The sequence below is a fragment of the Carassius gibelio genome, chromosome A5 (assembly GCF_023724105.1).
Source record: "Carassius gibelio isolate Cgi1373 ecotype wild population from Czech Republic chromosome A5, carGib1.2-hapl.c, whole genome shotgun sequence".
Taxonomy (NCBI): Eukaryota; Metazoa; Chordata; class Actinopteri; order Cypriniformes; family Cyprinidae; genus Carassius; species Carassius gibelio.
In genome coordinates this window covers 15,500,169-15,644,347 of record NC_068375.1, presented here as the reverse complement: position 1 = coordinate 15,644,347, position 144,179 = coordinate 15,500,169, and the positions used below count along the sequence as shown (strand labels likewise).

General features: G+C 36.1%; 6 protein-coding genes across 18 annotated transcripts; 3 read left to right on the top strand and 3 right to left on the bottom strand.

Moving 5' to 3' along the window:
• Positions 1–32,040: 32,040 nt before the first annotated feature.
• On the top strand, positions 32,041–81,590 carry LOC127996973 (retinoic acid receptor RXR-alpha-B). Of its 3 annotated transcripts, XM_052591990.1 has the most exons (12): positions 32,042–32,277; positions 32,478–32,521; positions 47,725–47,856; positions 63,140–63,384; positions 69,330–69,480; positions 70,060–70,239; positions 73,858–74,021; positions 75,822–75,951; positions 76,601–76,733; positions 78,498–78,589; positions 79,224–79,329; positions 80,027–81,590. In XM_052591990.1, the coding sequence occupies exons 4-12, from the start codon at positions 63,181–63,183 to the stop codon at positions 80,172–80,174; spliced, it is 1,308 nt and encodes a 435-aa protein (XP_052447950.1). In that variant the 5' UTR covers positions 32,042–32,277; positions 32,478–32,521; positions 47,725–47,856; positions 63,140–63,180; the 3' UTR covers positions 80,175–81,590. The 3 variants fall into 3 exon arrangements, with proteins under 3 accessions (XP_052447948.1, XP_052447949.1, XP_052447950.1); XM_052591988.1 differs by lacking the exon at positions 32,478–32,521 and having other exon boundaries at positions 32,041–32,277; XM_052591989.1 differs by lacking the exons at positions 32,478–32,521; positions 47,725–47,856 and having other exon boundaries at positions 32,041–32,277.
• An 11,250-nt stretch (positions 81,591–92,840) lies between these two features.
• Positions 92,841–115,429, top strand: LOC127996866 (bromodomain-containing protein 3). Of its 10 annotated transcripts, none has more exons than XM_052591982.1 (14): positions 92,898–93,007; positions 93,095–93,171; positions 94,199–94,533; positions 96,583–96,720; positions 96,834–96,978; positions 97,082–97,260; positions 100,851–101,228; positions 102,114–102,242; positions 102,323–102,511; positions 102,951–103,019; positions 104,168–104,400; positions 108,344–108,633; positions 110,109–110,234; positions 113,060–115,429. In XM_052591982.1, the coding sequence occupies exons 3-14, from the start codon at positions 94,333–94,335 to the stop codon at positions 113,179–113,181; spliced, it is 2,199 nt and encodes a 732-aa protein (XP_052447942.1). In that variant the 5' UTR covers positions 92,898–93,007; positions 93,095–93,171; positions 94,199–94,332; the 3' UTR covers positions 113,182–115,429. The 10 variants fall into 10 exon arrangements, with proteins under 10 accessions (XP_052447939.1, XP_052447942.1, XP_052447941.1 ...); XM_052591981.1 differs by having other exon boundaries at positions 100,848–101,228; positions 113,063–115,429; XM_052591978.1 differs by having other exon boundaries at positions 100,848–101,228.
• On the bottom strand, positions 115,169–117,024 carry LOC127997035 (putative uncharacterized protein BRD3OS). Its single transcript, XM_052591994.1, has one exon. It carries the CDS (start codon positions 116,512–116,514, stop codon positions 116,260–116,262), a length of 255 nt encoding a protein of 84 aa, XP_052447954.1. The 5' UTR covers positions 116,515–117,024; the 3' UTR covers positions 115,169–116,259.
• Positions 117,025–117,113: 89 nt separating this feature from the next.
• LOC127997009 (endothelial differentiation-related factor 1 homolog) lies at positions 117,114–129,734 on the bottom strand. Of its 2 annotated transcripts, XM_052591991.1 has the most exons (6): positions 129,551–129,717; positions 118,941–119,269; positions 118,480–118,531; positions 118,239–118,399; positions 118,056–118,149; positions 117,114–117,437 (listed from the first exon to the last, which is right to left on the bottom strand). In XM_052591991.1, exons 2-6 carry the CDS (start codon positions 119,049–119,051, stop codon positions 117,376–117,378), a joined length of 480 nt encoding a protein of 159 aa, XP_052447951.1. In that variant the 5' UTR covers positions 119,052–119,269; positions 129,551–129,717; the 3' UTR covers positions 117,114–117,375. The 2 variants fall into 2 exon arrangements, with proteins under 2 accessions (XP_052447951.1, XP_052447953.1); XM_052591993.1 differs by lacking the exon at positions 118,941–119,269 and having other exon boundaries at positions 129,551–129,734.
• A 5,745-nt stretch (positions 129,735–135,479) lies between these two features.
• Positions 135,480–138,825, bottom strand: LOC127996850 (inactive phospholipid phosphatase 7). Its single transcript, XM_052591976.1, has 2 exons — positions 138,226–138,825; positions 135,480–137,501 (listed from the first exon to the last, which is right to left on the bottom strand). Exons 1-2 carry the CDS (start codon positions 138,695–138,697, stop codon positions 137,113–137,115), a joined length of 861 nt encoding a protein of 286 aa, XP_052447936.1. The 5' UTR covers positions 138,698–138,825; the 3' UTR covers positions 135,480–137,112.
• A 197-nt stretch (positions 138,826–139,022) lies between these two features.
• LOC127987798 (protein FAM78A-like) lies at positions 139,023–141,551 on the top strand. The gene is made up of 2 exons (XM_052590177.1): positions 139,023–140,245; positions 140,906–141,551. Exons 1-2 carry the CDS (start codon positions 140,040–140,042, stop codon positions 141,462–141,464), a joined length of 765 nt encoding a protein of 254 aa, XP_052446137.1. The 5' UTR covers positions 139,023–140,039; the 3' UTR covers positions 141,465–141,551.
• Positions 141,552–144,179: the final 2,628 nt, after the last annotated feature.

Here is a 144,179-nt window from a genome sequence, read left to right as displayed (position 1 = left end):
ATTCCAGACAGGAAATAGTATTTTCTTACTAAATTATAGTAAATTAAGTTTTAGTTTTTGATTTGAAATACAATTTAGTCTTAGTTTTGCTTTTAATTAATTGTAATCGTGGAAATTAGTTTTGTTTTTATAAAATAAAAAAGCATTATAACAATAAATGCATACATATTATTAATGTTTTTATTTTAAGTCACTTTTTCTGGATCATTAATCAATTGATAAAATTTGTGTCAATGCTAACTCATCCTGTGCCTTTTGTGCTACATGAATGATAGCTCGGATTGTGTGGCTTGTTAACTTTTAAAAGTAACTGGATTAATGGTTTGTGACTAGCAGAGAGTAAAACTTGACTTATAGGCAGGAAAATAGGCCAAATAATAATAATAACAACAAATTCCCACTCGTGCCTTATAGAGATCAGATTATAGAGATTTGACTCTTTGACAGTTTGACATCCACCCAGAACACCCTATCAACCACCTTGCAATGCCCTAGAAACCACCAAGAAAACACTAGCGACCAAATAGGGATGCACCGATACTGGGCTCCTGTAGTCCTGTACCTATAAAAATGCTCTATCAAAAGCCGATACCACACAACGTGTGAATAGAGTTTGTGTCCAGAAAAAGAAACACAGACAAAAGAACAACAGAGAGTAGAATGGAGTTTAATGATTAGAGATTAAGGATGTCTATGAAGTACATGTAAGTAATTCATATAACTTTAAACATTCAGTATTCACGCCTGTATAGTGGATAAGCAGAGCACGGCGAGTAGATTGAGAGTCCGGCCTCACAGATGCGTGGTGCTTGTCTAGTGAATATCTCACAGACATCACTGGAAAGTTTGGAGTTCGGTTGGATATGTCAAAAGCAAGTAAGTAAAACAATGCAAAACTTACTTAAGTTATTTGACAGCAAGGAGAGAGAGAGTGCGAACTTCTGTTGCATGATCTTGCATGATCTGCCGGAACGGCTTCCATGTATGACAGATAACGGAATTGAGAAAAAAGTGTTTATTACATTTGAAATAAGGATTTTTTTTTTTTTTTACAAAAACGCATGGATTCGAGAAAGGGAACTAACTGTGAATCAATCAAGGTTTTTGTAGCATCTTTACAGTCTGTTAAAATTACCATTAGCATTACAATTATAATCATGTTTTTTTATAGAACTGTGATGAATTTTGCATGGGCAAACAATCACATTTTCTTTAGAACATGAAAAAAAATCTAGCTTTACTATGTTATTGTGGGTTAGAAAAGAGTGAATGATTAAAATGTGCACCCATACATCTGCTTTAACTGCAATGTGTTAATTCATATGAATACTGACGACATCCTTACCACTTCCCCAATTAGACCCGCTACACATCACACATGGCAGACACCTCTACTCTCTTGATCCTGACAGCCAGTGTTACGAACAGAAACTCTATTAAGAGAAAGAGAGAAAGAGTGGCAGAGGAAGAGGGAGCTACATCTAACATTAATGAGTGTATATGAAAGCGTTTTGGGTCACCATCCAATCACTTCTGAAACTGATTGGACCCTTCAAAGCACAGCAATCGCTTTTGATTCATGTCTGTGTTTGTTCTAAAAAAAAACACCCACTCCTTCATTAGACATCACTTCCCGAGTGAGGATTTGCTTCTTAAATTTTCATTAAATGCAATATGGCCTGAAGACTCACTCAGACACTCTAATACCACACACATAAGAGCATCGAGACTGACTCCTCTGTCACAGTGAGAAACTGGGCGTGAAAGTGTTTATCTGGGGCTTTGGGATTATTAATGAGCAAATTACCTCTGATCCAGCAGAGGGTCTCAGACAGACTGTGTGCGTCTGCCAGGGACTGGAGACTCCCTGTAAGGCTTAGGAAGAATGGGAGAAACCAGGGACAAATGATTGGACTTTATTTTGATGTAGCATGTAGTCTGTTCTTAACGGCTCATTACTGATACTTCTTTTTGATATGAGGCCCCTCCCCTTTTCCTTTGGAGTATCAGTTTGACTGTGTTTTGTTTGAGAGTGGTGGCTCATGCTAAAAGAGGCAGAGAGCTACTCCCAGGAGGATTCAGTGCTCCTTCAGCCCTTCATTGCTCTGCCTGGGTGACTTTTCCAACAGCTGCACCCATGACTCTCCAGAAATACCTGCTCAATGGATTTGGACTTTATTATTTCTTGGCATTGTTGACACTTCTTTTGACACAAGGTAGGTTTCTGTGTGTGTGTGTGTGTGTGCGTGCTCTTGTTTTTGTGACATATCAGGACACAACTCTGTATAATGACATGGGTATGACACAGGTATTACGAGAGGGTGACTTATGAGGACATAAAAAAAATCCCCACTTTTCCAAACGATTATAAATCATACAGATTTCAAAGTTTCCTATGAGGGTTAGGGTTAGGTGTAGGGCTATAGAATATACAGTTTGTACAGTATATAAACCATTACGCCTATGGGATGTCCCCACTTTTCACAAAAACAAACGTGTGTGTGTGTTTGTGTTTGTGTTTGTGTTGAATGGTGTCAGTTACACTGAAGGAGACAAAACAAAATACAGATGTAACTTTATAGAGCACAATTTTGTAATTCAAGACATATTCTTTGAAAGCAAGTCATAATATTGTGTGCAATTTTGCATCTCATGTTATTCCCATTATTGGGATATTTATAAAATTTTACTAGGAAATAAGGCAAACATTGTATTTTCTCTATGTATTTCTCTTTTATTTTCTCTAATTTATACTAAAAATGTATGTCTATGAAGGTTTTGTTATATAGCAAAGGTATAGAGGCACTTGTTTTTGTCAACTATCCACCTGACACTGAACTTGCTCTGTGACCTCCATGCAGCAGTCATCACGGTATTACTCTTTACAAACCTCTAACAAACAGATTTTATGTATTTGACACATTCTAGGTATAATTCTTCATGCTAAATGTATATGAGCTATACGACAGTAATGAATTGAAATATCTTTGTTTGCTTGCAGTGTTGCCTCCTAAAGCTAATTAGCCTAATTTAGATCTAATCTTAAATGCAAATACAACATTTATGTCTGAATAGATTCCAGTGAGGGGGTTATATAAAGTGAACCACGCCCCCAGATAAACTTTGCCTTTTAAAAAGGACATAGAGATCACATTACCAGAAATGATAAATTGCCATACATGAGAAAAAGCCAATAGCCTGTCAGAAACTGTACACATATCATGCAGAATTCTACTGGATAGTTTCAAAGCAAATGCCAGATACAGATTGCTTGTCGCTGCAAATCATTCAGAAGATTAGTGAGACATCAATAATGCATGCAAGCGAATGCTTTTCCTTGTTGATGTAAATGATTTATGCTTTTTGAGGTGTTTCATTAATAATATGGTATGTACTGGTCTTCACGAACAACATTACCAAAGAGGAGCAGTACATTAGCCTAACAACTACCTGTCAAAGTGTAGCTAGAGGCACCGTGCAGCTAAACCCATGTGTATCAACAGCAGGGTTCTGAGCACATGGCTGAGTGACTTAAAACCTTGCGGCTAATTTCAGTCTCAGTCGTTACAGCCTCAACCCTGCTTGATTTGCAGCCACAGTGAGTGAAATAGTGGAGAAACTGATGGTGAAAGAAGATATCGTTGGCCGCTTTTTGTTCCTGCTTTTCGGTATTCTCCATAACCCAGATGCAAACAAAGATCTGCTTTCTGCTTTATAGCTGAGGGGCTGCAGTGTTATGCCTGTAACATTGTGCATAACCAGAGGTACGTGGACGTAGGCTGTTCCAGCCCCGAAGTCATCACCTGCTCTCACTCCCACAAGGGCTTCAAGCATCGCTTCTGCATCAGAACAGAAAGTGGTAAGAATGCCCTCAACTACAACCACCCACCAGCACCCACTAATATATCAACAGTCAGAGATGGCTTCCTTTGGCTTCCTGCGGTGGATACAGTCATAACATGAACATTAATCACTGTAGAGAATAATGCATAATGATTGGTTCATCAGATTTATTTCTGAGGTTTCTAAAATCCTTTGAGCAAAAGAACTCCTGGGTTAACACCTTAATCCTCTTCATGAGACTCCTTGCGTGTAATTGTCATCACACTTTGGCAGCGTAAGGAGCATTAGAGGTGGATGATCACTCTGGAGAAAGGACAGACTGAAGTTAGTGATCACAGCGTTCCCTGCCCCCTGCCTAATTAACCTGCTTTAACCCGTACTTCCAACACCAATCTCCTAATCAGCCATAAAGACCAACACCTACTGCATAAGCTTGCCTGAAAGTCTTATGAATCACAGATTGCTATAAATCCTACTTGGAATTTATGTAAGACAGAATGTTTAATAATGCTCAGAGGTGGCATTGTACTGTATTTACACAGCAATTCCATCTGCACACTATGATACTAGGGTAGGTGGCTCTGAGCAGGCATAATTTAGTCTGGACTTTATGCTGCATTTTGAGCATGCACAGAGCAGCCTTATTTCCACTGAGTAAACACAGTGGTTCCCAAATATGTTCATGGAAGTTCTGAATCAACAAATTGCTTATGTAATTGATTACAAATAATGGGTAACAAATATAATTTGATACAAATAATTATAATAAAAGGTTCTATAAAATGTGTTTTTATAAATTTCTAGTCCTTGTTTTGGGTGTTGTAACACACACAAAAAAAGGTCCAAAAGCTGTCACTGTGGCCACACCCTTTCAAAAGGTACATCATATCATTTAGGTACTAAAATATATAATTTAAGTATTAATATGTACTCTTTTCAATAAATATGATACCTTTTGGTACCAACCCAGTGACAGCTTTTAAACATTTTAAGTAGAATTTCTCTTTTTTTGTATTATACATGCTTCTATAGCCTAATAAAATTCATTAAAGTTGAAGTCTAATGCTATTTCATGCATTCTGACATATTGATACTGTTATAGAGTTTAACTCTATAATGCTAAACATGGCCAAAGTAAAAAAAAAAATTAGTTGGACATATGACAGAGTATTTCTGTGCCAAATACACTCCTTCAGGGTTCATATAAGTTTAGTATAAGCTTGCAGATGATTGCTACGCAACAACTGCGCATGCTCTTGACTCTGTAGCTCCGCCCATGGCACGCCTCCAGGAGCTCAACTGTTTTTGGTGAGAAGAGTAAAGCTTTATCTGTAAAGCTTTATCTGTCAATCTTTATCTGTCTTTTATAAATCTGATAAAAGACTTCGGAGATATGAAGGATGCAGTACTACTCTTTAGGTTCTCAAGATTAACATGGGGTGGGCAGAAACTGTGTTATGTTCCCTTTAAATTAATAAAAAATGAATCATTATTAAGTGACCCAGCATTTGTTCATGGGTTCACCAGATTAACTTCATGTCGTGGCAAACTCTTGGAATTTCAAAATCTTTCAAAACCAAGGTTCGAAAATCATGGGTTTGAACCAAGCTATTATGCTTAAGGTTTTCAACACACCTTTTCCTGATATCACCACATACTGTAAGTGTAATTCTTTGTAACCTGAAAACCCGACCACATTTATGACCTAAATGACAAAACACAGCCACTCTCAAACAGACAGTCCTCCAGATAGGTGACAGGCAGACAGAGTTGAACTGATAAGGCTGATAAGAGCATTTAGACAGCGATCATCTGGATTTCTCTTTCTCTCTCTGTTGGATCATCAGCCAGCCGTAATCCTCCGGTTATCCACTTTCACAAGTCGAGCCAGTTCTGCCTGACTCCATGGCTCAGCATGCATCACGGACCTGTCACATGACTCAACCTCGAGCAAGTGTTCATGCCGCTAGTTTTAGTGTTTGGCTAGATCTTCTTGTTTTAGTTTAAGGTGTATTATGGGCTCAAAATAAGTTATTGCTAGTACTATTATAATATTTGTGACATGTTGCTGATTTCTCCCTCTGTGGTAAAAACAAACAAATCTGTGTTTACCATAGTGCACTTTGAATGGATGTCTATGGAGTGTGCTTGTATTTTTGTTGTAGCACTTAACTGATTGCTCTATACAAAAAAATTGTTATTCAGGATATGAAGTTGTCTTAATGATCCTTTTACCAGAGGGGCTGTACTGGACCAACTTATGGTTATGTGTTACTGCTTTAATTCCTGTGGGTATATTTAAAATACTTACTTGATTCAGATGAACACAAACATACATTTTTAGAATAAAAAATCCATCCCTGTAAACCACTGATCTGGTCAACTGTCATGCACCGGTTCATGTGGTGTAAATGTCAGCATGTAATGAAGTTGCGCTGTGAACCTCTTGTGAGAAGTGACATGGAAGTACAGAGGATGTCACTTCTTGTATGAGATGAATCATAACATGCTGATGTTTCTCACAAAAAGTGAGGAAGATACTGTATACAATATGAAGGCCAGGTTTCCATTTTTGTGGGTCCAGTGCACGCAGGAGTGTGATGAATCATAGTGAAGATGAGGTGATAAAGAAGGTGAGAAAGAAGAAACGTAGAGAAATGCAAATATAAATCTGTAAATCAGTGGTCTTTCCAATTCTTATATATAGAGAGATTTTAGTGATTATTTATTTCTAAAAACATTCATTTGTGTTCATCTAAAAACTGGTACAGTCTCCAACTGTCCAGTTTCTGCATTATTTCTCTCCAGAAGTTATAACTCATAAAAAAAGTATAAGTATTTGTTTAAACTAGAGTTGCCAGTTTCTCTTCATAATTTCCCTTGCATAAGCATTCTTTGCGTATGTTGAGTGCCTGTGTTCAAATGCAATCAAATGAAGAATACTTTGAAAGGCTATGGACCACGGCTGTCCAAATCTGTTCCTGGAGGTCCATTGTCCCAGAGTTTAGGTTCAACTCTAATTAAACACACCTCAACCATCTAATCAATGACTTAATAGGCTTTTTAAAATCACCCACATACCCATAACCGCTACATTAGTCCACTAATACAGTCTAGTTGAATGTGTGAATGAAAACAAGTGGAATTGGGCACTTCTGCATACTTTGTGCTTGCTGTTTAATAATTATTTGAAGCTTAGCAAACTGACATGTCATGGAAACTAGCATATATAAACCAAAATTAAAGTAAATCAAATAAAAAATTAATTTATACCTGAATGATATTACTCTATACCCTCACTGGACAAGCAGACTGGAGAATAAGTGGATGGATGATTCAGCTGCACGCATCTTCTGGTATTCAGCACAACCATCACAGTGCATTATGGGTGTTCTGTAGCTGCCGAGTGAATATACATTATTTTGGGCCCACTACAAATGGCTGTCCCCTCAAATAGTGCCCTATTTGAGGGTACAATTTCCAACACAGTGCTAGAAACTTCAAGGTAAGTGAAAGTGAAAGTGAAAGAGAAAGTGAAAGTGAAAGTGACAAGGCAAGTGAGTTGGAGCTGTCTGGGGCTAAACTTTACAGGTTGGCCCTACAGTTGGACAAACGGAGAGGAGGTTCGGCTGAAGTGCATGTTCATTTTAGTCTGAGATGCAGTGTTGTCATCCGACACATAGAAGTAGAAAAATCATATATAGCACATTTAAAGCTTGTCAAATTCTTTTCATAGCATGCACGAACACAGGTGCTCAACACACATCCCCTCCTTTTATCTCTGTCCGGTGTCTGTGCTTTTTTTCTCCAGAAGTTATGACTGAAAAAAAAAAGACAATAATTATTGCAAAAAAAAAGAAAAAAGAACACAGAGTAGACAAAGTTAGAAAAAAATAGGCCTGTGCTTGCACTTTGGGCTTTAGATATTATTTTTTAAATTTGTTTTAACCAATAATTATTATATTTTACCAAACCAGAAGTACTCACTCATTTTTATTGAGTAAAATAATGTTGGTGGTTAATTTTATTTGCATGTTTTGTTCTATACCATAAATTACACATTGCCATGTGTCAAACATGAATTTTGAAGTTACGCATTTAAAAAAATAAATAAATAAATAAAAAACGTAATTGCCATATAAGATTAAGCATGCACTCACTTTTGGTAGTTGCAGGTCTTATAGACATAGTAAATTAGTATTTTTCATTGATTGATTTATTTTTACAGTTGTTTCATAATTCTGATTTTGGGTAATTTATGTTGTAGAAGAAAACATAAGCATCTTCATGCAAAGTTAACCACAGACATTAAATTCTCCTCATTAATCCAAAACCCTCATTCTAGAAACCCACAGGAAATTCTTAACCCATGAACCGTTGGCTCAGAAATGCCTTTTCTCCTCCAGGTTTTAGAACTAGATCTACTGCGACATGCATTAGAATCGTTCCTCCAGATGAAATCCCCCTGAAGTTGATTCTATGTAACCCAGCATGTGGTTTCTCAAAAACACTGTTTTATTTGTGTTGCTGCAGTTGCACTGGGAGTCACGCTGACTAGCGGCTGCGCGACAGCCCGACACTGCCACACGGAGGAGCTTCCGGGAGTCAACATCCACTGCTGCGCCTCTGATCTGTGCAACAGCGCCACCCGCTGGCGGACAACCACACTGCTGCCTATCTGCTCATTGACGCTTCATCTGTTGTTTCACAGGTTGCTACTGTGGACAAAATAACTTTGAACTTCACCACAAAATCACGGCAGCTACGCTTCCGATGCAAGACATACACACAGGAGGGAACTTGAAAAAATAACTATAAAATATGTTAACCCTGGAGTATTATGTGTGGATAAACCAAACCTTCAAGTATCACATCTGATCTCCAGTTTCATTTTTCAAATAATTAAATCATCATGCAAAAATAAATAAAATAAATTTACTGTAATCCTCACATGGACTTTTTTATGGCCATGCTGTTGCATTAAGAAACAAATTCTGAAGAAAAAAACTTTTCTCAGAATCTATTTATTATTTATTTATTATGTTATATTTTGATAGATTTTTTTTTTATTATTATTTCTTTTAACCAAATGGCCTCAAACTGATGTACCTACTACTGTATTAAGTCTATTCCACTAAAGTACAGTGTCCTATCAGCACATTCACTTTTGACAACCAAGAAAGTGTTGAAATACTTATTGTCTTCATTTTGAATATTCATATAAGACATATTGTACTATATTGCAAAAGATTTTTGTAAAAAAATTTAAGCAAAATTCCATTATTGAATGAGAAGCTTACAGTAAAACATTGTCTTATCTCGATTAGAATTAGCCTACCTTGATTTTTCTTCTTCTTCCTCCTCCTCTTCTTCTTCTTCTTACTTATATTTTTTTACCTGCTGGGTTGGATTTCATGGTTAGTTCTAGATTTATGTAATGCCCGTAGAAAAGAAGGTATTTTTATTGAATGAGTGGGTGCTTGGTTAGTGTAACGCAGCTCTTCAGCTAGCATTAACAATTGTGGTTCTACAATCTTCCTCGTTAACCACAAAGGAATTACCAACTGACAAAACAAAGACACTTCAAACTCCATAAAATCTGACAGGAACGCAACAGAGCCTGTGTCAGGCAGGATCTGAAACACTGCGGGAGATATGAAACCTGTTTTCTTTATTTCCAAACTTCTAGAAGTTCTACCATCAGAAGAGTATGGAGATAGAATTGTTGCATAATTCCAAATAAATAGCTCAAGATCCACTAATACATCTTAGAGATTCACAAACATGAATTAATAAAATGAGATTTGTAAATTAAAAACATATTCACAAATATATATTTTTTATTGCACAAACACAATTTTGCCTGGCATACATTTGTGGATTTTGAAATATTTGTAGCTTCGAGACAAAGTGTGCTGCAGGAGTCCTGAAAAGTGAAGCCAAAGTGTCTCAGTCAGACCCAGATGACTGGGTCATAAACCCCGCCCCTCTCCATGTAGTGTAATAGGACCTGAGACGAACTGGACAATCCAATTACATTCCATATACATTTCAAGAATGTTTTAGCCATCTTGTCCTACCTTCATTCATCTTCACTGAATAAAATTGGAAATATAAGGGCCATAAAAATTGATACAGTAAAAGATGTTTAAAAATGGATTTCGTTAGACAATTAGACTGTATCAAGCCAAGACACAGTTTTATTTTTTATGTGCCTTTGAAAATGCTAAAGAAAATGCTTTAAACGCACTGCTAGGTGGTTGTGATGCAACAACATACAGAACAACCAAATTCTGCAACATATAATAATTACTAATAATACTGTTCACCGTCTGTTTGATTACGTCTTTAATTGATTATTCCATGCATTTCTGCCATATGTACATTAACTGAGTCACCACTGATAAGCTACTAAATTTATTGTAGAAACTTTATTATCTTATTTGTATTGTGAAAAGAGCTAAACAAATAAACTTGAATTTTAATTTAATTGTTTGTGAAAGATTTATTTGTGGATTCCAATTCTATTTACTTGTGAATATGTTTAATTTTTGTTAATCTCTTTACATTTAACTGTTGCTTGAGCACCTGCCCCTTTGCCCTTTGGTGCCCAAAGTGCCCTTTTGTCAAAGCAAAATTTCCTCTAATTTTTTTTTTTTTTTTTGTCATAACGTTTCCTTTTGTGAATGCCTGTTCATGCCCAATCTAAAATTAGTAAAATTTTGAATAATAATTTAGCCGTCAATAAGATGACCAACATGATGACCTTTGACCTGACGACGACGACCTCCTCATCCGACTGGGACGATTCCGTCACGCCGCACGCGCATTTTTTAATTGTCAGAGGATATTTTCATTACCGCGGAAGCTGGTAAGTGGTGTTTCATTCTCAGCGAAGTGATTTTGATATGTATTTACTTATTATTATTTTACAAGAACAACGTGATGTGAGAACATGCAGATATGTTGTTTATATTGCGGTGTGTAGCCTGTAGTGTAGAGTAATGTTAGCGTGCTGTTTGAGGGAGAAACGTTTCACTGGCATCGAGGGGCAGAGGCGTCATGCCCATTCATAGATTTCTGAGCCAAGTTGATTTTAAATGCAGCTTCCAAACGAGCAAAAAAAAAAACAGCAGAATATTATTTTTTTATATATTTGATATAATCACACTGTTGTGATTAGATCTTTCAGCATCAGCTGCTAAATTCAAATCTGTGTTCGCTGGCTGGCGCTGAGCCAGAGACGTTCGTACAACGCTTCATAATAACCAATCAACGGTTCTGTTGCGCGAATGCAATGGCCAATCGGAGACGTGCAGAAGAGTCATGAAACGCGGTGTTTTTGTTCATTTGCTCGCTGACTGAATTATTTAGCGAATTCTTTCTTCAGAGAGAGAGAGAGAGAAAAAAACTAAAAAAAAAAAAAAAAATCCTGATGTGCATAATGTAATGTAAAGTGCTTCAGTGATTGTAATGGTAGTTTTTGAGAGTGCCTGAACTCTGGCTAGACTGAATGAAAATGTTATTTGATAATGTAAATGTTCTTTACTCTCTGAAAAATGAAAGTGTTAAAATAAGTAACTTACAATATTGCTATTAAAATTTACATTAAATGCAAATTCAGTCGTATTAAAATATTTTATGGCATGATATGGCACTTAAGTAAAAAGTCGGGGTTTTATGTGTAGTTAATAGATTACACTTTATTGATCAAATAACAATCAAAAGGTGCAAAACGCGTTTACTTATACGTTTGAGAATCAAGATATTTCCTGATATATTAAGCATGTTTGGAATAATTTTGAATAAAAAGGAAAAATAAATAAAACATAAGCCTATATAAGTAATACAGTGCTTTCATAGCATGACTCAGTTGTTTATTGTTTTGTATCAATATTTAAGGTGGACTTATTGATTAGGTGCAAGAATAGTAGTGATGTTTAAAATAATAGATTGATAATGAAATAGTAGATTGTGCCTTGTTCCTAGATGGACAGAGACTGGAAAGTAATAGATCAGATGAGATGGAGATAGAGGAAGAAAAAGAGGCAAATGTAGACGCACAAGTGACAGAAAGAGCAGGTAAGCAAGCCAGGAGACAGAGGCTGGTGAGAAAAAGGAAAATGTAGAGTGTTTTCTGTAGTTTTTACTATAACAGCTCTTCTTAATTATTCTGTAGAACAGAGAAGAAAAAGCCTTCAGGTTGGGACAATTTAAGACATTTCAGTTTCTAATCCCAGAGCTATAATTAGGTGGAAATAATTTTTATTTTTTTACTTTTAAACTTAAAATTGTCTCTTCTAATCTTTTTATTTTTAAAAACTGCATCACAGCATTTGCTGCCATATCAATACATAATCATCCATATCCAAAGGTCTCTGCACGGCCCTGAAGAAAAATATGCTATTCCTCAATTATATGCAATTTTATGTTTCATCCAGAGATGGCGATGGAGAGGTGTGGTAACAAGGGGAGCAGCTTTAACAACATACAACATTGTTATTGAACAACATACAATATATAAAATATGTTTATAAATATCATTCATCCATTTAAACAAGAATCGAAGATTTGTGATGAATACTTTCAGATAAGATGCTAAGATTTAATAGCATTTAGTTTTCAGTTCGATCAAGCAGTCAATACTGAATCATTTTGGTATTCTCCTATTTCAACTTTTTCATAATCATAAACAAAAGGTTTCTTTCAGCTATTTGTTTCAGCTAGAGTTCAGAGTTTTGTAGCAAGTCCAGTGAAAGTAGCCTACTGTATAATTGTGTTTTCTCATGAATTCTTGGCTGAGAAGTAAAAATCTATCAATATATGATACAGGAGATGGCAGTGTTTCACAATCTCTTGACCCAGGCATGAATGTGCCAGACTTCTACAATAATTGGGATTAATTATTAGCTAGAAATCATTATTAGCTAGAACTCATGTTTATAATATGTGTACAGCAATTCTTTTTGTGGGTCCTTTGAAGAGGTGACAGACGGAGAACATTTTAAGAGCAATGGTCTTTCTTATGGTGAAAGCTCTTATGAAAATAAACGGGAAGAGGTCCGTAGAGACTCATGGCTTGTTTTGATTGGTTTAATCCAGCCTTTGAGAAAACACAGGCAGTGAGAGCCATCTCTCACAGAGTGGAGGAAGAAGTGTTTCATCTTTCAACTTTCCTCATGATTCATCCAGAAATTAGGAGAGAGATTGCGAAGACAGGTTTGAGGGCTGGCGTATGAAATAAGGCAGTCATGTATGCTCCTGCCAGGCTCTCAAAACTGTACGCTGCCTCTGAGCTAATGAGCACTGAAGCACAAGCTGTACTCACCATGCAGTATCCTGAACTCGCCCCTCTCTCTGCTGTCACAAGCCTCTGACACTGAAAGGACTGCTTTCACAGACATTTCGCAGACATGAAATGTTGATTGGACTGTTGATTGCACTGAATTTGGAATGTCTGAAGAATCTAGAATCCATTTAGTGCTTTTGAGTGGATTTGTTTCTGTTTGTTCATTATTTGTCAAAGACACAGCTGAAGCAAGGCATAAATCACGTTATGAAATTCAGTCACTTGTCATTTGTCAGTGTTTGTCCCATTTAAACAGCCAAATGCTTTGCCAATCTGCACACACATTTCACTCTGTAGACTCACTATCTTTTGTTTTGAACTGACCTAAAGCTGTGGTCATACTAGACTCTGAGCATGCTAAATTCTTTAATCACTGCAACAAACATAGTATGACACTCTGTCATTATTCAACATATATACAAATAATGATAAATTAAAATTACAAGGATTAGGTCACTTAAATAAAAAAAAGATTGTGTTTTTAATACACAATTAAATTTTTAATACAAACTCTAGTGTCATTCTAAACCATAACACTTTCATTCATCTTCGAAATGCAAACAAAGATATTTTTTAAAGAGGTCATATGATGCTTTTTTAAAGATCATATTTTTGTATATTTGGTGTAATATAATATTTTGACATGCTTAAATGTAAAAACACACACACACACACACACAGACGATGCGCAAAACTCTGCATTTGAACATTCAATACCAAAACTTAAGCTAATAACAAAACATACTTACAGTAGCTGATTCAGAAGCGCCAGATTGTCGTAGCAAAGTCAGAATGAGCTCCTCTCCTATAGGAACACGAAACTGTTGTCCATAAAATGCATTGCTGTTTTGTTGTAAGTCATCTTAAAGATTCCTAAATCTATTTTCGGAAGGCCAAATAAAGTGCTTTTTCTTTCTCCTAAATACACACAGCATCTCCCAGACATGGCTGCTTCAACACTAATCTGCGGTTACTGAAACCACGCCTTCTTTCTTTGCGTGTACATTTGTGTTTGAATGTGCCATTTTAGAGGAGCCTGGCAGATATCTCATTGGATTTGAGACTTTAGTCTTTGCAACTTTACAGGTCTTCATTAAGCACCAAGAGAAAGGAAAAAAGTGAAATTGCATCATATGACCTCTTTAATGAAAATGAGACATTTCTATTCTTCAGAAGAAAGACTATTCTACCAAAAGGGTTTCAAATGTTTTGTTGAAATGGACTGTCAATGGAGGCACAGAAATCATTCAGGTTTTATAAAAAAATATCTTCAGTCTGTGGTCTGTGACCACCTCTTTCACAAGACCCCATCCAGTCCTAGAGTCCAGTCTACATGCTGTTGCTTTGTATGAGTTTTAAGAATCTCAATCTCAGTTAATGAACAAGTATTTATGCTTTAAAGAATTATGCTGTCAGTCAATGAGCTTTACCTCAGTTATTGCGTATGAATCCATCACATACAGCAGCAGAAGGAGCTGGCAGAAAGTTGAAATGAAACTGAAGTAGCTAAAGATCTGTTGTTCTGCATTGTGACAAACTAGGCTGCAGTAGCAAACCAAATCAACAAGCAGCAATCACACACACATACATATAGACTTCCTAACACCTGACACAGATTATTCAGTTTTTCCTGTCATCACCAAAACAGATACATACAATAACTATATTGGTAGCACTTTATTTTACAGTCCTGTTCCTCATGTACATACTATGTACTTATTATAGTAATTGCACTAACTATGTAATAACTAGGTACTAACCCTGAACCTACCCCTAAACCTAACCCTACCCCATGTAGTTACCTTGTGTTACCAGAACTTTCTTAGATAAATACACTGTAAGTTCACTATAAGTACATGTTAGTACACGTACTGTAAAATAAAGTGCAACCACTATGTTTATATTACTTTAATGTGAATTGTATTGCTTAGATACTGTAATCTGGTCTAGGAAAGATGTGAAAATTTGAGTTCATTTTGAAACTTTTTATTGCAGATTTTAGTGTCTTGGCAAATGAGTGTATGACATTACTGGGATCTTATTTGACACTCTAGAGGAGACATATGTGAGATGAACAGTGTTACATTAAAAGAAAGAAAATAGGAGGGGTATGGAAAACTCTTACCCCCGGTTTCACAGACAAGGCTTAAGCCTAGTCCTAGGCTAAAATGTAAATCTGAGCTGTTTCAACTAAAAGAAACTTCCACTGACTGATCTTAAAACATGTCAGTGCCTTTGTTTTCTCTTAAGATGTTCACTAGTAATGCTTTTTTTCTAAAGCGTGTTTATAAAAATTACTTAAATGTCCTAATTGAACTATGGCCTTTATTCTGGTTTAGGCAAAGCCCTCTATTAAACCAGGTCTTAAAGGGATAGTTCACTCAAAAATACACAAAATACATACACAAACAAAACCAGATTAAATCCTGCGGTTCGTGACGATACATTGATGTATAAAGACACAAATGATCGGTTTGTGCAAGAAACTGAACAGTATTTATATCATGTTTTACCTCTGGTTCACACAATGACTGAAGTCTGAATAAGTCTGCGATCCACCATAAAACAAGAAGAAGGAGACTCCTGTTTGAGAACGCACTCAGGAGGACACGCTTAGGAAAGTTCTAACAGTTCGGACATTGCGTTAATTAAAGGTAAAAATATATATAAATTCTGTTCAGTTTCTTGCGCAGACTGATTGTTTTGTGTCTTTACACATCAATGTATCGTCACGAGCCGCAGGGTTTAATCTGGTTTTGTTTGGGTATGTTTTTTTTACTCTCCAAGCCGTGGTTCCCATCCACTTACATTATTAGAGTGATAGACTGCAACGGTTAGAGCTAAAAATCTCTCTCTCTCTTCTTCTTCTTCTTCTTCTTCTCCTTTCCACCCCCCCCCCCCCCCCCCCTAAATGATTCTAATAATCACAAAGCACTTTTTTGATGGTCCAGTTAAAGCACCTTAAAAACACTGCATTCTTCAGAAAAAAAAAACTGCCAGAATAAATGGCAATGTTTATACCTTATATCACAAAATAATTAGTTGTTATTGTGGTTATTGAATGTTCTACACTAGAAAGTATTAGTTATCTCTCAACTGATGCAGAGGCATTTGCTTTTCTTGAATTTTTTCTATCAATAAACAAACACAAGAAAGTTACACTGCTGTTAACAATTACGTTGTCTTTGAAACATATGCACAACAATTGTTTCATTGTACATCATGACTTGGCTCAGATAAACAGATTCAGAGCAGCATTTCAACCATAATGGGTAATTTTCTCCACTCTTCCCCTCTTGTCCGCCACAGATCTGGCAGTGCTTTAGTGTGCTCAACCGCTAATTGCTACATATGGTTTTCTACAATGTGGAACGACAGAGCATTCAGCTTTACATGAGAGCACAACACCACATTCTGCTGATTGCCTCCAATTTTTCAGTTCGCAAAGACCCAAACAGCAGGCTGAGTTTACACTGCGACTGTTTATCGTTGTCATTACTACGTGAGTGCTCTGTTGGATGGTTAAGAGGCCATAGAAAACAAGGTTGTTTGATGTTATTGAATCAGAGAAGTGTGGGAATAGTTGTGTTTTGGAGTGTGACTAAAAAGACTGTATTAGGTGAGGTCTGATATCCAGCCTTGCTCAGGGGGTGTCAGTCAAAACACAGGGTCCGATCAGTTCCATCCAAAGAGTTTAATTTCTCTTAGAATAAGAGTAATTTGCAACCAAGATGCACACAACACAGCTGTACATGGGCATTACAGGTGATCAATTGGGTATTTGTTATGAGAGTGGGTGTGTATGTGGTCTACAATAGAAAAGAAATAAGAATTGTAATAAGTTACATGTTTCAAAATATTATTACAAAGACATTCACATTAAATACTTAGTTTCTTATTATATCCTCAGGTTAAATTATCAAAGAACACTAAATGAACAATAAACATTGTAACACCACTACCACCTTGTGGTTAGAAATGGAAACTGCTTTCATACTCAAACCGCTTATGAGGTAATTTGCATAACTGCACATAAGCATGAACATCGCGTCCATAAAGATCAAATAAACAGCGATTAAGTTACTAATATTGCAGTTACACACAGTGGGATACTAAATCTGACATTCGTTCACATCATTACACCATAGTTTGAGAGAACTCGAATCATTATCATCATGACAGAAAGGCATATTCAAATGTGCTCGAACGTGTGCGATTAGCGATTAACACAGATAAATGCTTAAACAACGTGCTAACATGCAAACACAATAAACACATTTTATAAGGAACTGTTCAACTAACAGTTATTACTAACTTAATAATCAGAAAACTTACTTTTGTTCAGTGACGCACACATTAACCCACGCACAGTCTTTGCACTTCTCCTACTGAGTCACTCTCGCACTTTCTGCGCATGCGGACTTGTCAAAGGTGGCGCACGCGCACAGACCCGACCTTTCTAACAAGTTGAAGAAGTGTTTCTGAATGTCTGACACATTCTATGGGCATCGTCTCCAGGGCATGATGCTGGATAATACCACACGACTCTAAGTACATTAGTGTAGAGTTTCTGTTGCATTAAAGAGACTGTAAACATGACAGATCATGGCAAAGTCAGGCATATGTGCTCTGAGGTAATTTCTGTAGGGTTCATAATAGGTTCACTGAGCATTATGCAATTCTGTAGGCCTCAGCACAGCTGAGAACGGCCGGCACACCACATGCCTATTACAGCTCCAAAACCGACTGCGTGTTGGAAAGTATACACAAAAGCATGATACATACATGCATGGTATGGCATGAAGTGTATAGCCTTTTATTAATATTTCATGATGTCATTTATAGATTATTATAACCTCTGCTGTCTCATTTGATTTGAATGACATTATTTATTATTTATTTATCTTTCTATCTATCTTTTTTCTTACTTAGATGTTGCTCCACCACAAGTCTTTAATTTAATTTTATTTTATATACACTACTGTTTGAAAGTTTGGTGAATTTTATTAATCTTTATTTATGTTAGTTTATGAAAATACAGTCAATTCATTGTTAGTTCATGCTAATTCACAGTGCTTTAACTAATGTTAACATGCTCAACTTTTGATTTTAGTGCATGAGTAAATGCTGAAATTAATAAATGCTGCAGAATTATTGTTCATGCTTAGTTCATGTTAACTAAAGTAGTTAACTTTTTTGTGTAGTGTTACCGATATTATATATTTCAAGGTGACTTGATTATCAATTTTAGCTGAGCCTGAGGCTGTTTACACAGGAAACAATTAACAGAGGAGCTCAATAGGATCATTGGTAATGTCTGGTCTCTGTAATGTACACACCTCTGAGAGAAAACTACTCTGTAATGTTCAGAATGAAATATGGCCGATGGCTTTTGAAAGAGCTGTGTATGCCTTCTGCTCAGATGAGAATAGTTACTAATACTCCCTTTTAGACTCCTCCAAGACAGCTTTAGTAGGACTTAATGACCAATTCTCAGCAGAGACTGTATGCTTTAAGTAAACAACTTTTTTGTGATATTTGCAGCTTACCAGCTTTACAGTTTGTTTGTTTTAAATTTCATGTTAAAGATGAAAAGATTTAGGATTTAAAATACACCTTTAACACAACCAGTTTTCCAGTTCTTCTCTTTCAATTGTCCTCTAGGACAGTCAAGACTGTCCAAACATACCTTTGAGTAAGTAACATGAGCTGTGAAAAAAAAGAAAAAGAAAGAAATGGGAGAAGAGATTGCAAGGTTGTATGTGCTGGCTAATGGCTTGTGTCACTGTAATTTAGTGGATTGAGTGGCAGGGTGGAATTAAGATCACATGACAATGTCTGGTCAGCACTTCACCAGGGACACTTTGAAAACATGTTTTTTATAAGTATGAATAAATATGAATAATTCTCACTCACCTCATTTTCATAAAAGTGAAAAGGTAACAGTAATACACTTACAATTTTGTTTAACATTTTATAAAACATTTTATATTTTATTTTCAGTGTTTGTGATGTCATATTGTCATGGCATAAGTTAGTTAGCTCCTTTGTTCCACACTAAAATCACATAAACACATATAATGGTTACTTTATGTGGTGATTATATTAAAACAAAGATTATTTTAACATTTACAAATTTTTTAACTAATTAAAATTAATTATATTGTATGACATGCAAATATTATAGAATTTAATAGAATTTTATATTTAGATAATATAATATCAACAAGATTATGCCACAAATACTGTCAAATGAGTGAAACCAGAATATTTCTTTTAGCTCTATCTGATATACTCAAGAATTACTTATGCTCTGATAACTTGTCCAACACACCATTTGGTAAATAATGTTGGTATATTGACAGAGCAGTGTATGGGGTGTAAAAGGGAAGCAGAAGTGTCTTCCTAAGCAGCAGCAGTGCTGCAGTGACAGTCACACTCACTTTATGACATCTTTGTCTCTCACATAAGGATGATCACTCTGTTAAAAAGCACAATTTGTACAGACACACTTCCTCACATACTAAGGATGTGTGATAATCACAAGGAGCCAAATCTGACTCGATTTCTTACTGAACATTTTTGCACTTCCCAAATTTCAGAAATTGTGAAAAATGAACTATATTTGACTGTTGTGCTTGCTCGCGTGAAGTGGGTACAGCTGAAAGACTGTGATATCTGTGACTTCTGTGACTTTAAAATTGAGCATCCCATAGAGATATCTGGCAAAGTTATAATCATATCATCTGTGCCTCTGATCATTCATCACAGGGAACGTTATTTGGGCACACAGAAAGAGGAAGTGAGAGAGAGAGAAGAAGCTCTCATTGTACAGTTTATTATTTAAGATAAGATTTGCCATCCCTGACCAATAATATTGCATTTGTATATGTGGTTGTTAGATGAACAGCAGAATTTCCTCAAATAAAAAATATATATAATAATTGAAGTCCAACACCTAACTGTATCCAAATCTCCACATTGAACTATATGTAGAATCAAATGTGTGTAACATCCACGAGCCATGAAACCACATCACGTTTCCCCACTTGATTCCCTTTTATTTTGGGGCTTGAGGAATCTAAACAATCTTACTTTTCACTCACAACAGAAGTGATACTGCAGAAAAAAAAAACAAAAAAAAAAACAGTGTTAGCAAACTGGAAAAACAACGAGAGTTGAGAGAGGAGGCTATTATAATATAAAATGAATATATTCATTACATTACATGTCCTTTATTAGAGAAAGCTGAGAGGAAATGTCCAATGATTTTTTTGTTTCTTCTTTTCATCAATTGCTTCCAATGTCCCAGAAAGGTTTTGGACAATTTTATAAATGTCATTGTGTTTTACATAATACAATGTATAATACAATGCATTTAAATGAATAGTTCAGTTTAAATGAAACTGAAAATGTGCTGGAAATGTACTTACCCCGAGGACATCCAACATGTAGATTTGGATAAATTTAGCATTATATCACTTGTTCACCAATCTCAGCAGTGAATGGGTGCCATCAGAATGAGATCTTGACAGAATGACCAAATAAGTACAAGTAATCCATACAACTCCAGTCCATTAAATAAGGTCTGCTGTTTGGACTCTCATTACGATGCCACTCATTGGCACGGAATAAACAGATTCCCTTCTGTATATAACAAAAAGAGAAAATTAGTAAAAACTGGACCCATCACATATGAACTTTTCTTTAATTGTTTAAAATATAGATGTTCATCTCATTGTACTTGGTGTAACACCATCACTTAAGCAGCAGACTGCAGTAATAGCCCACTGTTAAGCTCCAAATGGCTTCAATTCAGTCTAATGAGGATGTTCATTGGAGGGGGCATGTGAGGGTGAGGGGTTACACCAGACTCTTGGCCTGATGATGGTATAGTGACCTGACTCTGACCCACTCTCTAGTGAAGTTCACCTGACTGTTGCCTCTCAACAGCATTACAAAATGGCAGAATCTTAGTGTGAGGGGGCATTTAGGGGAGACTGTGATGGCCAACTTATACTGTAAGCAGTTGTAAATCAAAAGCGCACTTGAGAAAGTTTAAATTATGAATGTGAGACGTTTTTACTTCAAATTCTCTTCCATAAATTAAAAATGAAGAAAAACAGCAAAATATATGAGTAAATATATGTCAGTAAATATATACAGCAGCACCAGAACATTCAGACACTCAATTGTGGACAAGGGGCACAAAACATAAAAATATCAAACCTATTTTTGCAAACAGTGTTATTTTAGTTCAATTTAGATACTATTATAATTTTTTATTATTACTTTAATTAGTTTCATGTATCCATTTAAATTTTAGCTGAAGTTTTGGTAATTTTATTTTTGTTCTTTTTATTCGTTTATTTATATGTCTATTTTTTTTTCAAGTAACAGAAAAAATGGCTAGTTTTAGTTAACTATAATAACTCTCTTTTCCAAACAAACAGGACCCATAATTTTTAGTGAACATATAAAGTTAATTCTCAAGGTTACACAGATGTCATTCATCACATTAACTATGAACGTGATCCACAAAAATTTGACAATAAGAAGTGTCACAATAAATTTTTTATCTTAATTGTTATCTATATCTATTGTTTGATCATTTCAAACCTAAAAATTTTTGTAATTTGTATTTTTGTAAAATAAATATCACTTGGTTTATATTTAGCTTAATAATACATAAAATTTCATTAGATTTTAATTGTGTCCAAATACTTATCAGAGCCCACTGTTTGTCATAATTGTACAACTTTTTACATTTATTATTATTGTAGGCTCTTTACATTTGGTTGCTAGAGGTTAAGGTGAGTCTCACCCACTGGTCGCATCTGTACCTTAAGTATTTAAGGACAGGTCGTTCACATTACAGGCTTGGCACTCATATCATACAGCCAGGTGGTTTTCTAAGCACCCTCTCCATATGGTGCCCTTTTGTTTGCCTCCGTCCCTCTTTCTGTCTTTTACGTCTTGAGAAAGTCCTAACTGTTGACAGCTCTTCGAGCAACAGCAGGCTGTTGTTGTGAATGTATATAGAGCGAGTAAGAGAGCGGGAGACAGAGAGGGAGCGTGTGTGTGCTGGATGCTAATGAAAAGCAGATGTTGGGTCAGTGTGTGTTTGGGTATGTGTGTGTGCGTAGGTCCACACTCATGCACGTTTGCATATGTGTGTGTGTGTGTGTATTTACATGTTTGCCCCCCTACTTTCTCCTAACCGCTGAGTGTTCTTGGTGTCCCAGCACCTGATAGGATGGCAGTTATTGATAAATAATATGCAGGCTGCATGGTGTAACTAGCCCAGGGAGTTCATAGTGAGTTGACCATCTGGATATATTGGTGGAGATGCAAACAGGGAAAGAGTGTGCCAAGTATCTAGGGCTGTGGAGAAGTCAGCCACACTTCACTTACTAATTATTCACAGCAGTAAATCTTTGGACTCATATTGAAGCTCATACAGCGGAACTGGGCCTCAGCGCTTTGGACAATGTATTTCAGTGCTGTGTATTTTCATTTCCTTTTGTGTTGTGCTCAGCTGGCAAATACTCATCCCTTGTAAATTCTTCTGGAAATGACTTTTGAATAAAACATGAATCTTATAGCATTTGTTGAAGCAAGTAAACAAGATCTGATAATGTGACTGAGAGAGGGATTCGGTCAAACTTAACGTTTAGCCCAAAGTTAAAGTAATACTTGACCCAAAAATATTGAAAATTACATGTAGAAATTTTTATTATTTGTACATGTAAATGCAGTGTTAATTTAAAAAAAGAAAAGAAATTAGTACTATTATTCAGCAAGGATGCATTTAATTGATTAAAACTGACCATAAAGACATTCGTAATGTAATGTAAAATCTTCTTATAAATACTCTTCATTTTAACCTTCTATTCATCAAAGAATCCTGAACAAAAATGTCATATATTGTTCAAAAACTTTTTTTCCAGTCTCTCCATTGAAATTGTGTGTACGGTATACTGTCCGTGTCCAGAAAGGTAATAAAAACATCATCAAAGTAGTCCATGTGACATCAGAGGGTCAGTTAGAATATTTTGAAGCATCGGAAATACATTTTAGTCCAAAAATAGCAAAAACTATGACTTTATTCAGCATTGTCTTCTCTTCCATGTACTCGTCCTCATTCTCGAGTCAAGAACCGTTTTTGTCGAACGCGTCCAATTCGAGAACCGAGGAGCTGATGATACTGCGCATGTGTGATTCAGCGTGAAGAAGACTGACACACGGAGCGTCTGAACTGAACTGATTCTTTTGGTGATTGATTCTGAACTGATTCTGTGCTAATGTTATGAGCGCAGGTAAACAGAAGGCTCGATTCAAGGGCAATCATTGGCAGGCACGTGCACAGGTAGGGCTCAACCTGTGCAGAACACATGCCCTTTTTGCCCTTACACTCCAAACGAAGTGCCCTTTTTTTGGTGGTGTTTACTTTTTATTTTTTATCAATGCTATTGGTCACCCTTTACGTCTGTCTGTCCTTTTTACAAATATTTAGCAAATGAAAGTTCTTAAAACGAGCTTGTGTAGATCTTATTCGATCCTCAAGCTGTCAGTAAGATGATAACTCCGCCACCTCTGTTGAATCAACTGAAGTTCCACAGCAGCCGCACAGTAGACAACAGCTGAGCTGAACAAAGTTTTGCGAAGGGTAAATAAATATCTTGTTGTTTGCGTAAGTACTACTAAACACTAGGTCTATAAAGGCTCATATTTTATTTATTTGATGTCTGACTGACTCACTGACTGAGACACGTGGGACGTCGCCTGAGAGACAGAGGGCTTGCATTTGCCATCCAATAGCCTACATAGCCAACACTTAAATAGCCCGTGCATACAGTAGCATTTCATCTTTTATAAAATGCGATTTTTCCCAAATGCATTTTACCACAGGAAAAACTGAGCGCTCCGTCTATATAGCTACAAATCTAGTGTGTAACCTGTAACGTTAGATGAAAATGTAATGTGATCCCGGCAGCGGCAGGCGCCGTCGCCGTTTTAATGACGGCCAAAAAAGAAAATCACATTTCCACACATTCGCTGGTCAAAAACGATATATTGATAAGTAATACAACAACATATAATGTTTTTACCATCGGAAAATCATAACAGGGGCGCCCCCCGGTGTTTCGTACTGGAACTTACACAAAGCGACGAGTGATCCTCGTCACCTAGATAACATATTTTTCTAAGAAATTTCTGTTTTGATTTATGATTGCTGATACACTTAATTTATTAACATTAAGGCTAATCATGTTATGGTATACTCTCCGCTTTTCCTCACATGTATAAAATGTAGTAAAACATGGTTTTACTACAGTAATGTAGTAGTAACTAATTTTTTTTTTTTTTACAGAAGATCACTGTGAAATCTTTATATTTTATCATGCAGAATGTAATTAATGATTCATTCCAAGGCTTCATTTATTTGATCCAAAATACAGCAAAAACAGTAATATTGTGTAATATTTTTACAATTTTAAATAACTGTTTTCTATTTGAATATATTTTAAAATGTAATTTATTTTTGTGATCACAGCTGAATTTTCAGCATCATTCCAGTTCAGTACTCTTCAGTGTCACGTGATCCTTCAGAAATGCTTTTCACTGCAATTGTACTTTTCACACTGTTTTTATTTATTTTTTAATTGCTGGCTTATTTTAGGGAAAGTGTAGTGAATAAGAGACCTTCAAGAGACCAACATCCCTGGTCCACCACAGTATCAAATTTTTGCCTGGTAGGCGTATACATGTTGGATATGTTATAGTAACGGTATGACTATAGTTTCTTATAATCTGGAATTGAGTTGGACATAATTACTTAAATTATATTTCAAAAAAGTTTGTCAAAAATACTTGACTCATTGCTCACCTTCCCCTCTTCTCAATGTCATAATCATGTTAACCAAATAATACAAATTAGCTTATAAAACCAAACAGAATAGCTAAAAATGAGAATATATATAATTTTTTTTCTTTGCAAAGTTCATAAAAAAGTGCATAAAGTTAAATAAAAAAAGATTTTGGTTTCTGTTTGGTTTTATAAGCTAATTATTTGGTTAACATGTTTATGTATGATTCAAGTATTTTTTTTCTCTATAAATGCAATTTAAAAAAAGAGGGAGTACACAAGAGCTGTTGTAATTAGGTTTAAAGAAGCCCTTAAAACCCTGTTTATTTATATTATCTAATTATCTAATATTATTATTTTGGTTATTAATCATGAATAAATCTAAAGCTTTTGAGACTATTATTTTGTGTTAATTGAATTTGTCATGAAGATGTGACCATGTCTTCCTTTTATGCAGGCTTATTAAATAATCTTGATATAAAAAAGGGAGGGGGGTGCCCTTTTTCAGTTTCAGCACATGCCCCTCAAAAGGTCTGTGCACGGCCCTGATCATTGGCAACGACGTCATTACTTCACGCGCAAAAGAACCGGTGAACCGTTTTCTACAACCGGTTTATTGTATCGAACTGTCTGGAAGAACCAGTTTGCGGAAAAGAACCGAACTTCCCATCACTACTGGTGATCCGAAAACCGATGCAACCGGTTCTTGACTCGTTCGTTATCTGGCTCGGCTCGGTGTTCATCTTCAGTTCTTTCTTCACAGCAGTTCAGTTAGTGTACTGTTTGAGGGTGCTTTCACATCTCTAGTTCGATTCATTTGGTCCGAAACAAGGGCAAACAATTATACATTGTAGCATTTTTCAGCTTTTTTGGTTCCTTTTCACACCACACTGATTGCTTTGGTCCGTACCAGTTGAATCGAACCAAAATGCAGTCACATGACAACATCTACATCACTCATTGGCCATGATGTATTTCCTAAACTGCTTTTCGATTGGTGAGAATTTGCCTGCGGGAAAATTCCAACATAAGAGGAAAAGCCAGAAAACAACACAGAGACAACACAACTACACGACAACACGACTGCGCGGGCTGGTTTTGTCCCTGGCCATAATCTATTACATTGTTTGTATACACCACAATATGCAAAAAATACATCTCTATAATGAAGCGCGGATGCGGCTTGAAAACAACGTTCTAATGCACTGCAAACGGCGAGCGGGAATCGAGAAGTAACTTCAAGCAGAGGCGTACATTAATTCTTCTCTGACATGCTCTTGGTCATTAGACCAAATTTCTCTGAGGTTCCGCACCTCCTCACTACTCCCAGTTTGTCCACGAGCTGCCATGCTAAAGTGCAAACTGTCAACATACACTTCCTCATCCCATAATGCACAACGCAGCTGACTACGGCAGTTGGTTTAATCCAAAAATGATCAGTACTTTTTGCAGTTGGGTCTGTTCAAGGTCGGATCACATTCTCACCACAAACGAACCGCTCCAGAGTTCGTTTGAAAGCGTACCGAGACCACCTCTTCAAGCAGGTCTCGGTACGCTTGTTTGGTCCGCTTTTGGTGTGCACCCGAGTGCGACTGCTGCTTTCGCACCTGCCCAATAGAACCGCGACAAAGGGGGAAACGAACTCTGGTACGATTCAACCGAACTAAATGAGGCAGGTGTGAAAGCACCCTGAGTAAATGAATTACTCCGGGATATTGGTTTTGTGTTAACTTAAGCCCTATTCTGTTGGGACTAGTTTTACAGGGGGTCGTTAGAGAAATCTGCGTTTCACAGACGTACTTGGTGATTTTAATCCTGTCCGAATCTGCCACGTCTGTGTTTTTCTCACACAACCTCTGTGATAATTCCAGAGCAAATTACCTACCGTTTTTCAGCAAACTCAGTGATCCTCTGAGAAAACTAATCCCGTCCGAATGCGAATGTCTGTGATTGCCGGTTATATTTTATTTCACAATGCGTTTCCTTGTGTGTTTTGGCCAACGTGAATTATCGTGGATGCTCTTACCACGCGGATGTTTGATATATTTGCTTAGCGGAAAATAAATAATAAAAAAATAATACAAATAATAAAATCAAGAGCAATATCACATAAACTGTTAATACCAGCCATTGTAATATCAGCATCAGGTAAGATTACTCACGTTCATTTATGTACTCAGTTACATAATGTTTTAATTACATTTAATAAAAAAAAAAATTTAAAAAGGAAACAAGTTAAACTAAAGGAACCAAACATTAATCAGGTGGTAAGAATCGAAACTCAAACGTAGTTTGGAAAACTAGTCCCCTCCGAATAGTGATTTAGAGGGAATCTCAGCCACATTAAAAAAGTTTACATCTTAAGTCATTTGAGGATTAAAGCATATTGCAGACGCGAACTGTTTCAAACGATTCAGTTCGATTTGGTGAACTGATTCACGAAGATCCGGTTACATCGCATGATTCGTTCGTGAACCGGATATCACAAACTGCTTTGTTTTGAACTCTCTCACAACAGACATGGAAGAGAAGACAATAATGAATAAAGCCGTAGTTTTTGCTATTTTTGTACAAAAATGTAGTTTCGATGCTTCAAAAACTTCTAACTGACCCTCTGATGTCACATGGACTACTTTGAAGATGTTTTTCTTATCTTTCTGGACATGGACAGTATACTGTACACACACTTTCACTGGAGGGACAGAAAGCTCTCTGACTAAATATAAAATATCTTAAACTGTGTTCCGAAGATGAACTCATGGGTTTGGAATGACATGAGGGTGAGTCATTAATGACATCATTTTTATTTTGGGGTCAACTATCCCTTTAACAGCATATGGGATTGAAATGACATGAGGGTAAATAAATAATTCCAGAATGTTTATTTTTCCATGAGCTGTTCCTTTAATTGTGGCCTTGCCTATATGTTCAGCACTCCAAACATTTTTATATTTAGACATTTTTTTCCCCCAGAACTCTCCTGATGAATGCATTGAAATGACTGATTACTTGCTGCTGTGTTGGACCTCAGCAGAATTGTGTGTGTGTGTGTGTGTGTGTGTGTGTGTGTGTGTGTGTGTGTGTGTGTGTGTGTGTGTGTGTGTGTGTGTGTGTGTGTGTGTGTGAGTCCAGGGGCAAACAGGTTTAATGGGCTGTGTACGAGGGGGTTGGGGGGTATTTCTCTTGAACTGTTGATGGTGGGAGGAAGTGTAGAGATTTATGATGAGGCTGATTGTTCCTCTCTTTCCTCCACAGTGGCTGACCGGCGGAGAGAGTGAGACGCACTAAATCACTCCTGCCACTGAGTCCTGCACTTGGCGTTGATCCTTAAGAGATCAGTCAGTGAGACACATCGCAATTTGTCTCCCTGAGAAAGTCACACTGCACAAGGATTTTGGTTTTCTGTCACTAACCCTTGATAATACCACTGTTTGATGGAGTTGCTCCTGTTTCGCCGGGTATTGTGTGCTCATTTCAGCAGAGCTGTTTGTTGGCCTGCACCATCACTATTAGTAAATCTCTATAGGAAAGCATAGTTCCTGAGAGTATAGACTTATTCTGACAGAGTAATTACAAAACCTATAGCACTCAAGTGATAAAGAGGCTAGGGATATATATATATCCCTAGTTTCTTTCTTCTGTCGAACACAAAAGAAGAAACATTTGATAGTAGCCTATAGCCATTGACTTGGTCGCGACTGACTTCCATAGTACTTGTTCCATACTATTGAAGTCAGTGGCTACCATTAACTATTTGGTTACCTACATTTGTCAAAATATATATTTTTGTGTTCAAAAGAAGAAAGAAAATCATACAAGTTTGGAAAAACTTAAATGGTTTGTTCAGCCAAAAATTTAAATTATGTCATTAATGACTCACCCTGATGTTGTTCCAAAATCATAAGACCTCCGTTTATCTTCGGGACACAGTTTAAGATATTTTAGTTTTAGTCCGAGAGCTCTCAGTCCCTCCATTGAAGCTGTGTGTACGGTATACCAGGCCCGGATTGGCTAATCGGGAGCACCGGGAAAATTTCCGGTGGACTGGTATGTTTTTTTTGGCTCTGAGGGCCGTTGTTGTCATGGCACTGAGTTGGAAAAAAAAAAAATTATATATATATATATATATATATATATATATATATATATATATATATATATATATATAATATATTATTATTATTATTATTTTACCGCAGCCCCACTCTTTTTATTCATTATTTTACCACCGTGCCACTATTTTTTATTTAATTTTTTCTTATTAAGATAATGATGACGTGAGTATCTGTTGACTGCCTGGCCCCGACCCCAACACGTCACCTTCAAGGTGACCTTGCAAGTTGCTCAAAATATAAAAAAAGTGAGATAAAAATGGATAACAGAAAGCGCAAATGCCGTGCTGAAAAGTCCAGAATAAATAAGAAGAAAGCTTTGCAAACTTACGCGGACAAATGTTCTAAGCTGAGCACATTCTTCCTCAAAAAAACTAAACAAACGGAGATGACGCGGCCGGTAAGTAAGCTAACATTAAGGTAGTTTGGAGCAGTTCAAGATGCTAGCGACAATGCAAAACAACTTTGTTTGCAAACCACCGCTCATGTATCAAACTTTTTCTTGTAACTCTTCAGCAGCAGCCGCATCTAGTCCCGTTTTATGCTAAGAGCAAGGCCCAGTAACGTTACCAAGCTCCAGTCATGAGCCCAACACAGCAGAATGGGCAGGTAGGATTGTAGAAGAACTGACAGTAATCAAGAGCACTGCTCAATGAAAAATCCCCCGAGATAATTAATAATACCTGATGATTCAGCAATACATTAATGAAACTGAGATTATACTGTCATTAGAAAGTGCAATACATTTTATTTTAATCTTTATTTTTTATTTTGTTTTATATATTTGTTTTTATTAGATTTTTTTGTTTTTGTTTCAATGTTTGGATATTTATGAATACTAAATCTTAAAGAAAAGAGATTCTTACACTATCCTGTCATTTACTGTTCTAATAAATCTTCACTTTAAAGCAAAACTTAGGCTATTGTTTTTGCACTGAATTGGAAATGATGATGTTTTAAAAAAATACAATGAATTACAAGGCTGTAGGGGAATTATATTCTGAGGTTTTAATTACATTATTTTAATATAGTCAGTTGTGAACTAAAGTGGGTAGGTCTAAGGCAACTCCAGGGCTGAAAAGGAGTCCCAATCCGGCCCTGCGGTATACTGTCCATGTCCAGAAAGGTAAGAAAAACATCATCAGAGTAGTCCATGTGATATCAGAGGGTTAGTTAGAATTTGTTGAAGCATCGAAAATACATTTTGGTCCAAAAATTACAAAAATTATGACTTTATTCAGCATTGTCTTTTCTTTCGGATCTGGTGTCTGGTGTCACATGGACTACTTTGATTATGTTTTTCTTACCTTTCTGGACATGGACAGTATACCGTACACACAGTTTCAATGGAGGGACTGAGAGCTCTCGGACTAAATCTATTTTAAACTGTGTTCCGAAGATGAACGGAGGTCTCACGGGTTTGGAACGACATCAGGGTGAGTCATTAATGACAACATTTTCATTTTTGGCTGAACTAACCCTTTAAAGTGATCAAATGATGATACAATTTTCTTTTCTGGGTGGACAATCCTTTTCATTACAATGATACATTAAAATAAAAAGGGATTGCATTCTGAACTGAACTGATCCTTATTGCATTTTCCTAGTGATACAGATATCATATTTTAAATGAACCACATTAAGATTTATTATACGCTCTCTCTATAATAGTGCTTGAACTGAATAATTGCAATCATGCTTGGAAAGTCATTTTGCTCTCCTCAGAGTAAGATGCTGTTTGAAAAGTGAGTATGTTCTCTCAATCTCACCAGCTGGTATTGTAACCTATGACTCTCTCCTCATCCGTTTTTACAACTTTAACTACAGTACAACTAGAGCTCAGAAGCTGAACTGTGCCATTTGCTTTGAAAAGCTATTTGACCTCTAAATGTACAATTTAATTAGATCTGAGACAGCATTTTCTTTGCTCAGACAAGCACTATTGGAGAGGTGTCAAGTTTGCATTGAAGTAGTGCAGTATAATGTGGACCAACAGGACTGAAATTCCAAGACATTTAAATAAACATCAAATCTGAACACACAGCTAATTACAGCTTCTAATCTGTCTATAGAACTCCAAACTATCAAAACCTTTTCTCAGTGTCAAGACAAACTCACTGACATCTTCAACAAAGGGAAGCTCATGACCTGTTTGAAGTGATTACATAAGTATTAGCAACATTTTAATCACAGTTAAAAAGATCCCAGTTGCTCTGTTCAGGTTAAAAATGGACTTACTGAACATAAAGTACATCGAAATATTTACATGTGGAGGCATTTATTTATATGGGTTCATTTTTATGGCAGAATCTTGAAAGATGTCTCTCACTTTGCAACCATTCTTTCTTTATATTTCTCTTTATAGCCAACTGTACATTTAATGTCTGTTCTGAATATACCATACCATGAAATGTATATTAAAATGATATAGCTATTAGTATCGCCACCTCACATTATGATTCATTCCCTTGGCATTGAGTAAAACCCTCAATCTATATTAATCTATGCATATTCATTAATATACTTGTTCCATAATGCTAATGAATGGGTTTGATCTTTAATGTGCCACATTTATTAATTAATGTTGAATTCCATTTAGGATACAACATTGAGATCACAACACATTTAGTATAGATAGACGACCTGAGGTTTAACTAAATATGGCGTCTAAAACGAATAAGGTCTATAGTCATTCCTGTATAAATATTAAGTACACATTTTGATATAATTATCTTACAGTCTGAAAAGGGTGTTTGGAACAGTACCACAATATAAAAAGTAGAACAGGCTTGTCGCTGTAAAAGCGCAGGCGGTCGGAGTTCCCCTCGGTAGGGTCCCTATGGTGAGGCAGTGGTGGGTCGCTGAAGGAGTACTGGGAGGGAGTGAGCGAGCGAGCGCTCTCGCGGAGTTACAAACTGGATGGAGCCGATTGAAGTACATACTTTAGTTATATTAAGTGGATTTTGACAGCGGATCTCTGGCTTCAGTCTGACGACGTTTCCTACTGGATCTTATAGCGTGCCCACTTGGGAAAATAAATCATTATTTGCAAGAAACGTAGCTGACATGCGCTAATATGGAAACCAAACCATTCTTGTCTCTAGGTGAGTTTGACTCTGGGGAAATATGGTTTCTTTTATGTTAAGGCTAATGTCATGCAGAGGTACAGACATCTACCAGTTTCTGCGCAAAAGTGTTGAACGAAACAAAACTATTCTGCATGTAAACGTTCAAATGTGTATGAGTGTCTTAAACCTGTTTTCCTTAAAATAGTAGGATAACATTTCATAATTTTTGTGGGCAGGTAAATGGAATGAATAGAAGTAATACGCAAGCGAGCTACTACAGGTAATACGATGAGTGAGATTGTCACTGTTATAATAAGTTTATATCTGTGATATTTTACGATAAGATAAAGGGGTGTTACTATAACAATTAAGGTGTGAGAGAAGTGCAGACTCGATGTCTTCAGACAAACAGTGAATGTTAATAGTTTATTCAAGCGCTCTCTTCTTCAGTTGTGCGCTGTCACATGTATCGCTCTAAACGCTTATGGCAAGCTGTTTTAACAATTATTTCTGTAAACTAACGAGAATTTACTTTTACATATCTAGTACTTTTTTATGAATTTAATTTGTTTATTTACTTGTCATTGTTATGCTAACAGTGACAATTAGTAGCCTAACTATTCCGTTGTTACTGGTAATAAACAGAATCGTTTCGTCATTGAATTCAATGGGGATCTGTGGTTCAAATTAAAAAAATGCTCACTTTAGACAAGTGTGTATTCCAGTTGTGACCGGTAGACCTAGCAATTGCAATTTGACTAGTACTTTATTCTTACTATAAATTGACTACAAAGTAACAATTTTGACCAGTCTTCACATATAGTAAGTAACTAGTGGGATAAATGCTTAGCAAATGGGATAAATACTAGTGTCTCATAAAGAAGTTCTATCATCCAAAAAATAAGTAATAGCAAAGCTAAAATAGATAGGTTCTATTTGAAAATGTATATATAATGGAATAAATTGGGCTACTGGTCAGAAGTGAATCCCATTAAAATTCAGTGGCAAAATGGCAGCAGAACACTTACTTGGCTCTACTGGAGTAGCGACTAACAAAGGACTAGCAATCAAAAAATTACTACTGACCTTAAACAGATACCATATTGAATTTAACATGGCTGAAAACTAGTCTGTGAGAGATACACTTTACAATGGCACTTGCTGTAAAAGTCGTAATTTTAACTATTCATAACTTCCAAACCTTTTATGGAGTTTTTGCCTACTTTTTGTTTTTTGGAAAGACATATCATTGGCTGAACATTCAGTATATTGTTGAACATTACAGTACACTAAAAGCTTTGTACTTCTGTCTTTCACAGCCTCATTAAATTATTTAGCAAACACGTTATTTACATGTATTTACTAGTAACAACAGTATTCTGCATCAATAAGCAACTGACCCTAAACCAAACCCTAACCATAATTTTATAGTAAGTACAGGTTGTTAATCAATATTACAATACCAAGTACTGATTAGTATATTTACACTATTATGAATATAAGTATTAAGTATTATAAAGAATTCCATTTAAAGGAATAAATGTTAAAATGAGTTGCCATGAAAGCTCAACAAATCGATGTCAGCACACTTCAGTAGTTATCTCAACCACTTCAAAGGGCGGTACACCAAGCTCTGAGTCCGGCTGAGATTTGAAAACTTTACTAGATCTCGGGTTTATCAAGGTCTTTCTTTTCTTTGGTTTGCTTGGTAATTATATGCTGTACAAAAGTAGTCTGTTCTTACCTGAGCTCCTCTTAAACCGCGTCAGCCTCTGTAATTGATCTGTTTCTCAAAAGCTTAGCTGGAAAATTTGGCTGTAGCCATTGAGATTTAGAAATGAATAACTCATGGCATAAGTGATGGTACACAGGATGTTGTATAAACTTGAAACTGAAATTGTTTTGCAGCAATATTCATTTCCCAAGCCACCTATTTACATTCCTATTGCATGTTGGAATCCTAGTGTGAACAGCAAGTTTTGAGGCTCAATGTGTGCAACTTTACTGGCATTTTAAATGTTTGCTCTCTATAGGTCTCTGGGGGACACAACCTTTCCCTGGACCGTCCCAAGTCCATGAGCATTATTAAGAAATAGAGGGTCCCATTGTAAGAAGCCCATCTGTGGTAGGGAGGGGGGTGTATACGGGATGCCGGACCACCTCAATAAAAAAGAACCAATTTGGTTTTATGGCGGAGCAGTTTTTTGTTTCTGAAGAGGTGCTTGGTCCTTTGTGAATGTCTGCAGCTGTCAGTTTTATAAGAGTGGCTTTAAAGGGAAAGTTAATTGCTTAAAGTGACAGCGTCTCTGAGACACCCTCCAGCTACTGTCTGTCCAAATCAAAGCAGTGTGGGCTGTTTCTAGACAGGACTACAGAGAGCCAAACTGCACTTGAGAAAGTCTGTCTGAAGTGTCAGGTGATGCACACACATTGCGAGAGGAGTGTGTGTTTGGATCTTCTCTTGTTTCACTGTTGTACAAACTGTTGAAATTTAAGCATCATCTCTTAAAGCCTTTTGAAAGTGATGAGTGTTGGCAGAGGGGGTATATTTGAACGGCTCAGAAAGCTGCCCTGTTAATCATTTGCTCTATGCAGTGAATGCATGACTCCTTGATAAAGGCAACTCTGCATGTTGTACTGTAGACCTTGTTTGGTTGCATACAAAATAAACAGAAAGTTTCAGATTTGGAAAACAAAGAAACGCTATGAATAAATATCGTTAATTTGTTTCTGACACAGAATAAAAACGCGACTTTTTATCTCACCATACTTTTTTTTTCTTGTAATTCTGAGCTTACATCTCACAATTCAGACTATTTTTTTTATTCCAGAATTGCAAGATATAACCTCAGAATTCTGACTTTCTTTCTTGCAATTTTATTTCCTCTACAGAATAAAAATAAATATATACATATTATATAATTCTGACTTTTAATTTAATTTTAATTTAATTTAATTGTTTAATTGTGAGTTTATATTTCACAATTAAGACTGTTCTTCTCAGAATTGCAATTATATATATATATATATATATATATATATATATATATATATATATATATATATATATATATATATATATATAAAAGAAGGACAAACCGATTACTTAAACAATATTTTATTTTTCTCAATTCAGCATTTCACTTAATTTTTTGTATGAGCTGATTCATAAAATAAAAGTGTTGTCACTGGTGGACTTTATATGTTTGTGCGTCTGTGTGTGTTGTGTATGTTTGATTTATGAAAAATTTATGAAGGTAGATTGCCATCAGCATCAAACAAAAAAATAGCAGGCACTAACAACTTCTTTAAGAGAGTGTTTTAGACCAGTCAAGTTTTTTCTCTGGTGCAGGGTGGGTGTTAATGGGATTACACTTGACCCCTTGCAAGGTAATCCAGTTAATGGATTTTGAGAATCTAAAGAATGTACAATAACTCTCCCATCCCCACTTTCCATCTTTATGCCAGCATAAGTACCATGCCATTTAGAGTGTGAAGGATGTGTGTGTATGTGTGTAGACGGACTGTAGACTCCTTTGACTTTAATGCTGCACATTGTCTAGAGGCAGGTCAGTACCAGTGTAATTATCTAATATGTTTAAGTCCGTGTCCGTCTTTGTTTTTGCGTGCTGCAACAGAGAGGTTAATGAGAGGTCCAGCTGTCTAAGTACCCCCTTACGAAAGGAAAATATATTTACCAATATATTTCTTAAAATATATTGTGATAAATTGTAATATATTATTTTCCCTTTTTATTTTCTTATATTTTATATATTTGAATACATTTAATAATATATTGATGATACATATATTATATAATATATTGCAAAATATACAAATGATTGCCGCTTTCAATATATTGCAATATATTGGAAAAAATAAATATATATAAGAATATATGCCTAATATATTACATGATATTTTCCAATATACTGCAATATATTTTTGTTTCATAAGGGCCAGGTGTAAACTTTTGAGGTTAACTTCACTGCACATGCATTTGCAAAGTCCATTGTCTGTGGCAGACCTGAGTATAAGGCCTGTTTCAGGCTATACACACAAACAGTATGTAATCAAAGCAGCAGTTACACAACAAGCTTTCGTGTTGTCTCAAAATCACATGATTTGTATTCAGTCTATTATTTTCTCTATTGTTACACACTATCAGTCAGAAGTTAGGTTAGAATTAAATATGTAAAATTAATACTTTTATTCAGCAAGGACATGGTTACAAAAGATTTCTACTTCAAATATATGTTGTTATTTCAAGCTCTCTGTTCATCGTAGAATTTTGAAAAAAAAATCAGATTCCACAGAATAACAGTTTTCAACATTAATAATAAGAAGAAATGTTTCATGAGCACCAAGTCAGCATTTTAGAATGATTGCTGAATGATCTTGTGACAATTTAAAATAATTTCATTTAAAATATATTAAAATAGAGTTATTTTAAACTGTAATAATATTTCATAATATTACAGTTTTATTGTATTTTTCCATTAAACAAATGCAGCCTTGGTGAGCATAGGAGGCTCTCAAAAACATTAAAATAATGTTCCTGACCCCAAACTTTTGAATGGCAGTATATGTATCACCAAATGTGAGTTAGAATAGTTTAAATAGTTTTTTTCTTTTTTATATATATATATATATATATATATATATATATATATATATATATATATATATATATATATATATATATATATATTAATGTGTTATGTGGTGTTTTATATATATATATATATATATATATATATATAGAGAGAGAGAGAGAGAGAGAGAGAGAGAGAGAGAGAGAGAGAGAGAGAGAGCTGCTTGAAAGTTTGTGAACCCTTTAGAATTTTCTATATTTCTGCATAAATATCACCCAAAACATCAAAAGTCCTGAAAGTTGACCCAAACTTTGGGTTTGAAAGAGAAACCATTCAAAAAATAAGACAAAAACATTTTATTTTTCATTTATTTATTCAGGAAGATGATTCAATGTTACATATCTGTGAGTGGCAAAAGTATGTGCAGGGATCTATCAAAGTCTGATCATGTTTGTGGAAGTTAATCATGGCACAAACAAAGCAGATCTCTGAGAAAAGGAGTTAATGTTGCTCATCAGGCTGGAAAATGTTACAAAACCATCTAAAGAGTCTGGACTCCACAAAGCCACAGTCAGACAGATTGTGTACAAATGGAGGAAATTCAAGACCATTGTTACATTCCCAAGGAGTGGTCGACCAACAGATATCACTCAAAAAGCAAGACATGTAATAGTCCACAAGGTTGCAAAGGCCTTCCTCACATTGGCTATTGTTAATGTTCATGAGTCCACCATCAGAAGAACACTGAACAACCATGGTGTGCATGGCAGAGTCGCAAGAAGAAAGCTAGAGCTTTCCAAAAAGAACATTGCTGCCCATCTGCAGTTTGTTAAAGATCATGTGGTGAGCCAGAGGACTACTGGAGAAAGGTTTAATGGACGGATGAAACTAAAATAGAACTTTTTGGTTTAAATGAGTAGCGTTATGCTTGGAGTAAATTAAAACACTGCAGTCCAGCATAAGGACCTTATTCCATCTGTGAAACATGGTGGCCTGTTTTGCTGCATCTAGGCCAGGACGGCTTGCCATCATTGATAGAACAATGAATTCGGAATTATACCAGCAAATTCTAAAAGAAAAAATGTCAGGACATCTGTCGGGGAACTGAATCTCTAGAGAAGGTGTGTCATGCAGCGAGACAATGACCCCAAGCACACGAGTCGTTCTACTAAAGAATGGCTAAAGAAGAACAAAGTTGATGTTTTGGAATGGCCAAGTCAAAGTCCAGACCTTAATCCAACTGAAATGTTGTGGAAGGACCTGAAACAAGCAGTTCAATGGAGGAAACCCGCCAACATCACAGAGTTGAAGTGGTTCTGCACTGAGGAATGGGATCAAATTCCAACAAGCCACTGTGCAGGACTGATCAGCAGCTACAAGAAACGTTTAGTCGCAGTTACTGCTGCAAAAGTGGTGACACCTGATAACTGAAAGCAAAGATTCACACACCTGTATATTCCACCATTATATTATCTTAATCTTACCATTGTGCATATGGTTTAATGCTTTCATCTGGTTTATGGGTTTTGTTCCAGACAGCACATTCTACAAAGTGCAAGTCAAAACATATTAAATTAAAACTCTACTGACTGTAAATACTGTCTATAAAAAGCTACTACATCTGCTTAACGTATCCTTTCCTCCCTTTTTGCCTTTCACTGTTATTTGCATCTCCTCGTCCTGTACACACTCCAGCTCTTTTGAAGGATATGTTACAGGCTGAATGCAGAACAGTCAGTAATTCAGATAAGATCTGATGGAGATATGGATCTTGCATTTCTTCTCCCATGAGAACAGCAAATTATACACACCAAAAATTTCCATTAAACAGCAACAGGGACCCCAAACTACTGTTCATGTGATACTCAGACAGGTGTTATTTGCTGCACTTACACCCTATGGGACATACGGATCCAATTTGCACCCTGGAGAAGACGTCGATTTGAAAGGAAGTTCCTTTCCTCTGAGTCACTGGCTTGTTTTAGAATCGCCTGCAGTGCGATTCTGTTTTATTTATTTGGGATAATTAGCTGAATCATTGCTACTTATTTTAGAAAAGAGACTTTATGACCTTTATGATGTAAAAAGGGCGCTTAAGGGTTCTTGAATACACGTTTGCTTTAATTTAAAGGGACAGTTCATCCAAAAATAAAAAATTATCTCATCACTTACTCACCCTCATGTTGTTTTCAAACCTCTATGACTTTCTTTCTTCTGTGGAATATAAGTTAAGATTCTGAAGTTTGTCTCAGTTGTTGATGACAGCTGTTAACAAAGTTTTCCATTTTGGGTGAACGGCCCCTTTAAATTACAGCAAAACTGCTTTTCCAATGGCTAAATTTAAAGAATGTAAAGTAGATTAGTTATGGCAACTCAGGTGTCACACAAATGGTTGTTCCTGCTGGGCATGTTGGGATTATTTTTATGCGTGTGGATTGTTATGTCCATGCAAGCATGAGCTTCTGTCCCCCTTCATGCTCTGTGCATGATGACAGGAGACACACTTGCGCTATGTGACTTTAGCTTTATTGGGGTCACAGTAATAAGCGTCTGCCACCACATGTTTGCTATAACACTTTTTCTGAAATTAAAGGATGTTGAAGGCTGTGTTCAAACACAAAAAGGTTCAGTATGTGGCACATTCCCTGGGTTGCATGGGGTTGCATCTATACTTTTTATTATAAACTTGATATATTTCATACCACAGGCTCGGTATATATATATATATTAGGGGTGTAACGATACGCGTATTCGTATTGAACCGTTCGGTACGACGCTTTCGGTTCGGTACGCGGTACGCATTATGTATACCGAACGGTTCGTTGGAGTAATTAATTATATTTGAAAAAAAAAAAAAAAAGAGAGAGAAAGAAATATAATGATATGCGTTCAACAAGGTAGCCCAATAACCCAAACAACGTAACAGGCAACGCCCCTGACACTCCCGAAGAAGAAAAAAACACCATCTTATATGTTTATGTTAGGCTACTCAGCAGGCGCTCGCTCACTCAGTACACGCTGAAGGCTCGTTGCAAAATAGCCAATGCGTTTAACAGACTAGAAATGAGAAGATCCTCCAATAACCAACAGGTCTGGTGTTTGGGTGCACTTTGGATTCCCTTTAAGCTATAATGGTGATGGCAAGAGAGTGGTGGATAAAAAAACAACGGTATGTCGCATCTGCAACATGACAGGGTACACCAGCGGGATTAAAAAAAAAAAAAAAAAAAAAAAACCAGCGGGAATATCTGGGATATATGCGTCAGTACTATCTGGGAAAAGACGAAAAAAAGGAGAAACATGCACGCAGCAAACTATCCCTGCAGCATTTAGACACTATAGCTTACAGGGAATCCAACCCAAACACCAGACCTGTTGGTTATTTTAGGATCTTATATTTCTGGTCTGTTAAAGGCATTCGACATTTTGCAACGAGCCTTCAGCGCGTGCTGAGTGAGCGAGCGCCTTAGGGGCCGTTCACATATCGTGCCTAAAATGCATGGAAAACGCTAAGCGCGTCTTTCTCCTCCTTTCCAAAGCGCTCGGGCAGAAGCGCTCATGAGGCGTCTGTCTTTGCTAAGCAACAATGACGTGCTCTCTCCATGAGACGCGGAAATTTCAGCGAAGGATAAATGGATTTGCAGCTCTAAAAATCGCTTGCAGTAGCTCTGCTACTGAATTTATTTCAAAATTGCAATCCATATACAACTATGATCAGCTGTTCCTTCATCTTGGCTGAGCTCTCAACGTTGTTACGGGAAAGGATGAAGCTGATTGGTTGGTTCTTGTCACATGACCCGCGGTGCGCTTGCGGCATTCTGAAAAGTTGAGATGTTTTTACATTTTGCTGTATCTAAAACGTATCGAACCGAACCGAACCGAACCGTGACATCAGTGTATCGTATCGAACCGAACCGTGAATTTTGTGAACCGTTACACCCCTAATATATATATATATATATAAAGGTCCTGCAGGGGATACAAGCAAATATTGTTTTTAAATAATACTGGTCTTAATGTAATCTGTAAATTAAATTATATTTTTTTAAACAAACAGTGGTTTAAAATATTTGTACATTTACATGTAGCTACATTAAGCTAAATGAAATAAATGTAATACCTTTTTGATGGTATTTTACCTAATACTCACTTATAAAGGACATATTTTCATTGTAAATGAAAAATGTCATATACATTTTACAACTTCAGCAAAGTGAGGACAAGATTTGCTTTACTTTATCATATTTATATTCCCAGGAGCAACATGCTTTTCTATGTTTTCATTCATCTTTACACTAGAGAACACAGAAGACAGAGTCATCACAACAGCGCTAAACAGCGGTGCTATTTCTTTCCACTTCTGTGCTTTAGCAGTAATTGCACTAAATGTTGTTTGTGTAAATGTACAAGCTCCATTTTGTACATACCGGTAATAACATAATTGAGTCATGACTCATGTTGCGATTGATTCAATGGCTGTTGAATAACCATTTGAAAAGAGGAAAACAAATGTTTTCCCTTCATATGATTAAGGATTAAAAAACAAATCTACTTAATAATAGTTTTTAATGAGAAATGGAACGACACTTCCAATGCATTCCAAACAATGGCAGCTGTATGTCACTTCACTTTAAATTGATGTACGGCTTTGACACATTCTTGTGTACGTGTAAAGTATGTTTATTTGTATGTACTATGTGTTCGCCCCAAGGCTGACACTCTTCCTCTGGAAGAGAACTAGAGGTGCATAACTGACCAGATTGCATTCCAGCTCTGGTTTACAGTACCTTGAGGCCTTGAGAACATCCCAAAATCACATTCAATCCAAACACTTTCTGGTTTGGCTAATTAATTAGCCTGGCCATGTAAACTCATTAAAGCATGTCCTAAAGGACACTGAGAACTGTCCATCTTTTCTCCAGTAGGTCATTAAAGACATTTTTACATTATGCATTCAGTACAATCTGCTTTTAGAGAGCGATTGGGAAGTGTGGCCTAATGGTTAGAGGGTTGGACTCCCAATTGAAGGGTTGTGGGTTCTAGTCTCGGGCCGGACGGAATTGTGGGTGGGGGGAGTGCATGTACAGTTCTCTCTCCACCCTCAATACCACGACTTAGGTGCCCTTGAGCAAGGCATCGAACCCCCAACTGCTCCCCGGGCGCCGCAGCATAAATGGCTGCCCACTGCTCCGGGTGTGTGCTCACAGTGTGTGTGTGTTCACTGCTCTGTGTGTGTGCATTTCGGATGGGTTAAATGCAGAGCACAAATTCTGAGTATGGGTCACCATACTTGGCTGAATGTCACTTCACTTTCTAACAGGGTTGATTGGAGTACGTTTTGTACATGACATTGTTGTAAATTGCATATAGGTTTTTCTTTTTCCTTGGGTGTGAAAGATAAGACTGACTTGTGCGATACATTTCTTTCGGCTCCTTTATGCTTGTACGTTTCCTTCCAGACTGATTTAGATGTCTCTAGGGTGAAGTTGCTCCAGAGTTGCACTTTAAAGAATGTTTAGGAACGAATTAACCTTTCACCCTTTGCCCTCATCCGGTCAGATGATTTTCCAAGCCATCAGACCCGTCTGATTTAATTGTTTTGTAACGTGATACAGTATCATGACATAATGCTGATGGAATGATAAGATATTCTGTCAGTATTTTCACTGTATTTTGTTTCCCTGTTAGCGCTTTCTGAGTGATTTGCAAGACACAACATGAAGAATTTGCTGTCTTCTTTTTACACTTTTTTTTCTGCTCACTGTTATTTTCTCTCAGAGTTGTTTACATTGGTGAGTGTGTGATTTGGTACAGCAGGAAGTCATAAGAGAACAATGAGGAGACGAGGAACAGGATGTCAGAGTGATGCGTCTGTGTGTGTGTGTGTGTGCGTGTGTGTGTGCGCCTGGAAGGGGTGCGATTTACCTGCTGGAGACACAGCTCTAATCAGCTACTGAGAAGAGAACACACATAACTAACTAATGCACAACATTTGCCTGCTTTCATTTCAAACAGCCATTTGCTATAGAATAAACAGTGCTTGTGACACTTAAATAGTGTCAGTTTTAGATGAATTTACTGGTCGAACAGCTTCACCGCCACACTAACTTTCCTTCTTTCTCCCTGTCAGATCTGCTCTGATGGCCTATATAAAATGCACCTCTATTTCATGTAAATAATGATTATAACATCTTCTGAGGAACTCATCCGATTATTTCCAATCCGTGGTTTCAAAAACCTTAAGTGTTTCTCTCTTTCAATCATCTGGACATTTACAGTATTCAAAATTGCCCTAAATAATTCTTCCCCACTACATAATTAATGTTATGATTGCAAGTGAGCCAAATATTTGCTAAAATGTATTCTTGGTATAGCTAACATACTTTCCAAATGAACTCAACTCGCAGGCCCCAATGTGTCATACACCAGGGATATATGGACCTCATATTTTACACATCACTAGCGAACCAGACAGACCTGAAAAAACCCAGGATGGCATCTGTAGCCAAGCCATCGTATATCTAGAAAACCTTGTGCATGTATTTACACATGTGCAATGCATGCTGGTTATTTTAAGTGCGAGCAATCAAATGTTCAAGACTGAATTTGTTGTTATGTATTGATGAAGTCAATTTGAAAAGCCTTTCCCTAGTATTTTTCCACATAATTTCATTCAACCATTGCTGTTGAAAAGCAGATTGGTGTATCTACAGAGAGATTAATGGACAGGATGCTTCGACGACCATAAACACTCAATGCTGTTCCTTCCATAGGAAATACAAAAAAAGAAAAAAAAAAATTGGCTGATGGAATATTGGAGTAGATTTCAATAAGCTGGATGTTTTTTGACATTGCTTACACTTTCTCTCCCACTTTTTCCATTTCCTCTCTCATAATTGGATTTGAGTGATCACATATTCAGGGAATTTCTTATGACCAATAACTCTAAATTGGAAATGTTTAAAAACCATATTTCCAGACTTCGCATAATACTTTCCATGAAATCACGTGTCACGTGCATATTGAAGTACTCTCCCCTCATGTTAATAGCCAGTAGCCTTTAGTTACATCACAGTCTTGAACTATGATTTACTACTTTACATTACCATCTCTTGCAGGTGATATTAGATTCCATTCTTGCAGATTCCATTTGTGTAGTGTAGATCGTCAGAGTCTTAAAAGCACCTGCGTAGCTTATAAAAGTATCAAATGTCCTATCTTATTGCACATCAAATCTGTCAATACAGCACAATCAGGAATAACTTAAAGTCAGGAATAACTTAAAGGGGGGGGGGGGGGGGTGAAATGCTCGTTTTCACTCAATATCCTGTTAATCTTGAGTACCTATAGAGTAGTACTGCATCCTTCATAACTCCAAAAAGTCTTTAGTTTTATTATATTTATAAGAGAAAGATAGTCTGTACCGATTTTTCCCGGAAAAACACGAGCACCTAGAGGCGTGACGTGTGGGCGGAGCTAAAGAATCATGAGCGCCAGTAGGCTTTTGCGTTTAGAGCATTTGGAAGCTGTGACACAGATCCAGAGGCTGAAATTTAACAAGAGCAGCATCAGCAAAGCCGTCTCTATGTGGTATGTACTGAAACTGTATATATTTGCTTAGCGGTTTTGGAAAATGACTAAGTTCCACTTTATGTCGTCTTTTTTTTCTTTTTCTTTTTTTTTTAAGCTGTACATGTGGAAAGTGCAGTTTGATGACAACATCGCATGTTGTTTACTTGATGTGCTTACGCGCTGATAGCTAAGTTAACAACACAGAGATATTTGAAGCAGTTTTACTCAACGCCTGCGGTTCCAACACACGATCGTGACCCTTTTTCTTTGGGACTGCATTATCCTTTAGAAATAAACGATGTGCAAATCCGTCGTCAAACTGGGCCTTGTTTGTAAAACAAGCATCTTCGAAATGCAGGGAACAAACAAGAACCCTTGCACAACTCCGTTGATGCTCTGTAAAAATAAACTCCATCCACTGGTCCCTTAATGCTGTTTTTTCTTTGGTAATCTGTGCAGGGTTGTCTTGCCCTGGCAACCAAAAACACACTTCTTTTGTGACTTTTCGCGACGCTCTCGCTCTGATCAGTGAATGCCTGTTGTGCTCTCAGTGCTCTGCTATACGGGAGCGCGTGCTCTTCCGGCAGAAGTGCACTTAGGACCCATATAAGGAAATTCCGCTCCTTCTAACGTCACACAGAGCCATACTCAAAAAAAACTTTCCGAAACTTGACAAACCGGAAGAGGTTTTTTTGGAACAAAAATACTCCTTCAAACGTATAACTTAATTTTTGAAACTTTGTCCATGTTTAGCATGGGAATCCAACTCTTTAACAGTGTAAAAAACTCAGTATGCATGAAATAGCATTTCACCCCCCCTTTAAAGAGGAGAGGTTGCTAACGTTTACTAAACTGTGGACTAGCTATGACTCTTGCTGCTGTTTTGAATTGCGATGCTTCCCATTTGAAGTGTCTGTTGATGGCCTTTTATTTTCAACCTTTCAACCAGTCGTGTTTTTATTTTTTTTATTTATTTTTTGCCTAATCCAATCACTTGAAATGCGAAAAATAAATAAGTAACTGATTAGTTGTGGCACTAAATTCAAGCCAGTCATAAATCGCATACCATTTTTTTTACTTTCTATCATCCATTACTGGAAATGAATTGGTTGCTGGTTAATATAAAATGCAGTAAAGTTGACATGTTTTTGTCCATGAACTCAGTCTTGTCTGGATCAGTCTAAATCACAGAGGGTGCTCTCACATATTTTTGTCCCGTCCGTCCATTGCCATGGTTATCACTGTTGCTATTTCAAGAGTGAATCCAGCATAAATATACGTTCCATGGACATTATTTTGTCATTGACCCATTTTCTCATGGGTCTGCTCATCTGATTTTCTGCAGCTATTTTAAAAGCCTTTCTTAGTCCAGACTGCTTCACTCTCCATTCATCTCAACATCTCTGTCTCTTCCTGGCAGCATCTCAGGAAAGGTTATGGATCAGACCTTTTGTTCCAGCACACTATCTTGACTCTTTCAACCACATTGCAAAAGAAGTTATTCTCATTCTGACAGGATATGATACAGCACAACCTAAAAGCCGCCTTAGGTTGTCATTACTACATTTTATCCCAGTGTTAGAGTCTTTTAAAAAATCTAATAGCACATATGTGGCAGGACTTCATTATTCAAATCCAGCCATTGATCTTTAGCACAAACATCTTAGTATCCAGAGCTCATTGCAAATGCTTTTCTCAAATCACACCACAAAGAAGATCAGGAGATGTTAAACTGAAACCCCTTAACCTGTATGTATCTCTAATGCAGCTTTCAAGTCTTCTAATAGGCCCTTGAAGGTTGTCTAATGATCACATATCTAAGGAAACAACTTCTGCCTATACTGTGGTCCATCCCTCAAGCCCTTTTCTGAAGAGCTAATCAAGAACCCTTGAAAGAGAGATTTTTATGACGTTCATGATGAATTGAATTGCAGGTTTGATCTTTGACCTTGAGCTTGATTGTCTTAAAGAGGAGATGGAAACCTTGAAAAAAGGAATTTGCTCTGTGTGGCACAGCCTCTCATCAAGGTCTCGTAAATGACGCTTTGAAAGGAGCAAATATCCCGGGTCTCGTAAAAAGAGCCTGAAGACTTTGTCTTTAGTCTTTGTGCGTGTGTGTGTGTGTGTCTAGGTGTCCTCTGTTGCTCAAGGTCATAGTGAGTTTAGAGTATTGGGTGGTCTCAAAGTTCATATTCAGAGATGGATGAAAATGAGGCACTTGCAGTTTTACTAGCGAACAAATAAAACATCTTCAGGTCAAGTTATTTCCATATTAATGAGAGATATGTACTGTAGCAAGGGCCACACACATTCGGTCACAAACACTCACGCATGGGTCTTTCTCATAAAGATGACTTCTGGTTTTACATGACACTTCACAATTGTCGAAATGTTGAAAACTGTCATTTGAAACTTGTAGAAAAGGACACATGTTAATTGCAGATGTTTCAAGTAAGTACAAGTATGGTTCTGCCTTAAAGGGATAGTTCACCCGAAAATGATAACCCTGTCATCATTTGCTTACCCTTATGTTGTTTAATTAATTTGTTTCAATCATCTTTGAAACACAACTTAAAAGATATTTAAAATGACGCTTGAGAGATATTTGTTCTTCCCATGAAAGTCCATTTTCTTTGAGGGGAAAATAGACTTTCCATACTCAAGACACTCCCTCAGGAAAGAAAAACCCCATATGAGATCTCTTCATTATGCCATTCTTTTTACCCTAGACAACAACAAGATTAAATGCAGAGCAAATGCAAATCAGACTCTCTTTTAATCTCACATGTGTCTAGTTTCATAAGAGATCTCAATAATAATCAATGTCATAAACTCTGTGCAGATTTGCCAGATTAATCAAGACTACAAATAACAGTAAGTGTGAACGAATACATTTCTCATTAGTTTCTTCCAAAAATGTTTCTTATTTTCTTAGGAGAAATATCTGAGTCTTTTGTTGATATTTAAACTTTAAACTTTTTACCTCAAATTTTCATATTGAACGATTCAATGTTTTACTGGCAGATTATTGCATTGTGATTATTTGTTAAATTTATTTCTCGTTTTCTGTGAAAATGGTTTCAAAGGAAATCACATTTTAGTGTACATGAGACACAACTCAAAACTTCATTACTTCACCTGGGCTTTGAAAGAGAGCTTATATTTTCCTTTTTACTGTCATGTAAGCTCATGAAGACCGAGACCCATCCATAACAGTTTTGAGTGTAGTGTGTCCTTTCTCATATTGGTGTGAAATCCTAACCTGATTGTAGTGGAAGTGAGTGACTTTCACCCACTTCTCTTGTGTCACACACAGGGCTCCTGAAAAACCCCTGCTCAGTAGCGCCGCCGTGTTTGCGGAGCTGGCCGGGCGACGCTGGCAGTTCGCCCAATGGCTGCTCTGGCTTCACGGGTACATACCCGCTACAACAGCACAGGATATCCACAGGTATAAAGCACACATTCACATCCACAAACACATCAGAGCACCTGCACTTGCCACAAAGACTTTTGATAGCTATTTTAATTCAGAGGTAAGCCATCTGGTTCCTGTTAGCACAGTGGCATTGAACTGATTTTGCCTTACAGCTCTGGATCATCCACGCGTAACGTCAGCGATTCAACGCTGTAGGGCAAAATCAGTCTTCATTCCAAGTGCAGGATGTCTTGTCCTGTCATTCCCAAACTGAACTCAAGATACAGTTTCTGGTTGAGAAATAGTTTCTGGTTCAAACATGTTACAACAAAGCCAAATAGAGAGCGTCTCCCCCGGCCCCTGCGCTAATGGACACGTTTCACCGGTCGTATTCCTGCATGTGATGTTTCAACATGATGTATTCACATGCTGTAGGTCTTTGTGTTTTTAGTTGGTTTTCAACAAGTTTGGTTATCCACGGTTTGTTGATTTTTCAAAATCATTTGTCACTTTCAGGGATAATATATAAAGATAACATTATATATATATATATATATATATATATATATATATATATATATATATATATATATATATATATATATATATATATATATATATATATATATATATATATATATATATATATATATATATATTATTCCCATTAGTTAACGTTAACATTACCTAACAATAAATATTTGTATATAATAATTTGTTACACTATTTATTTTATTCCTTGTTAGCATTAGTTAATATAAATATAACTTAACATATTGAGTTCATGTCAGTTCAGGTCCATTAAATAATTAGTAACAGAAGCCACTTTTAATTTTGTTAATATAGTAGTAAATGTTAAAATCCTGCAGTTACTAATTTTGAATATGCAAATTATTCCCCGCTTCCACTCAATCACCTCAGCTTGGACTACTTGCATCGCTTTCACTTGGTTAACTGAAGTAGCAAATGCAACACAATGGCATGTGACAATACTGAATTAATATATGTTTGAGACAGAAACTGATTTCGAAGTAGAAGAGTAAAAGTGAATAATACATGGTCGAATTGATATCATTATGATTCTGTTATTAAACAGCTAATGTGTTGCTAATGTTATGTTACACAAACCATATTCCCGTTCGCCATCTCAAACAGCTACCTTCTAAAAATCAACATCCCTAGGCAGAGACGCTTTGCTAATGATATGAATAGCCCTTCACCATAAGTTGACAGAAGGTTACATATTTGAGACTGCATTTTTGAGACTGAAAATTCCCAGAAATGTTGATGACTGATAAATTTGCACATTTTGTCTTTAAACACAAAAACAAAATTACAAACCTGAATTTGTCTTTAAAATGAACATTAACTAAGATGAATAAGCAATTTTCCAGTGTTCATGTGACCAGTTGTAGTTCCCTAATGTTAACAAATGGAACATTATTGTAAAGTGTTACCAGTTAATATGTAGCATACTAAAGCTAGTTGATAGCTCAACGACATGTTTAGGCGAGATTGTGTATCTTACGCATTTAACATGAGAACTTGTGTAAATATGGTTCAAAGTGCATGAAATGTGTGGGTTGCATCAAAACCAGCATCCCAGAAGTTCACAGCAGCTGTCATTTCCACAGCTGTCATAAAGCTAACCAGGTTCCTGTAGCTTCTAGCGAGCGGCTGTATTTGAAGTGTGAGAGAATGCTATAATATGGCTCTTTTGCTCTGGTTTGTGCCTGCCATAATTACAGCCTTTTGTTGCAAGTTCAGAGAGAGCGAGCAGAACAAAGAACGGGATGCTGGGAAAAGTGGGCGAAGCTCCAGAAGCAAACATAGCTCAGCAACTTTCCAGAAATTTGTGATGTGGTGATGGCCCTAATTCGAAGGCTTCATGCTTGCTGTAGAAATCATCTTTACTGGAAGATGCAGGGAGGGAATGAAGGCCGATATGTATTTCAGCTCCATACGGTCCACTTAAAACACACGGACTGAACAAGAAACCGCTAGTGAGGAGACTACACAAAGCCAGCCTTGTGCTGTAGCTGCTCTTTGAGGAAAACAGACCAAGTTTGAGAGGGAGAAAGACAAGAGAGTGGAGGGATGGAAAAGATTATCCACTGGAATGTCTGGGCTGACCTCAAATGGAGTGAACGGGCCCGTCAGCCAATAAGATGGTGCAGCTTAGTGCTTCAGCTAATTTCTTCCTGATGATCGAGGCAGTTGTCTCCATAAAGCAGACGGAGGTGCCGCAGCGGGCCGAGCTAACATCACATGTGTAATGTGTTGGATGATTCAAAGGACAGATGCTTGTGAGGGAAAACTAAATATTTTGCTGGCATTTGAGATTTACTGAAAAAAAAACTTGTTGAAGATGAACTGAGCAGTACTCTTTGACATGAAATAGTTTAACACAACGTTGATCATTTATAATTGGCTGTTTCTGCTGATATGGGCTTCTGAACTTTTAGGAAATGAAATCTCTTACAACCGTCATTTACACTTTTTTAAACAAGACACCAACTTTTGATAAAAGTTTGTTTATATTTTCATAAAAAAAAAAAAATACTGTCTATATTTGTAGTTATTTAGTTTTAGTTTTTGTGAAGTTTTCATTTTTGGTTGTAGGTATTTTAGTACGTCAACATAACTAAATGAAAATGATTTTTAATGTTTTTTATGGTTTTAGTTTTAGTTACAGATAATAACCCTTTCGGAGACACAGTCATAATTTGTATTCAAGTGATATGTATTTGTATTGAAATTATAAATTATGTTGAGAGTGATCTCATTTTAGATTGTCATAGTATAAAACAAGTAATAATGTTTTCAATTTAATGTTGGAAAGTGATTGAAAAACGAACAATAAAACTAATACATTAAACAAATTTGAAAAGTATAGCCAAATTAAATTATGATAGTTTGTTGGAGTGGGGTTTAGTAAGACAACGAAAATCAGTTTGTTTAAAAAAATCATAAAAGTGCCCCTAGTTAGAAGAAACAGAAGAAATACTTGAACCTACTCAAAAGCAGCAGTTTCTATTTAGGGCAAATCTCAATATGCAATCTAAATCCTTAATTCTGACTGTGGTGCACACATGGCATTCAGAGGAGCGGCTAACGATACAGAAGCTGGAAAGAAGCTATCAGTCCTGGAGCTGTATCGGCTTTAATCAGCTCCTGAGGTCTCATTGAGCTCTTTATCTGTCTGGTACAGTCACAATGGAATATTATCTCATTCCTCACTTCCCACTGCTAAACCGAAACCTATAATTCTTTTTAAAAAACTTCAGTCAAAAGGAAGATATAGACAAAATGTACATTAACGGCAATACAAATCACTCATCAGTATTAAAAAATATATATTGTGTACAATATTCTTCCTTTTTTTGCTTTGAGAATGTGGGAATTGTTAATCTTGATTAACAAAGAGCAAAGTGACAAAGGCGTTTTTCAGAAGACTCCTTAGAGACTGAGGTTTACATTGGCGTTTTCACAGGACATTGATTCTATGAGAATGAAATGAAATGCACATGTCTCCCCCCAAAACAGCTTGTTGGACTCAGATTGGCAGACACACAGTATAAGCTCCAGTTCTCAGGGCACCAGGCCAGACATCCAGTCCCACTGTTGATTGTGCAATAGTGTGTGTATGTGTGTGTGTGTGTGTTTGTGTGTGTATGTGCATGCATCTCTGTGTGTTTGAAACCTAAAAGTGGGGCAGTCTGCAATCTTGCTGCAGGGATACACTGAGAAAGAATGATGTCTACTGTCCCAATTTAAAGCAGAAAGAGAATAAAGAGGTCTGTAGAGATGATGTTCTATTGTCAAGCGTAGAGGGAGAAGCTTAAAATCTACAGCACACTTCAAATCAGGCGACAAGGATCTTTTATTTGTTGCTGATGAAAGTCATTCATTATACTCAAACCTTAGCCTTTTTTATATTCTTCATTTGTTCTTCTGTTTATTAGGAGTTAGTTTGATGTAAATCAAATGCCACTTTATGTATTGTAAATACTTGGAGTTATTAAAATGTAAGTATTTCAGAGTTAAAATGTAATTGTAAATATAAAGTGGTCCTATCATGCTTTTTCACTTTAAAAAAATGGAGATGAGGACGTGAGGACTTGATTTGTGGATTCTTAACAACACTGATAAACAATCTTATCTGGTAATCTGTATGGTAAGCACTGCTGCTCCATATAAACAGAGTATGTGCGATTAAAATCTCGTAAACAAAAGTGAAACTAAAAAGTGATCGTTCTCTCAGAAGCAGTTTCAATGTCAGGCAATGATAGTGGCTCCCTGATGCCCTCAGTTTATAAAGACCTATAGTATAATTACCCAATGATATAACTGTGAGAAACTTTCTGAAATATATATGTCCTCCCATATGTTACTTAAATCATATATCTATTCCCTTTAGGGATCGGGTTCCGTATACACATCATTTTCTTTTAAAAAATGGTACTTGTATGCAGCAAATTTTCAGGGGGTATGGGGATCATGATGCTGGCTCCACATCGTAATATCTATAATCGTCTATCAGCACAACCCTAGTCACCACTCTAATACATCTTGCAATATCCATGCATGCAAAAGGTTCTGCGCAATCCTCTTGCTCAATATTCTCAGGGTCTGGATCTGTCTCAGACTGATGTGGCAATATTAACACCATCCTTGTAGGGTTACTTCACCAAAAAATGAAAATTAGCCATTTAATAACTCACCTTCAATACATCCTAGGTGAATATGACTTTCTTCTTTCAGACAAATCCATTCAGAGATATATTCAAAATTGTCTTTGATCTTTCAAGCTGTTTAATGGCACTCAGCGGGTGTTGCAGTGCTTCAGTCCAAAAGAAGTTAAATAAAAACACTGATCCTTAATAAAAAGTGTCTCACACATGTCCGGGGGGTGAACAAAGTCCTTCCGTAATGAATGGATGCGTTTTTGTAAGAAAAAGAACCATATTTAAAATCAATTTAATCTATTTTACGCTCACTGTTGTAAACTAAGAAGTTCCAGGGAATTGATGTATGAGGTTGGTTTTGCACATGCGCCACTCAAAAGTGACAAACGCGGAAGCGCAGTGGAGAGATCAAAGCAAAACAACTAATTAAAAGTACAAAACAAGGATTTGAAGAAGAAAAATGTCATAGGATTTTGATATAAGCCAAGAGGAGACTGGTTGTCCTTTGCTAAAGTAGGGAAACTTTGCTTCCTTTACTCCTGTTTACAGACGTTGGCTTTCTCGAGACATGTAATGTAAATTATGTAAATTATGTTAAATTATTACCACCAAGCATGAGAGCATGTTCTGGTGCACACTCCAAAAAACATCAAGACTTTGTAAAAGAGCATAATAGGACCCCTTTAAAATGTAATTTAAATAATTTTGCATACATGACTGTTATCTTAAGTATCATTTTATATATTATTTTACATTTATTTAAATTGTTTCAATTTTTGTAATTTTGTTTTGTCATTGTTTCCAACATTGTTTTTTTATGTCTGTATAGCTTTTATTTTAATCTTAAGTTTTACACTTAAAGAAAATAAAACTGACATTTCTGAGAGTGCTATTTGGCATCTATCTGAAATAAAATAAATTTTAGGGTTATATAACCCAAATTACACTCTCAGAAAAGTCTGTTTTTTTTAAAAGTGTAAAACTTAAGATATATATATATATATATATATATATATATATATATATATTACATTTAATCATTTTAGCAGACGCTTTTATCCAAAGCGACTTACAAATGAGAACAATAGAAGCAGTCAGGTCAACAAGAGAACAACAACAGTATACAAGTGCCATGACAAGTCTCAGTTAGTCTAGTATAGAACGCATAGCCAGGTAGATTTTTTTTTTTTTTTTTATTAAATGAAAAAGACAAGAAAAGGAAAGGTACTGGCGTTAGTAGGTTAAGTGCAGGCTTTAGATGTTTCTTGAAAATGAGTAAAGACTCAGCTGTACGAATTGAGATTGGGAGGTCATTCCACCAGCTGGGAACAGTCCAGGAAAAGGTCCGTGAGAGTGATTTTGAATTTCTTTGGGATGGCACCACAAGGTGTTGTTCACTTGCAGAGCGCAAACTTCTGGAGGGCACATAGGATTTAACCAGTGAGTTTAGGTAAGTTGGTGCCGTGCCAGTGGTCGTCTTGTAGGCAAGCATCAGTACCTTGAATTTGATGCAAGCGGCTACTGGTAGCCAGTGTAACCTGATCAGGAGAGGAGTAACATGAGCTTTTTTGGCTCATTGAAGACAACCCTCGCTGCTGCATTCTGGATCATTTGCAGAGGCTTGACAGTACATGCAGGAAGGCCCGCCAGGAGAGCATTACAATAGTCCAGTCTGGAGAGAACAAGAGCTTGGACAAGATATATATATATATATATATATATATATATATATATATATATATATATATATATATATATATAAATTTTATATATATATATATATATATATATATATATATATATATATATATATATATATATATATATATATATATAAATTATATATATATATATATATATATATATATATATATATATATATATATATATATATATAAATTATATATATAGAATTTATTTAAATACATTTAATTTATCAAATTTATCGAAGCAAAAATAAAATATTCCCAAATATCCATTGTGGAAAATGTTAATTTTACTAAATTTTCCATTTCAATCAGTCAAACCAGAAAATATTTAAAATCAGCAATTCATGAACCAATCATTAATGCACAGAGATTAAAGCATGTCAGGTCTGTGTTCTATTTAGACACGTTGCCACTGTATGTCCACTATGTATCCCCTGGACTCCTGAAAGCAGTTCTCTTAGTACCAGCAGTTCATATCTGTCCATCTCTGTGCAAACACATGTAGCCGAATGTGTCAGATAGCGCTGGTTCAATCTCACAGGTGGCTTATAGAGAGCGAGCTTTCTCTCTGTGCTACAGAGACGTTTATCTGATTGTCTCATTCACTCCAGTCTTGTAGTGGAAACAGATAACATTCGAGTTTCAGGGAGCAGCTTCCCATGCCCTGAAATCACACAGACATTGGAGCAACGCTATGCATGTAGTCCTTCCATTAGCATGGTTAGCTTGAAGTGCATGTTTCTTGCAAATAATATAAAGAAAATGTTTTGTTTAACACGCCAACATCACAAGGAAAGCAGGTGCTTGGCCTGATATCTGATACAGTCAGCAAGAGCTTTAAACATGTGCATCACCTTGGGCTCTGCTGCTTATATTAGCTCAACTAAAATAATCTGCTCTAACTTCATAAATGTGTGGCAGCTTCCTGAAACAACATCCTTGGTGGTACCAAGAGAGTATTTGAACTTGCCCCACACATTTTGTGCTATGGAGTGTTTGTGCTTAAGCAGCTGGACTTACTGTACATGATTTTTCACCCATTAAACAATAAATTCCATATCAACACAGTAGCAGCTGCCTAGCAACCACACAGAACATGCAAGCATTATTGTGTTTTGCACCACTTACATTTACTTCAGAAGTAAATTAATTAATTAATAGTTTCGAATTCAGTTTAATTTAGTCAGATTTACTGGCATAAAAAACAAAAACAAATTTCTTTTGAAAACTATGAGCAAAAAAATTGTTACTGTTCTTCTGAACTTTCTATTCATCAAAGAAACCTGAAAAAAATTATCAGAATATTAGAATTATTTCTGAAGGATCGTGTGACTGGAATAATGATGCTAAAAATTCAGCTTTGAAATCTCAATGAATTACATTTTGAAATATATTCAAATAGAAAACAGTTATTTTAAATGGGCTAGTAAAAATATTTAAAAAATGTACTGTTTTGCTGTACTTTATGATCAAATAAATGCAGGCTTGGTAAACAGAAGAGACTTCTTTAAAAAACGCTAACAAGCTTACTGTTCAATAACTTTAGACTGGTAGTGGATACTATAGGCAACTTAATTTTTTCTCTAATTTCTAGCTTTTAATTGGCTTATAAATCTATAACTGCTGGACAATTACAAATAATAAGGATTTGTATATATACTACAAACAATTTTTATCACATAATAAGACAGAATAATTTCTATAGGCCTACTTTAATAAATGCTATGTCAATTAGGGCACTCTGTGATGTTAATCTCGCCTTCTGTGTCCGAATAAAATATCAGCTCATGCACAGACTATCCTATGTCTTTGAGTTTAAATCTATATTTATTTCACACCAGCTCTTGAAAACCTCTATGCCAGTGGTTTTCAACCTGTGGGCCTAGTGGGTCGCATTGGTATTGCAGGTGGGCCGCCAATTACTATTAAAAGAAATGATTATATTGTTAATATATGTAAAAATGTCTAAGTCATAACATAATAACATAATTTCATGTATATAATTAAATGAATAAATAAAATAAATATCCAAATGTAACTTTGATTCCACTATTCAAGCTCGCTGATTGGTTTAAGAATAAATGCTACAGAACAACAAATTCAAACATGCATAAATGGCTTTCAACATGTTGAAACATTGAAAACAACATTTCCCTCCTGACTGCTTGCTCCGCTGACTGTCTAGCCGCTGCCGAGCTCTGGCTGGATCTGGTTTTCTCGTTTTACTGAGCGGTGCGAGCCCGCGTTATTTTCTGTTCATTGCCAGTTCATTCTAGTGCTGTGCGATTAATAGAAATCGTCATAAAATCACGATTTGAGTGTGCACTATTTTCCGCGTCCCTGACCTGCTGCAGTATGCTGTCTGATCCAATCAGAATGCAACGTGCCTAGCGTGAGTACAGAACAGACTGGGCATATGCCTAACTCCAGGTTGACACACTGTCTGTGATGTGCCTTTTTTCCGAGCCCATGACAGAGCAAAGGAAATCTGCTTGTGAGCGGATAGATTAGCGCTCGTGCATTATTTAAACGTGCTTTTGCGTTACAATAACGCGCTCTCGCTGCTGCTTATGCACCGCTTACACATACTGTATACACACTGCAAACGGAGTACGTGTGAACCTCTATAATGTATAACAAATACATTTCAACACCTGAGGAACCGCTACAATTAATGAGCTCTATGAACAATGCATGGCAAAAAAGAAAAAAAAAAGTCCCTGGACACGGTATTTATTTATTTATATTTTTGCCATAAGTCTAGACATTTTGTTACACTTTTACGGTAGTGATTATTTTGACTTATGTCTGTTCTAGAGACGTTACAACTTTTTGATAAAGCTCCAATTGGTTTTCTTTTGGAAATATGTTTCAAATTCACCCTGAATGCATTTATGACTGTAAAGCATATCTGTGTGCGTCAAAATTTAAAATCGAAATAGCAAAATTGATCAAAGAAATGGCGATAGGTTTTAAGTAATTTTTGCTTTAAATAAGGTCTTTATGATATCAAAATGTTGCCACCAGTGTAAATATCACAGAAAAACTAATACTAGCCTAAATTATATAAAAAAGCTCAAGCTCACTGAATACAAGTTAACAGTCAGGGATTAAATAAGAATTACAGGCAAGATAAAATAAATTAATTACAAGCAATAGCACAAATATACTACAGTAGAACAAATTAATAAGATATTCCATACATTGTAAAAAGTAATCAAATGTATAAAACATTAAACTTATAAAACATGTTTCTTCTTGTCAAAGTTACAAAAGATTTGCTCTCATTAGTTGTTTGATTAAAATGAATGACAGACAGCTGGAATATTAGACTGCTGTCACTTTAAGAGCTGCCCGGATCCACTATAATGTCACACATGTGTTCATTATCATTATCACACATGTGAGCACTGTGTTCATGTGTCTCTCAGACAGTACGCGCTAGTGATGTGCGGGTCGTCTCATAACCCATGGACCCCACGGGTTGGGGCAGGTAAAGAAATTGCCACTTTATTTTTGAGGTGGGTTGGGGTGGGTCATTAAAAACAAAATGTAAAAAAATCCATGTAAAATCCATGCATCCGTGCAATTCCCTATAGCCAATATTAAATATTTGGAATATATATCTTCATATTTTATTAGGCTATTTGATAAGGTTACAATACAAAGGTCAATGTAGCTACGTAACTTGCGTCATGTTCCCGACGCACGGGTCGTCTCATAACCCGTGGACCCCGCGGGGCGGGTAAAGAAATATTACTTTATTTGCGGGACGGGCTGGGGCGGGCCAGATAATTTCATAAAAGCGGGACCCGCGGGTTGAAAAAAATCCAACCAGCTCATCACTGGTGTGCGCATGTAGCAAAATGATTTCTCTTTTGCTGCTGATTAAACCACAATGCTTAAAAATGTGCAAATGATACGTTTGACCACAAGGCATCGCCACCTGAGCATGTAACCACAATAGTCCAAAATCTCTACTGCTTGACAAATTCCTACCGGTTAATCGTGTCTACCGATATATCGGCCACCCCTGGTGTGACATTTTACTTAAATCAGTAGACATTTTAATCTTAACTATCATGTACTTTTTTTTATTATTATTAAATAACAGTTCACTTGCAAAAAGATGAATGGCATATGGTAAAATTTAAGATTTTTTTTCGTTCTTTCTGTAAATCCGAAAATAATTTTCTTTGTAAAACTTTTTATGTCTACAGGTTTTTGTGGACATCCAAAAAGTCCAAGTGAAGTCTCAAGTTTTTGGAGTCAAATTTTTGGACATAAATCAAGTGAGAGTCCCAGATTCAAGTTGCCAATAAAACTATCAGCGTGGAAACTTTTGAGATGTTGATTGCTGTTAGTCGTTATATCAAATTCCTCAATGATACTAAATCAGATGAAAGCAGTAAAAACTTTTAAGCGTCCAGTTGAACATTCTTAGGATGACCACTTTGTCATATACATGATGTACAGCCTCTGTCTGTCAGTTCTAGATAAAAGCTTGTTTAAAATGAATTCTGAGACTGAACAACTGAGATTGAAACGTTTCAAAAGAGAAAACAGAGGGGGAATGAGGATCATGAATATTGCAGATAGCTCAGTGGCTGCCTGCGGTTTATCCCACCAGACAAAAATGCAAATGCTGATGAATAAAGATCATCTGATAATTTTTCATTTTCTTCTCTGAACAGGGTGAGTAATGTTGAAAATTCTCTGTTTTTAATTTCAGAGCAAGTCATCGCATTTTTGTAATTTGTCAGGAAATAATTTGCTGCAAAGAATGAATTCAAAAGATTTTGTGTCTCAAACCTGTAGATGAAATCACGATTGTTTAGTTTCAAAATATGCATCCTGTTTTTGTTCAAGGTTTTCAGCTGGAGATAAATCATATAGATTAGTTTGGGTTAGGGTTAGAGTTAGGGTTAGGGTTAGAATTAGGTTAGGGTTAGGACCCTTACCCTTAGTAATGCTTTCTGTTAATCACCAAAATGCTTATTTTGCATTAATCACCATCATGAACAACTGCATATTTTCTTTAGTGCTGAATAACTTGTGATTTTAAAATGGCAGGATGAAATCTCTAGTCCAGAATGCTACACTATGTAACCAAATTAGCAGTGTAATTAATTCTCAATGGGTTGGACAGTCTGATGATTTTTCTGCAGTGCATCAATATATGAAAGCATATATGAGTGTGTATGTCTGTAAGAGTGAGAAATGGTGAGAGACAGTGTATGAGTGAGCATGTAATGTGTATTATGTCAAATAAATGTCCTTGCTGGACTTGATGTCCACACGCACTGTGTGGCACAAGTCTGTGTTTGAGTAGATATGTGAAGGAAGACAAAACAGACAAGAGAAATAAGGTGCTCAGGAAGCATCAGACTAAACACATTAGCAAGGGTTTGATCAGAGCACTGTGCTGACTGAATGTAGGAAGCTACGAAACCACTCTCTTCCTCTATATTCAAATGATTCTGCAGCGCTGCCAAGCACAGAGTGAATTGAAAACAGACTCATCTGGGCTGTTTATGACTGATTCACCCCACTTTTAGCTCAAGTGCCTTGTTTTGTACCTGTTTAAAGAGATCAGTCTGTAATCGCCTTCGGAGTTACCGAGGATTGACCTCCTCAACTATACTGACCCAGTAATTACTCATCACCATGCTTTTTTTAATTAATTGGTCTTATAAGTAGGAACATGGATTAAAAAAACAAACATAACCCTAAGTATTAGACTGGCAGCTGCCGAGCAGATGATAAAACAGGTGAATAAATGCCATATAGGCTTACATTGAAGAGGCGACCTAGATGTCATATGTTAAGAAACCGTCTACCAATGCTTTAGATCAGCCATCCATAACACCACAACAACTGCACAGTAACATATTAAATAACACTTAAAATTAAATTAAATTAAATTAAATTAAATTAAATTAAATTAAATTAAATTAAATTAAATTAAATTAAATTAAATTAAATTGACAGTGTTTTTACATTGCATATAAATTATTAAATGGTAATTGTTTTACATAAAACTGTTTTAACATAAAACATTAAAATAATAATAAAAAATAAAATAATATAAAAATAGTAAATAAAACATTTAATAAAAATCATAATAATATGAAGGCATAAAATAAATAATAAAAGGTTCATAATAAAAAGAAATAACAATTAAGTCAGTAAATACAAAATTAAATGTGGTTTTTAGTCTGGATTTGTAAAATAAACTTAAAATAAAATAAAAAAAAGAAGATTAAACTGCCAACAAAGATTCTCACTGTTTTCTGTGCTTGAATGAAATGCAGTAGCATTGTGAGTTCTGATCATGTCATTTGTGTGTCCATGCAGTTCAGCAGTGTGTTGTGTTGTGTTGTGATGAAGTCAACCGTCTTCTCTGCCTTCACATTATCCCTCATCCTGTGACTAATCAGGCCCGTGCTCCGCTCCTCGCTGCCTCATTAGTGAACTGTAACAATGTTTTGCTTAGGCTGGCGGTATATATCCTTATCCCCTAGGCTGTTTATCTCCCACCCTTGATTTACTTTTCAGTGAGTAGGTGTATGTGACGATTGAGTAAACACTTTGTGTGGCAGTATTTATACAGCGGTCCAGTCAAGATTGTTGTGTTTACGTGATAAGACCATTTTCTTAATTGGCACAGAGGGTCTACTGCTGGTTGTCTATATTAAAATAAAACATGGCCAAAACTCAGTGTTGAGATAGTAATGAAATTATCGGTGTACTACTTGGGTTTAGCTTTGAAACTGGACATACTGCATACTTGTGTGTGAAACAGTACATTGTTAAAAATACATATACCGTATTTTTCGGACTATAAGTCGCACTGGACTATAAGTCGCATTTATTTAGAACCAAGAACCAAGAGAAAACATTACCATCTCCAGCCGCGAGAGGGCACTCTATGTTTTCAGTGTAGACTACAGGAGCACTGAGCAGCATAGAGCGCCCTCTGGCGGCTGTAGACGGTAATGTTTTCTATTGGTTCATTTCTCTCGGTTCTTGTCAAATTAATTTTGATAAATAAGTCGCACCTGACTATAAGTCGCAGGACCAGTCAAACTATGAAAAAACTAAAAAAACTATGAAAAAAAGTGCGACTTATAGTCCGGAAAATATGGTAATTTTTGAAGATTATTACAGTTGGTGTTACAAGAAAGCAATATTTCAGTCTTTCTACTTCAATTTTTTTTTTTTTTATTCAGCATTACTTGTTGTTTCTTGCTGTGTAGCTCCGCCCACAGCCAAAAATAGTTTAATAAAGCTCCACACAGCAAACATAATGTTCTGAACAGCAGTGATTGTGTTTTGTCACACAATAGTTTCTATTTTAGTGGAAGTATGTTACTGTTCTCTAGACTTGTTAGGACATGTGATATAAATGAACCGGACTGATTTCAGTAGAATAACTTGATTGTGTTCATGCTTTTGAATGACATCAAAATAATATTCTCTTTTTCCAGAGAAACATGCTGAGTGACTAATGGCCTTCAGAAAGTTTCACAATAGAGAGAGTGAGAAAATAAGCCAACGTGAAGCTGATGTCTCTATACAATATTTGCTATAACACTTGAACATTGACCTTTTCCTGAAATATGTTGCTGAATGTATAGGACGATTGATATTGTTTTCATTTCACTCAAGGTCTTGTAGCTGTGGGGGGAAGACAAGGATGAGTAATTAAGCCCTCTGTGTTTTCTCAGCATGTGTTTACTGTCTCTGTAAAAGAAGGCAAGTGGTGGCTGAAGTCGACTGTGTTATCAGAGCAGACAGTGTCAACAAAACAACTGACTGTACCATATAAATGTGCATATGGAAGAGCAAACGCACCCACACACACACACACACACACATACACAAAGAGCATAAAGAGTAACTGTGTGTGTCCTCACACATGATTACATAGTACTTCAGTACTATTTAATAATTATTATTTCTGAAAGAAGTCTCTTAATGCTCAACAGGGCTACAATCATTTGATCAGATTACAGTTAAAACAGTAGATATATTATTGCAATTTTAAAATAACTTCTTTCTATTTTCATATAATTTAAAATGTCATTTATTCCTGTGATCAAAGCTACATTCTCACCAGTCATTTCTCCAGTTTCCTGTCGCATGATCCTTCAGAAATTATTCATATATTCTGTGACTAAAGAAACTTTTTTTTAATTATTATTATCAATGTGGAAAACCGTTGTGCTGCTTAATGTTTTTGTGGAAACCTGGAGACTTTTTGTGTGATGGATAGAAAGTTTAAACGAACAGCTGTAACAATTGTAACAATGCAAAAGCTTTTACTGTCACCTTTGATCAGTTTAATCCCATTTTGAAAGGTAATACACAATGCAGTATAATATTATCAGTACAATATAATGTTTTATCATTTATTTCCATGACATACATTCGTCTTATTCTGCATTGAAAATGACTAATATAATTGAATGGTTATACTGCTTTATTATATTATTTTCAAAATGTATTATTTTATAATATAGTTTAAATATAATATCATTTAAATATGTTATTTGTCAATTTTTTTTTTCTCTGTCCCCTTAAATTAGAAAATTAATCTTGCTGCACAGTTTAAGAACAAACCATTTTTGCCATTTAGTCTCAATGTGGTCTTTTTGAACCAGAATGGTACAAATGTTTACCATGTACACTAAACCCTTTTAATTTCAAAAGTTTAAGGAAAAATTGTCCGTTCATGATAAGAGCTTTTATTAAAATAAACAGGTATTTGTTCATTCTGTTGACACATTAGTCATCCATTGAGCAGCTCTTTAAAAATGCTGAACAAAAAGACAATGCCATTGTTTACCTCACAAAGCAAAAGATTCCTGAAATTTCCTGTGTGGGTTGACTCTTTTTTTTCCTCTCATCATGCAGACTCCTCCGGTCAGCTCTCGTCGTCTCCTCTGAGCTCCTCAATGGGTCACCGATGCATCAGTAACCATCCTCTCCGGCCGCCCCTGCTCAGCCCGTCCGCCATGAGCTCCAGCCCGGGTCAGCTGCACTCGCCCATCAACGGCCTGCCCTCGCCGTTCCCCGTTATCAGCTCGCCCATGGGCCATCCTTCCATGAGCGGCCCGTCCTCCACCAGCATGACCTTCAGACCCAGCCTGAGCCCACAGGTACAGTAAGACACCTCTGCATTCACTGTGGACTTATTTAACAAGTTCAGCATGAATTGCTGTGGGCAGCAGCACCGAGTGCTATTGCAGATTCTTTCAGAGGCTTGCAGCTGATCAATATTTTTTTTTCAATATGTGCCCACAGGCTCAACTTGAACTGAATTTTCCTGCTGAATTGGCTAAACTTCTATTTTAAAGAGTCTGATTGCTCAGATAGGTTCGATTGCATGAGTACAAGATGCACAAAATCACACAGAAGGACACAAACGTTATTCGAATCATTACCTTCAGTATTTATCAATAAGACAATTTAGTACAGTTCTGAAAATTTGCTTTTAGTGGGCTTTTGTTTGCTACAATGACACATGATCATCAGCTTGTTCGTAGCAAATCTAACTGATTTGGCAATAGTGGCGAAGGCTGTCTGCATAACTCAGAGCTCAAAAAAGCTCTGCTAAAATTTCTCGGCTGTGAAAAATGCTAGTAATTATAGCGTTTGGACATTCAAGGTCTTTCGAAATGCATAAATAGTTTCATTGCATTTTCCATATGGCAGGCACATGCATGCACAGTGTTTACCTCATTAATTTTAGCAATCAGAGCTTAGTGGTGTTTTGAAAAATCACCTCAAATGAGCTTTTCTCGCACGCTGAGGCTTCTGCTTATTCACTGAAAATCTAATCAATTCAGCATCAGCGCTATCTGCTTCATGATTGGGGCTAATTAAAAACACGTAGCTTAAAATGCTCTGCTGAAGCAGCGTTTCGTAGGTGGAAAGTAGTACTTGTAAAATAATGTGGTGTTATTGGATTTCTGTGAAATTCCTCTCAATATAAGCTAGGTTTTATGAGACATCATGCAAGGAATATTACATTAGAAATATTCCAAGTGATGTAATTCCACTCTTGTATTATTATTGTATTATATAGCTTGGTTTAATCTTTTATATTTAAGTATATATGGCTCAAGGTTTTGTTAGTTTGCTTTTATTATTATTATTATTATTATTATTATTATTATTATATTTGTAACTTTTCTAGGGTATATACAGTAAATTAGAAATGTGTTATTTGTGACAATTAGCTCATCTGTGTTATTTCTTACTAGCTTAGAATTAACTTAAAGCTGCAGTAGGTAACTTTTGTAAAAAGTATATTTTTTACATATCTGTTAACCTGTCATTATGTCCTGACAGTAGAATATGAAACAGATAATCTGTGAAAAAAATCAAGCTCCTCTGGCTCCTCCCAGTGCTCCTATTGCCATTTGCAGAAATGTATCCGCTCCCGGTAAGAAACAACCAATCAGAGCTGCGGTCCGTAACTTTGTTTGTGTTCAAAATGTAGAAAAATGTATATAATAAGCGAGTACACCATGAATCCATTTTCCGTGTTTTTAGCTTGTCCTGAATCACTAGGGTACACCTATAATAAGTGTTTATTATTCGGACTATTTTAGATTGCTTCGGGGGTATCGCGGCGGAGTAACCCAGTACCTTTGTGATTCTTCATAGACATAAACAGAGAGAAGTAGTTCCGGCTACGATGTTCTTCCGCAAGACGCAAGCAGTTCTGTTTATTAACCGCTAGAGCGTCAAAAGTTACCGACTGCAGCTTTAATGCTTGATTTTAATAAGAAAAGTTAACTTTATGAGTTGGTGTTGTCAAGGGTATTGTGAACCCTAAAATAAAATTGCATTGAATCATGAGAATTTTCATTTTCACACAGAAGTGTAAAACAGTGACACATATATTGTATTTAATATAAGCAACATTAAAGAAAACTATGCATTTGCTTAAAACTATTTTACCACCAAGTCTAGTGGTTTTATTACAAATCTTCACAAACTGTCAGTAATTAAAAAACAGTTTACAGATAAATCTCATTTTTAATCATGAAACAAATTGTCAACGTATCAGATGTCTTGTTATCAGACAAATTGGTTACAGTACTAACTGATTACATTGATGTTAAAAGAATTAGAAAGATAATTCTGAATGTTTCTGCATGGATGTTTATTTTTCTTTTAGCATAAATATTTCCAGTTTTATTTTATTTTTTTTATAAAATATGCCACATCATATGATATTCATATGATATCACATATTTATATTTTATTTATAAAAAAAAAATGTTGCTTATCTTTTAGGTTAAAGAAAATAAATTAAATTAAGTACTTTTCATAGTAGCCAGTTGTTATTTGATGACAATTTTGTGGCAGTGCAAAGTGAGTAACATCATGGCATGTTTTAAAGCATCAATAACATAATTGATTGAACAAATGCACTGGAGTCTTGGAAACACTTTGTATAAGTGTGTTTGAATTACAAATCCAATCTTTAACGGATAACTTTAAATCTGCAGAGATAAGCAAGATGGATTTGAGTCAGACTTTGGCACAGTGAAATCGCTGAGTGTCTGCCAGAGTAATTTGAGAATCAGTAAAAACCATTTAGTGTAACTCAAGTCATCATCAAATAACAGCCTTTTGAAAATTAATTTGAAGACCGTGGGGTTTTATCAGACACCACACCAGATGGTAAATTAGAACTAAAATCCCTGCAATACAGTTTAAGATAAACCACGCTCTATATTCATCATGAACACGTTATTGTGAAGGGTTTTTTTTTTTTTTCTCTCAAATCACCTCCATCTCACTACCAGTAGTAAAGTGTTCAGTCGTTACTGTTTTACCCCAAAATGGAAACAAGTTCCCATTAAAAGCAAGTGTGGGTTGGCATAAACAAAGTGGACTTCATTTTTTCTTTCCCCCACATAGGTCTCATGTCAGATAGCTTTAATTTGGCTACTAAATGGAGGGGGTGGGGGGTGTTCACATTAATGTTGTTGCCTTAAGTAATGGCGTATGGGTTTAGGAGAGGCGTCTTGAGGTGCCCTGGCCCCCATTCATCCTCATTAGCCCCGTCAGAGTGCTTGATCCCTGACCGTATTGTGTCAAACATGGCCTTAGTTTGCCACATGGAGTTTCTGCTTTTTATTGGCATGCTAAATGGGTTCAGGAGAGGCCCGATCGGGGCCTGGTCAGGGCCCAATCGCCTGGGAAATGAGCTGGCTTGTTAAAATCTGTAGCTTAGCCATGTGGTGTGTGTCAGAATTAAACACTTTAAACACCAGCAGTTCTTTCTCCTCACACACACCGACAGATACACAAATGACCAGGTAGCCTCTACTTTTGTCCATGTTCACTACTGTTGAAACAGTTTGGGATCAGTAAGATATATATTTTATTTTTATTTTTTATTTTTTTTAAGGAATCGTTCATACATAAAGTTCAGGATTTCAACAAAACAACTCACATTTTCAAACACATTTTCTTAGAGAACCATAAAATATTTTTCTTCAAATCCTATTTACAAAAATTAAATTGATTAATCAAAGTTTTATTATATTGTTGTTGTTGTTGTTTTCCATGTCACCTCCAAAGGCATTTGTGTTAAATCCCCCATAATATTCATGCATCAGAGAGAGGTTTGTAGCATAATTCAGAGCACAGATATTTTAGGGATGTTTTTGTCAGAGACTGATGTGCATCTCATGACACCAATTCATGGACAGATTTAACTATTCTAAAAGCTCTACACTCAAAGCAGCAGGCATGAGATGATCACATGACACTGGTAACAGCTCCTGTGGGCTCTACAGTGCAAATGCAATAATAATAATAATGATAAAAAAAAAGATTATTTCAGTTATATTACTTCATTATGTCCTTCCCCACTCATGCTACTATTTTCATTTTGGACGTCATAGTTGGTTCTCATGGTTATTAAAATGTCAGTCATTCACTCTTTCCTCAGGACTATAGGAGAGTGTATTTTCCCAGCCTGATTTGGCATGAGTTGTATGGAAAATCTAGCTACTTCCAAATTATTGCTAAAAAATAAAAGCATCATGCCCACATTTTTTCACATAACACAAAAGGGAGTTATTATAAAAATGTCAAAGCTGCTATTTTTCATAAAATCTTTTCTGTGAAGTTCAGTTCAATGAGGAAAAAAAAGTCTGTCATTTACAAGCAAATATTTGTTTGCTTGTTTGTTTGTTTACTTCTTGTTTTGTTTTTGTCGTTTTTGTCTCATGTTTTTTGTTCTACTTTGTTGTTGTGTTTTTTGGATATATCTTTTTCTGCCACAGCCATCACGTGAGGAATTCTACAGCTTTCACCTCAATATAAACATAATAATTGTGTGGCTCTTATCCAAACATATGATCCAATCTGTATATTCATGCAGTTCTTGGCAATCAACCCCATAACCTTGGTGTTGTTAGAACTATGCCATACGTTTTATTTGTATCGATTCTTCATGTTTTATCTGGCTGGTAGCTTTTTAGTGCATTTTTAGGGGTTTGGCTCATGATTACTGATCCTGGAGTGCATGAATGCATCTGAGACTCAGTTTCAGGGCTGAAAGTTAAGACTATTAATCTGCTCCCTGTCTCTGGTCTAAATCTAGAGGCTACCATCCCTTGAAAACTGGCACATAGAGAATCCAGGAACATATTGAATTACAGTTTACCCCAAAATAGTTGGGGGGGGGGATGTATGTGTGTGTGTGTACGCTCACATGCCCCGCCAGGATTTGACAAGAGCCCCCTTAAGATAGATTATGCCACCGAACAGGACCTGTCAAAAGAGCCATGCCTGTTTGCAAAAGAAGCAGATGGCAGCAGGTAGATCTGTTTGTGTCCATGTGTGTGTGTGCAGGTGCATGTGACTGTAAACGTATGTGCAGGTGTGTGCATTTTGGTATGCATCTGGATTCCTGACCCTCCTTTACTTTCACAATTGCATCGGTGGTTCTTTTGTTTTCAGTATGTATGTACATGGTAGACTTTGTCATGTACATTAGGCTGTATTTGCATTTAGATTTGTTGTTTTTAACGGTTTAGTTTAACTATTGACTTGTGAGGTAAGCTTTAACGATCTCATTAAACATTTATATGTTATGTCTACCTGTTGGAGTAAAAATGCTAATGCATCACATTGTGTAATTCTAAATGAATATCAGTCTGTATGCATGAGTTAGAAACAGTATCGTACACGAGAAGTACTGACCTCAGGATTGGGAATGTGTCATAAACCAGAAATATTACCAGAGTCAGATTTTCTTTGATAGTGCGAACAAAATAACACGGACACAATTGAAGGTGTGGAAATGCCAGCACAGGTTTTTTGTTCAAATGAACACAATAGTATTTAATTCTCCTTGAAACAAAGCGTCCTGCTGTCTGTCTCTAAATGTTTTGACATTTTAACACTGTTGGATATTTGAACGTTTGACTCATATGACACTGTGCCTTTTTTTTTTTTTTAATATACAAAATCTATAACTATTATATATTTAGATATAAATAGTTTAGGGTAAATTATTTGCAATTTCATTGGTGAATAATTGTTATGTTCTTTTATCTACATCTCAAGAATTCCCAAAGAAAAACATAGCGAACATTCTTTTATCATAATGTTTCCTGTAGGTGTGTCTGTCGTGTCTTTCACAGGTCTGTCCGTCTGTCATCACACTTTCTGTGCCTTCAGTTCTGGGTAATTAAGAATAAATTCCATGTGTAACTGATTCTGTTCCAACAGACATGTTAACATGGAATTACACACTACCGTTCAAGTTTGGGGTCGGAAAGTTTGTTTGGTTTTTTTCCTTTATTTCTATTTCAAATAAGTGCTTTAGTTTCTATTCATCAAAACATCCTGAAATAAATGATCACCACAAAAACACTAAAGAGCTGCTTTGTTCTTTGATCTTTATGGCATATATAAACACTGCAAGTTTCTCAATTTCAGTGTGTTTGCTTACAGGCAGTTACGATTTACTCCCATCTCTATCAGTCCATTAATTCAGTTATTAGCAACTTCATAATGGTTTGATATCTGTGTGTTTTTTTGTTGTTGTTGTTGTTGTTTCATTTAGCTCACTTCACCCATGAATGCAGTCAGTAGTTCGGAGGACATTAAACCCCCCTTGGGTCTGAACGGGGTGATGAAGGTCCCGGCACAGCCTACAGGCACATCCCTCTCCCTCACTAAACACATCTGTGCCATTTGCGGAGACCGTTCATCAGGTGAAACACACATACACACACACACACAGATATTAGAACACACACACCTAGATAATAATAATTAAAAAATATATAATTACACTACCTAAATTGTGTCTATTACAGAACTATATATATATATATATATATATATATATATATATATATATATATATATATATATATATATATATATATATATATGATATTTCCCATCTACTTACAAATGAATAACAAATGTACACAAAATTTGCCTGAAAATTGTATTTATTTTGAGAAGAAAGACCCATGCACTGACTGGTGTAAGAGACTAACATGGCTAGTTGCCAAGAACAACATGTTTAATAGTCATTATACAATATTGTATAACCACGGAATGCTCAAACTGACCAATCAGAATCAAGTATTCCAGAGAGCAGTTTAATAATATACTTGTTGTACTTTTTAACCTGTAGTCATGAAATTGGTCTATACAGTGTATCTTGTCTTTCAGAGTAGTGTGTGATAAAAACAGATATGGTGCTGTTGAATTATTGATATTAAACGCCAATTAAAGATAACCCTGCTTGGAGGAATACTAAAGCATGTGTCTGCTGGCAGGTAAACACTACGGGGTGTACAGCTGTGAGGGCTGTAAGGGCTTCTTCAAGAGAACGGTGAGAAAGGATTTGACGTACACTTGCCGAGACAACAAGGACTGTTTAATTGACAAACGCCAACGCAACCGCTGCCAGTACTGCCGGTATCAGAAGTGCTTAGCCATGGGAATGAGGAGAGAAGGTGCGTTGCTTCTTTTTTTGTGTGTGTGTGTGATTGAGCACATTTACATGTCATGACAATTCCAAATAATATCAGAATTTGGTCTTATTCTGATTATGGATTGGTCATAAACTGACTGGAATGACCAAATAGAGCAAACATTCCAGTTTCTTGAAATCATCTTATTCTGAATATCTAAATGATTAGTAATCGTGAATGCTATATGAGATACAGGCAGTTTTGAAAAGCAACACATTTTTGGAGGCGACAGATACTTTTGAAAGACTTTTAAATAAATAAACATTAATAAGTTCACAGTATAGATGGTTGAAAGCACTAATGTCCTTCCATTTGCAGTTCATTGCACTCCTGTGTGCTGTTGTCAAGAAAATGAAGGATTAAATCACATATCTTAAGTCTAGAATCATCTAAAAGTAATTTAATTAAATGGCAAAAGATATTATTTCTACTATTTCCACTGGAGAATACTGGGAAAGGAATGTACATGTCTTAATTAATTCAGGATTTATTCAGAATATTACATGTATGAGAATATTCCAGTAGCTGGGAAGCATGTAAACTACTTTATTAAATTATTTATTTGTAACTAATAGAATTTAGAATCTATGCATTTATTAATTACGCAAATGTTACTAAATATGATGATGGTATTATAGTAGACACTTTTATCCAAAGCAATACTTGCTGAAGGTTATGGTTGAAAAGTAATTTGACCAATAGCATGCATGCATTGTACATAATCGACTAATCATGGCTTGTGAGAAGGTGGAACATTAAAACAGAGAACAGTCATAGCAATGCAAATGCGTGTGCATATTAGGTGCATGCTGCGTAGACCAAGAAATCAGAGTAAAAATTTAAATTCATTTAAATTAAATTTATGCATTTAGCAGACGCTTTTATCCAAAGTGACTTACAGTACATTCATGCTATCAATTTTTTACCTATCATGTGTTCCCAGGGAATCGAACCCCCAACCTTGCGCTTGATAATGCAATGCACTACCAATTGAGCTACAGGAACACTGTAGAGTAAACAACCAGTAGCTGTTTACCAGTAAAACAAGTTTAGCATGTGGAAATTGCTTGCATTTATTCATTGTTTTATACAGTATCTGACATAAATTGCATTACTGTGACATTTTTCATGGAGACACATCATCCTATCAATTTAGTTCAGAGATGTATAAAGTACTAGAGACCCATACTTGAGTAAAAGTACAAGTGCTCTATCAAAAAAGTGACTTGAGTAGAAGTTGAAGTGCTCTTTAAGCACCACACTTAAGTAGAAGTACTAAAGTATTCAACATTTTTTGTACTTAAGTATTGCAAGTAGTCTATTTTAAAATATACTACTCAAGTACTGAAAGTAAAAGTAGAAGTATTGTGTTATGTAGCTATTAAAGGAAGTAGTCAAAAGTTTGAACATATTGTTTTTACTATTTCAAATGATTAACCTAAAGGACAATCACAATTCCTTTGACTGTAACTTCTTGTAAACAAAAAACGGTTACTAGGGTTAGTTAGCCCAATTTGCAAAATGATGTCTTTTATAACTTACCCTCATGTTGTTTCAAACCCGTAAGACATCAGAGGGTCATTTAGAATTTTTTGAACCATCGAAAATACATTTTGGTCCAAAAATAGCAAAAACTACGACTTTATTCAGCATTGTCTTCTCTTCCGTGCCTGTTGTAAGACAGTTAAAAACAAAGCAGTTTGTGATATCTGGTTCGCGAAAGAATCATTCGATGTAACCGGATCTTTTTGAAACAGTCCACCAAATCGAACTGAATCGTTTTAAACAGTTCGCGTCTCCAATACGCATTAATCCACAGATGAATTAAGCTGTTAACTTGTTTAATGTGTCTGACACTCCCTCTGAGTTAAAACAAACCAATATCCCGGAGTAATTCATTGACTCAAACAGTACATTGACTGAACTGCTGTGAAGAGAGAACTGAAGATAAACACCGAGCCGAGCTAGATAATGACTCGTTCACGAGTCAAGAACCGTTTCTGTCAGACGCGTTCGATTCGTGAACCGAGGAGCTGATGATACTGCGCATGTGTGATTTAGCGTGAAGCAAACCGACACACAGAGCGTCTCAACCGAACTGATTCTTTTGGTGATTGATTCTGAACTGATTCTGTGTTAATGTTATGAGCCCAGGTGCAGTCAACGAAAAGGACGCCATTGCATCGAGCGCAAAAGAATCGGTGAACTGTTTATTGAATCGAGCTGTCAGAAAGAACTAAAGTTACTGGTCATCCGAGAACCGATGCAACCGGTTCTTGACTCATGAACGAGTCATTATCTGGCTCGGCTCGGTGTTAATTTCTCTCTTCACAGCAGTTCAGTCAGCACGCGCAGTCTTCTTAATCGCTTGTTTCGCTCAATGATGTGCCAGCTTCATCAAACCTGCCATCTACAGTCCTGGCAGTGGTTTGTAATGGAATGATTCGTAACATTATTATAATTGTAACGAGTAACGATGCAGCACATAAAAAAAATATCGGAGTAAAAGTATTAAACTCAGCGAAAATATGTACCGAAGTAAAAGTGGAAGTATATAATAAAAATATAATAAAAATATAATAAAAAATAATAAAAAATATAATAAAAATAATAAAAATAATACTCTAGTAAAGTACAGATACCGCCTTTTAGTATTTAAGTACAGTAGTGAAGTAGTTCTACTTCGTTACTATACATCTCTGATTTCGTTTATATTCTGTTCTCAAAAGAGTAGAAAAAGTCATGAAGAAGCACAAGCACAAGGCTGGACTCATATACTGAGGCCTCTGAAAGAGACATAATCTAACATACATCTCCCCCACGAGCCGCTCTCTCTGTCTTTCTGTTTCTGAGGACAGTAAAGCTAAAATAATTTCCGTGTGCCTCTCTCCTCACCTCTCAGTGACTCCTGGAGTAAAGGTTTATCCTTCAGCTGACCTCCACGGCTCCCACTCAAGAACTCCCCTCATGATCTGCCAGTGGTTTCTGTCGAACAGAAAGAGAGTCATAAAACAGGGCTTTTACAGACAGAAGGGAAAGCTGAAATGTTCCACAGCCGGGCGGTGAGGCAGACGGGGCTCATTTCCACCAGGTCCAGACCACAGTAGACCAACTGTGTGGTTTAGACCTGGCTCCCCCTCTGAACACTCTGCTCTGTACACAGCTTGTGCAAATTCATGTACACACACAAACACACACACACACACACCAATACATTGTCAAGCTGCAGAACCAATTATCTGACCAAGGGACGGTTTTATGTCCCATGACTTTGTCCGTAGACTGTATAGACGCATAGAATCATGTTTGCACTGGATTGTACCCAAATAAAATATACATATTTTAAACAGACGAATGCATATTACTACTAACGTCACTACAAAACGCAGGCTGACCTTCTCAACTTTCAGCCCGCTGAAGTCGGTGAATAATGCTCTAGATGCATATGCAGCCTGAGCTGTTTTTGTGGAATTGTGTAGATTGAGAGCAAATCAAAAGCAGCTGCGTGTTATTGAGCACAAGGTCACGGTTTCGTTTGTGTGTGTAACTGTACATGTCGCACATGCCAGCCATTCTAATTTTGTTCCTGCATGTGTGCAGCCGTTCAGGAGGAGCGGCAGCGGGCGAAGGAGCGGAGTGAGGCTGAGTTCAGCAGCTGTGCCAACGAGGACATGCCCGTGGAGAAGATTCTGGAAGCCGAACTGGCAGTGGAACCAAAGACGGAGACCTACGTGGAGGCCAACCTGAGTGCGCCTGCCAATTCTGTAAGCCAATCCCTCCCTCTAAATCACACTCAGTGACATTCAACTTACGGAGAACGTTTGGGCCGCTCATTAGAAATGCAGAATTTCAAAGTTACACTTCACAATTTCTCCTCAGTGAACGGGCCGGGATTCATCATTTTCTGAATGTCAAGACTAAAGGAAGGTTTCAACCTGCCTTCAGATTTACAAAATGACAGCTCTAAGAGTATAGCAGCTGTCCAAGAAAGAGTCCGATGCAGATTTGAGTATTTCTGTTTTCTGAATAAAAAGGGCTATTTTTACGATCCCACTCCCAGTGGATGGATTCAGCTACATCGCAGTGCACTTTGATATTGAAGACCTTCATACAGGCCCCTCGAGAGGACACATACCGCAGAAGAAGCACATTGTCATGTCACTAGATAAGAGCTTTAGTCATTAACCATGTCAGTTAGATACATGGAGGCTAGTGCTGTGTGTATATTTATGCCTTGTGCACATTTGTTTTGTGCAGCTGTGAGCTCTAAATCAGGTAGAGGTCAGGGGAAAAAAAGGCATATGCTTTGTCTTCCCTACTTTGTATTTTCGGATTGTTTGTTTCCCTCACAGTTGTTTTTTAATGGCCGTCCTTGAGCCCTATTCCCACATGAATAAGGCTCTAATGAATCTGAGCTCTTCTTGGCTTGATTGGAGAACTGTTAAGACATGATGATCTGAACTGAAAGCTGTGTAAATTATGAGACTATTTAACCAGATTGTTATTATTATATTTCAGTCTGGGGGTGATATGAACTCATTAGATACACTTGATTAAAAAAAAAAAAAAAAACGTGTGCTTAAAGGGATAGTTCACTCAAAAATACAAACCATTGATTACAATGATTTCAGCACTTAAGAGTCCATAAGCATTACATGCTTTTCACACTTAATTATATATTTTTGAAGTGTATTATTTCTGTTATACATGCTCTGTGTAAAAGAGTGATAAAGTCTACTTTTTCACAAGGGTATGTTACCACTAAAATGAAAGAGCTTTTTGCTCTGGGTGGATGATGATGATGATGATGATGATGTTTCAGTGATGATGTGATTTCGGGATTCCTACTGGGACAGAATTAGCATCAATGACAACAGCAGAACACGCACATGCCAGGCTTCTGGTTCATGAGTGCTTGTTCTGATTGATTCTGGGCTGGAGAGTTGGGGTTACTCGAGCAGAAGGAAAGGCTTTTAGAGAGCAGGAGTTAAACTGAACATTAAAATATTCCACTGGGTGCAAATGACAGGACTGATTTCCACAAGACATCTGTTCATTTCCCACTCACATCACTGAGTTTGACAGCTGAGTTTCTCTTGGTGATATCTGTGCTGAATGCAAATAACATAAAATCAATACATGAAATCAATAAAACAACTCAAAACCAGAGTTTGCAAATACATTTTGTCCTTATTCCAGCAGTGTCTGCTATTGTGCTCTCATTAAAAGTTGTATACGTCCAAAAGCATATATTTGTGTTGAAATATGCTATGTTTAAAAGTCTGTGGATGGAAAGATTTTTACATGTTTTTGAAAGCAATCTCTTATGCTAATCAAGGCTGCATTTATTTGATAAAAAAATATATATGTAAAAACATTAATATTGTGAAAAATTGTAATAATTCAATACTTTTTTGTTGTTTGAGTATACAGCAGCCATTACGCCAGTCTTCAGTGTCACACAATCATTCAGAAATTATTCTATTTGTGCTGCTAAATATTTTTGTGGGAACATGATCAATTTTTTCAGGATTTTTTTATTCTCTCTCTCTCTCTCTTTTCAGCCTAACGACCCTGTCACAAACATCTGCCAAGCAGCTGACAAGCAGCTCTTTACCTTAGTGGAGTGGGCCAAGCGGATACCTCACTTTTCGGATCTCCCACTGGACGATCAAGTCATCCTCCTGCGAGCAGGTGCGTCAGTAAATAGACACAGACCACTTTTGTTTGAGTCCTGCAGACATTGACCTGCCGTGACCCTTGTGCTGTACATTTAGTCTTCCAGCTATGGAGTTACAGCAGAAAGCAGCATCAGCTAATGAAATGAGTATGTTTACAGTTGTGAGACATTACAGTCTATTCCAGAGGCATTTATATGGATTCCGAGATACATTTGATCCAGCCTCGAGCCACAACATCGATAAAAGAAGGAATTCCATCTTGTCTTGGAGTGAGAGTCCTTCTTTCTGTTAGGGATGATAGCTTCAACATAGACGAAGGGGGAAATAAGAGGCTGGATTGTTCTCGCCGTTCACATGTTGCATTTATTTCATTAGGCTCTAGGTTGCCTGAGGACAATCAAACTCTATTTAAACTATTTAGTCTTAGAGCCTCAGAAATAGGATTGCACCATATGAAACTGGGATGATGTATTAAACAACTTGAAATGTCCTCATTAAAACTCAATTTGGTTTAAGAACATGCAACTTAAATTATATATTGAGTTATAAGAGTGAGTTCACATCTACACAAACAGATAGAAATAACCGTGTTGCTCTCTTTTCTGTTACCTTTGTTTGTTTGGTTGTTAATGTGTTTTTGTGCTCCTGTCCTCTGTTGTTAGGGTGGAATGAACTCCTGATCGCCTCTTTTTCGCATCGTTCCATAGCTGTGAAAGATGGGATATTATTAGCTACAGGCCTTCACGTCCACAGAAACAGCGCACACACTGCCGGGGTGGGAGCCATCTTTGACAGGTTAGTAAAAGTCCCAAGTTTCAGAGAAAAAGTCAGAGCCTGTGTAATTTTCTTTCTTCTGAGGAACACAGAAAGTGAATTTCTGAAGAATGTCTTGGCTGTACTTTTTATTATAATGAGAGTAAGTAGGCAATGGAGGGACTGTTAATGTTACAAAAGAAAAATAAAAAAGTACAAACGCCTCAGTACAAACCATTTATTTTCTTTCTAAGCTAACTGATTTTTAACAATATCTTATAAACTGTTAAAGAGACTGTATGTGAGCGGCGAGATTGTTAATCGATAGCACATGCTGTTCTGGTTTTATTTCAACATATCTTTTAAATAATCGTGTTTAACAGCAGAATTCCCATGGTAAAACTATGCAATTCCCATGATTTTGCAGAAAAAGTCAGCAATAAGAAACTGGAACATGAAAACTGTGCCAACGAGCTCTTTAGCAGCTTACCTCTTTCACGAAGCACTGCATATGGCATAATAGAGTCAATCTTCCTATGCACACTTTGCAATATCAGTTTTTAAATAAAAAGTTTTATATTTATCAGCCTTTTTAATTTTATCAAGCATTCTCAATGCTTTATGGGATTGTATTTATTTCCCACATTAAAGCCGTTAAAGGGATAGTTCTCTTTGGGTAGGGTACCTTTGTTCTTTTTGTTTTGGTAATTATTTTAGCTTTGAATCAATGTTTCTAATGTTGTGATTAACCTCTTAGCTGGTTGGTTTGGTTCATGCCTTCTAACTCTTTATCAAAGACTTTTTTTAAATTCATATGGGAAAAATGTATGGGAAAAGTACAGTTGAAAAAGTGGTCTTTATTGCACTCTATATTCCAAATCATCTGAAGCCGTATGATAGTTTTGTGTGAATGACAGACCAAAATTTACGCCTATATTCCTGAAAATCTCAAATCAAATATGGTGCCATTAGACTGAATGTAACTTTCTCCCTTTTCCACACACAAAACTATCATAGGGCTTCATAAGATGCAGATTATAGCATATGATTGATATTAACAACTGTTATGCTACTTCTTCGTCATTTTTGGAGGTTGATAACTCCAGTCCCCATTCATTTTTTTTAAATGGAAAAGAGCAGCCACAACAATCCCCTAGTCTCCTTTTGTGTTCAATGGAAAATAAAAAAATTATACAGGTTCGGAACAAAATGAGGGTGAGTAAGTGATAACCAGATTTTAATTTGGGGTGAACTATACCTTTAAATTCAATGACAGCATTTCAGTTTATGGAGGGCATGGTCTTGTGATCTTCTTAAGAGACCCTTCAGTCTCCTCATGGCACACCCTGTGGAAGATTTGTGACAGCTGTAGGTCATGCACACATTAATTTTTGAAAATAAACTCTGTAATGATATTAGATGCTGCATCATGAAAGTGTCCTTCACAGCTTACTCTTGATTGATGCCATTTTTACATTAAGCCGGATGGCAGTTTTATGTAGCGCTGTGATAATGTTCCATTGGCAGCGTGAGATATGCTGGTGTCCTCACTAATGAAATATATGCTGCCCGGTCCATCTACAGTAGAGATTAATGTGTTTTATAAGACATAATGACTTTGATTTTCAAGGCGATATGAAAACTAAATATATAAGGTGGAGCAAATGACTCACTTGGCCCATTTAATATGTTACAGAACATTGCCCCAACATTTTTAGGGGTACATTGGAGAAAATGAATTTGTGATTAAACCGACTGGCCGTGCTGACTTGTGAGCGTAAAGATTTTTGTCCTCTTTTTTTACAGAGTGCTGACAGAGCTTGTGTCAAAGATGAGAGACATGCAAATGGACAAGACTGAACTTGGATGCCTGCGGGCCATTGTTCTGTTCAATCCAGGTACAGTAATGTATACTTAGACATACACATGTGCACACACCACTCTTATACAAGTGCATTTAAGATACCACTTCAGTTTCATCAACCTACCTTGCTATTTGTTGTGGCAGACTCCTAAAAAAAATGTGTTGGAATAAAGCCAGAAAGACTAAATGAGATTCCAGTGATTATAAACCTCAGTATAGCAAGCTTATAGAAAGCAGTATATACGGCGTACTGCATACTTTTCTAAAAAAAATAAAATAAAATAAAAAAACAGTAAGTAATGCATTGCTGTGACAACATTGTTGTAATGTGACCTCTATGTTCATCCCCAAACAACAAAAATTCTTATGATATATATATATATATATATATATATATATATATATATATATATATATACATTTTACTGACCCCAAACTTTTGAACAGTAGTGTATCATCATATAAAGTGTCCCAAAATGACACCTTAACATTACCTTGTTTATTTCTTTAATTTGGTCATTTCTGATGTGTATCAGACCAAGTGTGTATATAAGGATTTACTTACAGATTTTTATGAAACTTATTCATAAAGCTGAGTGTGTAAATACCACTTTATCTTGAATAGTTCACAATAAATTGTGTTTTTTTGTGTTTTTATCAACTCTTAGATTCAAAAGGACTGTCTAATCCATCAGAGGTGGAGGCGTTAAGGGAAAGAGTGTATGCATCTCTAGAGGCCTACTGTAAACACAAATACCCCGATCAGCCTGGGAGGTACACACACACCACTTACGTTTATGTGTGCTTCATTATTTCACTTTTATATAAAAATTAAAATAATGGCACAAAACAAAAAGATTTAACAGAGGGACTGGATTCAGAGTGAACATAGCAACATTTACATTCCATTTTCTTCTGTATAAAGTCAATTTTACTTTACAATTTTAATTTTTTTATTAAATCTCTTATACTCTACCATTTAGAAGTGTTTGTTTTTGGAAAAAGGTGCTCATTACAGCTGCATTTATTTGATTTAAATACAGAAAAAGGAAAAGTACTGTGAAATAGTATTACAATTTAAGATAACTGAAAGTATGTTCAAATATAATTTATTCTTGTATTTCAACGCTTAATTTTCAGCAGCCATTACTCCAGTCTTCAGTGTTACATGATTCTCCAGAAATCATTTTGATATGTGGATACCTAACTCTAACCCTAAACTTCAAATACCTTTTTCCAGGGTTTCTTGGTTAGCAGAAAGTTCAAAGGAACAGTTTTTTATTTGAAACAGAAATCTTTTGTAACATTATAAATTTGTTAGCTGTCACTTTTGATCAATTCATGCATCCTTACTTTTACCAACAAAAAAAATGTCAATGGTTTGTTATTAAAAAATTAAAAATAAGAAAACTGAAGCTGAAGTATGACACTGTGCTCATCCCAACATTGACTTCCACTGTTTCACGGACAGATTCGCCAAGCTGTTACTGCGTTTGCCTGCCCTGCGCTCCATCGGTCTTAAGTGTCTTGAACATCTCTTCTTTTTCAAGTTAATCGGAGACACACCCATCGACACTTTCCTAATGGAAATGCTCGAAGCGCCACACCAAATGACATAAGGGAATCTCACAGGATCTCTGATCTCACAGGAGAAGACTGAACTCAAGAGTAACTCTACCTTGGCGTTTTATCAGAAACATTGTGCAATCCACAAAATCCTCTGTAATGGTCCACTGCGGAATACCACGCAGGATGGATTAAGTGAGTTTTTCCTGGTTTGCATGCACCTTTGGCAAGCCTAGCGGAGTTCTGGAGGTTTTGGTTTCTCATTTCTCCTGCCTTATAGAGGTCTACCTCTGCTTTCAATTGAATACACAGCCAAACCGCCTCATCTCTGAACTCGCAAACGTTTTGCTGTGAATTTTCAGATTTCATAAGAGGAAACAAAATACCTCGGATGCACTTCTTCATGCAGCTGTTCTTAAAAAGCACACTGTTCCTGCCATTGAAAGTTTTTGCTCAAACTGTGTAGTTAACAGAACCACAGTAAAAAAGAATTCCCCCCAGGCACTTAGAAATTGCTGATTCTGAAAGTCCATCTTCATGAGGAAGAAACTGCATGCAGCTTGGCTTTAATTCCTTTTCTTTTTCGAAGATAAATTGGCCTTTGAATAACAGAAGGGTCTAAAAAAGAATGAAAAGCAGGTGTACTCCTGGCTGAACTCACGCTGGATGAAAATACAGTGATTCAATACTGACCATTTTTCATGATGTTTTGCCTCTATAATTCAGCATAAATATGTATTTCCAAAGATTTTCAATAATGTATCATCTGATAATTCCCAGCAGGTGGGTGTTTGTGATTCAAAAATATGCAAGGAGTTAAAGGAATCCAGATGATAGTCTGGCCTCAGGGAATCGCGAGGTTTTGGGAAGTGCCATGCCTGTCCCCTATTGGAAAAGTTGTTACATTGCAGCTGTATTCATTTACTATTACATGCATTTGTTACAGTTTAAGAGTTAGGTTTTTACAGAACATTGCACAAATAACATTTCTAAGCCTCAGGTTGATGCAAATGCAATATTTGGTTCTGTTGTGCAGTCTTATCTGTCATAAGGAAGAAACATTTGTATTAACACATCAAACCTCGATTGCAGATTGAGCCAATCTGAACCAATGTTTTCATGATGACGGTTCATTTTAATAACTTTTATTTGAATTGGGGAGGTATGTGTAGAAGCAGTTGTCATTAGCAGACATCGTGCAAAAGACCTACTGATTTAGATAAAACATCCTGCCAAAAGATAATGCCAGGTCTCACAGCAACATGAGTGTTCAGTCTAACATGCACATAAACCGTCTATGTCATTGTTACACAGAATTTGAAGTTCTAGTGGTGATGTTTTTATGCTTTGACCAGGGAGAAATGTGAATAGGCCATCAGGGAAGATCAGCAGACTTTTGTTTGTTCTGTCATTGGACATCTTTAGCCTTTCATTACTCCAAAGCGAGCGTATTTAGAATGTGCATACAGGAACTAAAGACCCCTTGCTGAGGTATAGACAAAACACAGACAATGTAAAGCACTCTTGGGTTTGCACTGTGTTGGACGAGTCAAACTGGGTTTGTTACACTATCAAGAGCCAGGCACATCTTACCTGAAAACGGCTACAATCCTGATCTGTATTTTCCTGGGAGACTCCAATCCATCACAGGACATGTCAGCAAAACACAAAAGAGATGCATTTTAAGATAATTATCTATTTTTGTACAAAGTGTCTTTTTTTCTTCTTCTCTGTATCATTATTTTGTCTGTTCTATACTGTACACGTTGTTGGTGTAAATATTAATTTTTAAGTGGAGCCGTGCCCTCAAACCTGGACTGAGGGAAAGGTTATGTGCATTAGCTCTCTGTTCCTCTGCCGTGTTTTCATGGTACCCTCACCTGAGAGCTGAGGACGGCTCACTCGTTCTTTTTTACAAGACAAATTGAGGGTATATTGTGTATTATCCTATTATGTCTGTTCAAAGGACTATTAAATTTAAGATTGAAAAAAAAACGTAAGTTGTCTTTAGAAAACATAATAATTATCTGATAAATATTAATAAATTATGATATGTGTGTGTGTGTGTGTGTGTGTGTGTGCGCGCACGCCAAAGGTAAGGTATATAAGCCAAATCATTAAATAGGATTAACTGTTTCATACAGGAAAAAAAATGCTGCAGTAATATTTATATAGTTTCTAATACACAAAATGTCATGGAAATTTACATACTGCTCCAATGGTTCAAACACAAAGCCATGAAAATATAACTGAAGACAAATTGATGCCATCCAATTCAAAGCTCAAAATGAGGTAAATAATGTTAGAAACAATTGAATGACCCTAAGGATTAATTCACCTCTCGATATCATTGATTGCTAAATGCTTAAACAAAAAGCAAAAAAGGCAACAAAAACATCAACATCAACATCCTCAAATCTGGCCCATGAGATCCACTTTCGTGCAGAGTTTAGCTCTAACCCTAATCAAACACACCTGAGCATGCTAATCAATGTCTTCAGGATCATTAGAAAATCACAGGTCGGTGAGTTTGATCAGGGTTGGAGCTGAACTCTGCAGCACATTGGCCCTCCAGGGCAAGATTTATGGTGTGTCTACCATTATTACATCCATCTTTACCTAACCAGATCAATAAAACAATAGAATTTATGGTTTGATAAATAACAATGGCTCATCAGTAATGAATTAAAATGAACTGAAAACATTACAGTAGATTACTACAGTATATTAAGGAGAGAACAGGCTTAAAGATGAGTGAGATTGTCACTGTTCTGAGCAGACAGGACCTGCCCATCTCTCAGATAATAACACTGCACTAGGTGCTATCAGACACTATTGGGAGTCATCAGTCTGAAGTTTTCTACTGAAGCCTCTGAAGTGCAGTGCTTTAATTGAACCATCACTTTTCTACAGTTTGATGGTCTTGTCATTCTCCAGGGCTGCAGAGGCAAGGATGTTCTCTGTAGGATGACAGGCTGTTGAGATCACTGCATCTAAGAACAAAAATAAATCAAAGATGCTGCCATGTGTTTGAGTCTGGGAGGTGCAGCAAATGTCATATACATGTGTATGGAGCCAAAAGAGTCTCAATAAAGATAAATGCACACACTACATTCACATATGCACACATTGAGGGTGTGAAGCACAGAAGATTCACAAATGCATACAAAATTCACAAATGCACACAAAATTCAGAAATAAACACACAATTCAGAAATGCAAACAATATTTACAAATGCACTCATGATTCACAAATGCACAGGACAAAATTCAGAAATGTATTTCTGATGCACACACACATATAGCTTGATTTACAAACTGCTTGCGGTCTGTGAACTTCACTGCATTTGTGTGTGAATTTTGAGACTCCTCTGACTTGGCTTGACACACAAATGCATGGAATGATCAGCAAACAATCAGATGTCTCCTTTCTTTTAGCCAGTAACAAGAACGCACTCCACGTGGTTGTTTACTTATAAGCCAATCATATGAACGCGTTCACACAGCCTATTTATGAAATTGTATGGAAATACAGATGTTTAAATTACAATTCAGGTTTATTTTTTTATTATTTTTTTACAAAATATAAATTTAAAAATGTCTCAATACATATAGCCCAGACTGTGACAGCAGAAAAAAAGTTAACCATGGATTCATAAATTTGCAATAGGCAATTATTTCATTTTATTGAAATATTTTAATGAAAGTTAAAAAAAAATTACACCTTTTTGAATATTTTAAGTATATCTAAATATTCTTTTGGATGCAATATAGAAGTCACTTTAATTATAATATTCGGTCCCTACATGAAGAGAGTGTCAGTGGTCCGCTGAGAGAGGAAAGTGACTCTCCGGCTGCGCAAAGTGAGTCGCGGCTGCGTGAGGAAAGGGAATCGTTCGCTCAACTTCACTGGGTGAGGAAAGTGAATCATTCGCTGAGGAAAGTGAGTCGCTCGCTGCGTGACTTGTGAGGAAAGGGAGTCGTTCGCTGCGTGAGGAAAGTGAGTCGTTCGCTGCGAGAGGAAAGTGACTCTCCGGCTGCGGAAAGTGAGTCTCCTGCTGCGCAAAGTGGGTGTCCGGCTGCGCAAAGTGAGTCGCCGGCTGCGTGAGGTGAGTCGTTCGCTAAGGAAAGTGAGTCGTTCGCTGCGTGAGGAAAGTGAATCGTTCGCTGAGCAAAGTGAGTCGTTCGCTGATTGAGGAAAGTGAGTTGTTCGCAGAGGAAAGTGAGTCGTTGGCTTACAAGTAAACAATCCCCCACGTGGGGTGAATTCTTGTGATTGGCTCAAACAAGGGAGATATCTGATTGGTTGCAGATCATTCCCTGTTTAAAAAAAGGCATTTGCAGTGAAGTTCACAGACTGCAAGCAGTTTGTAAATCAAGATATATGTGTGTGTGCATCAGAAATACATTTCTGAATCTTGTCCTGTGCATTTGTGAATCTTGAGTGCATTTGTAAATGTTGTTTGCATTTCTGAATTGTGTGTGCATTTCTGAATTTTGTGTGCATTTCTGAATTTTGTAAGCATTTGTGAATCTTCTGTGCTTTTTACATTTTGTGTGTGCATTTGTGAATTTTGTGCGCATTTGTGTATCCTGTGTGTGTATTTATGAATTATGTGTGTGCATGTATGAATCCTATTAGTGCATATGTGAATGTAGTGTGTGCATTTATCTTTATTGATACTCTTTTGGCTCCATACATGTGTGCCCTTTGAATTTCTGCACAATTTCTTTGGTCTGCAAGTTCCAGATAAATACCATGTTGTGTAAATAAATACCAACTTGTCTTTTGAAAACCATATTTCCCATGTTACAAAAACTGCATTCTTCGATCTTACATTGCCAAGCTACGAAACATGTTACCTGTTTCTGATGCAGAAAAGCTAGTTCATGCATTCATGACCTCTAGACTGGACTATTGTAATGCACTTCTAGGTGGTTGTCCTACTTCTTCAATAAACAAGCTACAGGTAGTCCAAAATGCAGCAGCTAGAGTCCTTACCAGGTCAAGAAAATATGATCATATTACCTCAATTTTACAGTCTCTCCACTGGCTACCTATTAAGTTCCGTATCAGTTACAAATTATCATTACTTACCTATAAGTACCTAGATGGTTTAGGTCCTGCGTACCTAACTAGCCTCATACCACGTTACAATCCATCACGCTCCCTAAGGTCACAAAACGCTGGACTTTTGGTCGTTCCTAGGATAGCAAAGTCCACTAAAGGAGGTAGAGCTTTTTCACATTTGGCTCCCAAACTCTGGAATAGCCTTCCTGATAATGTTCGGGGTTCAGACACACTCTCTCTGTTTAAATCTAGATTAAAAACACATCTCTTTCGCCAAGCATTTGAATAATGCATCTCTTAAATTGTGACTGCAGTTGCGTCTGATCAAATGCTCATATTCTTATTCTTTAGCTTGGGTTAAACTAATTCATTTTACTTTGTTGGAACAGCAGCTACGCTAATTATGTCTCTGTTTGTCTCTCTGTTTTGCCACGGGATTTACACAAGCTCCAGTCTGGATCCAAAACACCTGAGAAGAGATGATGCTGACCCCTCAGAGGACCCCAGATGATGCTAACCCTGAATCAACAAACAGAACTAACAAATATTGCTACAAGTGTGACTGCATCATATAATTACTGCTGTTAATAATGTTCATCGTCTGGCTGACTACGTCCTATTAATTTTTTCTGAAAAATCCTCATATGCGCACAAACTGACAGTAACCACTTATAAGCTACTACTAAATATTGTAGAAACATAATTTTCTGTAAAGTTGCTTTTTTAATTATTTGTATCGTAAAAAGCACTATACAAATTAACTTGAATTTAATTGAATTGAACTGTCTTCAGAGCCTGTGACGATCCACTGAATGAGAGCAAGACGGATTAAGGTTATACAGAAACGTGTCTAAATAACTGTATAACTATAAAACAAATACTTTGACAGAGTGGAAAAGAATCTACCTTTCCTCCCGTCACAGAAAAATTGGCTAATACACAATACGTTTCATTTTAATGTCCAGTATATGTCTTGAGACATGGATTGCAGAATGTACCAAACGAAGAGCTTAAGGCCTAATATTTTTAAGTCTACATATTATTTAGTTTTTGTCTAATGCTTTTTTTCATGTGTATATATAAATATATGTGTGTGTGTATATATATATATATATATATATATATATATATATATATATATATATATATATATATATATATATATATATTTGAAATAAATGAAAATAGTTTTTGAATGAATCTCTTGATTAAATAGTTAGACATCAAATGCATTTTAACAGTCACTGGTCGCTACCTACTGCCTTTCCTTTGCTGCAGTCCCAGAGCTTAAACGTACTGTGAGATAAAGCATTCATTTATTTATATTACATTACTGAATTAATATTGTCTCAGAAACTGCACTGACTGCAAAAATTAAACAGTCACTAGGGATATGCATTCACTTACTTGTCCAGTGTTGCAGATAGAATGTATTTTTTTCATTTGGAGAAAACTTTACAAATGAGACAGGAGGGTTGTCATCATCTGGAAATAAGACAGATCAGTTCATCAACACACTCCTAATTTGCATTTAGAATGGCTACAATTATCCAAATTATGCAGCACACACCATCCTGCCATCTGGTACCACAACAAAACCTCAAGATTTAAGGCTAAAACAAAGTCCAAATATGATAAGAAAACTTGATATCGTGCTCTCCAGCTTCCCCGGTCACATACTGTACCTATATGAGTTTTCAGAAATCTCGATTGAAATAACATTAAGAATAGATGAATAATGTCATCGCATCAGATGGAGTACAGATGGAGGCTTACTTGAAGGTGCTGTAAGTCAATGTTTACTAATGGCACCCATAACATGTCTGTTCTAACTGAAAGATATAACTAAAATATCCAGTCGAGGAATGCACAACTCAACTTACCATAAACCATCATAGCTACTGAATACTATTGGTGAACCATCTCTGTTGAAGTGAACCTGAAAACATACCATGAAAACGACATCAACAAAAGCTGCATGCAATCTAACAAAAATAATTTTGGGAATTGATGTTTTGACATCCCAAATCCGTATGCTCTCATCAAACTGTCAACATGAACCACATCATTCAATCACTAAATGACATACAGTGACAAACACGCGGTCTCATATTTATTTTTACTCATTTAAAAAAAAAAAAAAAAACATCCGTTTATTTACTTACAGATCCAGAAACAACAAGATTCGACTGTAGGTTGAAGTGACAAGAGAAGACGTAGTTGCTATGGCCTTTCAGTGTCTTCAGACATTTTCCCTTCAAAAGCATAACAGAGAATTAGGATGCAATACTCTGAAACGTATATGGATGACACGCATCAGATAAAATTATTTGACAAGTTTTACTGAATTCATATCCCACATCTTCAGTTTTGTCATGACTCTCAAAGCTGTGAGTCCCATTCACTGCCATTATAAGAGAGACAGGCTGCAACGGTTTGAGTTGAAAATCTTTGTTTGTGTTCTACTGAAGAAACAAAGTCACCTACATCTTGGATGCCCCGGGGGTAAGCAGATGAACATCAAATTTTCATTTATGGGTGATCTATCCCTTTAACCTCTGGCTGAAGCTCTGCATTTAAAAAGGCAAAGCAACCAAAAGGCAGGTTTTCTACATTAGAAAATGATGATGCTGAACGTGTCTTATGTGTTTCTGTGTCCAGCTTCTTCTCCTCTGATGCCATCTCTGCACCTCATGTGGGTCAAATACAGGGGCTCTAAATAAGAGAAGAAGAGGAGAACAAAAAATGTTTGAATATAGTAAAAATATGTCCAAGGTTCAAACAAATGCTATTTATTTCCGTTGTCCAGCATCCAAACAAACTTGTGCACTTGACAGCTTTTGAGTGTTACAAAATGCCCATGGCCTAAAAAAAAGTCACGCTAGAATAGCATGACAGCCAAGCCCTTGCTTTCTCTTGCTAAGTCAAATGTTTATCCAGAACTGTGAATGGTGTGGAGTATATTTTGACAGCCAGACAAATATAAATCAGTTACACCAGAAAACCTATGAAAATCTATGAAGTTGGCGCCCTATCACGAACACACGCCTGTCACACACATAGCACGGCTAACAACAGACCCAGCATTTGCATTCAGCTCAGGTTTATGATGAACTTAGAAACAAAGTAATCATTTTTATTTAAATATTTTGCAAGCAGAATTTGAAATGAACACCCTTCAAATGCGGGTAAAAATCAACCGTGGTGGGTAATGCTAGCAAATTACTTGACAATTTGGACTCCGGTAAAGTTGGTTTTATTTTGGACATTCGATAGACATTTGGAGAACGGATTAAGGGACTGTCTCAAAAGTGCACACAAATAATAGAAAAGATATTCATTCCAAGATTCAAAAACATGCAAAGCAACATACAAATAAAATGTAAATGTGTGAATTTAGTGGAAAATCATTAATACAAAATTTTAAGGTGTAAAGGGGATATTCATGATGCATTGTTACATTGTTATTACATAGTACTACAATATTTACTTTTAACTGATGGAAACAGTTGATGTTATGGCAGCTGTAAAACATTCAGTAATGCTTTTGACACATCATACATGACTTGGATTGTATAAATATGATTTTGTCTATTTTTGGTGAATTTTCCAAACCTGCAAATCTATATAACTTCAATGTCATGTGACCCGATGATGTCACACCAGCTGTAATATCCCCACACACACCTGACAAACATCTTAGATTCATTTTTGAGTGTGTTTAATAATTTTTTTTTATATTTTTCAAATCTATACGACTTGCACTTTTATTTTCAAAACAGTAACTACTGACTAATTGTAATATTGTATGTTGAAAACATATAAATAATATCACTTAAATACAACTACAAATGTAAGTAAATGATGGCACTGTGTGTATGTGTGCATGTGTGTGTGTTACAAACACACACAATTTGCTTTATGAGGACATCCAGTTCACCAAAATCAATAGTTTAAAAATATACCATGTAAAAGGGGTAGGGTTAAGGGATATAAATGTACTTTGTACAGTGTAAAATCAATCATGATGTATGTGGAGTCCAAAAAACAGTTTATGTGTGTGTGTGCGTGTGTGTGTGTGTGTGTTTGTGTGTGTTTGCTCTTGTTTTTGGGACATATCAGGACACAACTCTATATAATGACATTGGTATGACACAGGTATTACAAGGAGGGGGGGACTTATGAGGATATAACCCGTGTCCCCATTTTTCAGAACTATAGGAAAAACAAAGAGCATGAAGAAATCAAGAGTTTGGAAACTACCGGTGACATCAACAACTGAGGACGACCTGATAAAACAACAGTAGTTGATGACAGACAAATGATGAAAGCAGTAAAAAATGAATCCTAAAATGCATGTCTGTAAAATCACTAATAACCTCCAGAAAGCTGGGGTGATGCTCTGTCAATCCATAGTCCGCAGGATAATTACAGAAGCTATACAGCAAGATGCAAACCTCTGATCAGCACCAAAAATAGAGACGTAAGATTCTTCACAAATGTGAGCAAGTGGAGTTTTGGAACTGAGTTGATGGACCGATGAGACGAAGATGGACCTTTATCGAAGTGATTGGAAAGCAAAAGTGTGAAGGAAAAAAGGGAACTGCAAATGATTCTAAGCATATAACCACATCTGTGAAGCTTGGTGGAGGTGGTGTCATGACATGGGCATGCATGGCTGTCTCTAGAACAGGACCTGTTCATTTTAATAATGACTTAATGTGCAGTAGCAAAATGAATTTGGAAGGGTACAAAATCATCTTGGCTGTCAATATTCAAGAAAAATCCCACCAAACTCATTAGAAAGCACTTCATATTGGATCAGGGCAAAGACCCAAAACACCCTGCTAGTTCAGTCAAGGACTTTATCAGGGCAAAGAAATGTAAGTTTTAGATCGCCCAACTCAATCTCCAGATTTAAATCTGATTGAACATTAATTTCACCAGATGAAGAGGAGACTAGAGACATAAACTCCCCAAAACAAGCAACAGTTGGAATTGGCTGCATTAAAGGCTGGGGGAAAGCATTTCAAAGCATAAGAGCAAGAGTCTGGTGATGACTATGGGTTGCAGACTCACTGCTCTGATTGCATAACTAAATATTAGCTTTTAATCTTTTACATCTGCCTTAAATTCAACTGTTCCAATACCTATGCTCACATCAAAAAGTGGGATGAACTCTAAAAGTGCTGTACTTTTTATTTGGTAAAAAAAAAATGTGTGCCGAAAGACCTAATAATAAAATGTGACATTCTGTAGTTTTGTTGCATATTCATCTTTTAATCATATTTGCAAATATCTTGACTATACAGCAGAGAAAGCAATTTTGTCTTTACAGTTCCAATACTGTATATACTGTATACATATATATTGTTTGTAATTGACACTTGACATTACGTTTTTATTTTTTTTTTCAATTGTAAAATAATGAAGTAGCTCTTACAGTTAGTCTATATGAAAAATTTCTATATAATTACAACATTTCAGAAAGATGTGCTCTCATGACTGCTGCACTATGAAAAACCTGTCATGATGAAAATAACAATCAACAATAATGCACACGTATTAGCAGAAAGATCCAGCAACAGATGTGGAAAATGTAACCAAAACTATTCTCTTTAAATCTTTAATACTATATGATAATAGTTTTATTTTTATTTCTTTTTCTGCTTTCTTTGTTTTACCACAAGTGTAGCTGCATCCTTCTACTTAATCCATATATATATATTTCATTATGAAATACTGAACAGTTACACATTTTTTTAAGGATTCCATTATAAGTATTTTCTTATTAGAAAAACTTCAGCACTTCAACACATTCAGAACATTTTAAGCAATGTAGGCTACTTGTTAATATGCTAAATTCTAACAGAAGTCCATGAATAGGGCACGATGTACTGTTTTATGAAGGAATTTTCTAAAATTTACGTTTCGTAAGTGGTCTACCTGTGTTTGTAATTACACATTGCATTGTTTTACAGTCACATGAAATGTCTGTAAACTTAACAGACAATGTCTTTGCAGACAATTATCAGTACATTTACATTTAGTCATTTAGCAGACGCTTTATTTCAAAGACAATGGAAGCAATCAAAAACAACAACATAGCAATGATATATAAGTGCTATAACAAGTTTCAGTTAGCATAAATGCAGAACAAGAAAAAGAAAAAGCCAATTCTTGAAGATGGCTAAGGACTCAGCTGCTCAGTTTGAGTTGGGAAGGTCAGTCCACCAGGACAGAACATTTAATGAAAAAGTTCGTAAAAGTGACTTTGTGCTTTTTTTGGGATCGCACAATCAAGTGACGTTCACTTGCAGAACGCAAGCTTCTAGAGTGCACATAGGTCAGAAGTAATGAATTCAGGTAAAGGGGTGCAGAGCCAGTGGTGGTTTGGTATGCAAACATCAATGCCTTGAATTTTATGCGAGCAGCTATTGGAAGCCAGTGCAAACTGATAAACAGAGGTGTGATGTGTATTCTTTTCGGCAAATTAAAAATGTATCTTGATGCCGTGTTCTGGATTGATTGTAAAGGTTTGATAGTACTGGCTGTAAGACTTGCCAAGAGAGCATTGCAATAGTCAAGCCAGAACAGGACAAGAGCTTGAACAAGGAGTTGTGCAGCATGTTCCGAAAGAAAGGGCCTGATCTTCTTAATGTTCAATAAAGCAAATCTGCAGGACTGGAAACTTTTAGCAATGTGGTCTGAGAAAGTTAACTGATCATCAATCATAACACAAAGGTTTCTGGCTGTTTTTGAAGGTGAAATTATGATGAAACGATGGGTTTGCTGGAACCACAAGCAGTTCTGTCTGGCAAAGTTGAGTTGAAGGTGATAGTCCTTCATCCAGTAAGAAATGTCTGTTAGACAAGATGAGATGCGAGGAGCTACCATCGGATCATCAGGGTGGAATGAGATGTATTGTTGAGTGTCAATCATGTTTTTTCATGGCCAATTCAGAATATCTATTTCTTTATTTAACAAGAATTGAGTGATTACAATGTTTTAAAGCAAATTAAATTAATAGTTTAATTTGCTCTTTAACATGATAAAGATCTACCAGTTGTTCACCATTGAAGGGTTAGCGACCATTGTAGCCACAAAAATCCTGTATACTAATACTTTTAGTAGGTTATATATTTGAATATATGTATAAACATTATCACATAATAATTACTGTTATAATTACCTGGGCTTACTGAGGTGCAATATCTGTCACTGAAGAAACCATTGGTTTAACGCCAACTGTCTTTTAAAATGTGTATTGCAGGCTACTGTTTTTTAATTATGTGGTTTTGCTAAAGGATGCATAAAGTTGAATGAATGCATGAATGAATTGTTGTGTTTTTTAAGCGAATGGATTTTTTTTTTTTTTTTTTTTTTTGCTGTTGATATTTTAATGTTTACCCTTTCATGTGTGCTTATTTCAGCTTTGTGACTGGTGTCATATTTTCAAATATTTCAAATATTTGCCAAAAATAGGCAAAATAATATTTTTTTATGGCTAAGTTATACACATGATCTGTTTACTTTGTACTGCAGTGTTAATTCTGTATTTGTAAAAAAAAAAAAAAAAAAAAAAATATGTGAATACCTGAGTGAGAATGAGAACGTTAAAGGCTGAGCGGCGCTGAGAGCGACAGTTATTCATTCACACAACAACAACAACAACCACAATACCGTGCGACGCAGCGCGCACGCGCACAACACTACCCAGCCAGTGTCGACCCCAGCCATCTATTATGCTTCTTCGCAATAAAAGCTACCCGAAAATCTGCAAGGAAACCGCTACCGGAGCTGCTTGGAGTGAAAGTAATAAAATATAACATGCATATTTACGTTTAGCGCATTCCGATCGAAGTTTATATTCAGTTTAAGTGATGTATATTGGTCTTTTAGGGGGAAAACACAGCTGAATGTGGCTAGCAGGATCTCCTCTGACAGAGTGGAGCTGATGAGCGGCGCTTTGCAACAATGTAGCAAACCCTCTTTTTTTCACGCGCAGCCCGACCGTGAACCTAGAGCTTGCTGTAATTGTTTGCGCTGTTGTTCTCATTGTATCAAGGGTAAAAACCGGGCTGGAGGATGCATGGTAGCCTGATTTTAAATGAACCCGCTGAGTAGCTAGTTGACTGAACGGCATGCACACACAATGGTTGTTAAAGACATGGTGGGGCTCGATCCTCGGCATTCCTGACTCGATGCCTTGTCTCTCCCGTGCCCGCCATCTTTTTAAGAACTAATATCCACACGCCTGATGCAGTTACTTTCATGCGCGATTGCAAATGCTTCCCGTTTAATCTACAGTTAAAGCGCTCCGTTTGAGGGCGCGCAGGGGCGCAGTTTGTTTGCTGATGTTTTGGTTTAATTCTGACTAAACACTGCAATTTTTCATGGGCGAGCAAAATTGTGTTCTTTTAGTTGGGTGCAAATAAGTAGTTGGAATGAAGCGCTCAAGTTCATAGAATTTTTCAGTATTTTTTCCTCACGTGAACACCCCGATATTGCGGTTCAGACTTAACTGATTTACTTGCGAAGATGCTTCATATCGAATTTAGCTGTTAATTGTACCACATTTAAAATGAAAAGGATTTTTAAATTAATTTGCTGTACGTTACATGAATGGTTATGGATATGAATGAACACAAATACTGTTTTCACAAGCACTTCAACGTCCAAAACTTGATAAAGTTTTAAATTAGATTAAAATTGATAGATAGATGAAAATCATACCTGCAGTATCACTTTCATTGATATGTACATATATAACTAAGTAGATATGTATGTTTGTGTGTGAGAGAGACACTTTATTTTCTTTCTGCAATTACATTTCCATTGAGATATACTATATATATATATATATATATATATGTGTGTGTGTGTGTGTGTGTGTGTGTGTGTGTGTGTGTGTGTGTGTGTGTGTGTTTGTGTGTGTGTGAAAGGGAGACACACACTTTATTTTCATGTGTATTTAATAAGATGTTTCTCTACCTTTAATGGCAGCGTGCTGACACTCAGGTCCTGAGATGGGATGTGTGTGTCTAGGTGGGACTAAGGAGCAGAAAGAGGATTATTGTAACTGAGCTAAGAGACGTACAAGCGTCATTCAGGCAACTTCTTCCCCTTAACTGAGCAGTATGTCGGTAGTCACATCCCCTGCCCAGGTGCCTCCACCTATTGTGAACCCTTCCCCTCCTGAGGTCACGAACCCTGGTAAGCCTGGGCGAAAAACTAACCAGCTACAATACATGCAGAATGTGGTTGTGAAGACTCTGTGGAAGCATCAGTTTGCGTGGCCCTTTTACACACCTGTGGATGCCATCAAATTGAATCTGCCCGTGAGTAAAATGTTTATATATTTTATTTAATGCAGACAATCTTCATGTTTTTGATAAAATACAGTAAAACAGTAATATTATTATTGTAATTTAAAATAAATGTTTCTATTTTATTATATATTAAAATGTAATTTATTCTTGTGATGGGAAAGCAGATTTTCCAGCATCATTACTCCAGTCTTCAGTGTCACATGATCCTTCAGAAATCATTCTGATTTGCTGATCTGCTGCTCAAGAAACATTTATTATTGTCTCCAATGTTGAAAATATTTGTGCTGCTTCCTATTTTTGAAAATAATCCTTATATTACTAACATTGTTATTACATTGTTAGGAATATATATTAACAATAACATTCAAAAGTCTGGGTTCAGATAAAAAAAAAAAAAAATTATTTATTCATTTATTCAGCAAGGACACATTAAATTGATCACATTTATAATAATACAAAATACTCAAATAAATGCTGTTCTTTCGAACTTTCTATTCACCAGTGAAGCCTGAAAAAACTGTATCACAGTTTTCACAAAAAATATTAAGCGGAAACTGTTGCATTGATAATGATCAGCTTTGTCATCGCAGGAATAAATACAATTTTAAAACAGAAAACAGTTATTTTAAGTTGTAATAATATTTCAAAATATTGCTGTTCATAGAGAGTTTGTTCATTAAAAAAGGCAACCTTGGTGAGCATAAGAGACATTTTTTTAAAGACATGTAAGAGTGATAAAATTTGACTTGAAGGGGACTTAAAGGTATGCATCTAGTGTTACCATATGGAATTGCAAAAATAATCAATGTTTTTAAAGGTGTCGGGCAAGCAGATAGTCCCGCCTCAAACTCATGCAGCTTATTGCGTCAGTGATTTTGAGTCAGGACTTTTTTTTTTTTGCTGTTATATTGGGATTAACTAAATAAATTCAGGGTGGCCGCAGGTCCTTAAAAAGTCTTAGATAAAGTTTTCCTTAAAAAAAGTCTTAAAAAGCCTTAAATTCAGATTCAGAGGGTAATTATCTTTGGTTACATTACTGCAAAGATTTTTCCAGTCTGTTTTACAATCATTGGACAGACTGAAAATATTTTCCCCCGCTGTAGTTACTGTGTTATCAGAGTGAATTGCGGAAGCAGAATCCAGTCGAACACCAGCTAGCTATGCAGCCTCTAGATAATTTAAATTGGTTAATGCAAGTTTACTGAAATAGGGCTAGAGAATTTTGCCAGACGGGACAATAGCATGATTAAAACTGAAGTGACCAAAAAAATAACTAGTGACGCATCAAAACATTAGAGTGATTCTTCTGATTTTATTACATTCAGCTTAAATATTGATTGATAAAGGATAGTGTATTTCTAGTGTCGCACAGTTAAAGACACGCACTGCCTGTGTCTGAGAGACTCATGGAGAAATCCAATCGAATGAGCAAAAAGAAACTCCCAAAACAAACATACTGAGGTGAAAAATTTAAATGTGTAGTTTATTTATAACTATATTTATAAATATAATGTAGTATATTTATCTAGTTAAGTAACATGCCATAACAAGAAGGCTATTTTGATGAATATTTTCACGATTGCAAATGTTGCATTGATTTTAGTTGCAACAAACAAGTTAAGTATATTAAGTTACTTAAAGTTTAGACACAACATTAACTGTTTTGCTCTATTTTGGATGTGATATGTGAAAAGATCACTGTATATTGTAATTATAAATAGCGTTTTTGACAGCGATGATGTTTTGTTTTCTTTACACATTAAACGCATTAAATATAACATACACTTATGTGATATAATGTGCATTTCCTTCGCAGGTTTGATCTTAAATTTCATATAAGGTGGTATTAAAAAGGTCTTAAAAAGTCTTAAACTTAACTTGTTCATATCTGTAGACACCCTGAAATATCTAGTTTTATTCTGGGGAAATAAAATATAAATGACTTAATCATAGATTTAGTATTTGAACGTCCCAAAAATTATACATCACTGCAAAATGTTTGTTTTCTTTCACCTGTTGCACTAGAGCTGGTCTAATTTATTGGTCTGTTTTATATAGGACTACCATAAAATTATCAAGAATCCAATGGACATGGGAACCATAAAGAAGCGACTTGAGAATAATTACTATTGGACTGCTGGCGAATGCATGCAGGACTTTAACACTATGTTCACAAACTGTTACATCTATAACAAGGTAGATTGAAGTCCTTAATGCTTCATACATTTTGTAACTATATGCTTTCTTCTATTCTTACTCTGTTTTATAATGTGTGAGTTAAATTAACTTCCCTTGAAAAATGGTCCTAGCCCACAGATGACATTGTTCTCATGGCTCAAGCCTTGGAAAAGATTTTCCTCCAAAAGGTAGCTCAGATGCCCCAGGAGGAAGTGGAACTTTTACCCCCACCACCAAAGGGTAAAGCACGGAAACCTGGAACACCCCCTACTTCAGGTAACTGTCTGGATGTCACAAATAATAAATGTTTGAAGTTACCAGTGACATGCTGCTTGAAGGAGTGTTTCCAGCTGACCTTGTCATTATCACATCCAAACAGAAAACCAACAATCGATAGCACTGACTACTGGTTCTCCATCCTCGTCATGTCCGAGCTCCCCTCCTCAGCTTGCTCAGACTCCTGTAATAGCTGCGACTCCAGTCTCGACCATCACCTCCAATGTCCAAACTGTGCCCCCTGCCACGTCCATGATCCCAACCTCACAGCCCGTTGTCAAAGTAAGACCAGTTAAAATTATGTAGAAGTAGCAGGTTTTATTTGGTCTGTCCTTTTCTGTACATTTTGAGGTCATTTGTTAGCAGGGGGAAGCAACATTTTATTTTATTTTAGGTATGGATCAGTATGACTTTTTTATTAAGGGCCTAAGCCACTACAGTCTTGTTTTTATAAGGATTATTATTATTAATTTATTTATTTTTTCGAGGGCTTTTGGGGCCCTTAACATGCTCAAAAACATGTCCACCAGCTTATAAAATGGCCAGTTTCTAGGGCAACTGTAGTACACGCCATTTCAACTAGTCACCGAAATTCATACATCTATAGATATGTAAAACTTTTGTGCTCACATTCAGCGCTCCGCCCCACAAGAAGTCGACTATTCAGGGTTTTGTGAAAAACTCATGTCAATTTTTGATAAAGGTTTACGCCCAATGTAAATTTGGGAACAGACTTATGATATCTTATGATATCTTAAACAGTGTTGCCATGGCAACATATCAAACTTTGAACAGGTCCTATTATGCTCTTTTACAAAGTCTTGATTTTGTTTTAGGGGTGTACTAGAACAGGCTCTCATACTAGGTTGTTAAAAAAACAAATTTTTCACATATTTTACAATATTACAATATCTCCCCAGTCTGGCATGAACAGCTCGAATAGTTCCTGTATCAAATGAAGGCCCACCTTCTGAAATACAAAATGTGCTGTGATTGGTTAGCTAGGCCAGTGTGTGTTGCGATTGGCACCACTTGGCTCTAGGTCAGGAAATGCCATGCCCCTTACCATAGCCGCCTGAGAGCTTTAGTGTAAATATTGCATCAAAATCAATTCAATTTAAGCACAGTTTAAACTAGGGATGGGTATCGTTAAGGTTTTAACGGTATTACTACTCTTACCGATACTGCTTAACGGTCTGGTACTTTAACAGTATTCTTATCGGTACTTTGTGTTGTGTTACTTTGTGTTGTGTTAGGCAGTCGGAAACTTTGCGTTTTCTGTCTGCACATAATGCACGTTTGAAGATGCTTTAACAGATTGCTTGTGTTTCCGCCCTTAAATGCACAAATTTTGTTGAACTTATGACAACCAGCATTAACTGCATTAACTCTAGTGAAGTATAACCACACTTTGGAACGTTTTGCTGTCTCCGCCATAGTCACTCTTCATATTAAGCAGGAGTTTTCGTACTGTAAGGGGCCGTTCACATATCGCGTCTAAAAACGTTCTAATGTTCTGATTTTTTTTCCCCAAAGCCTTCGGGCACTGAGGAGTCTCCCATTGCTAAATAACCATGACCTGCTCCCTCCATGAAGACGCAGAAATTTCAGCAATGGATAAATGGATTTGCAGCACTAAAAACTGCTTGCAGTAGCACTGCTACTAAATTAATTAAAAAATCCACATACAGCTATCAGCTGTTCCTTCATCTTGGCTGAGCTTTCAACATTGTTACGGAAAATGTGAGGAAGTTACATGACCTGCGGTGCACTTGCGGCATTCTGAAAAGTTGAGATGTTTTTAACTTGATGCGGTGCAGACGCGCCTGGAAAAAACGAGCTCGTCACACCGCATGCATGCCGCGACCACATCGCTTACATTATGAGCGTGCATACCGTGCACCTACATTTGAAATAACGAACTTGAGCGGACAAAAGATATGTGAACGGCCCCTTATGCATGTGTGTGCGCCGCGCTCGTTCTTTTTGTGTGTGTGACTGACAGACAGCCTCCGCGGCGCACATGAGAGATCTCGCAGATATCACAGACAAACGTCTTAATAATATCGCAAATTAGAAATGTTTGGTAAGATAAAATGTGCACGATAACATTATTAAGCAAATCTCTTCGCCATCGTCACTCTTTATTATTAAGCTGGAATTTTCATACTGTTATGTCTGTGCGTGCGCCGCGCTCGTTGTGGTGTGTGTGTGTGACCGACAGACAGCCTCCATGGCGCGCATGAGAGATCTCGCAGATCTCACAAACGTCTTAATTTGATCGCACATTAGAAATGTTTGGTGAGATAAAATGTGCACGATAACATTATTAAGCAAAAATACATAGTACATAATTTTTTCCCCTCCAGTACCGAAAGCAGAACCAATACCATCAGATCTTACTGATACTACGGTCTTTCATAATTTAGCCCTAGGGCCATTTTAATACCGGGTTTCGGTACCCATCCCTAGTTACCACTCTAAGTTCATTTGCCTTAGAAAAGCTAGCGTGTCTCCGACATATTGAAAACACTCATTTCCTTGTCTAGTGCAGCTCAACTAGTTCTCGTCCCATTCATAAGTATTTGTGATATCACAAATTGTAATTTTTGAAAGGGGATTTCTGTTAAATAAAATACCTCCTTTTGAAGTGGACTTTGATCTTTGTAACTTTGCAGATCTTTTTTATGCTCAAACAAGAACATTACAGACTAACTAAAGTTGACAAAATTTTTGCACAATAGCACCCCTTTAATATTTTTCTCAGGTGGTTTTAAGGCACTTAACATGCTAAGAACTGTTTAGTCACCAAACTCTGTAAATATAATGTTCTCATCAAGCCGGACAACATTATAATTTATAGTTATTATATCTACGACCTAGGGGAAGTTGGATATTTTGGTTTAAATGTGAATTTATGTGGAAAATTAGGATGTGCATTATTGCATACTCCTCCTAGGGAATTTATGCAATTCACCCTAAACTTTCAAAACATGATGCCAAGATATGGAAGATGCTAATTTGTGAACAGATTTTGGATATCTTGAATAATGTTGCCATGGTCATTTCTTAAAGTAACGGGGGGGAAAAAAGGAAACTCCTCAAAATGTTCCAAAGTCATTCTGAGGAAACATGCTTAGATCATTTCATAGGTGTTATAATTAAATAAGTTTTTTCTTTGCATTATTATTGTATATACCCAAAAAGTAAAAATGTTACGTTATTTTATAAATGCAATATATTTTTGCATTATTAATATACAGCAATTTACTATTTTTATTTATTTGTAAAATTATACTTTTTCTTTTGCTTTATTTTTAGCAGTTAGGCTTTAAAGGGGATGAATTTAAAGATGCAACTTCTGTGAGAGGTCTTTATTATTTTTGACAGCATGCTGTGCTTTAGTGTGTTAACAGTCTAAAAGTAGCTGTAAGATTGTCAGCACACTTAAACCGTTTCCGAGATGTCTCATCTCTAAATTAATCTCCTAAAGCACCTCCGTTTCAGCCATCAAAACAGCTTTTATAACAGATTTGCTGCCTTTAGCAATACATTTCACATCGCCTGCTGTGAGCAATGTTCCCATTATTATGCATAATCAGTTTTTTTGTGAGGACTATGAAAGTTTGTGCAATAAAATTTGTAGTCTATTTATTTGTTCAACAACTGTCTTTTATTCTCTCTATAACTCCCCAAAAAACATGTTTACTGATGTTTAATCAACTTGATCCTAAACCAGACCACTTATAAAATGCTCCTTTAAGAGTAGTCTGTCAGACACCCCATTGATAAAAATTCAAAGATAATTATTTTTGCACATTCCTATTTCCTTCGTGTTCTAACACACATGTCGATCTAATTTTCATCAGAAGAAAGGGGTGAAGCGAAAAGCAGACACTACCACACCCACAACCTGCGCGATCACTGCCAGCAGAAGTGAGTCGCCCACTGGGATGTTGGAATCCAAACTCAGTAAAGTCATTTCAAGACGAGAGAGCACAGGTCGATCAAACAGGCCCATCAAACCTCCAAAAAAGGACCTGGAGGATGAAGATGTCCAGCAGCAAGGCAACAAGAAAAGCAAGCTCAACGATCATCTCAAATACTGTGATACTATTCTTAAAGAGATGCTTTCCAAGAAGCATGCGGCCTATGCCTGGCCCTTCTACAAGCCTGTAGATGCAGAGGCGCTCGAGCTGCATGACTATCACGAAATCATCAAGCAACCAATGGACCTCAGCACTGTCAAAGTATGGCATACAATTTCACCATGAAAAGTCAGAAATTATTTCAGTTATTTAAGTGTATGGTAGTAAATATTCTCAAGAATTAAGTATTAATTTAGATAAATGTTGTTACACAAAAGAGAAAGTTGTAAAATTATTATATAAATAAAATATTACACTGTAATTAAATTATATACAAACTATTAGTATTACATCTATAGTACTTTTTCGGTGTTATATATAATGCTACTATATTATGTAATAACATGTATTTTGAATTTTATATATATATATATATATATATATATATATATATATACACACACACATGTGTTTACAGTATTTAATATTATAACTTTTTGTTATAACTAATTTATTACATGTGTGTATAGTAAATATTTTAAAATAATAAATAATTGTATTGATATAAATATTTATTAGTTATAATTTCTTATATTCTAATTACATTTTTATTTAAATTAATTACATGTGTGCGCAAATACACGAAAGTAAATAAACTTTTAAATGAATGTGTGTGTGTGTGTGTGTGTGTGTGTGTGTGTGTACATTTAGTTATTTATTATACTTATACGGTAATTGTTTCTTTTTATTTCTAAAGATAATTTATTTCTATAAATAAAACTATATATAATATTATATATATATATATATATATATATATATATATATATATATATATATATATATATATATATATATACTTTGCAATTGAGATGACTGGTAAAAATATCTAAACTCTCCTGAAATCATCATAAATACATTAGTTATTATATTCATAAAATAAACTTGTTATTTTCAAGATTTACTTTCATGCTTCAGTTTTTAATCTTATTTTTTTTCTTTCATTTTTAAAGGTAAACTGTGTCTCATAAAATGTCTATTTTCCAGAAAAAAATGGACAGTCGAGAATACCAAGACGCCCAAAGTTTTGCAGCAGATATTCGGTTAATGTTCTCAAATTGTTACAAATACAACCCACCCGATCACGAGGTCGTTGCCATGGCAAGAAAACTCCAGGTGAGATGGTTGACACTGAGCCATTGTGCCTTATCATGTGCTTTCAGATCTCACCAATCATATTTTTCCATGTCCTGCAGGATGTGTTTGAGATGAAATTCGCTAAGATGCCAGACGAACCCGCCGAGCCGTCCTCACCCAGCACGGTGTCGGCCACAGCAGTGGTGAGCAAAAGCACTGGCAGCAGTGAGAGCAGTGTGGACTCTTCCAGCTCCAGCTCCGACTCGGAGGAGGAACGGGCCACTCGGCTGGCAGAGCTGCAGGAACAGGTGAGTGGCAGACCGGTGGGTGTCCCCACTTGAGGACCAAGATCCAAACCAAGGGTGGAGAGACAGGCAGAGGCCGCGCCCACTCCCCTCACATTCACCACCACCTCCTCAGTCTGACTTGTTGTGTCAGAATCATTTGGACCTTTTTTTGTTTTTCCTTAATGTCTCTTGTTTTCGTAATGTTTTGGAATCGACTGCCCATCTTCACCCTGGACTGAAGGTTTAACCCTCTACCGCCTCTACAGTTTGTGTTGGCATCTTGGTATACATTGGCTTGCATGCTGTCAAAGTTCGAATTTTAATTTTGCTATCTCTCAGTGTCAAACATATTGATGTCAATTGTAGTTCCTCTGCTCTCATCATTACACAGTCTGTTGTTAAAATACATTTTTGAGAATGACTATTTTGTCCGTTGATTTCACTTTGGCTTTTTTCCCAGCAATTCGCTGTGGAGCACCCCAATGGTAACAGGGCGGGGACAAAAAACGGGTGTGCCAAACATTTTCAGGTGAATTATATTTTGTACTTCCCGGTCCCCCACCCCACTAACTCCTTCATTCTTCTTATTTGAGCGGTAGAGGGTTAAGGTGGTGCTTTATGGGGTGTATTTGAGCTGGGTATCTCCCTCAAGTGAGCTTGCTTTGTCACTGAGCTAGTCTTTTGGCTCTGTTTCCCTCTTTGCTTTGTGAATGACATTGACTGGCAAATTTGTCAGTGAGAATCCAAATTCTTTGCCGGGATGTGGTCTCCAGTGCTTCCAAATCATCATGGTAAAGTCTTTTTCATTCTTTAAAGGAGGTTTAATTTTGCCATGAAACTTAACTAGAATGGATTATCACATTTAAAAAATGTGTAATGGGATTTGATCCTGTCCATTGTTTGTTGATTGAATAGAGGCAGATTTAAATATGGGCATGCAGTTGGTTGTAAAAAAAAAAAAAAAAAAAAAGTGGAGGGGTTTAAGTGGATAAATTAATTGGAGAATAAAGAAATAGTCAAAAGATTACAAAAAAAATAAAGAAAAAATAAACAAACACTAACATTGAAACTTGCATAGATTATTCCTTCACAATACAATAGGTAATTTGAATTTAGAAAATAGAGAATTACGGCTGGGGAAATATGGCAAAAAATTTTTTTTTTACATCATACAAATTTTAAATACATTTATCACAATATTCTGTTACCATTATCGGGGAAGGAAATGCTTTCCATTTGTGTGTTAGACCTTGAGAATTTATATAAACATAACTTGTTCATTACTTCACAGACTAGCTACTTTAAAAAAAAAAATCTGTTTTATAATTTAATCTTTGAGTTTCATTGTGTATTTGACTGTAGTTTTTCTCAAATAAAAAAAAAAAAGCTGATGTAGTGACTCTCAGAGCAGCTGTGGAGAATTCATAAGTGAGCAAAATTTTGCTGGGCTTGGCAAATGTTTCAAAATAAGAGTCCTCTTCTTTGGGGAGAGTATTTCCATGAAAATGGGAGATATGTAGGGGACAAATGTCATTCAATATCCGTTGAACTGTTCCCTTTATTGCCAGTCCTATCATCTGTCCACGCACAGCTAAGATCCTAGACTTTAACTTTAGCCGCGATGCAGCATGCCCCGTCCACTTGCTTTCTAACCTTCCCCTCCACCTTCCTCCTCAGCTGAAGGCTGTTCATGAACAGCTAGCCGCTCTGTCACAGGGTCCTGTGAGCAAACCAAAGAAAAAGAAAGAGAAGAAAGAAAAAGAGAAGAAGAAAAAAGACAAAGAGAAGGACAAAGACAAAAACAAGGTCAAGGTGGAAGATGAGAAAAAGGCCAAGTCCTCACAAACGAATAAGCAACCTCAGCAGAAGAAGACCACTGCGCGGAAACCCAACAGCACATCTACCACGAGGTTAGCTTGTTTTCTACAGTTGAGATATTTACAATTAACTGTATGATGCATTTTTTTTATCCCATTTATAGTGGGTATGGATTTTGTGTGACCATAACTAAAGCCCAAAGAAAGAGATATTCTTTATAAAAGTTAAGACTCGTCCACACCCTCCGAAAACGCCTCGTTTAAACATGCCCCAAAATGTCTACTTCACTATGTGGGAAGATTTGCATAACACCACCCAAATGTTCACGAAAATGAGAATCAATCATTATTATTTAACTTAACATACACTACCAGTGAAAAGATTTTTCAACAGTAAGATTATGTTTTTAAATTCTCTTCTAAATATATAAATACATTTTGAAATATTTTTACTATTTAAAATAACTGTTTTCTATTTGAAAATATTTTAAAATGCCTTTTTCCTGATTTCAAAGCTATATTTTTCACATGTCAGTCACATGATCCCTCAGAAATCATTCTGTTTTTCTGATTTGCTACTCAAAAATTATTTATAATGTTAAAATAGAAATAGAACGTTCAGAAGAACAGCATTTATCTGAAATAGAAGTCTTTTGTAACAATAAAATTGTCTTTATCATCACTTTTGATCAATTTAAAGCGTTCTTGCTTAATAAAAGTATTAATAGCTATCTATAATTTATTTCAGGAAATAAATAATACTGACTCAAAGCTTTTGGATGGAATACTGTATAATGTTACAAAGGCTTTTTATAGATTTAAAAAAATCTATTGTTTTAAATAGATAATCAGCAAATCGGCATATTATAATTATTTCTGGATCTTGTAACACTAAAGACTAGAGTAATGATGCTGAAAATTCAGCTTTGATAAATTAGGAATAAATTACATTCTAAAATATATTTAAAAAAAAAAAACTATTTTAAATAGTTAAAATATTTTTAAAAATTACAGTTTTTGCTGTACTTTGTATCAAATAAAGGCTTGGTGAGCAGAAAGAGAATTATTTAAAAAATAAAAACATAAAAAAGTCTTACTGTTCAAAAACGTGACTACTTGATTAGTAGTGTAGGCTGATTATTCTTATAGACTGAAACAAATATGCTCTAGCAAGTATAAAGAGTATGAAAAGTGTTCCGAGTTGCAGCAGAAAAAAGAAAGAAAACAAATACATGCTGCTGGAAACAGGCTTGTTATTAAAAATGCAAACTGATTGTCTGCCAGCAGGAGGCGATGTGAGAGCGGTAGAACTTGCGGTTTCCCCGGTAACGAATGTAATCAAAGCAGCTCTGCTGCCAACAAAACTTTTCTGAAGATAGTCCTTTCTCTTCAGAGATACATTTATTAAATGACACCCGCGACGTGTTTTGATTTTGAAACGTGCAGTGTTCATGTTTATTCAACGTAGTCAAACACCACAAATAAATCAATGTATACAACACACTGGTAATGTATATTGAAATGTCGGAAATGTGTTTAAAAATCATATCACCATTATTGAAAAAAATTATATCATAATACATAATAATATTGAATTATAGTCCAGCCCTAAGTTCAACCCAAAAATTCAGATGTGTGCAGCACATTTTACAGAGGACTGTTTCCTGAACCTGGGAGAGTAGCCTACAATGCGTCTGTGCACAAAGTCTGTTTCTATAAAGTGGGGCGATTCCAACATGGCAAGGACAGTATAATGCCTCTGATTCACAGCCTGTAAGTACATTTACATTTTTTAAGAATTTGCCATTGATGAGTCAAATGCGAGTTTTGAGCAGTGTAGAGTAGCACTTGTTGTTTGTCGTTTCTCCGATCACGAATGCAGACTTGTTTTTAAGTTTACATAGATATGCAATGCAACGCAACTTGTAAAGTTGTAACTTGTAAGTCATTATAATCAGTAATTATGTCCCCATTGGATGCAACAATTGCCTCGTTTGTAATGGGTTTTATTGGTTTTGTGTCGTGGCGCCAAAAGACCGCATCACAGTATGTTAAGGGGTAGTGTTGTCAAAAGACCCAGTACCAAGTCGTACCAAGTTGGCACTAAAAAAATGAAAATGTCACGGTACCAGGTTTTTTAGGTACCGAGTACCCGATCAACCCGGTTCTTGACGCATACAGCGCTATGATTTCCACAAAGCAGAAAACGTGGACGGAATCTCAAAATCCAGTCGTGAAAATGAAACTTACATTTTATATGGAGAGTCACGGAATTTGTCAAAGTTAGCATAAATTAATCAAATCAAATCTCCATATGGACCAGTATCTGTAAATGTTAAGCCGCAAAAGTTGGTTGAAATATGAATCCTGCATGTTCTGTGTGTGAATGAATGAGTGGCAGAGACGTGCGGGTTTGTTTACTACATAGACTGAAGCGTCTGACGCTTGCAGTAATTTCAGCATCTGCCGTCTCAGTGAGGACATGAATACATAAACAACGTCACCAGAACTGTTCTGAGTCACTTCACAAGCATTTTACCATTTCATTTGAGTAAAACCAGCGTCAATTTACAGGTATTTATGGTAACCCGTCAAAAAAAAATTCATTTTTACATAAAGGCATTGTGCTAAAAATATTACTATTATTTAATACAATGTATGTGATACTGCTACTACTGTTGAAAAAATTAATAAAACTTTATTTTTTTTAAAGAAATAAATCACACAATATCTCTTCCATGTTTTAATTTTAATAGCAAAAAATAAAATGTGTTTAAATTTCATTAATTAAAAGACAAATTAAATCTGGGTGAAACTTGTTTACTGTTTTTCATAATTATATTACTTGTAGAAACACTTAAAACACAATTGTAAATAGGTATAAAGAATGGCATTGGTTTTATTTCTAGTAATAATTTTTTTTTTTATTAGCATATTTTTGTGTTTTGCTTTGCTATCAAAATTGGTACCAAGAACCGTGGATTTTCACTGTTATCGGTACCGAATACTGAAATTTTGGTACCATGACAACACTAAGGGACTTAACATTTCCATCACACACTTGAGGCATTCAGCCAATCACAATGCATTGAATAGCTGGCCAATCAGCGAACACCTCGCTTTTCAGAAAGTTAATCTTTGTAAAAAATCTACTTGTTTCAGAAAGGCGGGGCATAGAGGAGCAACAATAATGTACATTATGTGGAAAATAATGTTTATTGAGCCTTAAACTGGATAAACACAATGCATTACACCAAACACACAAAATAATGTTATGTTTAGCAACGTCATATGACCCCTTTTAAATATTCCTGTTATGCAAAGATGAGTTTCCAGCAGTCATTACTCCAGTCTTCAGTGTCACATGATACTTCAGAAATCATTCTAATATGCTGATTTGCTGCTCAAGAAACTTCCGACAGTATTATCATCGATGTTGAAAACAGTGGTGCTCTTAATATTTTTGTGAAAACTGTAAAAAAAATAAATAAAAAAAAATTAAAAAAAAATAAGTGTTTATTTGAAACTGAAATCTTTTGTATCATTGTAAATGTGTTTCATTTTACTTTTGATCAATTTAATGCTCCCTTACTGGATAAAAAAAAATCTTACTGATGTTATTTCTCTTGCCATAACTTTATATATAATTGTGGCTATCTTTTCATTATTGCAGCTTATTTCTCTGTTAGGTTATTTCTTGTTTTAAAGTGTATCTCTCACTCTGTGGAAACAGGCTTCCATAGAAAACTGAAGCTCCACAGAAAGGAAAGCAACAAAGCACACACTTGCTAATAGGCCAAGCAGGCACAATTATTAACCAATAACCAACTGTAAATGTCTGCCTTGTGTACGTTGGTTAAAGTTACAATAAAGAGATATGCCATCAGTGTAAGTTAAAGCAATGCAATAAAACACAATGTTCCATTTATTGGTAGTAGTGGTGATGTGAGCGAACTGTCACGATTTCAATCTCAGCATGGCATGCCAGTTCAGTCTTATGTGTAGAGTTAAGGTCAAGCCTTTGTGTAATCCACAGGCAACCGAAAAAGGGGGGGAAACCTGGCTCTGCAAACTATGAGTCTGATGAGGAGGAGTCTTTTCCCATGTCTTATGATGAGAAGCGGCAGCTCAGCCTGGATATCAACCGTTTGCCGGGTGAGAAACTGGGCCGTGTTGTCCACATCATCCAGTCACGTGAGCCGTCGCTGCGAGACTCCAACCCAGACGAGATCGAGATCGACTTCGAAACGCTCAAGCCTTCCACGCTGCGTGAGCTCGAACGATACGTCAAGTCCTGTTTACAGAAAAAGCAGCGCAAACCTATACGTAAGTGCCTTTCTTTTCCATCTTTGCAGATGTGTTGCTACTACAGTATTTTAGAGACAAGCAGCTATCTTTTCTTGCCTGGTCTGTCTGCTCTAAAAGCTGGAATGGGCTGTGCTATTTCCTCCTTTGAGCTGGGAGCACTCACCTTCTCCAGTGTGTTGCATGACTTTCGGTGGATTATCTTACATGTGCTTTCCCTATTAATACCTCCAAACGAAGCTTCAGGGGTTTAAAGAGTACAACAGTATAAGATAGAGATTATTTAATCAGACCACAAATTTCCAAATTGAAAGCAGTGTACATGTAATTAATGTGCACACTGCTCTACTCATACTTCATAAAGGAATATTTTGGGTTGATTTATAGTTGAGCTCAATGGACAGCATTTGTGGCCTAATGCTGATTATTGCAAGAAGTCATTTCCACTAGTCCCTCCATAAATGTTAAAATACACACTGCTGTTTCAATGGAGTGCAATAGTGCCACACACACTGGTTCTGGAATTCATTCCCATTCATTTCCCAAAAGGTTTTTTAAAAAAAAAAGTCAGTTTGAAGCCAAAAAGTGTTCTAAGGCAAGAACCAAACCAACCAGCTACGTGGTGAATCACATTACAAACTTTGATGAAGCAATAAGTATTTGAAAATCAGACAAAAAGACAAAGGTCATTCTCACTGGTTGGAACTTGGAAGCTAAAGACTGCTCCTCTCGATTCTCTGATTGGTGGAGATTATTTTCAGAATCATGGGTAATGTAGTTTTTCATCAGGAATTCCACTGTTACACACATTGTTACTTCAAAAATAAGTTGAAATAATGCTGGCTGATGGCTTCAACAAAAGCATATGTCATTGACTAACAACCTCATAGATCTCAGTAGTTATTTTTAAAGGTTTATAAGTTATGGATAAAAATCAATTTCTCAATAGAGAAAATGAATAAGTTGTAAACAATATACAGTATGTGTGAGAAAGTGCTTACTAACCTTTTCTGTTAAAGGTTATGTTGAATTTCACTTTTATCACAACACCATTAACCATCAAATAAACTCAAATCTAAAAGTAAATAATATATATATAAAATTAAATTATATATATATATATATATATATATATATATATATATATATATATATATATATATATTTTTTTTTTTTTTTTTTTAATCTTACAAAAAGTAGCTCCATTCACTTCTTTAGTAAGTGCCTTAATGGAAACTATATATATATATATATATATATATATATATATATATATATATATATATATATATATATAAAAACAAGTCTAAATATTTTTTTCTGGTTGTATACAAATGCTGCCATTTGGCCTTAACTTGCATCGAACCAGATAGATCCCTTTAGCTTACATTTGTTAAAAACCAGTGTAGTAGAGTGCTTTTTGCTGCTTGTTGCCACGGCGGTGGGCTACGAGGGCAACCCGTTACTCACCGGTCACCGCTGTGTGTCTCCTGCAGCGGGCACTGGGAAAAAGAGTGCCAAGTCTAAAGAGGAACTGGTTCAGGAAAAGAAGAAAGAGTTAGAAAAGAGGCTACAAGACGTGAGCGGACAACTGAACAACAACAAGAAACCACCCAAAAAAGGTACCTGTGTGGTAGTGTGCAGATGTGAGCAGACAGGTGACTGCTTAGGTGACCGGTTAGATTTAGGAGGGTAGGATAAGACAACAGAGATAAGGATAGGCCTTTTGCTTTACTAATGACTAACTTGATCAAAGGGCTTCGGTCGGACTTACATATGTAATGCTGTTCACACACTGAAAAGGGTTTGCAGGGCTCAACAACAAGGATGGACTGCTGGCCCCAGTTTCGGACCACTTGATGGGACTCTCTCTTGCCATCATATTCTATCTAAACGGTCTATACAATGTTGTTTATAAGTTTGAGGTCAGTAATTATTATTATTATTATTATTTATTTAATTTTTTAAGAAGTTAATACTTTTATTCCGCTAGAATGCATTAAATGATCAAAAGTGAAATACATTTATAATGTTAAGATTACAGTTTCACATAAATGATGTTATATGAGGTTCTACTTTGCTCATCGAAATATCCTGTATTAAAAAAAAAAGGAAAAATGTATACAGGTCCTTCTCAAAATATTTGCATATTGTGATAAAAGTTCATTATTTTCCATAATGATAAAAATTAAACTTTCATATATTTTAGATTCATTGCACACCAACTGATTTATTTCAGGTCTATATTGTTTTAATACTGATGATTTTGGCATACAGCTCATGAAAACCCAAAATTCCTATCTCAAAAAATTAGCATATTTCATCCGACCAATAAAAGAAAAGTGTTTTTAATACAAAAAAGTCAACCTTCAAATAATTATGTTCAGTTATGCACTCAATACTTGGTTGGGAATCCTTTTGCAGAAATGACTGCTTCAATGTGGCGTGGCATGGAGGCAATCAGCCTGTGGCACTGCTGAGGTGTTATGGAGGCCCAGGATGCTTCGATAGCAGCCTTAAGCTCATCCAGAGTGTTGGGTCTTGCGTCTCTCAACTTTCTCTTCACAATATCCCACAGATTCATGATGATGGGTTCAGGTCAGGAGAGTTGGCAGGCCAATTGAGCACAGTAATACCATGTTCTGTAAAACCATTTACCAGTGGTTTTGGCACTGTGAGTAGGTGCCAGGTTGTGCTGAAAAACGAAATCTTCATCTCCATAAAGCTTTTCAGCAGATGGAAGCATGAAGTGCTCCAAAATCTCCTGATAACTAGCTGCATTGACCCTGCCCTTGATAAAACACAGTGGACCAACACCAGCAGCTGACATGGCACCCCAGACAATCACTGACTGTGGGTACTTGACACTGGACTTCAGGAATTTTGGCATTTCCTTCTCCCCAGTCTTCCTCCAGACTCTGGCACCTTGATTTCCGAATGACATGCAAAATTTGCTTTCATCCGAAAAAAGTACTTTGGACCACTGAGCAACAGTCCAGTGCTGCTTCTCTGTAGCCCATTTCCCACGGTGGCTCTGGATGTTTCTGCTCCAGACTCAGTCCACTGCTTCCGCAGGTCCCCCAAGGTCTGGAATCGGTTCTTCTCCACAATCTTCCTCAGGGTCCGGTCACCTCTTCTCGTTGTGCAGCGTTTTTTGCCACACTTTTTCCTTCCCACAGAGGTGCCTTGATACAGCACTCTGGGAACAGCCTATTCGTTCAGAAATTTCTTTCTGTGTCTTACCCTCTCGCTTGAGGGTGTCAATGATGGCCTTCTGGACAGCAGTCAGGTCGGCAGTCTTACCCATGATTGCGGTTTTGAGTAATGAACCAGGCTGGGAGTTTTTAAAAGCCTCAGGAATCTTTTGCAGGTTTTTAGAGTTAATTAGTTGATTCAGATGATGAGGTTAATAGCTCGTTTAAAGAACCTTTTCATGATATGCTAATTTTTTGAGATAGGAATTTTGGGTTTTAATGAGCTGTATGCCAAAATCATCAGTATTAAAACAATAAAAGACCTGAAATATTTCAGTTGGTGCCAATGAATCTAAAACATATGAAAGTTTGATTTTTATCATTAAATTATGGAAAATAATGAACTTTTATCACAATATGCAAAATTTTTGAGAAGGACCTGTATATTAAGCAACACTGCTGTTTTGAACATTGTTAATGTCTCTTAAACACCAAATCATCAAAGGATCACGTGACACTGAAGACTGGAGAAATGAAGCTGAAAATTCAGCTTTGCCATCACAGAAATAAAATATATTTTAAAATGTGTTAAAAAGAAATAAATAAATAATATATATATATATAACGTATATGTTGTTGTTGTTGTTTTTTTGATCACATAAATGCAGCCTTGGTGAGACATCTTTCAGAAAGATTAAAAGGTCTTACTGCAAACTGTAATTAGATATGTTTGTACTTTATTAAATACAAATTTTAAAATTACAATTTCAAATGAATACAGGTAAATATTAAATTATAAATTTAATACTTATTTTAATACAATTTTAATTATTATTTGTGTGTGTGTTAGGGCCAGAATGGGAACTCTGAACTACTGGCATATAAAAAAAAATCCTTGCTGTTGAGCCCTGGTTCAGACAATGCATAAAATGTTTAAAATAATTACCCCTGCTAAAGAGGCCAATAACTGATGAATGTGGTTGTTTGTGCTGTGACTAACTGACTTCACTTGATATCAGCTGCTTTGTTGGGCACGTTATATATTCTGTCCTCTCGAGACCAGATCTTTGCTTTCTTTATGCATGTCTCTGCTTTATCATATCACACGGCTGCAGGTGTGGGTAAAGGCATTTAAGATAACAATATAGAGACAAAGCTCTTAACGGAAATGAGTTGCATAAAATATGCACCTTCAGTGTTTGTTTTTCTCACACATATTGAAGGTCGCAATCACTTGTCTTTCCTGTTCCCAGCAGAGAAGGCGGGGTCAGCGCAGGGGGGCGGGCCATCTCGACTGAGTGGCAGCAGCAGTTCTTCAGATTCGGGCAGCAGCAGCTCCAGCGGCTCCAGCTCCGAGAGCAGTGACTCAGACTGAACTCCAATCGGCGCGTCACATTACTTCAACCTCCTCTATTTTCTAACGAGTAGTGTGTGTTGTCACGATAGCATCTCTCTGAAGGCCTATTTTCTAAAGAGCTAGACGCATTGCAGATGGCAGAGGATATTTTAAAATAGTTTATAGGATGCTCTTGGCTCAGACAAAGAGGAGAGTTGGAATAGTTCAAGCAGTTTTAAGGTTCTTGCTGGCCCTCAAAGGGAAACGCCTGGTATCACCAGAGAGAAAAAAAAAGAGAGAGGTGAAACGGTTGTGAGTTTTTTTTTTAGGTTGCTGCTCATTAGATCCATACTGAAAACATGCATTAGTGCAAAAACTGACAAATGCCTGGCTGCATTTTACTGATCGAGTAGCTACAAAAAGTCTCAAAATCTGAAGGAACAATGAATTATGGGCTCTCTCCCTCTGGTGTGGTTCTCTCGTGTTGGCGTGACTTTTCAACTCATTCCACATTTATTTTGCGGACTATGATAATACTCTTCATTGTTACTATTTTTAAGAGAATCTATTTATTTTTTTTAATCCAAAAAGGCACAGAATGATGTGTGTTTTCAACAGAAATGTTTCCAGTTAACCAGTTTCAATGTAAGAAATTCGGCTCTGCATAGTTCACTAGTAGTCTAGACTGCATCTGGAAACGGTCAGTATCATTTTCAAACTGCTTTTAGAGGCTTCGCAATCATTTTTGGCGATTTCAAATAAATTTTCACTTCCAGTTCTGTCAGCTCAGTATTTGATTGTAGAATCATGTCAGATATTTAGTTTTTTTATTTGTTCGTTTTTAATCTATAACATATGTTCATTCGTTTGTTTGTTTTTATTCAGATTGTCGTCTTTATTTTATTTTTTACTGTTAATATGTAGTTGCCCTGACTCTCTCATCTCCTACTTTCTATCTGATATGCCTCATCTTTACTAAGTCCACTCAGGACAATCAAAGTTGTGATTTAAATTCAGTATGTAGGAAACCAGTATGTAGGGTATCAAATAGAATGGGCATTAAAATCAACCACAAGGCTGCAGATTGGAGTGAATCAGCCTCAGTGAAATTCTTCAATGGGGAAAACCAAGTGAAGACTAGCTCTCTTGGACAAAAAGCCACTTAAAGGAGATTTTTGTTAAGAAAAAGAATTGGACATTTCTCTCGGAGAAGATTTCAAGCAGCAGTGCTAGATTTGATTTCAGAAGGATGTGTGTTCGACAATAGTTATTTTTAGTTGAAAGTATTACAACAAATGTTCGTTCTTGATTTTAATAACTTTATTTTACTTAAGTTTTTCTCAAATGGCGTATTGAATAATTTCAATGGTACCTAGACACTTCTTGCCATGTATCCAGAATAATTTGGAAATGGACCATGACTGATCATCTTTATAAATATATATTTAATGAATTTATTAGAGGTTATTTTTTCAATTTCTTCTTGTGGCTGCAGTATTGCCACTCATTCACTGGGTTTGTGACATTGGCAAGGTTTTATTTCATTTAACAGCCTTGAATTTAACTCTGAACTCCTCAAAATCATTGGATGTGATCTTGTTGCCTTAAGTTTAGTTGGCACACACAAAAAAAAGTATAATGGGTCCAGTATAACTGATCAAGTTGAAGCCCATGTGTATAGATTTTTTTTTGTCATGAAAATACATAAAAAATTGTGATGTAAAGTGACTTCATTGGTTTTCATACATGTACAATGCTTTTAATTCTGTTTCAATTTGATTCATTATACCACTGTATTGCATTACATGTTCGTTTTAGACTATAACATACCTTGTTTCTTAGATGATTTCGGTTACAGCTCCTGTTCCTCAATTCCTCCAGCAGAGTCCAGTAAATGCAACTGAGCTTCGTGATCCAGAGATATAAAGCTACATAGGATATATAATTACAGATATAAATGTATATTCACTACTTATTCGTCAACTCTGTCTTGGGGTCTAAGTATTTTAGTTCTTTTTTTATGAGAGAGAGAGAGAGAACATTTGTGTATTGCATGCCAATTTACAGTATATTTCTTAAACTTTTTGAGCAGTTTATAACATGTAAATGTCATTCTTTCGAGTAAAGTTTTAAAATCGGTAGCGCTGCATATGTAAAGTTCAGCAAGTCAAAGGAATTTGTCAAGTATGTTTTGGCAGAGACTTACATGATAATATCTGATGTATAAGCTAATCTGAGATTTGGACACTGAGCCCCTCGTTTTTCGTAAATAAATCACAAAAACCCATAGGAGTGTCTTTTTACTATGTAGATATTTATTTGAGTGCACTTAATGTTTTCATTTGTATTTGTAGAAGACATTAAAAACGCAAGATTGAGATGAGAAATACTTGGAGAAGTGTAATGTCAAACTGTCAAAATGTGACATCTTGAGTCATTTAGAATAAATCTAGATGTAAAAAAAAAATTTGGAGGCATCAACGATCCTTAAAAAGGTAAACGTGAAAAAAACGATAGCTTACAACAAAATACTATTAGGGTCTATTATTATTGTATTACTGTATTATTAAGATTGCTCTTTCATAAATAGCAATGAATATAAATACGTTTGTGGTCACCAGTTTGCCTTGGGGAAAAAACAAAGTGCCATTCACATTACAAAATTGTAGTGGTTAATACATATATATTAAACTATAAATCACTGGGCCACTCGTGTAATGCATAATGTAGCCTAGAGTCAGAGATTGGTAGATACTTTATATTTTGCCACTGAAAAACACTGCAACCAGTGATAAACATATCTTGACTAATTAGTAGTTTGTTCAATTGGGATATCCAGTATAATGAAATACCTGCTCATTTTGAATATTGGTTCAAATTGGGATTTTCAGTTGGTTAAACTGAGCTTTAGTACTGATAGTAACTCATATAAATAGGTAATGGTCCTCCATGTACACTGCATACATTTTCAAGATACTGTTTGATGCATTGTTCATGAATCTCACTGTAAGCACGAGCACCATACTTTCTGAACAATGATATGTGGACAGATCACAGTACTGTTGACTTGACAAATACGTGTGAAGCGTATCATCAGTCATGAGAGGAATACCACGATCACATAACAGCGCAAATCCGGGATTGTCCAGTGCTATCGGAGTCTTTCAGTCTTGTTTTGTCCCGTACCACAACTGCCTGGTTGCCGTACTGGCTGTAGCACGAGCTCTGACTGCGGCTCAGGTAACTGGTCGGAGGCCCTTTCTCCAGCTCCAGCTGCTGCTGCTGCCAAACCAGCAGCGACGTGTCCCTGAAGCGGAGCCGCGCGTAGCCCTCCGACATCGCCTTCTCAGCCAAAGGACAGCGTTCCGTCATCGCGAGGAAAGCTCAAGAGCGGACTGGCGCCTTGTTAACTATTTCAAGAGAGTGAACGTCTCGTATGTCGTCTTGGCTTAGATCATGCATTTAGTTAGGTGTCTCGAAGCAGCAGGTTTGTTGAAGTGAGAACAGAACCTCTTCTTCATACGCTTGTCTTCGATCAGGTGCGCGTTATCAAAACGAGGCTTTGATGCTAATCCTCTCTGCATGTTAGTGGCTGGTGAGATTTCATGCAGCTTAAAATGAACAACTCGCGGATAGTAGTTGATAGTAGTTATCTGAACAAGATGGATTTGTAAGAACGGGCTCTTCTGTAGTATTCACATTTGACCATCAGGTCACGGTTTCGTGCAATAATTCGAGAAAAAAAAACTCCGACGCCAGCGGCTGCCTGTGGTAACAACGTCCGCCTGAATGCGCGTCCGACCGCAAACCTGAAACGTTTAATGGTTCCGAGTGCAAGTTTATGAGCATAGTACAACCAAGTTTGATATTATAACCCAAAATTTAACATTAAAATGTGCATTTCCCAGTACTCCAAACGATGAATTCTTAAATTGCATTATCTGGAAACAAACTGCAGAACCATTTCATCAGACATTAGAAATAAGTTTTTATTTCAAAGCAGTGAGCAAGCTGATTATATAATAATAATAATAATAATAATCCAAGTCTTCATCATCTGACATAAAACGTTAGATAAAAAGCCTTTTGTGTAGGTGGCAATATAAGCATGTCTGGTCCACCATTGAATTGAGAAAATATGATGTAATGCAGCAATTAATAAAGATTAACTGTAAAGACCATACAAGTACTGAAAGGTTTCAGTGAATGGTGGACCTTTCGAGGATTTTGTACTCATTTCTTCTTAGGGCCAGAATCAAGAGGCATACCAATTTCTTTTCCACGCAACTTGAGGCCTAAAAAAAGAAACGGAAAATATTTACACAATTAATAATATTTATTGAACAAAACAGGGCATTTCTACAATTACCCTTTTATTTAAAAAATATGAGACCGTTCACAGGCCGGAACACCGCAAACCGACTTCAAAGAACTAGCGGTGACAAAAGCCAGTGTACGTCTGGATCCGAAAAGATGCGCTTGAACACACCGCTCAGACTACAGCCAACTTCAAACTAACACAGAGGAATTAACGGTCTGTATCAGCAGCTATCAAAAGTATATATTAATCATTCAAACTGAGAAACTGAGACAAGGATAAAATATATATAAGCAGATATACGAAATGTAAACAAAGAAGCACTTGCTTACCATTTTGAAAATATAGGTTTTGTTGATAACTTTCTTCATTTTAAGCAGCTCATTTTGTTATGAAAATATTTGTATATCAGAAAACTTAGGATAAGATCATGTAATATTAAATCTGCCTTCTGTCTGAGCATCCAGAGTTCTCACTCATTGAATCGTGCAAACTGCCGCCCGCTTCAGCCTGACTAGAGCGAATGTGTGGAACACAACAAAAAACCTGGCCTTATGAGACAGTGATGTATGATTCAACAAAATCAAAAACCTACCAATGGCTCTCTCAATCTTCCCCATGACTTGATTATTGGGAATGGCCTTGCCACATTCATACTCTGCAATGATCTGTGGCTTCTCATTGATTTTCTGCAAGAAACACAAACTTATATTTAAATAACTACAAATGAACGGTGAAATCAAAGGTGAATCGTACAGTAAGTCTGGCAAATACTCACAGTAGCCAGATCTTTCTGGGTGAGGCCTTTATTCTGGCGGCCCTGCTGGATCACCTTCCCTACTTCCAGAGGCACTCTCTGGTGGCTGAGCTCCTCTGTCTCGCGGTCCAGCTTGGCTGTGTTCTTAGTCACAACATGCTGTTTGTTCTGTCCAGCAGCCCCTTCGAAATAGAAAGTATTCATTTTATTCCAGTAAAAAAAAAAACACTGATTATATAAGGAAAGGTTTTTATGTGCTTACATTTCTTGGATGTTTCGACGGCATCTCCCTTCCTCTGAGCAGATATAATAGCCTGAAACAAATGTTCTGTTATTCTTATGTAAAGCTAAACTCTACAAATCTGTGGACTGTTATTATCATTATGACTTCCACCCACTGATCTTTAAAATGACTGGACTGCTCATTGCATTTAAAACTGTGTCAGGCAGTGGAAAGTGTTACTATTCCTGATCGCAGAGAGCATCCCTGACTGACAGCCAAGACCTTGACGTAAGCGTATCGGTCACACAGGATAAGTTTTTAAGATATGTGTATGTAAATTCATTTTATACTTAATTTGTTACCTGCAATGTTTACGGTCTTTATGGCCAGGAAAGGGAAATATATTGTAATTGTTTAGTGTGTGTCTGCTGCGCACTGATGACAGAACTGATCTATCAAAAGATATATTTCTCTGTCTATGTGGGATGGGCGATGTCTACCGAATCGGCATCGGATGATGTCTGCAGTGAAACACTGCGAAGGATGATTACATCGGTGAGTGGGGGAAAGGGGGGGTCGTCATCAGAAGTGTCCGCACACGCCATCCGCATGCAGCCCGATTTTTGTGAGCACACGGACGGTCTGCATCCGACAGTGCAGGCATACTATGCATGTGTCGAGCTCATCCGTCCGCGGTTGAGTAAACTTTGAAAGCTTCGTGGACGCAGCTGTGTGCGAGACAGAACGCAGGGGATCACGATGCAGGCTCAACATCGTGATGTCTGTCAGCCATCGGTGATGAACGATGGCATCATCTATCACCCCGACCCTACAGGAGATATTAAACATGAACATATACATGGTTTTAGTATCAGAAACTGATTCGAATATACAACACAGGCCTCTGTTACTATTTTACTCTGACTGAAATTCCTAAGGAGACCTTTTAACCTCTCTGGTCTTCACAGAACATATCCTCACTCCACAGAATGGAATATAAACTGCCTCTCCGTGTATATATGCACCTAAATGATGCTAAAAGAGCTAATAATCATTTATTTCCATAACTCCATATCATGTATTTAACCTAAACATTTGTTTATCATGGTCTAATCACTTATTGTGTATGTCTTTTTCATTACTATTGAATAGTTTATGGGTTCATATTCATCTTTAGTATGTCTGCGATTGAAAATTCATGCTTTAAATGTTTCTATCAATCAGTACTTTGTAAAATGAATCATATTCTTGTTATAGAAATTATGTCCAAAATGATACTCTGCAAGAGCTGGAATATTCGGACCACCTGTTTGATAGGATAACACTTGATTTATGAACAGACAGGACAAACATCACAACACCCTGAGCAAAGACAATATTTAATTGGTTAACCACAGCCCGGTTTAAATACTCAGGACATAATCAAATTGTTCCTTTTAGCTTTTTGGTCATGGCCTGTAGCCGTGCTTTTAGATTTTGCTTTTAGTCATCACTTTCAGCCATGCTTTTTAGCGCTCTTTGAGCGTGCTCTGGCTTGCACGCCTGCTGCTACTTAGCCAAGATGAGAAGAAACGGCACCTAGTCTCGTCAAACTTTACTTCTATTCTTTTACTTTAGATTTTTTTCCCCCATTGAGAGTTTTGTGTACTGAGTTAAGTTTTGCCTATCGCCGTGTATCCTGAGTGCCTGTCTAAAACTTCATCCAGCCCACAACAACGCATCTTAAGCCAACGCCCAACCATCGGCTTCCCAATACGTCATTCCCAATATTTCATTCTCTTAAACTAATTATTTCCTTACTTTCTATCTTTCTGCAGCTGGTGTGAATGTGTGTATTCATGTGTTAGATTATTTTATATGTCTTAGATTTATCTAATAAAGCCTTATTCATATTGAAAAGAGAAGTATCTTGTGTTTTCTGCTTACAAGTTAATGTCTTAAACTGCTGATCTTGCTACAGTGCTAATTAATAGTGTTTTCACTATGTTTTGGATGTTAATATCCATTGCAGAGATGATGTTATACGGCTCATTCAGTAAATCACTGGCCAATTCAGTGATCTGCCATAAAACAGTGATTCTGTATGGCAAGCCAAATTAACTTTTATTCATTCGCAGGATATGTATTCTTGATATCAACAATTCAATTTTTACTAGTAACAATGTTAATTCTTGATATCAACAATTACATTTCCACTAGTAACAATTAGAATTTTTGATATCAACAATTACATTTTCACTAGTAACAATGTTAATTCTTGATATCAGGAATTAGATTTCTACTAGTAACAATTGCTATTTTTGATATCAACAATTCAATTTTCACTAGTAACAATGGTAATTCTTGATATCAGGAATTGTATTTTCACTAGTTAAATGTCACCATAGGCTTCCATTCAAATTTAATTGTTGATATCAAGAATTGCTTTCTTACTAGTTGAAATTCCGATTTCACATATCAGAAATACAATTCTTACTAGTAAAGACCTTTATTTTTGATATCAGTAATCACATAGTTACTAGTAAAGACGTCTATTCTTGATATCAACAATTTAATTGTTGATATCAACAATTTAATTCTTGATATCAACAATTTAATTGTCACTAGTGCCAATGTTCATTTCTGATATCATGAATGTAATTGTTACTAGTAAGAATGCCATTTTAGGTATCAGAAATTACCCTCCCAATTGTTGATATCAGAAATACATTTTCAGATATCAGAAATGAACAGTGTCACTAGTAACAATTACATTTTTGATACCAAGAATTAACATTTCAACTAGTAACAACTAAATTGTTGATATCAAGAATTCACATTTTTACTAGTAAAAATGTCATTGTTGATATCAAAAATTATATTTTTACTAGTAAGAAATACAAAGCTGATATGTGAATTTAGAATTGTAACTAGTAACAAATGCATTTTGATATCTGTAATAGTTTTGGCGCCGTTTTAACATTTAAACATGTGAATTGTTGATATCAACAATTTAATTCTTGATAACAACAATTTAATTGTTGATATCAATAATTGAATTCTTGATATCAACAATTACATTTCCACTAGTAACAACACTTATTCTTGATATCAACAATGACGTCATCACTCGCAGAAATAAGTTCATCATATCAACAATGAAATTACAACTAGTAATACACTTAATTCTTGATATCAGTAACTTAATTCTTACATGTTAAAATTGCATTTTCACTAGTAAAAATTGTAATTTAAGATATCATTAATTCCTTTTTGGATATGTGCATATCAATGAACCCCTTTTTGGATATGTGCATAATTTAATGACGAGTCCAACCCTTTATGAATGTTTATGGAGGATAGACGACAAGGTAAAGAGTCCAACAGAGAATGGGCACATTCGATTGCCCTTTCCTGAAAATAAAATGCTCCTGTAGGCTATTTTTAATAATTATTTTTTATTTTATTTTGACAAAGGCTATTCAACTCCGCCTACCAACGTGTGTTAATGTTTGTCAAAACTGCAAAATGACTTCATTAGCCTATCAGTTACTGTGGCGCAGATGGTAGAGCACGAGGCAATTGTTTTTGGAGGCGACAGACCCGGGTTCGATTCCGCCTTCTGCCGAGCTTTTTACTTCATCCTTTTCACGTCCCCTATCACATCGAAAGGCATATATTTTCAATAAAACTCAACGAAATGATCGAAAAGTGGAAAATAACGTGGATATTGTGTAAGGCTAGGGCTAGTTGTAGGGACGGTTTCCATTTAATTCATTTGTAAATAACAATTATAATTTACTCTCAATATGTTATTATTGTAGCCTATACTGTTTTATAATGTAGCCTAATACAATAATGAGGTGCACATATTGGTCACTACTTGCAATAAGCAACACAAACAGCATCAAACTACTATTACTGTAAGAAAATACTCATATTATCAAATAGGGTAAATACAATCTATTGCTAATAAAATATGCTATTTTCACTTAGTGTAAATATAATTCATTGTATTTAAATAGCCCCTGCCAAAATCAAATTCTAAACTATCAGCCAATTTCAAGTGGAAGATTAAGGCTGTAGTATTAATTTTTCAGATTTCTAAGGATTCTTCTAAGCCTTTTTCAGTTTTATTTAATAATTTAGCAGACGCTTTTATCCAAAGCGACTTACAAATGAGAACAATAGAAGCAGTCAGGTCAACAAGAGAACAACAACAGTATACAAGTGCCATGACAAGTCTCAGTTAGTCTAGTACAGAACGCATAGCCAGGTTTTTTTTTTTATATTAAATATGAAAAGAAAGAAAAGTGCTAGTATTAGTTGGTTAAGTGCTTGCGAAAAAGATGAGTCTTAAGATGTTTCATGAAAATGAGTAAAAACTCAGCTGTACGAATTGAGATTGGGAGGTCATTCCACCAGCTGGGCACAGTCCAGGAAAAGGTCCGTTAGAGTGATTTTGGATCTCTTTGGGATGGCACCACAAGGCGTTGTTCACTTGCAGAGCGCAAACTTCTGGAGGGCACATATGATTTAACCAGTGAGTTTAGGTATGTTGGTGTCGTGCAAGTGGTCGTCTTGTAGGCAAGCATCAGTACCTTGAATCTGATGCGAGCGGCTACTGGTAGCCAGTGTAACTTGATGAGGAGAGGAGTAACTTCAGCTTTTTTTGACTCATTAAAGACAACCCTTTCTGCTGCATTCTGTATCAGTTGCAAAGGCTTGACAGTACATGCAGGAAGAGCCAGGAGGACATTACAATAGTCCAGTCTGGAGAGTAGACAAGAAGTTCTGTGGCTTGCTCTGACAGGAAGGGTCTAATCTTCCTAATGTTGTATAAGGCAAAATCTGCAGGACCGGCTCGTTGTAGCAATGTGGTCTGTGAAGTATAACTGATGATCCATCATAACTCATAGGTTTCTGGCTGAATTGAAAATAAATGCAATAAATGTGTATAACCGTAGTGTAGCGACAGTAGTTTAATATTATTGGTGTGCATAGAAATATGTTTAAAGCTTGTAGATAATTTACCCCAATAAAACAAACTTGATTAAATATACAGTATCTCACAGAAGTGAGTACACTCCTCACATTTTTGTAAACGTTTTATTATACCTTTTCATGTGACAACTCTGAAGAAATGACACTTTGCTACAATTTAAAGTAGTGAGTGTACAGCTTGTATAACAGTGTAAATTTACTGTCCCTTCAAAATAACTCAACACATACCCATTAATGTCTAAAGCGCCGGCCACAAAAGTGAGTACACTCCTAAGTGAAAATTTTCAAATTGGGCCCATTAGCCATTTTCTCTCCCTGGTGTCATGTGACTCGTTAGTGTTTCAAGATCTCAGGTGTGAATGGGGAGCAGGTGTGTTAATCTAGCTCTCACTCTCTCAAACTGGTCACTGGAAGTTCAACACGGCACCTCATGGCAAAAAACTCTCTGAGGATCTGAAAAAAAGCCTGTCAGTGCTCAGACTGCATCAGATTGGTCTGCAGGGCTGTCGTCCCAGAAGGAAGCCTCTTCTGAAGATGATGCACAAGAAAGCCTGAAAACAGTTTGCTGAAGACAAGCAGACTAAAGACATTACTGGAACCATGTCCTGTGATCTGATGAGACCAAAATAAACGTATCCCCTTCAGATAGTGTCAAGCGTGTGGCGGCGACCAGGTGAGGAGTACAAAGACAATGTGTCTTGCCTTCAGTCAAGCTTGGTGGTGGAAGTGTCATGGTCTGGGGCTGCATGAGTGCTGCCGGTACTGGGGAGATACAGTTCACTGAGGGAACCATGAATGCCAACATGTACTGTGAAATACTGAAGCAGAGCATGCAGAGCATGCAGAGCATGATCCCCTCCCTTTAGAGACTGGGCCACAGGGAAGTATTCCAACATGATAATGACCCCAAACACACCTTCAAGACGACCACTGCATTGCTAAAGAAGCTGAGGTGAAAGGTGATGGATTGGTCAAGCATAGGCATCGTCAAATGGAAGGTGGAAGAGCACAAGGTCTCTAAGATCTGGAAGAGGACTCCAGTGGCAACATGTGATGCTCTGGTGAAATCCAAGGCCAAGGTTTAATGGGCTTTCATAACATTGAAATGGCTGAGACAGACATGAGAAAGAGGTTCAATAGACTTTATCATTCCTCTTGTCCACCGCTGCTTCATATTGCATATTAGGACACGACTCATTCAGGTAGCCAGCGATATTATAAAAAAAAAAAAAGGAAAAAAAGGTCCAGTAAAACGTTTGTATGATGCATTATCCCCTTTGATGTTTTTCCTTGTGGTTGTTTTTTATTTTTTATTTGATGTATTAGAGGAAAGTGTAATAAAACCAAAAATAAACGCCTGAAAAAACGACATGAAGTCACTTTTAAAACTAAATGAATGCCTTGTTCAATTTTCCTTTTAAGTATCCGAAGGACTTGGTGGCCAATAAAAAGAAACAGCATCAACTTACTTTTTTACAATTAACAAACAAAATAATAATAATAATAATAATAATAATACAGCCATAATATAATTTTGAAGTTTCAACGAAAAAATAAATTAAATAAAGGAGGAGCCGTTTCTGCACGTGGACGTTCTTCTGCCATCTTTGGCCAATGCTGACGCTTGAACGAGGGGTGTCGAAAAATCTCATTAATATTCATGATCTCCTTTATTTTTTATATCAGTAATCACGTGGTTACTAGTACAGATGTCGATTCTTGATATCAACAATTTAATTTTTGATATCAACAATTTATTTGTCACTAGTAACAATGTTAATTCTTGATATCAACAATTCGATTTTCACTAGTTAAAATGTTGATTCTTGATATCAGGAATTAGATTTCTACTAGTAACAACTGCTATTTTTGATATCAACAATTTAATTTCCACTAGTAACAATGTTAATTCTTGATATCAACAATTCAATTTTCACTAGTAACAATGTTAATTCTTGATATCAACAATTCAGTTTCCACTAGTAACAATGTTAATTCTTGATATCAGGAATTGTATTTTCACTAGTTAAATGCCACCATAGACTTCCATTCAAATTTAATTGTTGATATCAATAATTACTTTCTTACTAGTTGAAATTCCGATCTCACATATCAGAAATACAATTCTTACTAGTAAAGACCTTTATTTTTGATATCAGTAATCACACGTTACTAGTACCGACGTCAATTCTTGATATCAACAATTACATTTCCACTAGTAACGACACGTATTCTTGATATCACAAATGACGTCATCAGAAATGCAAAAATGCGTTTATCATATCAAAAATGAAATTACAACTAGTAATACACATAATTCTTGATATCTTTAACTTAATTGTTACATGTTAAAATTACATTTTCACTAGTAAAAAATGTTTTTATTTCGACAGGGACGATTTAACTCCACCTACAAACGTAGGGTAGTGTTTGTCAAAGATGTTAAAAGACAATAGAGTCTTATCGCTTTCTGTGGCGCAGATGGTTAAGCGCCAAGCATGTGCATTTTGACGCGACGGACCTGGGTTCGATTCCGCCTTTTGCCGAGCTCTTTCTTTATCCTTTTCACGTCCCGTATCACATCGGAAAGGCATGTATTTTCAATAAAACTCAACGAAATTATCGAAAAGTGAAAAATAACATGGATATTGGGTAAGGTTAGGGCTAGTTGTAGGAGCTCCGGAAAGTTACCGTTTGGATGGCATTTAATTTCAAATTAAATAGCATTAGTGTGCATTGCATACATTAGAAATACATCGATTAAAATTTGCAATCAGACTTATGACGTTACATTACTTAACATTTATTTAAGACACTTTTTCGATTATATATCGAAAGCAATTTAGAGAGAAATGGCTATGTGGAATATGTGGAATCTGTGTACTAGGAATATGTTACTACGTTCCAGTTCACCCAGTAGCCTATTGCAGGCGGTGTTATGCTAAATAGAGTGTGGTGCTGATGTGCATGTTTCTAATCTTTTTCCGATTTTATTTATACAGTTATGTTTGTATTTATTATCGTTTTCAGCTGTTTGTCATGTATGAATTATTCAGAATGATTATTTTAATAAAACATGTTTTTTTTTCTTTTCTCACCGTCATTGTGAATTGTACCTTGTTTAATCGGTTCTGTGCACTACTTTAACTTTAAAGTATTACCGGAACACCTGTATAGCTTGTGGTTGTAACAAAAATAAGGGCTTTTCTTTTCTAGAGTCTTACATTACAGATTGTAGGGACTGATGGCCTGACTGGATTTGAATACACCTCTCACGTTTCGTATTTTTATTATAGATTTTAATATGACAGTACTTGAAGAAATGACACTTTGCTACAATGTAAAGTAGTGAGTATACAGCTTGTATAACAGTGTACATATATTTACCATTCCTCTTGTCCACCGATGCTTCAAGAACCGCATAACATGTTATATAAAAAATTATTCCTTTTAGGACACGACTCATTCAATGTAGCCAACGATATTCAAAAAAAAAAAAAAAGTCCTGTAAACCGTTTGTATGATGCATTGTTATCTGTTATATTTTTTCCTTTAGATGTGTTTTTTATTTGATGTATCAGAAGAAATTGTAATAAAAACAAAAATAAACACCTGAAAAAGCGACATGAAGTTATTTATAAAACTAAATTAATGCCTTGTTCACTTTTCCTTTAATTATCCGAAGGACTTGGTGGCCAATAAAAGGAAACAGCATAAATGTTTTTTGTTTTTGTTTTTTTTTACAATTAACAATTTTTTTTACAAATGAATCCGGCCATAATATAATTTTTCAAGTTTCACTGACAAAAATAAATAAAAGAGGAGCCGTTTCTGCACGTGGACGTTCTTCTGCCATCTTTGGCAAATGCTGAAAAAGGAGGAGTGTCGAAAATCTCATTAATATTCATGATCTCATTACCATAGCTATTCTTACATGTAAAAATGGCATTTCTACATATCTGTAAAAGTATTTTTACTAGTTAAAATGTTATTTAAGATATCAGTAATTCTATTTTCACTAGTTGCAAGGACGATTTCAGATATCAACTGCCTTTGTTGATATCAATAATTACTTTGTTACTAGTAACAATGTGAATTCTTGATATCAACAATTTAGTTGTTACTAGTTGAAATGTTAATTCTTGATATCAGTAAATGTATTTCAACATGTTACAATTGTTATTTTTGATATCTGAAAAATAATTTCTGATATCAATATAATTTCTGATATCTAAAATGGCTTTCTTACTAGTAACAATCACATTCATGATATCAGAAATGAACATTGGCACTAGTGACAATTAAATTGTTGATATCAAGAATTAAATTGTTGATATCAACAATTAAATTGTTGATATCAAGAATAGACGTCTTTACTAGTAACCATGTGATTACTGATATCAAAAATAAAGGTCTTTACTAGTAAGAATTGTATTTCTGATATGTGAGATCGGAATTTCAACTAGTAAGAAAGCAATTCTTGATATCAACAATTAAATTTGAATGGAAGTCTATGGTGACATTTAACTAGTGAAAATACAATTCCTGATATCAAGAATTAACATTGTTACTAGTGGAAATTGAATTGTTGATATCAAAAATAGCAATTGTTACTAGTAGAAATCTAATTCCTGATATCAAGAATTAACATTGTTACTAGTGGAAATTGAATTGTTGATATCAAAAATAGCAATTGTTACTAGTAGAAATCTAATTCCTGATATCAAGAATTAACATTTTGACTAGTGAAAATTGAATTGTTGATATCAAAAATACATATCCTGCGAATGAATAAAAGTTAATTTGGCTTGCCTATTGGCATTCCCAGGTTAAAAATAATTGATATCAAGAATTAACATTGTTACTAGTTGAAATATAATTCCTGATATCAAGAATTAGCATTGTTACTAGTGGAAATGTAATTGTTGATATCAAGAATTTACATTGTTACTAGTGGAAATGTAATTGTTGATATCAAAAATTCTAATTGTTACTAGTGGAAATGTAATTGTTGATATCAAGAATTAACATTGTTACTAGTGAAAATTGAATTGTTGATATCAAGAATACATATCCTGCGAATTAATAAAAGTTAATTTGGCTTGCCATAGATTCTGTCCAAATTCCCTTTAAAATCTTAAATGATTCCTTTTGAGTTAAATTGACCGTTTTCCCTTACAAATGTTAGGATCACAAGGCAATTCAAAGACTATTTTTCACAACACAGTGTCTTGTAATGTCATCTGCATGGTTGTGCTGGAGTAATCCTGTGTTTGTCTAGTATTTCCAAGTGCTTTTCAGTGGGCGGGGCTACAGAGGCAGTGACGTAGAAGCAGGCGTTGCTCTTCTCCTGTGGAGGCATTGCTTAGCCACACTATTACATCATAACATGGCCCATTCCAAAATGAGTCGTTTTTGAGCTTGTTTCAATAAAAGTTATTTTTAAACTAATGATTAAGTTTTGTACCTTATCTAATGTTTTACACTACCTGTTATGTCAAAGGATCAAGGGAAATTTGATTTATCAGTTCATGACCTCTTAAAGTATGCCTTTACACAACATAACTCTTTATTCAGATTTGAAAATGAGCACTTTGTCATTTGTTATACATATACTGCGGGTCTCGTCCGCCTGATGTTCATCTGATATTCGCTACTGTAATGTAGAAGGACGTAACTTTTTAATACGAAATTCCCGATATTAAACAAATAGACGTTTACATGCTTAGGACAATTGCGTTGTAAGAATGACCAGGGAGACTTCAGATACAAAAAACGCTGAATTGTTAGATGGTTGTATCATTAAAATTTTATGATTTCCTATTAATTTATTAGACTATATGGGAAGTCTAGGAAATACCAATATGACGTCACAAGCAATCCTGCAGTCTCTCACTGAGTGCTTTCACCACGTTACGTGTCCTGGCTAATTCGACCAATGATACGATATTATTACTGCTGTGTTGTAGGCCTATTTGTCCTCAGATCGACGCTTGAAACTTTATGACAAATTAAAGCCATTTTGCGCGTTATTTGAGGCGAAATATTTGAAAGCAGGTCACAGCAACAATGTGTTTGTCAAACGTGAACTACTAACGTCAACATGTAGCAGATGGTTGTGAAATACCTGCTTAGACTTTGACTGCGCAGCCGATCCCTTCTTCCTCAAAACTGTCACTGTATCCCAGTCACTCTCTGCCATGTTGTTGACAATTATTTGCAGAAGTGTTTGATTTTTAGACAACAACGGACCGTTCAACTTCTCGGGCACGTCCCCTGCTCTGCTAGTGAACTAAACCGGATATACGTCAGGGTATGAGGCACGCGTCAACAAGCCATACAACGACGTGTATTATCCATTAACCAGAGTCTATGCTATCAACGAGTATCGCATTGTGTGCATGTGTATTTAAAAAGGTGCGGATAAAGTATACAATTATGCCTTAAATTCTAATAATCTGCGATATGAAATATCAACACTTTTAATTTGCCCTGTATGGCATCTGACGCAACAACAAAATGGAATGATTTATTTAGTATATATGACATTAAATAAATATACATCTAGTTTTCTAAGAGCATCTTATTATTTATTATTTAATGCTCCTAAAACTTTTCAGGTAACAATGTGTTCTTTGTCTAGTTTCATGCTTAGTCAATAAATACATATTTTGACTGTAAGATAAAAGGATTTCATTAAATAGTAAATTTGTAAGTGCAGGAAATTTTTTAATTTAAATAAAGGTCCAATAAAATTTTAATAATTATATTAATTCCTGCCAATTAATAGGTAGAGGTATAAACTTGATCTAATCTTCATTTTGACTTTGGCCCATGTCCTCTCTGTAAATAATAAATTACAATAACGCCTAATCATAAAAGAAATAAATTATATTGATGTATCAATATGGAGTTGTATTTAACATATAATTTTTAAATACATTTATCATTATTACTTTGTTAATGTAAAATTTGCCTTAACCTACAAATTTACAATTTAATTTAATTTATCTTTATTTACTGACTAAATATAAAACTACATAAAGAAAACAAATGGTACGTTTTAAAAAACTACAGGCCAGTGTAAAGTATATAAATAGCATGTATGTTTGTATGTATGAATGTAATTGATTGATTTCGATTATTTTATTTTGTGCTTTTGGTAAAAAAAAAATGTATGTGTTATGAGGTCTTTTGTGTAACGGTTCTTGTAATCTTAATAAACAATTGTATTTTTGTTCTACTTATTATTACTTTAATAACTTTAAGAATTTTGCTCAAAAACTAAATGAACAAGAGAAACAAGTGGTTTCCTCTTCCATTATAAAATGATAATTATATAATTTCATTACACTTCATGTGATTTTTCAATAGTGTATGAACTCTGTGTCAATAGCGTGCAGTATTTACATGTGTTTATGTATGTAGGTCACAGGACCATTGCTGAGTTTCTAATAGTCAGTGGCACTAACATGGACTGACCCCTGCTGGTATTTATAGATTGCTGAGTCAGGGTCAGGCACTGGCAGATCACTGCTATAAGCAAAAGGAGACTGACATCGACAGCTGCTGAGATATTAAGCAACCATTTCAATAAAAGCTTCTGTTGCACATTTATGTAAAACAAGCATTATAAATAATGCATGTTCGTAGTATTTTAATCACATCAACTTTCAATAAAGTAATAAGACTTTCGTCATCTCTGAGTATATCTAATTTTCCATCTGTGGATGTTTGCTCACCATAACAGCTTTTGACATAATCTTGATAATTTCTTGACATTTTTTAATGTGATAATGTACAAAGTTGGCATCATGTTCCATAAGCTGTGTTTAATCATCATATGATTACAGATACCCCTACAATTGTAAGTATTAATCTCTGTATTTTTAGGCATGAAGAATCCAAAAAAAGAAAGAAAAAAGTCAAATTATCACATACTAGCATATACACATATTCACAGTATATTTTAAGTTTACTCAAAATTAATAAACCCTGTTGATAAAAGATGTTAACAGATGTACAACTTATTTTTAGAAGACCTATACCATGCATAACACTGCTTTTGAAATCATAAAAATTGGTACATCTGAGGCTTGCAGTGATTGGAATTAACATATAATTGCAACATAAAATTGCATATAGCAATGTTGCAATTTTTGGTAAAAGTGAAAAATCTGCTCCAAATGTTCAGTTTGAATGCTTTTTCAGAGTATCATGAAATATCAGTGCACCTGAATTTAAACAGTCCAAAAAGTCTCAGTTATCAATGGTGGTTTCATTTACATCATCTTCTCAAATGCATTGTAAATAGTCTGAAAATTACATAAAATTCCAAGAAAATAGAAATCTGAAATGATTCATTATGCTGCTTGATAAAGTCCCTGAGCAAATGCTTCGCTCACTTACTGTGATCAATAAAATCCATCAGCCAATTGGTATAAATCACAAATACTTATTTGACATTAATCACTGTTAGCAAAAACAAAAACAAAATTATTGACATCCTTTCTTTTAAAGTGAAAGGAAAAACTGTGCACCTGACGCTTTTCCAAAGCGCTTCTCCAAACTTTATATTGCTTTGGCAGAAATGGAACAAGAAAATATAGCTGCAAGCAGCGATGGCGGGCTCAAGCCACCAGTGCCATCGCCACCCCGGTGGCATCAGGTAAACTGTGCCCAGCGGGCACATGCATTCACAATATCCCTCTGGCAGTGAAGTTTTAAAGGATATGGCAGTTAAAGGGTTAATCCGAATCATCTAGACTTTAAAATCACATTCACAGAACAATATATATATATATATAACTTTAGTAACACTTTACAATAAGATTCCATTCATAAACATTATGTTAACATGAACAATGTTATATAGCATTCATTCACGTCAGTTAATATTCCAAACTTAAACATTAAAACATTGTTTTATTGTGATTTTTTTCCAAGCATTTTTTACCAATTCCAAACCATATCAATCTTAATAACTACCATTATTTTTTATTTAATCATTTATGAGTGCTATACAATAGTCCAGGAAAGCTGGAAGAGAAAAACAGGTCAAGAAGAACTGACAAAAAGAATTGCAAAATAATTAGGAAATAATGTGAAGATTAATTTTTAGTCAATTCTGCAAGACAGACTTTCAGGAAAGGAGGTGGAATAAAAATGAGCTCTTAAATCTTAATCCTGGATTCTGGAAGATATACTCCTCAAACCATCGAACAAGAGGAGGTGGTGCTGGTCCTTCACGAGTCACTCTAATCTGTTCATAAAGCCTATATATAAAGCCTTAATATATAGTATTTCACAATACTTCATGGTATTCTAATTAAATCATTTTTTGGGATCTTAAGTCTCTCAGAGCCGGACACAGAGTAATTCTGGAGACTCCAGGAAAGTGGCAGTTCTGTAAAATGTTGGCGCTGGAGACTAAATGCTCCCTGATAGTTTCACACCTAATTCACTTAACACACATACAAACACACACACACACACACACTACCCACAGTGACAGTGGGACTGAGTGACATTAGATGTATGATAGTTTTTTATTTTCTATCATCCATATAGTGTTGTATAGTCATGAAACTATTGTCATGAGACCAGTCATTCTGAGGAAATATGCCTCAGAATGACTTGTCTTTTATGTGTACATTTTTTTGAAGTGTTTAGAAGCTGCACTTAAAAAAAAATAAAAAGACATTTACTGGTTCCTTTTTTACTATTATTTCAAAAAATCACCACGACAAAACCATTCAAGCTATCCAAAATTCATTCACACCTGTTCTGTAAGATTAGTTCTTTAAACAGTGGTAAAAGAGGATGTGGTGCTGATCCTTCAAGAGTCACTCAAAACGTATCTGTCCATAAAGCCTATAAAGAATTATTCTTAATATACAGTTCACAATACTTCAGCTTGTTATTCTAATTAAGTGAGGGTCATTTTTATCAGTAAAATTCCTAAAATACATATTATTTTATTCGAAAGATTTCTATAAATTATTTAAATCATACTCGTTTCTACAATAATTATTTAAAAGTGATCCTATACCTCCATCTGGTGGCCATTATTGGTACTAAGAATTGCAAGCTTGATTTATAAGTTATGATAGTTTTAATTTTAGGCTGGCTCTTGAAAATGATAAAGCTATGAAACTTACTGTGCTTCCTTCAAATGAGGACTTCTACTTATATAAAAAATTATGAAGAGTTAGAATGAAAAATTTTAAAGATATAGTAAAATAACTATTGTATTTTTTTATGTTACATTAATAAATCTCTATGGCAACACCATTTAAGCTATCCTAAACCCATTCACAATTTAACATCTCAGTATATTGGCATCATGTTGAAAAAGGAGTATGGAGTAGTATGAGGAGGAGTATGAATTCATTTACAGGCTGATTTTATCATAAATCCACAATAAAATTTATTTTTCTGTTCTGTATCAATCTGTGTTGTTGTTTGTTTATTTTTATCTTTTATTTTTCATAGGAAGATAACTGATCCTTTACTCTCCTTTTTAATAAATGTGCTTATAAACCAAAAACAAGCTATTTATAGCTGTATTTATAAACTGCTTACTACTGACTATTAATATTGGGACAAGGCTTTATAAAGCATGAACTGACTATTTACTTTTTGAGTTTGAAATTATTATTTGCAGCACAAATTAGGGTTTTTTAGGATTTTTAAAAATCCCTAAAACTGTCAGAAAAGGATAAGGCCTAAGATTTCTATGTGAGTGGCTACATTTATTTGTTTTATAACTATAATGCATAAACTATGAAATTATACAAAATGTATAAAAAAGTACAACAGTCATTGTTTTCCAATGTTTTTTTTTTTTTTTTTTTGGATTTACATAAAAAAAAAATTAGCCTACTGCAATCATTCTAAACAGCTTGAATAAAACCTGTTAATATTTATTATAGACCACTGTAACTGTGTATAATCTAACAAACAAGTTTATTATGAAAATAAAAGTGTGTACACCAGATAAATTGGACGATAAAGAAATTGCTAACAATAGTATAATAGAGCATGTTTTAGGTTTTTAGGCGTTTAGATGCAGATATGGACAAATCAAATGTAAAATAAAATGTGATTGATTTAATTAAATATAGATTAATTCTTGTTAGAGCAAAATAATAAATAAATAAATAAATACGTACACACATTAAAAAAGCAGCCAAGATGAATGAATTTCATTTTTTTATATAGATTAAAATTGAAGACAGAAGCAGCTGGTATATGCGGTCACTTAATATTAAAATCCAGTAGATCCACTTCAGATATATTTCTCAACAGTTTATGTTCACGTGGCTGTTTTCGTTTATAGTCGCCAAGCTATTATGTATTTTGAAATAATCTTGTCCGTGATGTGTTCGTTCGTACGACGAAAGCCAGAATCCTGCAGCTCGAGAGATATTCTGCCAGTCTCGCTTTCAAATAGTCTTGCGCACTTAAACGGGTCACAAACACCTGCATTTAGCTCTTGTAGTGTTACAATGGGTTTATTGTGTGCATTTGTGGTAATGTTTTATTTAAAAAAGCTCTTAAACAAGAATAAATTCGTTTGTTTTGAGCTCGACACTGTACGCGCTGATCGGAGGCGTGATTTCAGATAGGCAGCCACAAATATTTCATTTTCACACAAACAGTTCAAAAACATCTGAATTTAGCTCTTGGTGTGTTCTAATTGGTTGATTGTGTGATATCGCTGTAATAATTTATTTTTAAAAGCTTTAAAACAGGAATAAATTCGTTTTCTCTGAGCTCTTTACTCCAGACGCTCGTGATCAGAGCGGTGATTCATCTCTCCTATTTCTCACGTATCTCTGGCCAGAAATAATTTATCCATGAGCCCTGAACCGGTAATAATCAGATATGTTGGTTTAGCTTGTCAGTGTGAATTAAATCTAAGTATTTGTTTGTATTTTTAACCGATTTAAAAGTGAAAGTAAAAGTCCGGGAATTGAACCTGTAGGGGCGCTATTTCTCTCAGACAATGGAAGTCTGAAGCACATATACTCAAACAGAGGGACAGAGTGAGATGAGATGTCTGACAGTTTTTTAATTTTCTGTTATCCATACAGTGTTGTAAAGTCGTTAAACTATGCATATTTCCTCAGAATGACTTTTTCATCTGTATGAAAAAATTATTTGACGTGTTTGGAAGCTGCAATTTAAAAATACAATAATGATTCCCTTTGTAAGGTCATTTAAAAAAATCACCACGGCAAAACCATTCAAGCTATCCAAAATCCATTCACAATTTAAGTTCCTATCAGAAATACTGATGTGTGTTCAGAGTTTTGTGAAATTCTAAGTATGTTATTTGCCTCAAAATCACCTGAGAAGTATTCCAGTTTGACATGTTGCCACGCCAACAATTTTTTAGATATCAATATCCCCCTTGCAGATTTATATCGGCTGTGTTTTAACATTATTCTGATGAAGTTTGAAGCAAATCGAGTAATAATAAGATGCTGAATTCAAATCATTTTGAAAATGACACACTTCCTTCTGCCAGTTGGTGGCGCTATAACTTTGACTCCTAATAGTCACATATATGCGATCGACATCATACAACGAATAATCTGATGAAGTTTGATTAAAATCAGGAAATGTATGTGGACGGTATTAGACACTTCCTGTTTCTCATTTCTCGCCATAATTTCAACGCCTCGCCACGAGCAAACCGTTCGAGATATCAAAAATCCCCTGGCAATTTTTCATCCCCAGTGTCTTGAGATCATGTTGACCGAGTTTGGCGGCAATCGAGAAAAAAACCTATGACAAGTATTTCAAATTCCAGAGCATGCGCTTTTTACATAACTCTAAATAGCTGACTTCCTGTTGGGCGGAGCCTATGACATGCAATACGAAAGTTGTTCGGCACGATGAGATCTATATGTGTACTGAGTTTCATATGAATATGTGCAAGTATGTGTGAGCTATACATCAACATTTCTGACTGTGTTCCAGGGGGCGCCGTAGAGCCCCTGTGCCACGCCCGGGTCCCAGCCTCTGCAGGCTCCTAAAGGCCACAGATTCCAAAGTGTGCGCAAATTTTCAAGAGTTTTTGAGTATGTTAAGGACCCCAAAAGCCCCCACAACTTTGACGAAAAATTTGAATACTAAACCCTAAATAGCCAACTTCCTGTTGGGCGGAGCCTATGATATGCAATACAAAAGTTGTTTGGATTGATGAGATTTATATGTGTACCGAGTTTCATACGTCTACGAGCAAGAATGTATGATATATGGCCCTCCATATTCCAGGGGGCGCTGTAGAGCCCCTGTGCCACGCCCGTGTATCAGTCTCTGCCCGGCCCTAATGGCCGCAGGTTCCAATCTGTGTGCCAATTTTCAAGACTTTTTAAGCACGTTAAGGGCCCCAAAAGCCCCCGAGACGTTGGAAAAAAATAATAATAATAATAATAATAATAATAATAATAATAATAAAAAATAATCCTAAGGAAAACAATAGGCCTCTCGCCCTTTGGGCTTGAGCCCTAATGATCAGATCAAGATTATGGATGTGTGCTGCTCAGGGTAATGTTTTATAAATGTACATGTTTCTATCACACACTTTTTAGAATAGATGTAGGGCAACTGACATGAATGGACAAAAAATTAAAAAAGCACTGCAACTTTTGAAATCCTTCTAAATACACGCACTGTTCAGTAGAGGGGGCTCCAGTTGAATGCTCCAATGGATATTAGAGTCTGACAAGTGTTGGAGGACAGCCACACCATCTCCACTAAATTGTGATGAAGGAATCCCAAGGCAAAGCCACATCCGACGTCTGTCAGATGGTGACGACCCAGGAACACACGGGACATGCCAACTAGGACTGCCCATAAGACAAGCAAAATACGAAGAGGAACTGCAAGGACCAAGTGTGCCAACAGGAATTTAGATACCATGACTGCTCGGCTTGCATGGGCTGCTGGGAAAGAATAGATGTCCATGGCCAGGTAGTCAAGGAAACTAGGCGCCATTTCCCATGGCCCTTTGCGCTTCACCAACTTCTGCATGCCTGCCACAGTCATCACATCCAGTAAGAGTGCTGTAAAGCAATGACATTTACATTTACGTTATTAAAGCAAATTCAGAGTGCAAAGTGCAAGATTGCAGTAATAAATGTAATCAAGCTTGAAATTGTCAATACCCAAGAGAGTACTAAATAAGATTTACAACAAAAACAGACACAAGAACTTCAGAAACATGCATTAAACCAATGGATTAATTTTAAATTGCATGCATGATCTTTTTGGAGCTTCAAAGTTTTGGTCACCATTCACATGAATTGTATGGAGCTATTGTGATGAAATAATTGACTTCAAATCTTCATATGTGTACTGTAGAACATATAAAGTCGTATACATCTGGGATGTCAAGAGGGTGAGTAAATGATGAGAAAATATTCATTTTCAGGTTTGTTTCAATTCAGTTTCGTCAAAAGAAAGAAGTACAGATAATTGCTAGAGTATAAATAAAATGATTTTCTGAATGTAATGAAGTAGTCACATGCGTCTGTCAGTCAGAACACATATCCTTGTATTCCCTCATCCACTGACCTACAAACCCAACAGCATCCTCACAAGCTGCTAAAAACCCTGAGAATGTGATTTCAAATTTCAAATTTCAAAAACGGTCGTTGACAAGGAGATATTTCTCAATAATAGTAGCTACGTGTGAGCAAAATATAGATTTTTATGTAGCCACATACTCTGATAACATTCGGACTCTCTCCAGAGAGCAGTATTTCACTCCAATGCGTTAAAGCTCACCTAGCAGCAAATTGACCAAAACCTCTTGACCCGCCAACGTGTTGCTTCTCGTAAGACACACAATTGTCCCGAAGATCCAAGGGATGCCATGACCAGTGAGAGCAAGCAGCTTGACCATAGAGCGCACGCTCCCCCACGACGACGTAGTGTGCGCGCACACGCCGAGCCGTTTAGACATGCAGATATCAATGGCCAGTAGAGAGTTCATTGCGATGCCTTTGAATGATGGGTTTAGCTGCATGCAGTCTTCTTCTGGTAATTCCTTCCTCTCCTTATTGTTCTCGGGCGACTCCTGCTGCGGATTTGTGCCCGGCTGGTTTTGACTTTGCTGGTACCTCTGCGACGGCCTCCGTGCAGTGCCGCGAGCTTCAGCGCTACCGCTCTTCAAAGGCTGATTTAGAGATATAAACTCGGGTCTGTTCAGCGCATTGTTTCTCTCCCTTGCCCTGGGTCGAGTCTGGTTCGCAGGCATCTTGATTTTCGGCGGACCTTCCAGTTTAAATATGTTTTACGGTCCTGTTTTTCTCACAGCGAGACAGTGAACGGTCTACCATGTCCATTCCCAGATCATGTCTTGACTGTTCTAAGTGTTGCGACTTCTAGTATTCCAGTTGCACTATAAATAGACATTCCAGCCGCTTGGATACACGAGACGCATCCGCATGCTGCCGCAAATCTAGATAAACAACTCTGCTAAGATAATCACCTTGTCCTTGCTTTAAAATGATTGTATTGATTTGTTGTTGTTGTTTTTTTTTTTTTTTTTTTTTTTTTTTTTTTTGCATTGCATTGCACTATAGCTTCGCTGCGCTATAATTCGCTTTGAAAAAGATAAATAAAACAGGCAGTCTATTTATCTATTTATTTTCATCTTATAACTGTAATAAAAAAAAAGACAGAAAGAAATTCAAACTAACATGCTCATTTAACTTTAAATTAAAATGCCACTCGAACACTGCAGTGACTTGACCGTGCCTAAACTAGGTTATTATCATACATTTACACAAAAAGGCCCTTTTTTGATAAGGTTAAAAGCCTTCTATAACAAATATTCCAAAAACTCTAATAGCACCATGCATACCTCACCCCATTTATTTGTTTTATTGTTGCTTTCGTGATATTTTCCATTAAAATTTGTAAACATGAAAACTGCTGTTGAACATCTCTGACTTAAAACTACACTACCCAGGATGCAAAACGTCGCCAAGAAGGGAAGTCTATAATTCTAAGCCGCTTGGGTAAAAAATAAATAATAACAAGCCAACAGCTGAAGTATTGTATTACACCCGGGGAACCTGACTACCCTTTAATAGGACAAGGGTGACACAAAGTAACCCGACTGGTCACGCTCTTTAAATCTCTCAGATATAACGCTGAAATTAAGAGCACCGATAGGCTATTTGATTTGACACCAGAATGTTTGGGTAAATTATGCCAGAAAACGCAGCGTGGAGCTTGACCTGTAACGCGAGTTTGGATTTAATCTTAACGCAATGGTTCTGGTTTCCTTTGGTCATCCTGAGAGACCTTTTGAACTATGGAGCGTTTCAACATCATAAGACTGTTTACTGGAGCGCAGCTTATATATAACAGGTCGTAATGCCACACTATTGGACGGTACCGAACAGGTGCTATTTAGACATTTCAGGTTGTAAATCAAAGGGACATATGAGCTGACATATACAGAATTGTGAGGCAACAAACATGATATGACTAGTATTATTAAATGCATTATTATATAAGAATGAATATGTAGGGGTTAAGGAGGGGAAAGGCTGGAGATTTATTAATGCTGTATTAAGTGATTACAAGACATGATGATAGGATTCATTATGCTGACATGCCAGGAATCATGTCATAGCACTGTGGCCACAGATTTACTTACTTCACAGACGCCTTACTTCAGGGCATCAGCTCAGGTCCAGGTGCCACCCATGCTTTGCAAAGATATCTGGACCATTGGCTGGATCCAGGCTTGCAATCAAATGGATTTCTTCAATATATATGGGAATGAAGGAGTGTAAGTGTGTTCATTGAATAGATACGTCTAACAACTGAATACTTTATTTTTTTGAGCCCCTACCTTTTTTTTTTTTTTTTTTAGATAACTTGATTTAAAACTTTAACACACACATTTCTTTACTGCTTTACTGTTAAAGGAATAGTTCACCCCCAAAAACATAATTTTCCAGGATGTAAATGAGTTTGTTTCTTTATTGGAACAGATTTGAAGAAGTTTATCATGACGTAATTTGCTCTCCGATCTTCTGCATTGAATGGGTGCCGTCAGAACACAGCTGATAAAAGCATCACTGGAGAAATCAATATTATAGAAAAGGAATTAACAGAATATAATAAAAAATGTGATGTTGGTGTTGTTATTTTTCTACAAACATGATTTTTTCCCCTTGACCAGATGTTAATTGATGGACTGGAGTTGTGTGAATTACTAGTGGATTATTGTGGTTCTTTCATTCAACTGTCATTCTGATGGCACCCATTCACTGCAGAGGATCCATTGGAGAACAAGTTATGTCAGGGTAAATTTCTTCAATATAACAAATACCATAAATTGGGTGAAAAGCGTAATTATTCAGGGTACATCTCTGATGCAATAGTGTATTAACTCGCTTAATTATAAGAACATCATTTGAGAATTAAGTTTCATCTTTCTCTTTAGATCCAGCTGGGAGCTCCCAGAGATGAAATGTGGGCAGATTCAGGTGATTAGTGATTCAGATGGTGTGAATTACCCCTGGTACGGGTGCACCACTGAGATGTACGTGATAGTGGGTCCCACTAAGAAGAGCACCAAACTCATCGTCAGCATGAATGACAACTTCTGCCCAAGTGTGACGTGGAGTGTCCCAGTGGGCACCACCAGCAGTCCAGCTCTCCTGAGCTCCATCCAGAGGGACCAACGCTTCACCACATGGCTCGTGGCCATGAACGAAACCACGGCTGAGATGGTGCTACTCCGAACCATCCGCTGGAGGATGCAGCTCTGCATTAAAGTGGATCCAATGAAGCCTCAGGGTCAAAGAGCCACAGTTGTGGAGCCACTGATCCAGGAACAGCCTCAAATCTTGGTCAGAAATGAACCTATCCCGACAAACGCCTTGCTTAAGCCTAATGCCAATGATGTTGAGGTTCTAATGTGGCGGCCTAGAAATGGGGAGCCTATTGTGGTCATACCCCCAAAATATTTATCCAATGAAGGATATTTACTTCCAGCTTGAAGTAAAATGATTCAATAATGCTCAGTTAAATGAAGAATGGCGTGGAGTGAGTATGAGAATGATAGTCAACAGGGTTACTGATTTAAAATATATATATATATATATATTATTTATGTATTTATAGACTGTTTGAAAGGATAGTCCACTTTAAAAAAAAGTACGCTGTATGAGCTGATTATTAATAAGTGTATAATGTAGTTATATTTATTTTTACTACTTTTACTTTTTTTTACTCTTTTTTTTAGACATGGAAAACCCTTAGGTTTAGAAACTCTACAATAAAATCAGTGTGTAAAAATAAATTGACTTCACTGTTGCTGTTTTTGTTGTTGTTGTTGTGGTGGTGGTGTTATAAAAAAAAAAGAAACAAAAAAGTTTAACTAAAAAGCAGACAGCTTAATACTGACTCTGTCATTTTAAATAAGATCTAAAATGATCATACAAGTAAAATTGCTTCACAACAGCATTTGAACTGATGTATTTGATAACTATGTCCAATAATTGTATCTGAATCACACAAACGTTGTTCTTTGTTTGAGAGCGTCCTCTCAACAGGGACCATATGACCTGATTCTAAAATACTCCAAGTTGTCCCCTTTTCGACTCCTATGAATTCATTTACATCTCAAAAGTCTTGTATCTGCAGAGGCTCCCTGGACACCCTTATTTATCACATTGTTTACTAATTTTACTGTACATAAAAATGAATCGGTGACTAGAAATCTCACTGTTTCATTTACAAAGGTAGAAAATGGATAGAGTGATTTTTCACTTCATGTCAACTTTAAGAAATTTCCTGCCTTACCTCACAATTTTACAGTATTTTCTGATAGTTATAGATTGCAATGGGGTTTTCATTTCCAGCTGGGTCTGAGTCTAAAACCACTGTTGAAAATTATTCTACGTATTTACTAATTTAACTACAGTTGATAACACATGGTAATTTGATTATATTTTGCTTTAATATCATCAGCACCGATGCTGCTTGAACTCCCTTAAGTATGTGTAAAATCTGACAACCATAATATCTCCAGCATAATTTGAGATGACCTGAAATGCATTTTGAGGTGCGATGGAAAAACACCTGACCATCTGTACAAAGAGACTTCAAAATTGTTTGTTATATATATTTTTAATTGCCCTTTTAGATCCCAGACATTTTTTTTATAATTATTTAACAGTTTTAATTATTATTATTATTATTATTATTATTATTATTATTATTATATATTTTTTTTTTCGAATCCATGTGTTCACAAAACAAAACAAAGATATGTTTCTAATAGGATGCTTTGAATAATCATAATATAGAACTGTGTTTTAAGTGTGCTTAAATGCTTAGGTGACCCTCTGAATTATACATAAGTTTAGGGATTGTTTGTGCTCTTGCGCTGTGACTGCCCCTCCCTTCACGTCTCATACTTTCTATTGTTATGAGGCACACGCACACACACGCACACACACGCACACACACACACACACACACACACACACACACACACACACCTGAGAAACACTGGAGCTTACTCAGTACTTTTAAATGACATTTTCTGACCAACCAACTTTACAAATGATTCCTGAATGGAAAAAGCTATATATAAGCCATGAGGTGAGTTTGAGTTCTTGTTTAAATTCTTTACCCTTTTAACCTTTAAGGCTTTTATAGATGCTTATAGTTGTACGTGCAATTTAACATCACCATTTAACATAACTTCACCAACTAAAGGAAAGCATGTTGTATTTCAGACTCTGAAATCTCTGCTAAAAAAGGAAGATAGCACAAACATGTTGGGTCATTTTCCCCGCTGAATTCTAGTTCTGTGAGAGTATTCTACTATTAAAATAATAATGATTCTTAGTCATTTGTGTATTTGCATAATTTTTACACTGTTAAAATTAGTTAAAAATGAACTCTGCCAAGGCATAATGATGACTGTAATATACAGCAGTGCAATCTCATAAATTAAATCCTTTGAAATAAAATGCATTTACAGAAGCATAAAATAATCTAAATCCTAAATGCCATTCTTCTAAAGATGTAGCAAGTACATTGTGTGTTATGAAAAGTGTTCCTGGCTCTGGTTTTACTAATTAATGCAGCCTAAAAATCCTTTAACGGATTTGAATAAATGTGTATTAGTGTTATGTGTATGCCAGGTTGAAGAGATGGATCTTTAATCTAGATTTAAACTGACAGAGTGTGTCTGCCTCCTGAACAATGTTAGGTAAGATATTTCAGAGTTGGCGAGCTAAGTAGGAAAAGGATCTGCCACCTGCAGTTGATTTTAATATTCTAGGCATTATCAGGTTTCAATAGTTATGAGAATGCAGCGGATGTGGAGGACTATAGTGTAATAAGAGCTTGTTCAAATACCGAGGTGCTAAACCATGGCTTTATAAGTAATATTCAAGATTTTAAAATCTATACAATGTTTGATAGGGAGCAAGTGCAGTGTTGACAGAACGCTAATATTGTTATACATTCTTGGTTCTAGTAAGAACTCTAGCTGCTGCATGCTGAACCAGCTGGAATTTGTTTATTAAGCATTTAGAACAAACACCCAATAAAGCATTACAATAATCTAACACTGATGTCATGAACGCATGAATTCGCCTTTCTGCAGTTAACACTGAGGGCATAGGACATAATTTAGATATACTTTTGAGAAAATGCAGTTTTACAAATTCTAGGAATGTGGCTTTCTAAGGAAAGAT

Excerpts from the sequence above, each read along its gene's own strand:
- LOC127996973 (XM_052591988.1), top strand. The coding sequence starts at position 32,250 with ATGGAAACCAAACCATTCTTGTCTCTAG. Across the intron at positions 75,952-76,600 it reads AGTCATCCTCCTGCGAGCAG|GGTGGAATGAACTCCTGATC; the intron begins GTGCGTCAGTAA and ends CTCTGTTGTTAG. Across the intron at positions 78,590-79,223 it reads CATTGTTCTGTTCAATCCAG|ATTCAAAAGGACTGTCTAAT; the intron begins GTACAGTAATGT and ends ATCAACTCTTAG.
- LOC127996866 (XM_052591979.1), top strand. The coding sequence starts at position 94,333 with ATGTCGGTAGTCACATCCCCTGCCCAGGTGCCTCCACCTATTGTGAAC. Across the intron at positions 102,243-102,322 it reads CCATGGCAAGAAAACTCCAG|GATGTGTTTGAGATGAAATT; the intron begins GTGAGATGGTTG and ends CATGTCCTGCAG. Across the intron at positions 102,512-102,950 it reads TGGCAGAGCTGCAGGAACAG|CAATTCGCTGTGGAGCACCC; the intron begins GTGAGTGGCAGA and ends CTTTTTTCCCAG.
- LOC127997035 (XM_052591994.1), bottom strand. The coding sequence starts at position 116,514 with ATGACGGAACGCTGTCCTTTGGCTGAGAAGGCGATGTCGGAGGGCTAC.
- LOC127997009 (XM_052591991.1), bottom strand. The coding sequence starts at position 119,051 with ATGCGGATGGCGTGTGCGGACACTTCTGATGACGACCCCCCCTTTCCC. Across the intron at positions 118,400-118,479 it reads CGTCGAAACATCCAAGAAAT|GGGCTGCTGGACAGAACAAA; the intron begins GTAAGCACATAA and ends TCTATTTCGAAG. Across the intron at positions 117,438-118,055 it reads GAAGATTGAGAGAGCCATTG|GCCTCAAGTTGCGTGGAAAA; the intron begins GTAGGTTTTTGA and ends TTCTTTTTTTAG.
- LOC127996850 (XM_052591976.1), bottom strand. The coding sequence starts at position 138,697 with ATGCCTGCGAACCAGACTCGACCCAGGGCAAGGGAGAGAAACAATGCG. Across the intron at positions 137,502-138,225 it reads TTTGGTCAATTTGCTGCTAG|CACTCTTACTGGATGTGATG; the intron begins GTGAGCTTTAAC and ends ATTGCTTTACAG.
- LOC127987798 (XM_052590177.1), top strand. The coding sequence starts at position 140,040 with ATGATGATAGGATTCATTATGCTGACATGCCAGGAATCATGTCATAGC. Across the intron at positions 140,246-140,905 it reads ATATATGGGAATGAAGGAGT|ATCCAGCTGGGAGCTCCCAG; the intron begins GTAAGTGTGTTC and ends CTTTCTCTTTAG.